Source organism: Benincasa hispida, chromosome 9 (genome assembly GCF_009727055.1).
Source record: "Benincasa hispida cultivar B227 chromosome 9, ASM972705v1, whole genome shotgun sequence".
Lineage (NCBI taxonomy): Eukaryota > Viridiplantae > Streptophyta > Magnoliopsida > Cucurbitales > Cucurbitaceae > Benincasa > Benincasa hispida.
In genome coordinates, this window is record NC_052357.1 from 77,354,723 (window position 1) to 77,456,816 (window position 102,094).

The following is a 102,094-nucleotide window of genomic DNA, read 5'->3' on the forward strand; positions in this document are numbered from 1 at the left end:
TATCACCACGAGCTCTTGTCATTTTTCCCACTAAATGTAGGTCCTAAAGAAACATGGATCATTTACATATGTTGAATGTTTAAAAAATTAACAAAAAATATCTATGTCACAGATAGTGCAACTACACACATAATACTTGCAAATAAAAAATACTTTTCCAAATTAATAATGTTGAAAGCAAAAGTAAATACAATATCGAGTTCTGAAACTCGAAGGTTTTGGAAAAGCAATTATTTTACCAGAGGAACAAAATTTACAATTGAGAATGCAGTATTCTCTAGTCAATCAAAGAGAAATCTTCTAAGTTTTAAAGATATATGTTGCATCGTTTATCATATTGAGAATGATAATAAGAATAATGTTGAATATCTATATATCATATCCACTGTCTCAAATACAAAACATATATTGGAAGAGTTGTCTACTTTATCTTCTAGATTGTATTATACTCATATACGAATAATTGAAACAAATGAAACAATGAACCTGAAGTTCACGAATCCAAACATATTTATAATTTGGTATGACCCATTAGATCATCCAGGATCTATAATGATAGGGAGAATTATTGAGAATTCAAATGGACATCCATTGAAGAACCAGAAAATTCTTCAATCTAATGAATTATCATGTGATGCTTGCTCTCAAGGAAAAATGATAATTAGACTATCACCAACTAACACTACAAAAAATTTCATTTTCAGTGACAATTTTTTAGTGGCGTGAGAAAATTTTATTGCTAAATGGTAATTTCATTTTTAGTGATAAAATTTACATCGGTATCACTGAAACAATATGTGACGCACAAACCAACACCACTAAACATTAAAATTCTTTAACAATATATTACATTGTCTCTAAAGGGTTATTCAAAAAATATAATTAAACAAAAATTCCATTCTTTTCATTTTTCCCTCCATTCTCTCTTTTTTTCCAAACTCTCAGCCCATCATTTTCCCTCCTCATTTCTCTCTTTTTATCTTTGATTTTCCTTAACCTCATTTTTTATTTCTCCAACCTTCTTCCCCTCTTCGTTCCTTCTCCCAAAATCAAACCTCCAGCATCTCTCTCGGCATCACCTCTAAATTAGGTGTTTCTCTTCTCTCTGTATTCCTCCTCACTCCCGTTACCACAATAGGACGAGAGGGAAATGGCCCTTCTTCAAGGTTAATACGCAATCTCGAAGCCCAATTAGCTCACGGACAGCCTCCTCAACCCTGGCGAGTACGAGAGCTTGGTAAGAGAGAATGTAGAATGAGAAATACATTCGATTACGGCAACATTCGCAACTAAGGGGAAGCACCTACTCCTAACAAAAGCGAAGCGAGCCGCGCTACCCCCCCGAACCTCACTCTCCGTCAATCCCCCCGCATTCCCCCTCTTTATTAATTTTATTGTTTAAAATTTTTATTTTTATTTTTGGATTCCCCTCTTTATTCCCCCTATTATTATAATTTTGTTGTTTAAAATTTTAATTTCAGTTTTTGAATTCCTTATAACCCATATAAAAATGTGTAAAAATATTCTAAAAAATGTTCTTCATCATATCTAATTTATGGCTAATTTGATAACACCATCTTTTACTTCTTTTTTTTTTTAAAGAAATATATTTGTTTGATAATTATTTTTGTTTCTTGAATTTATTTTGAAAAATGTAGTCCACTTTGAGAAACTATATTTTTTAAAAAAAAATCTTTCTTCCGAAAAAGTGTAAATTTTTCATTTGGATTCTTCTTCATAAAGGCTCATAATACCATTTATAAATGTCAATCTCGTTACCCTGCTCTTCATCTATCTTCAAACTAGTTTGTTTTGTGCGAGAATCACTCATATTTCACAATCAAGTTATTTTTCTTGTAGTTTGCCTCTCTCAAGAAATCAATCGATGTCGTTGTCATTCAAACGCCTATTTCACTGTTAGGCAGCTAATCTTCAAAAGTATGAATCTTACCCAATCTCTCTATATTTACTTTACCCTTATTACTTCTCAATAGACATTGGTTCGAAGAAGAAGATTATGAGATGATGTTGTTGTTTATTTGTTGGAGTTAAGAACTTTGAGAAGAACTTTACCCTTATTAAAACGTTGGAAGATTAAGGGTTTCAATCATACGTGTTATTTTTCCACTTAATATGACATTGACACTAATAAGATCTACCTAACTTTGATTAGTAATTTGATTGACTATTTACATTTTACCTAAGACTTAGATTCTAAGTTTGATTTCTAATTTAGGTACTTCACTTTTTATCTGTTATGGATCGTAGTTGGATAAATTTAAGAGATCGAAGGTCTAGTCAATATTCTAACGGTGTTGATAATTTTATCGAAGTCGCGAAGAATTATTTAGATGAAGAAGGAAGAACAAGATGTCCTTGTTCAAACTGCCTGAATACAAATTGGAATAACTTAGATGACATAGAACGACATTTATATAAATATGGCATGTCTCCGAATTATAACCGATGGATATCCCATGGAGATACAGTTGATCTTTCTACATTTTTAAGGACTAATTCAAGGTTTATAGGTGCAACGTTTTCAGATTCAGTTGATAGTAGAGAAGACAATGAAAATCTTAGAGCAAACAATAGAGATCATAGAGATAATGTGGAAGATGAAATGCTATAAATGATTCATGATTTGTATGGTCCAAATTTTGAAGAAACTAGAAGACAATCGAATGAAGAAGATGGAACAAGCAGAATTTTTCATGAAGTAGAATAGGAGTTATATCCAGGGTGTCTAAAGTTTACTTCGTTTAATTTCTTAGTGAAACTTGTGCACATTAAGGTGTTTAATCGTTGGAGTGATAAATCATTTAATATGTTACTTGAATTGTTAAATGAAGCCTTTCCGGATGGTGTAAAGCTACCTACCTCATACTATAAGGCTAAGAAAAGACTACGTGACCTAGGGATGGGATACGAATCAATTCACGTGTGCAAGTTTGATTGTGCATTATTTTGGAAAGAGTATGCATCGCTTGATAATTGTCCACATTATGGAGAGTCGGGATGATTAAATGATGGAAAGGGAAAAAAATTCCACATAAAGTGTTAAGATATTCTCCACTAAAGACAAGGTTGCAAAGATTATTTCTTTCAAAACATACGGCTGAGGATATGAGGTGGCATAACGAGAAGAGATGTGAAGTTGAAGGAATACTTCGACATCCTAACGCTGAGGTTGGAAGCATTTTGATAGTCAGTATCCTTGTTTTGCTGCAGACTCTCGTAATATCAGATTAGCTCTTTTTTCTGACGGTTTTAACCCATTTGGAAACATGAGCACATCATATAGCATGTGGCTAGTTATGCTCATTCCATACAACGTGCCCCCTTGGAAGTACCATTTATGTTTCTATCTCTACTCATCTTTGGTCCAAGGTCTCTTGGTAAAGAAATTGATATTTACCTACAACCACTGGTAGATGAGTTAAATGAGTTGTGGGTTAATGGTGTTCGAATATATGATAGCTTCAGTGTTTCTTTCTTCTAACTTCATGTTGCACTATTGTGGACAATTAATGATTTTCAAGCTTATGATGATTTATCTGGTTGGAGGACAAAAGATTATAAAGCATGTCCAGTTTGTAATGTTGATACAAGCTCAATGGGATTAGAGAACAAAATTTGTTATATGGGACATCGTCGGTATCTACCTTTAACACATGCATGGCGCAAAAATAAGCAACATGATGGAAAACAAGAAATGCGAGCAGCTCTGAATATATTATTTGTACAAGTTATTATAAATCAATTGAATTCAATAAGTTTTCATGTGCTCAGTAAGAATCCCGCAAGACGTGATAACAAATGAAAAAGGATAATTAGTCAGCACAATTGGACTAAAAGAAGCATTTGTTTCAATTTTCCATATTGGCGATACCTTAAACTACGTCATAATCTTAATGTGATGCAAATTAAGAAAAACATATGTGATAATTTGGTGGGTACTATATTGAACATCGAAGGGAAGACTAAGGACACCATTAAAGCTCGTGAAGATTTAGAAAACTTGAATATAAGGAAGGAGTTTCACATACAAGAAATCGGTAATAGACGTGTTAAGCCTTATGCATTTTACACATTAACTGCTACTGAAAAAGTGAAATTTTGTACATTGTTTAAATCTATAAAGTTTCCTGATGGTTTTTCTTCCAATATATCCCCGTGTGTAAATGTGAATAAGGAAAAAATCTTTGGTTTAAAAAGCCATGATTGTCGTGTTTTATTACAAAGACTTCTCCACTTGGCATTCGACCATAACTATGCAAGGATATTTATACAACTATATCAGAGTTGTCTAATTTCTTCCATGGTCTATGCAAAAAAAAACTTTGAGCATACCAGAATTAGACAAAATGCAAGCTGATATAGTACTCATCCTATGTAAGTTAGAAAAGATATTTCCACCAGCATTTTTTACGTAATGGTCCATTTAGCTGTCCATCTGCGATGGGAAGCAAAATTGTTGGCCCTGTTGGATATAATTGGAGGTATCCAATTGAAAGGTATGTAAATTCTCTTATATTTTTCAAGTCTCACTTTTATGTTGTAGGCTGATAACACATGTGCTTTTGATATTATGTATTAGGAGCTTGTGATATTTGAAACAATATGTTAGAAACAAAGCTCGGCTAGAAGGTTCAATTGCTGAGGCTTACATCATAAATGAATCTTTAAACTTTTGTTCTATGTATTTACATGGAATTGAAACAAAGTTTAATAAAAGTGATCGGAACAGTGATAACATTGATGATGACAAGAGCAATAGTGGATTATCAGTTTTTTCTGGACATATACGATGGTTAGGTGGTAGCCAATTTCGAAAATAAACTTCTGAAGAGTTAGAGAAATCACATTGGTATACTCTAAACAATTGTGATGAAGTGGAACCTTATCTTCAGTATGTATCACTTATAACACTCATTTTATATTTGAAATATAAATGGAAGATTAAACTAACTTGTAAAGTATAGGGAGCATATGAGAGTACTTGAATCAAATAATGGACATGGTGATTTGCATAAGAGGCAACAACTAGAATTCCATGCATGGTTCAAAACAAGGTACACCCTTGAGTGTGGTCATACCTCTAAGTTAGATAAGTCTATATTACCTAAACATTGTCTTTTATGATTAGGCCCAAAGGTTGCATCGTGATAAAATGATATCTGAACCTCGCCTCGCTCTTGTGACATGCTATGTTTCCCCTATTCATTCCCAAGTAAAGGGTGGCAAGAAAGACAAACTTGCCAAGTTTGATTGATATGGTGCGTCAGTCTGCCGCTTTGACGAACCAACCAGGTCGCTGATGATTTGTATGCTCTTGCTTGTGGTCCAAATGATTGTGCTCGATCTTACAGTGGGTGTATAGCAAATGGAGTTCGATTTCATACAAAAGATCATGATAATCGTCAGACCATGCAAAATAGTGGAGTTACAGTGTTCGGTGATGATGAATCTGGGCAAATCATTTTCTATGGTGAATTACATGAAATAATAAGACTACAATACATTTATATGAAGGTATTTAATCTTCTTAAGTGTGTATGGTATGATACCAGTTCACGAAAAGGTCGAATTAAGATAGTTGATGGTTTTTCATCGATAAATACTCGTTATCGATGGTATAAAGATGAGTCATTCATCCTTGTAAGTTAAGCTGTACAAGTATTCTACTTAGATGATTACAAACTTGGTCAAGACCGGAAAGTTGTCAACAATTTCAATAGAAAAATGTGTAGGATATTTCAAAACTTGAAAGTGATGAAATAGAAATAACGGTAGATGTAACCATACTTACATGTTATCCTCGAGTTGAAGAAAACCTAGATTCACAAACATTTAATAAAGAAGATGTTGAGCCTTTGACTATTGAAGACCAAGTAGATTTACTTGTACAAGGTAATGAAGTAGCATCGACTAATGAAGAAGATTTTGATTTCGATCATTCTAGTGATGAGTTAATGAGCACACATTCAAATGCATCACTATATGATGAAGATTGTGACAGTGACGCATAAAACTATTTGTAAGGCTATACATAACTACTTGAACTTACATATATGTATATGAATCTTAGATTATTTTTTCTTTTATTGTTATGTTACAAGATGTCGTCAAGAAGTCTTGGACCTGGAAATTGTAGTAGGTTCACCTCAAGCGTCTCACAAGTAAACAACAATAATGAAGATTCTATTAGTGAGCAAGAAGTTGGTTCGATAAATTCAAATGTTCAAGGTAATGTGTTAATTTCTATGAATAAATATTCAAATTTCTTATAACCTTAAATGTACTAATATTTGATATTTCTTACAAAGGTTCTGGTACTTAAAGAAAAGGTCGAGGAGCGACTAAAGGGATTGCTCTAGAGAAGTATGTCAAATAAAATGGTCGTATTTCAATTAAAATTGAACTTGAAAATATAAAACCCATTTGTAAGAACTTGTTCAAGTTGAATTCTACCATTGGAAAAGAGGTATATGGAATAGTACCTCTTCAGTGTGAGCAGTGGTTAGATGTCTCTAGAGAGGAAAGAGGGGGATAATAGACTTTCGGTAAGTTAATTAGTTAAGTGATGTTGAATTATTTAAGCACACTCATTCTAATGCAAAGAAGAGAGGGGTGAATGATGAGGCAAAAAAGAAACATATAAGTAAACTTTTGTGTTTATATATTTTCTTTCTTATTTTACATAATAATAACTCTATGGCATATTTATTTTGTAGGATGAGATGCTGACATTAAAAACAACTTTAGAAGAAGCAGGTACACTTATTGAATATAGAGAAATCTGTGAACGAGTGTTGGGTAAATAGTCGGGGCATGTGAAGGGCAAAGGTTGGGGACCAAGACCAAGAAATGCTAGGAATGATGCAAGTTATCAGCATGCTAAAGAAACAAATGCTCAAGTTGCACATTTGCAAAATGTAGTTGAATCACAACAAGCTGTGATTGAAGAAATATTAAGAAGGTTGACAACTCAAGAAGGGACGTCTAACATAGAAAAGAGTTCGGAACAGTCGAATGATAGTTAAAAGGTAATATTTATAAAAAATTCTTCTTACAATTCTAGTTTGTTAAAGTGTTGGATTAGTTAAGTGTTGAAGTGTTGGATTAGACATTCTTCTTACAATTCTAGTTTCTTCATGTTAATGGGCTTTGTTTACTTTTGTTGATATAGTGATCATGACTTCTATGAAAATGAGTTATTTTGTTGATAGAAGGTGATTGTGCTTTGAAGTGTTTGTCCTGAATTTGATATTAGGAATTAGGTTTTTTTTATTTCACTTGATATAAGTATTTGGAAATGTTCTATTATTGTTGATAGAAGATGGTTATGTTTTTCAACTCTCTCCCTCCTCCCTCCCTCATTTAATATAGTTATTTTGATGGCCATGTATGGTTGTTTCTATGTTAGTGGGGTTTGTTTACATTTGTTGATATAGCGATCATGACTTCTATGAAAATGAGCTATTTTGTTGATAGAAGGTGATTGTGCTTTGTATTGTTTGTCCTGAATTTGATATTAAGAATTTGGTTTTCTATTTCACTTGATATAAGAATTTGGAAATGTTCTAATATAGGTTTATAGGTGCGATCGGAAGGAAATCTGAACAGACATCCTGTGAGCGAAAGTGGATCATTCCAAATCTCATTAAGAATGAACACAAACAAATATAGTCTTACACGGAAACGATTATGCATAATCAAAAATTAGATCATGCTACTTAATATGAAGATACAAGGGATAGAGTATGCAAACCTTTGAAGAACTCTTCTTCAAGTATCCCTTGATCGTTCAACAAATCGTTCAATCAGCATGAATTCGAACATAACGATCAAAACATGATCTCAACGAACGTCTGAATGAACCTCGATCCTTGAATAAAATTAGAACACCACCATAATGGTTACCTTGGTATTCTCGGTGTGAGAATCCAAGAGTTGTAGGTTCTGTATGATTTTGGATTGAGGAAAATAGGAGGTAGATGATCGAGTAAATGGGAGATAAAGGTTGTCTATCGTATAGACGAAATACTCGATCGTTTAGTAAATGGAAGCCTATCATATAGACTTTGCTACTTGATCGTGTAGCAACGATTAAGCAAGTAACTATTGTATCGTAAACTCGTAGCTCGATTGTGTATGCTCTTTAAACTATCGTTTAGTAAAACATTTTTACTTCATAGCCTTTTTTTGTGAGATTATTCCGAATGAATCATCAACTTAATTTTGGAAAATCATTTTCCTTTTTATCTCACAGTTACCATAAAAATTCCAATAACCTCCCACTCAATTCAGTTAATAGAAAAAAAAAAGAATAATTAATTATCATATAATTAATATGTTATAAATAAATATAATAACCAACTTATCATATTATATTTATAACATACAGTTTTAAGATTTCATCATATGAAACATATAAACCATAATCCTTTTTCTATTATATGGTATTTAATATAAATCATATTTATATTAAATCCTTCAATTTATGTATCTAATACATCATATCAATTATATCATATATAATTTAATTAATTTAATTATATCACATATAATTAAACTTCCTCTTGTTAATTTGAACACTTCAAACTAACCCAAAATCTGATTCTCAACTTGAACCCATTGAGTTACCAAAGAAACCTCATGGACCTGTAGCTTGAAGCTCTAACAGTACGTGAATAACTGATTAAACTCTTTAATCACGAGATTCACCATCCGTTAATTGTTGATCACTCCACTAAAGATCGACAGTTGCACTCTTCGCACTACAGATATATTTCTATGTCCATATGACCAATCAATAATGTGATGACCCTTCACAAATCGCTCGTAAGTACAACTAGGTCCATTCACCGTTTTGCCCTATGTAGTTACATCTAACATCTTAAGTACCACTTATTCTTCTAATGAACAATAAGTCATAGTTCTACTATGACTAAGTCCTCTCAGGCCAGGAGAGGGTGTGGCTACTATGTTCAAGACTCAGAATCAACCCTTAAGGGAGTAATTTATCTACTTACCCCTACTTCGAGGAAGGAGTGAATTTCGTCTTGTGTAGCTGAGTTCCTAGCTCCCCAATCAGACGAATCCCCAAAATGGTAGGCTTGTTGAGTTGGCAATCTGGCCACCCTTACCCATACAAATCAAAGGACAGCCCTTATAGGCAGGAGTTCCCAACTCACTCAAGATTAAGGTCATGTCATCTATGGTCGTTTTAGTGAAATGTAAGTCTCAATTATCAACAGCGTTATTTAAAGAGACTAATCATCTCATGGTCCGGTCTTATATAAACTCTTTGTATAGATACCCCCGCTCGCATGTGTCCACAAGAATGGTCAGGATCAGACCATTTGTAGCACTTTACAACACTTGTAATATCTACAAAGTGGGTCGTATCCGTAATGTCATCAGGATAAGGTATCTTTTCTTTATCCATCTACTACAAACCATTTAGGTTATTACTTAAGGCATGATCCACTTGTATGACTCCACATACATGCTTAAGTTACATGAAATAACCACGGATCTTAGTTTATTGGATTTGAGTAAATGCTTACAAAATAACATTTATTTTATTAATAACAATATGTATACAAAATGTTTACAAACTACAAGACAACCGGGAGAATGAGGACACCAATCCCAACAATCTCCCATTTTTCCTAATGCTTGGGGAGACTAATGTACAACACAAAAAAAAGTACAATATACAATAAACTAGGGCATACTCTATACCTCAGTATCATCTCCCACTTGTCCTAGATAAAGTGCCTCATGTCTCGTAGACCCAGACTCTCCAGATGACCCTCGAACAATTTAGCCGTGAGAGCCTTTGTAAACATATCAGCAACGTTGTGCTCTAAAGCGATCTTCGTGACTATCATATCACTGTGATGCACAATATCCCTGATCAAATGATACTTTCGTTCAATATACTTGCCTCTTCAGTGACTCTGAGGTTCCTTAGAATTTGCCACAGCTTCCCTGTTATCATAATAGAGTGTGATTGACAAAGACATATTTGGAACAACTTCCAAATCTGTAAGGAACTTCCTAAGCCAAACAGCCTCTTTAGCATCTTCACAACAGCTACGTATTCGGCTTCCATAGTGGAGTCCGTGATGCATTCTTGCTTGATGCTTGGCCAAACTATAGCCCCTCCATTCAAAGTGAACATTGACCCTGATGTCGATTTTCGAGAATCTCTATCAGTCTGAAAGTCAGAGTCTGTGTATCCTATAAGGATCAAATCCTTATCTCTATACACGAGCATATAGTATCTCGTTCTCTGAAGATACTTGAGGATCGTTTTGACCGCCGTCCAGTGATCTAATCCTGGATTGGACTGATATTGATTGACAATCCCTACTGCATAGCAAATGTTAGGTCTAGTACATAACATTGCATACATAAGGCTACCAATAGCAGATGCATAGAGAATCTGTCTCATTTCCTCAACCTCTTGAGGTGTCTTAGGACAATGTTCCTTAAATAAAACAATTTTATGTCTAAAAGGTAATAAACTCATCTTGGAATCGAGTACCTGATCAACATCTTGTCAATGTACGATGCCTGAGACAAGGCCAACTTTTTGTTCTTACGATCCTGAATAATCTAGATCCCTAGAAAAAACTGCACCTCTCCCAAATCTTTTATTTGGAATTGAGCAACTAGCCACTTTTTAATGTCTGTCAAAAAACTTACATCATTCACAATGAGTAGGATATCATCCACATACAGTACAAGGAAAGCTACTGAGCTGTTGATGATTTTCTTGTATACACAAAGCTCATCAACATTCTGATCAAAGCCAAATGATTTGATTGCACTATCAAATCTAATGTTCCAAGATCTAGATGCTTGTTTCAGCCCATAAATGGATCTATTAAGCTGGCAAACCTTTTGCTCTATATTTTGAACAATGCCTCCCTCTAGTTGAGCCATGTAGATGGTCTCCTAAAGATTACCATTCAAAAAGGCAGTCTTGACGTCTATTTGCCATATCTCAGAATCATAAAATGTGGCTATGGACAGGAGAATCCTTTTAGACTTCAACATAATAACATACGAGAAAGTTTCCTCATAGTCCACTCCTTTAACCTGGGCATAACCCTTTTCCACGAGCCTAGCCTTAAAGGTCTGCACCTTTCCATCTACATCTCATTTTCTCTTGTAGATCTAATTATAACATATAGGTTTTACCCTATCAGGCTGATCCACAAGTTCCCAGACGGAATTAAAGTACATAGACTCCATTTTCTAATTCATGGCTTTAATCCACCCATCTTTGTCAACATCCTCCATTGCTTGCTTATAAGACAATGGATCCTCAACTCCATCATCAGACAAGATGTTTTAGGCTTCAATCAAACCCATGTAGCATTTCGGTGGGTTTGCAACCCTCCCACTACGTCGAGGCAGTCTCAACTCTTGAGATGATTGACTAGATGAACTAACATGAACAACTTTTGTTGATCTACCAGTTTGTTCAACAACTCTTGTTGAACTCTCAGTAGTCTCATTAGAAATCTCATTTAAAACAAGCTTACTTCGTGGTGATCCCCGATGTAGTCTTCTTCCAAAAAGATAGCATTTATCGACATCAACGCCTTGTTCTCACTTGGATCATAGAAGTATTAACCCCTCGTTTCTTTGGGGTAGCCTACAAATAGGAAAACTTTCGAACGCGGTTCTAACTTTTTTGGGTTAGCTACAAGCACGTGAGCTGAACATCCCCAAATCCTGAAGTGGTGTAAACTACCTTTACGACCTCTCTATAGTTCAAAATGTGTTTTAGATACACTCTTTGAGGGAATATTGTTCAAAATATAAACTACAGTCTCCACTGCAAATCCCCAAAACGAATCTGGAAGATGAGCATAACTCATCATAGACTGAACCATGTCCAATAACGTTCTATTTCTCCTTTTTGATACACCATTCTGCTGAGGTGTACCTAGGGTCGAGAGTTGGGACGTGATTCCATGTTCTATCATATAGTTCTAGAATTCTAAGTCCATATATTCTCCACCACGATCAGATCGTAGTGTTTTTATCTTCTTACCTAACAAGTTTTCAACTTCAGCCTTATACTCCTTGAACTTTTCAAAAGCATCAGATTTATATTGCATTAGGTATAGATACCCATATCTTGAAATCATCTATGAAAAAGATGAAATATTCATACCTACCTCGAGCTCTAACACTCATCGGACCTATTGCGATTGTTGGCCAACAGAATTAGATTTGCAATGACCTTGTTGTTGTTTGGTGCTTCATTCCTAGGCTGCTCCGCCATCTCTTCTTTATCGGATTGTGGTTGCTATTAGCGGTTCCTTAGTCTTCTCCTAAAAGTCCTCTCAATCTCCAGGTCGTAATTCGCCAGAGATTGAGAGTCCTGCAACGGCGCCAAAAACTTTATGCGTTATTTTCTTGAATGGAAATATGGATGAAATGCGTTGATGGGTTTGCGTTGTGCACTCATGTTTCCCCAGCGGAATTCAAGTGTAAATTCCCCTAAGTTTCCTGGTAAGTCCAGGGTAGATCACAGGGACTTGTGAAAATAGTTTGCGTTGATAATTTTCTTATGAAAACTTTGCGGTAACCGGGTAAATAAATAAGGTGGTTGGTTTGTTGGTGTGTTGATAAAAAGAAATAAAATAAACGCGGTGAATCTAAGAAATAAAGTTGTGTTGATAGATGCAATGAATATGCGATGAATGAGTTGAGAAGATCTTTAGCTAGCGTTACTTGGGAATGCGTCAGACTATGCGACCATGTTACTACCATGCACAACAAGTCATTTTCCAATGTAAATGCGATGCTCCTAAATCTAGGACGCAAGTGTTGCATGCAAAATGTCCATAGTGCCTATTCCTAAGCCCCTACTCTTGTCCTATGCGTTGATGCAAAATGCATGAAATCAAGGTGATCGCATACAATCATATCTTATTGCTAAGATACATGCGATGCATTGATAACAAATAGCGTTCATCCCTAAGCGCCTATCTCTCGTTTATGCGTTCTAATCTGATTCTTCCAAACCACCTGACCTTCTTAAGTCTAGATCCTGTCCTTAGACTACCCTCCTGAGTATCTCTAATAGATGAATGAAGCATACATAAACAAGATAATCACAAAGAATAAAGATTCCCTCGTTGTGCTAGCTAAATGCTTCTCAACCCATTCAACTAATTTAGCTACTCATGCGTGAATCACAGAGAGTGGACAGATATAGAGAAAGAAATTTCATTCTTATATATAAGTTAAGTACAAAATGCTAATGGAAGTTAAGGTAGAGAGCCTGGTAGCAATTCCTTGCTGACCGAGGCTTTTTACACTGGAATCTCTATTCTGCTAAAGATATTCCCGCTTCCGCAGAAGTCGGCCCTCTCTCTGTCTTAGTAGCTTCTGGTGCTCTCCCAAGCTTGCTGGAACGATCTACCGGCACAACTTCTTCCTCGCGTCTACCTTAAAAAGGTGAAAGAAAACTATGAACAGAGGCGTGAACTAAAAATGGTGAACTAATCAACTGTTTAACCCCTTCTCTGAAGAATGCACTTAGTATTTATAGGGCATCAAAAGGTGAAAGGTGGCCTCTTTCAATTCATGATTGATGCGCCGGATAATTGTCACCGATAAAGCTGAATGTACTTTGTGACCGTTATCGGTTGTCAACTTAATTTGGATCCGACTGCTGTCAGTTTTCTGTCCCATTGATCTTAATTGTCCTTTCGTCTGGTTGTATCCACCATGTTGCGGTGATTCTTCTTGGGTGAACATTTGCGGTGCGATTAATGCAAAGTCTTGCGGTGAAGTTGTGCTTGACCGATGAATTCCTATGATCGTAATCTCTGTAATGCATTAATTCATATTCTGCACAAAAAATACAAAAATCAATAGTTCTAATGCGTTAACGCACGCAACCGCAATATTATAGATTTTATGCTTAATGGACGCAATTTATCATTTTTCATCAATGCAATCCAAAATTATTTAATAACTTAGCACTATGATAACGTGCATTTCTGCCCGTTATCATCTAGCAATGCTGTATGAGTATAAACGATCGTTTAGCATGAATTGAATGCCTACGACTATGCGATGAAGCATGAAGGTCATACGATCGTGTAGCACACATAGTGTAATGCATGCCTTAAACGATCAAGTAGACGACAACTATGCGATGAAGCACGATCATCTAAACGATCGCAGAGCAAGTGTCAAGTATCGTATACCGGGTGATTGAGTAGCCAGTGACTATGGGATGAAGCATGCTGGACTACACGTTGTTTAGTGCGTCTGCCTACCATGTGACGAGTATTATAAACTCTATACGATCATTTACCTTAAGCGTCTACTCGGTCGAGCAGCCAATGCAACACGATAGAGTAAACTATTTACTCAATCGTTTAGCATCAGCTACGCGATCGTTTAGTAAATGTTACACGATCGAGCAGAACTTTTCTACACGATCATTTAGCCAAATCTGAATGATCGTTTAGCCTGGGCTACATACTGCGACCAACCTTTGGTCTTCTCCCTCGATGAGAAAATTTCCAAGCTTCGAAAGTTCATCACGAACGACTCAAAACACTCCAAACACTTTGAATACAGACTCGATTGTTTGTTAATTATGCTAAAAAATGCAGGGGACCTTACAAATTAACACATTATAAACTTAAAGAAAGCTTTAAACAGAGGCAATCATCCCGTAAACATCCATCAACACATCCACAAACACATTTAACTCTTAAATGCATTGTAGAAAACTTAAAACCCACCATGACCATAAAAGAAGTTCAATACATCAATGGAATTTGGAATATCAGAACAACCTGGCTCTGATACCAATTGAAGGAAATCTAAACAGACATCCTGTGAGAAGAAGCAGATCATTCCAAATCCCATTGAAAATGAACACAAACAATTATAGTCTTACATGGAAACGATTATGCATAATCAGAAATTACAACATGCTACTTAATATGAAGGTACAAGGGATAGAATATGCAAACCTTTGAAGAACTCTTCTTCAAGTATCCCTTGATCGTTCAGCAAATCGTTCAATCAGCACAAACTCGAACATAACGATCAAAACACGATATCAACGAACGTCTGAATGAACCCCGATCCCAATAGAGTCCAACTCGATCCTTGAAAAGAATTAGAACAACACCACAATGGTTACCTTGGTATTCTCGGTGTGAGAATCCAGGAGTTGTGGGCTCTGTATGATTTTGGATTGAGGAAAATAGAAGACAGACGGTCGAGTAAGTGGGAAATGAAGGTTGTCTATCGTATAGATGATATACTCGATTGTTTAGTAAACGGAAGCCTAGCGTATAGCCATTTCTACTCGATCGTGTAACAACGATTAAGCAAGTAACTATCATATAGTAAACTCATAGCTCGATCGTGTATGCTCTCTAAGCTATCGTTTAGTAAAACATTTTTACTTGACAGTCTTTTTTTGTGAGATTATTCCGAATGAATCATCAACTCAATTTTGGAAAACCATTTTCCTTTTTATCTCACTGTTACCATAAAACTTCCAATAAACTCCCACTTAATTCGGTTATTAGAGAAAAAAATAATTAATTATCATATAATTAATATGTTATAAATAAATATAATAACCAACTTATCATATTATATTTATAACCTATAGTTTTAATATTTTATCATATAAAACATATAAACCATAGTTCTTTTTTCTATTTTATGGTATTTAATATAAATCATATCTATATTAAATCCTCCAATTAATATATCTAATACATCATATCAATTATATCATATATAATTTAATTAATTTAATTATATCACATATAATTAAACCTCCTCTTGTTAATTTGAACACTTCAAACTAACCCAAAATCTGATTCTCAACTTGAATGCATTGATCTACCAAGGGGACCTCATGGACCTGTAGCTTGAAGCTCCAAAAGAACGTGAATAACTGATTAAACTCTTTAATCACGAGATCCACCATCCGTTAATTGTTGATCACTCCACTAAAGACCGACAGTTGCACTCTTCGCACTACAAATATATTTCTATGTCCATATGACCAATCAACAACGCGATGACCCTTCACAAATCGCTTGTAAGTACAACTGGACCAATTCACCGTTTTTCCCTGTGTAGTTACATCTAACTCCTTAAGTACCACTTTTTCTTCTAATGAACAATAAGTTATAGTCATACTATGACTAAGTCCTCTCGGGCTAGGAGAGGGTGTGGCCACTATGTTCAAGACCCGGAATCAGCTCTTAAGGAAGCAATTTTTCTACTTACCCCTGCTTCAGGGAATGAGTGAATTTCGTCTTGTGTAGTTGAGTTCCCAACTCCCCAATCAGACGAATCCCCAAAATGGTAGGCTTATTGAGTTGGTAATCAACCACTCTCACTCATATAAATCAAAGGACCGCCCTCATAGGCAGGAGTTCCCCACTCACTCAGGATTAAAGTCACGTCACTTATGGTCATTTTAGTGAAATGTAAGTCTCAATTATCAATGACATTATATAAAGAGACTAATCATCTTGTGGTCTGGTCTTATACAAACTCTTTGTATAGAATACCTCTGCTCGCATGTCTCCATATGAATGGTCAGGATTAGACCATTTGTAGTACTTTACAACACTTGTAACATCTACAATGCGAGTCGTATCCGTTGTGTCATCAGGATAAGGTATCCTTCTTTATCCATATACTACAGACCGTTTAGGCTATTACTTAAGGCATGATCCACTTGTATGTCTCCACATACATGCTTAAGTTACATGAAATAACCACAAATCTTAATTTATTGGATTTGAGTAAATGCTTATAAAATAACATTTATTTTATTAATAACAATATATGTACAAAATGTTTACAAACTACGAGACCACCGGAAGAATTAGAACACTAATCCCAACAATCTCCCACTTGTCCTAATGCCTGGGAAGACTAATGTACAATACAAAAAAAGTACAATATACAATAAACTAGGGGTTACTCTATACCTCAGTATCATCTCCCACTTGTCCTAGACAAGGTTTTGCATGTCCCATACACTCAAACTCTACAGATGACCCTGGAACACTTTAGTCGTGAGAGCCTTTGTAAACGGATCAACAATGTTGTGCTCCGACGTGATATTCGTGACTATCATCACTGCGATGCACAATCTCCCTGATCAAATGATGCTTTCATCTAATATGCTTGCTTCTTCAGTGACTCCAAGGTTCCTTATAATTTTTCACAGCCCCTTGTTATCACAATAGAGTGTGATCAGAAAAGATATATTTGGAACAACTTCTAAATCTTTAAGGGACTTTCTAAGCCAATCAACCTCTTTAGCAGCTTCACAAGCGGCTACGTATTCGACTTCCATAGTGGAGGTCGCGATGCATCCTTGCTTGATGCTTCGTCAAACTACAACCATTCCATTCAAAGTGAACACTGACTCTGATATCGATTTCCGAGAATCTCTATCAGACTGAAAGTCAGAGTCTGTGTATCCTGTAAGGATCAAATCCTTATCTCCATACACGAGCATGTAATCTCTAGTTTTCTAAAGATACTTGAGGATTTTTTTAATCGCCGTCCAGTGATCTAATCCTGGATTGGAGTGATATCGATTGACAATCCCTAATGCATAGCAAACGTCAGGTCTAGTACATAACATTGCATACATAAGGCTACCAACAGCCGATGCATTGGGAATCCGTCTCATTTCTTCAACCTCTTGAGGTGTCTTAGGACACTATTCTTTAGACAAAAAGATTCCATGCCTGAAAGGTAATAAACCCCTCTTGGAATTCTACATCGAGTACCTGATCAACATCTTGTCAATGTACGATGTCTAAGACAAGGTTAACCTTTTGTTCTTACGATCTCGAATAATCTGGATCCCTAGAGCAAACTGCGCCTCTCCCAAATCTTTCATTTGGAATTGGACGACTAATCACTTTTTAATGTCAATCAGAAAACCTACATCATTCCCACGAAATACGATATCATCCATATACAGCAATAGGAAAGCTACTGAGCTGTTGATGATTTTCTTGTATACACAAGCCTCATCAACATTCTAATCAAATCCAAATGATTTGATCGCACTATCAAAACTAATGTTTCAAGATCTAGATGCTTGTTTCAGCCCATAAATGGATCTATTAAGCTTGTAAACCTTTTGCACTTGATGTGGAACAATGAATCCCTCTGGTTGAGCCATGTAGATGGTCTCCTCAAGATTACCGTTCAAAAAGGCAGTCTTGACGTCCAAACTCATAATCATAGAATGTGGCTATGGACAGGAGAATCTTGATAGACTTCAGCATGACAATAGGTGAGAAAGTTTCTTCATAGTTCACTCCCTCAACCTGGGTATAACCTTTTGCCACGAGTCTAGCCTTAAAGGCCTGCACATTTCCATCTACATCTCATTTTCTCTTATAGATCCACTTACAACCTATAGGTTTTACCCAATCAGGATGATCCCCAAGTTCCCAGATAGAATTGAAGTACATAGACTCTATTTCCTGATTCATGGCTTTAGTCCACTCATCTTTGTCAATATCCTCCATTGCTTTCTTATAAGACAATGGATCCTCAACTCCATCATCAGACATGATGTTTTGGGCTTCGGTCAAACCCATGTAACATTCTAATGGGTTTGCGACCCTCCCATTACGTCGAGGCAGTTTAAACTCTTGAGATGGTTGACTAGATGAACCGACATCAACAACTCTTGTTGATCTATCAGTCTGTTCAACAACTCTTATTGAACTCTCATCAGTCTCATTAGAAATCTCATTTAAAACAAGCTTACTTCGTGGTTTATGATCCCTGATATGGTATTCTTCCAGGAAGATAGCATTTTTCGACACAAACATCTTGTTCTCACTTGGATCATAGAAATATCCACCCCTCGTTTCTTTGGGGTAGCCTACAAATAGGAAAACTTTCGAACACGATTCCAAATTTTTAGGGTTAGCCACAAGCACGTGAGCTGAACATCCCCAAATCCTGAATTGGAGTAAACTATCTTTACGGCCTCTCCATAGCTCAAAAGGTGTTTCAGAAACACTCTTTGAGGGAGCATTATTCAAAATATAAATTGCATTCTCCACTGCAAATCCCCAAAACGAGTCTGGAAGATGAGCATAACTCTTCATAAATCAAATCATGTCCAGCAGGGTTCTGTTTCTCCTTTCTGATACATCATTCTGCTGAGATGTACCTAGGGCCGAGAGTTGGGACGTGATTCCATGTTCTATCATATAGTTCTGGAATTTTAAGTCCATACTGTTGGAAATGATGCCCTAAACCCTCATGTCATGTAGTTTGTAAACACAGTTTTGAACAAACGTTTGTGATGTATAATATAAGATATTTTCTTCACTTATTGTCTTTGAACAATTGATGTTTTATTTGTTTTACTACAAAGCAATAAACTAAAATCCTTGGTTGTCATTATGTAACTTAAGTATGTATGTGGAGACATACAAGTGGATCATGTCTTAAGTGATAACCAAAATGGTCTGTAGTATATGGATATAGGAGGAAAACCTTATCCTGGTAACCCTAAGGATGCGGCCCGCTTTATAGAATAGTTACAAGTGTTGTGACTTGCTACAAATGGTCTGATTCTGATCATTCATGTGAGGACATGCAAGCAGGGGTGTCCTATACAAAGAGCTTGTATAAAACCTGACCACAAAGTGTTAACGTCTCGTTATATAACGTCGTTCATGACAAAGACTTCACTTCACTAGGATGATCATAGGTAACATGACCTCAATCCTGAGTGAGTTGGGAACTCTTGCCTTTGAGGGCAGTCCTTTGTTTTGCATGGGTGCGAGTGGCCAGATCGCCGACTCAAACCTACCACTTTATGGATTCGTCTGATTTGGGAGCTGGGAACTCAGCTACACAAGATGGAATTCACTCCTTTCCCGAAGCAGGGGTAAGTAAATAGATTGCTCCCTTAAGGGCTGATTCTGGGGCTTGAACGATGTGGTGCCACATACCTTCTCATGGCCCGAGACGTGTCCACACATAGTAAAACTATGTTGTATTATTCATTAGAGGGATTAGTGGTATTTAAGGAGTTAGATGTAACTACAGGGGCAAAATGGTAAACTGGCTCAGCTGTACTTACGAGCATCTGTGAAGAGTTATCGTACTTTTGATTGGTTATATTCGATGGATACATAAATATATCTGTGGTAAGAAGAGTTCAACGGTCGATCTTTAGTGGAATGTCTGGCAGTTAACGGATGGTGGATCTCGTGGCTAAAGAGTTTAGTCAGCTATTCACATACCGTTGGAGCTTCAAGCCATAAATCCATAAAGTCCCTTTGGTAGCTCAATGGATTCAAGTTGGGAATCAGTTTTTGGTTCAGTTTGAAATGTTAAAATTGTCAAGAGGGAGTTCAATTATACATGATATGATTGAACTGGTTAATTATATATGATATGTTTGACTCTATGTATGAGATACATTATTTGAAAGAAAATGGGTATAAATATGATTTATATCTAGTGGAGGAGAAAACACTATGGTTTATATGTGATATTAAACTATAGGTTAATGAATATAATATGATTATATTTATTATTTTTAATTGGACAATTATCCGGATAATTGTGCCTGCCGTTTTCTCCGTAACCGTGTGATAGTGGGAAGTTTTATTCAGTGTTTGTAACTGGAGAATAAAATTAAAATCGTTTTCATTTTGCAAAAGATCACATAATTCGCTCACGTAAAGTGTAGCTTATCACATAGCAAATCAAGAGACTACATGATAGCTCATCGTTGCTACACGATTGTATACATGTGCGCCTCTTTCTAAACGATCGCTTAAGTTTTTCTAAACGATCGTCTAGCGCCTGAGCGTTTACTATACGATCGCAACCTATTTACTACACGATCGTGTACATTCTTTTAAACGATAAAGCATTATCTATATGATAGACCTTGCCCTTCTCCCACTTGCTTGGTCGTTGTATATGATCTTCATATCCTCTTTTCCTCTATCAAATTCCAATAGAGCCTACTCTTTGGATTCTCACACCGAGAATACCGAGGGTTCTAAGTGGTGGTGTCATCCCCATTTCTTCTATTCGTGTGTAGGTTGTTCGTGAGTAGACGACCAGAGTTTTGGTGAACGATTGCTTGGACATTCCATGGAGAACGTGAGCAGCAGTTCGTTTGGAGAGAACGAGATTTTGGTGAAGAAAGTTTCTTCAACTGATATGTTTTCTCGTTCTCGTGTTTTTTTAGTTTGAAAGCATACTGGTAATTTGTAGTATATTGCAAATCTATTTTGTTTGAATGTAAATGTGGTAATTTTGTCATAATGTATTTAGAACGATCCGTTTCCGCTCAGAAGTACTTTTGTATAAGAGTTCCTTCACATATACTATCCATCACGATCAGATCGTAGTGTTTTTATCTTCTTACCTGATAAGTTTTCAACTTCAACCTTATACTCCTTGAACTTTTCAAGAGCGTCATACTTATGTTTCATTAGGTATAGATACCCATATCTTGAATAATTATCTATGAAAGAGATGAAATATTCATACCCACCTCGAGCTCTAACATTCATTAGACTACAAAGGTCTGAATATATAAGCTCCAAGGTTTTCTTGGCTCTATAACCTTTTTCAATAAAATTTCGTTTGGTCATTTTGCCTTTGAGGCATGATTCACATACCAGCAAAGAGTTTTCATCTAAACCATTTAGAAGTCCACATTTCACCAACTTCTCAATCCTAATGAGGTTGATGTGACCTAACCTTAGACGCCAAAGATGGGCATTTTTCTTAGGAAAACCTTTGATCTTTTTGCCATTGTTGCTGTTTTGAACATTTCAGTATTAAGCAAAGCTTTTATGACTAACGGCCTTAGTACATACAAGTTATTTTCCATTGAACCTGAGTGGATATTTGTTGAAAGAAGCATATCAAAATAATCCAATATGTCCGTGTGTTTTTATAAAGAAATCACAGTCAAAATGTGCTTTTATAATCGTATATGTTGATGATTTAAATATAATTGGAACTTCTGAAGAGCTTTCAAAGACAATAGAATATCTTAAGAAAGAATATGAGATGAAAGATCTTGGAAAAACAAAATTTTTACCTTGGTTTGTAAATTGAGTATTTAGTTGATATGATATTTGTTCATTAGTCAACCTATACAAGAAATTTTTTTAAAAGATTTTATATGGACAAAACACATTCATTTAACATTACAATGGAAGTTCGTTCACTAGATGTGAAGAAAGATATATTTCGACCTTGATATGATAATGAAAAATTTTTTAGTCCCGGAAAACAATATCTTAGTGAAATTGGCGCACTTATATATCTTGTTAATAATACAAAACCAGATATTACATTTTCAGTTAATTTATTAGCTAAATATTGTTCTTCTCCAATAAAAAAACATTGGAATGGAATTAAGCATATACTCCATTATCTCTGAGGAATGATCGATATGAGTTTATTTAAATCAAATTTTAATCTAGTTAGTTATGCAGATTCTTGATATTTATTTTATCCACACAAAGCTAGATCTTAAACATGTTATCTATTCACATTTGGAGGATCTGTTGTATTGTGGCGGTCGATGAAACAGACTATAACGACCATTTCCTAAAATCATGCTGAAATTCTTGCAATTCACGAGGTTAGTCGAAAATGTGTATGGCTAAGATCAATGATTCAACACATTCGTGAAACATGTGACTTGTCTTCTAATAAAAATCTTTCAACAATATGATACGAAGGCAACACAACATGCATATCCCAAGTCAAAAGATGATAAAGGAGATAGAACAAAATATATTTCACCAAATTTTTTCTACACTCGTGATCTGAAGAAAATGGTGACATCACTGTACAACAAATTTGTTCGAATGATAACCTGGCAGACTTATTTACAAAATCACTACAACCCATAACCTTTGAAACATTGGTGCACAACATTGGAATGCGGCGACTCAGAAATCTTAGGTAATGTTTTTGTAAGGGGGAATAAATATATTGTATTTTTTAGGAGTATATATTATATGAAAAATGTATTATTTTTCCTTCATTAGAGTTTTTTCTCATTGAGTTTTTCCTAATAAGATTTTAATGAGACATATTTCATATATATAATAGGATATATAAGGGGATATTATAAATATTATAATATGTGTTAGATAGATGTCAAAGCTTAGCGTCAAAGCCAAGTGTCCTCCTTTCATTACCCGTGTTGACCATATGTCATACAACAACCTATACTTAGTGTCCAAATGTGTCACATCCTACTTGCCAAAATCCCTACAAATAAGTAACCATTTCTGGATTTTAAAAACACAATACATTGGGTAAAATCCATAAATTTTGGAGAAAATGGAGAATCTTGAGAAATTTTCATATATTATATTTTATATTATATTTGTTTTAATATTATATTTTATTAATATCCGATCGCTCAAGTTCACAATATTTCTTTTTCATTTTTTCCAAAATAAACCATTTGTTTGTAGATTCTTTTCCTTTTCTTTTTTTTTTTTTTAAATTTATTTAAGACGCGGCCTATTCTCCAACTATCCTAAAACGACGTCGTACAGGGGCTACCGAGAGACTGAACCCTCTTCCGTCGCTTCGTTCCAGTGCCGACCGAAACTCAGAAACTGTAAACTTTAACCGCCGGAATCTTTATTCATGTCGGCCGTTTTCCGATCAGCTCACCGGCAGATTCGATCATCTTACGGTAAAATTCTTACACGTCGATTATGGAAACGCCATTGTTCGCCTTCACAAAGCACCATCATCTCAACATCGCTCTTCACCAGGCCATTTGTTTCCGCCGCCAATCCCAAATCTCCCTTCGACGCCATCACTCTCAGAGTAATTCGTAACGAGATCGAGTACCAGTCCGATTACGCTCCTCCTCATCAGGTTCGCCGACTTTTTTTCATTCCTTCTTTCGATTCATTTCCTCGCCCTACATTTTGCAATTTCTTTCCCCTAATTTCCTTTAATTTGCATAATTTTACAGCCTGCAACGATGTTCAATTCGTTTACGGTTGAAGACCAACCGGGAATGCAGTGGATTACACTGAAAGGGAAATTTGGGGACACTGAAGATATTAAAGTTGAAGCAACGATGTTTGATGGCTGTGAATCTGTTCCCAAACTTGGAGACGATAGCGATGGTGAAGAAGACCTCCGTCTTCATATTAGCGTGCTTGTTGATATTTCGAAGGGGGATGGTTCTGAAGATTTGGAGTTCGTTTGCTCGGCATGGCCTGATTCTTTGGAGGTTCAGAAATTATATGTACTTAAACGCGATAGAATGCTTGCAAGACCCTATATGGGTCCTGATTTTAGGTATGGCTTATATCAAATTCTAAGCTTCTCGTTCTTTCTGTGAATTTCTAGCTGCTTTGGCCATTTTCGTTGATTAATTATAGATTACTTGATCATTTTGGTTTGGATTTGGATGCTTAGTGTTGCTGCCATCATATGTTGCAAGTCTAATTTGTGACCGATTCAAGTGCGACGTTCAAAATCTATCTGCTCCTAATAACTATTCGATATTTCGGTATTGAATTTTCAGCCACATTGTCGTAGTCCCTCAAATGATTTCTCCATTATCACTTTGCTATGATGTGATGCACAATTTAGGGCTTGTTTGAAATGAATTTTTAAGTGCTTAGAAACATTTTTTCCATGTATTTAGAAAGTCATTCCAAACCAATGATATTGAGGCGACTTTGGGTTGTCTCGCCTTTGGTGAAGTCTGGGTAAGTGTCATCAAGAAGGCCTTTGCCCTACTGTGCCTTCGTTTTTACTATTTAGTATTAATCTTTAGGATTTTAGCATTTAGATGTATCTTTATTTATTGCGCGCTTTGCCTTTTTGTCCCCTCTCTGACAAAACCCAAAATATTTTGAGATATGAACGGTAATCGAACTATAAGATGAACTAAGTCTTTGAGATACTTGGACTCTCCCAATTTTGAGATCAGTTTCAAGTCCTAATTCACTTACCAAAATATTGTCTATCTTACTCATTCCCCTTCCCCTCTATTTATAACCCACGAGGACAACAAATTCCCTAGTTAATTACTAATACATACTTAATACTCTAATAATGCCCTAATACCATTCCTATCACTCTCTTGCCTTGAGGTTTGAAACACTATCAGGCCCCTTAGTTAAAGGAAGTTGAGGATTAAGCGTCTTTGTTCTCTAGCTCCTGTTGTCTGCTAATGGCCGTATTGGTTTTTGTTTAACTTCAGGAAATTGAGTGGTGAAATGCAGACAAAATTTCGGAAGTTCTTAGCAGAAAGGAGGATAGATAAGGAGCTCGCTGTATTTTTGCATGAATATATGATGAACAAAGATAGATGTGAACTTATTCGATGGTTGGGAACTGTCAAGTCTTTTGTGGAAAGATAAATCATATGCTTCTTTGACACCATCAAACACAGTTGTTACCATTTTTAAGGTATTCAAGATTATGTTTCTCTTCCTTTTTTTATAATCAGATGCTAACCATAGTTCATCAATCATGATTAATTTTAACATATGCCCAGCTGTTTCCGATTTTGAGGTGAATGAGATTGTGTTAATGAAAAGAAGAGATACAAAAAGGTAAAGGAAAATTATTGATTACAAACAGGTAGAACTTAGTGCCTATGCTAATTACAAATGCTCTCTATCAGTTGGTCGAGAACACCCCAAAAAGGGGAAAAACTTAGTTACAACTTACAAAAGAGCCTTGAAAATTGGCCCTAGTAAAATCATTGAAAGAAATGACTGTCACTGTTGTTTCCCCAGATTACTACTGGTTATATGGTGGAAACTATTTGATTGTCTGCATGTGATGTTTGTTATCAATGTTTTCTGACTGCTATTGCTTTATTGCAATTATTATCTTCTGGAAACACAAATCAGTGTTATGGATTTGGGATCATGATTTTTTTTTACCCCGATTGATAATCCCTTGATTTTTTGTTCATGGTTTTTGAAATTTAAACTCCTAAACATAAATGATTTCAAAATTCCCACCATGTTTTGCAAACTAAAAGATAGGAGGTATTTGGTCCATTGATCTCATAAGTCAGCGTTAAAAAACTCAACTCCATCAACTTCAATAATGTTCACTATCGAATGTCATTGTAGTTTGCACATTTCTCGAAGAACTCTATCTTCTCCTTATTCTCTCTTCCTCCCTCTAACTCCAACTAAACAACTTTGCACCCCAAACACAGATTTCCTAATTTCGGCTAAACAATTTTGCACCCCAAACACAAACTTCCTTATTCCAACATATTGTTTCTAGACTTCAGGAATCAACTAGCATCCCAAACACCTCCATAGTTTCTTTTAAAACTAAATGATTATCAAACGGACCTTAAAAGAATGTCTTGTCAGTTTTGTTTGATGTGGGAATGGAAGCTATTCTGTTTTGGCCAAATTTTTCTTGGTAGTGCTACTCATAATAATGTGGGGTTAAAAAGACAGACCTTTTAGAAGAAAAGGTGAAGCACGTAGAAATCAGATCTTAAATCACAATTAGAGACAAAAACTGACCTCCTGTTTTCACTTTGCTTTTGATCCACACGAGCTTCCTCTTCCCATGTCCTTTTACATATGCCAAGGGGTGTTATTTTCTCTGCTTCGGCATGCTTTTCAAAAGGTAAATAAATGTCTATAATTAAGTGAAAACTAAGTTCAATCATGATTTTGATTTTGTTCACATTTCTAGCTTTGGCTTCTGTTGGTTCCTTCCATGTGGCATCATAATTGAGTAACCATGCCAATGTCTCTTTTCTTGCTTTTATGATTTCTCTCTCATGTTTAATCTTACTTCCTCTAACTTGAATGTAAAATACACATTAATGCTGTTTTTGTTTTTTTCCCCTTCCTTTTTTAATTATAAATCCTGAGTTTCTTCCTGCTGTCAAATTGCAGAGATTAGAAAGGAGGCTTTTCTTTTTTAAGATGTGTTGTTTTCACATAGTTGGCTTAATGATTCAGGATTGTCTGGTGTTGACTTTTTTGTTTGGATTAATGTTAATGAGTTTTCAAGTTATAATATGGTCTGGATCTGTGTGCGCTTGTAAAATGTGTTGACTTTTAAAATTTTTATTTATTTAACTATTGATTTATTTTTTATTATTATTTTAGAGTAACTTTGCAGTGTTAACTGTTAATTTATGCAGAGTCATAAAGTAAATAAGCTTAACATTGATATTTTTGAGTGTCCAAGTCAGCTTACGTTCATCTCGACTAATCTCATGAGACATTTCATGACTCCACAACATATATACATACATATAGTTTAAATTAGTAATAAATGGCATAATCAAAACTCATCTTAAGTTCACATATGTTTTAAAATAATTCTAATTTATATGATAGATAAGATGAAAAGTTGTGAAGTTTTTAAAACATAAATTTTGAGATTATGCTCTTCTTTGTTTTTGTTTTTGTTTTGGGTAAATATCAATTTATATTCATAAACTTTGGGGATTGTATCAATTTAAATCCTAAATTAACAATTCTATTAGTGTAAACCTTGAAACTTTAGGATTGTATCAATTTAAACTCTAAACTAATAATTATATCAATTTAAACCTTAAACTATCATAAGTATATCAATTTAAACCTTGAACTTTAATAAATATATCAATTTAAATCTTGAACATTCATAAGTGTATTCAAATAAAATATAATTGAGGGATTAAGTTGATATAATTAAGAAAGTTCATGGTTTAAATTGATGCGCTTATAAAAGTTTAGAGTTTAAAATGATACAATAATGAGTTTGACATTTAAATTTATATAATCTCCGAAGTTTATGATTTAAATTAATATAATTATTAGTTTAAGATTTAAATTGATATAACATCCAAAATTCAGGAGTATAGATTGATAATTGTCCTTTTGTCTTTTTTAAAGGATAAGAGAATGGAATGCATTTTTTTTTTGAGAGCATGTCTTAACTGAATTATTAATCAATAGGTTAGGGGATGTAAGTTTCTACGCGAAGGCAAGCACAATAAGATATTTCACGTCCTCTTTGTACCGTTATAATAAAATTTTAGTGAGTTTTGATATCAACACGGATTATAATTAGCAACTTCATTAACGAACTTTAGAGGTTATAATCATATATTTTAACTTTCAATTTGATTATTCATGAACTTATATTTACGAAATCATTGAAATCAAGCTTTCGGAGAATGCTCAAACTACTCGTGGACTATAAGAATCACTCTAGGAAATTAATCAAGACTATAAGATAGATATTATCAAACTCGATTATCTATATTAAGCTTTTTTTTCTTATATAAATTTATATTATTGAAATTTACCCATTGAATAGATGCACATCCCATTTTGATTCTACCTCTACCTCAAGTTGCAGTGGTGGCTCTTTGTATTTTTAACTGTTATGCAACCATAATAATATTGAAAATGTTACTTTATACAGTCTAATCATATTTATATCCAAAGTTAGTTTCTAAATCTGATTTAATTAAGTTATTTAATAATTCTCAACAAATAATAAATGGGGAAATTGAAAAAGAACTTTCATGTTCAATTTCCTCTGATTCGAATTTAATATCATAAAATAGAACTTGTACTCAAATCGGAATTGAAAATTATTATTACTTTATGAACAACAATAAATATGATCCAATAAAATTCCAAACATATTATATGGTTATTGTTGATACATAAGAGCATAATCCAAAGTGTGAGTTTATTATAAAAAAAGAAAAGCAGATCCTCCTTGGATTTTGTATCTCCACATGAAAGTGACACATTACACGCTATTGCCACTCCAATATGACCATTGTACCCTTTTATTTTCCAATTATTTCCATTATTCCATCCCTTATGCCATTAACCCAAATCTTTTTAAATGGATATTAAGTTAATAACCATGTTAGTTCTATCTGTGTTTAATATCTTTTTAAATTTTATTAATAGACCTTCGAATTTTATTTAAAAGTGTTTAATTGAGTTTTTTTTTTTTTTTTTTCAACTCTCAATTTAGACTATGACATTTTTATATTTTTAAATTTAAATTTTAGAATTTTAACTTTTTAGCTTCGTGTTGACTGGATTACTGAAATTTTAGAAAATTTTAAATAGGTTAAAAAAAATTAAAGTTAGAATTTATTTGATATATAAAATTTAGAGTTATATATTAGAGTTAAAACAGATGGTTTAAGAATTCATGAAATATATTTTAAAGTTGAGGTGTTTTATTAGATGCTTGTCTAGAAGTTAAAAAGGATTAATTTTTCTTTTAGTAGCATTTTCAAAATCAATACTGAAGTTCCATTTGATAATTACTTTTTTTGTTTTCTATGTTTTAAAATCAATCTTTAAACTTTATATTTTTCTTATTTTTTATTATCTACTTTTTAAAATGTTTATAAAAATTTATAAAGACAAATTTTAAAAATAAAGCTTATAAACACTATTGTTTTTTTTTTAAAAAAAAAAAAAAAAAAAAAAAAGGTTACATTTGTGTTTTTTAAAGAAAGTTAGAAACTGGAATAAATTTTTAAAACAAAAAGCCAAAAACAAACTTAGATCTTTTGTTTAATAAAAACAAGAGAATAATATCTTTTTGGTACCTGGGGTTTGTCTCTAGTTTCTATTCGGTCTCTATGTTTTAAAATGTTATATATTTAGTCCCTAAGTTCTGGATTTTGTTTCAATTTAGTCCATAAATTTCAAAATGTTACAATTTTACCCTTAAGTTGAGTTTTATTTCAATTTGATCCTTAAGTTTCAAGATTTTACATTTTTAACCTCGGTTTTTCATTAAATACTCACTTTCAATTATTGATGTTAATTTCTATTAATTAATTAAATTTTAAGTGATTTTAAAAGTGATAAAAATAGTGAAATTTAATTCATTATAATTCATCTAATGATTTTAAATTTATTAACCTAAATTAACTCTAAAAATGAAAAATGAGTATCTAGTAAAAAATCGAGGTTAAAAGTATAAATCGTGAAATATAGATAACAAATTAAAGCAAAACTCAAATGTCAAAGGTAAAATTGTAGTATTTTAAAATTTAGAGACTAAATTGAAATCATATTCAGAACATAATAACTAAATGTATAACATTTTAAAATCTATAGATCAAATAGAAATTAGATATAAAATTTAGGGACAAAAAAATATTTATTTTCTTAAAAATACAAAACCAAAAGTGGCGTGCTAGCCTTCTCATTATCTCGCCAGTCTACAACCTTAATTAAAGTAATTAAATTCTAAACATTTTCATTAGTGTAGGCCATTTCTGTCCTGTCCATGTTGATTAATGATAATCAAATCTATCAATCAATTAATCTAATTGATTAATTGCCGTCCAGTTGACAATATGTAATTAATCCAAAAAAAGAAAAAAGAAATATTTTCATCTCTAATTATATTTATATATCAAATCAAACTAATTTTTTTTCAACTTCTTTTCGGCATATTTAATGATTATAAAAGTAATACCAACTCTCAACATAATTTCAAATTCACGACTTGTAATAATTTATTTACAATATTGGATTTCATACATTTATTCATTATAAATTATTTGACCTAAACGAAGTGATATAAACTAGGACCCTTTAATGCAAAAGGAAACGATGAACTCAAAATGATAATAATAATAAATAAATAAATAAAGTAAATTGGTATATTTTAAAATGAGTTCACTTTTAGTTCTATACTTCCCATTGTTCAATTTGAGTCTCCGCACTTTCAATAAATCATAAATTTAATCCATCTTATTAGTTGATTGTTGATTAAAAAAATATTTTGCTATTTTCCAGCATTTTTACAATAACTTTTGCAAGCATATTCACATAATGTAGTTTCTTACATAAAATTATTCTTTAACCAATTTGGATTAAAAAAAAAAAAAAATAGACGGACTAATTTAAGAATTCATTGAAAGGAAGTAAAATAAAATTAGACAATTAAAAGTATAAAAACTAAAATTGGACGAACTTTGAAATATAGAATGAAAATGATATTACAAACAAAAGTGTGACATTTGTGCAAAATTTAAAATTTGTCCTTTTCCTTTTTACACGAATTTTTACAGCGACATGAAATTTTGAATTTTACTAAGAGGAAAAAAACAACGATAATAAATAAAGCCGTTGCAAATGCTACACATAACATAATAAATGCTCCAAGTAATGCATGGCTTTTCAACGCTGTTTCAAAGATAGATATATCAAATCTAAGAATTTATGAAGAAAAATAAAAAGCAAATAATAATAATTATTATTATTAGGTTCAATTAAATTCTACAATACGCCTTCTTAATTTTCAAAGCTGTGTCTAATTTGTCCTTAAATCCTACAAATTTTCTACTAGATTTTCACATTTTTATGATTGTATTTATCTAATTTCAATTCTTTTGAACATAATTAAATGGTAATTAATATATATTTTTTATTTCAAAGTCGGAGGTTCAAATCTCATACCTCATACATTTATTATACTAAGAAAAGCCCTATGTCAAACACATGTTCGGTAAGTATTTGATTTTTTTAAAATTTTTTGTTTCTTAAAATTAAACTTGTAAATATTCATTTTATCCTTAAATTTCTCAGTTTTGTTAACTACTATTTAACATTGTTTTATAAAACTACGTCAAGTTTTTTTTTTTTTTTTAAAAAAAAAAAAAAAGTAAAAACTTGTAATTGTTTTAAATTTTGGTTAAAAATCCAACTTTCTTAACTGAGGAAAATGTAAACTATTATTAAAAAAAAGAAAAAAGAAAAGAGAGAAAATGTGCTTAATTTCTCCTAAATCCATCCCTGTGAAATTGCAAAATCTATCATTCTAAGTGTTATATAATCTCTCACTAAATAGAGACTAAATAAATTTACATATATGACTAAATAAACACAACTTCATATATGTAGATAAAAAAAAAAAGGAGCGATTTAATTGACCTAATAATTAGGATAAGTGAATAATAATAATAGTAATAATGATAATAATTTGGTTTAATGTTAGAGTTTAAGAGACAAATCAAGAAAATTGGACTGATCCTGATCCTGTTTGGTCTGAGAATGAACAATATTAACATTATTATTACTCTCATTACCGGCGTTTGAGCTTCCAATCGCCGCCCACCCTGCCACCTCATCAAATCTTCCAAAATTCCGGCCACCCACCTCCGCAGTCAACCGCCCCACCGCCGGTTGTTGACCCATAAACAACGGCCTAGGCCACAATTGAGAACTAGCAGGCCCTGCCCCACCAAAAAACAACCCTACAGCTGGCTTCTGAATTTGCTGAGAGTGCGCGTGAATTCCCAACGACGACCTTCGATCAAACGCGCCGCCGTGGAGTGGAATCGACGCCGCTGCCGCCGCCGCCCAGTCGAATTTTTGAACTCGTTTGGCTAAAGTCCTCTCTCTTTTATGGGCATTTTGATGGCCTCCTAAAGCTTGGGAGCTGAAGAATTTTCTTTGGCAATAATTACATGAGAAAATTCTGGGTTTTGTTGTTGAATCTGGAGAATTTGATGAGAGTTGAAGTTCCAAAAGGCTGCTCCGGTCATCGGAAAATTCGCCGGTAATTTCTTTCTCATCGTCTTCCTCGCCGTCGCCGGAAAATGGGTTCCGGTCGGTTTGGGATTCCATTGAGGGAGAGAAATACTTAGAAGAAAAGAGCTGAGATTTTTTTTTTCCTTTTTTTTTTTGGTTGGGAAAATGGAATTTGATTCGTTTTGAATATAAATGGATAATGGTTTGGATCTTGGAAGGACATTGAAAAACTGTACATAAAAAGGCTAAAACTGTACTGTACATACCCAAAAAAAAAAAAAAAAATCATTTGTTGTTTTTCTTCTTAATTTGATATAAAAGCATAATCATCACGTTTTTTCGTTTGTTGGGATTTTATATGACGTAGGTTGTTTTTAAATTTTGATTTTTTAAAAAATACATTTTAAGGTTAGACAAGTTACATAAACTTGGGGGATTAAGAGAAAGGTAATCAAGTTACCTAATAGAGGAAATTTTTAAATTTGTTTTAACTATAACTCTTCAAATTAAGTAGGTAATTAAGTAACTATTACTCAGTTAAAAACTCGTTAACCTAAACAAAGAGCTTCCTTCAAATCAAGAGCTTACCCATGTTTTGTAACCATTTCAGTTTTAGTTTTTTCATTTTTTAAAATTAAGTCTAATTTGTTGTAATTTTTACGTTTTTATTACAATGATTGAATTTTTAATCAAATTTCAAAAGCAAAAAAAATTTTTTAGAAGCTACTTTTTTTAGTTTTCAAAATGGGACAGTTGCAAATATAGATATGAGACCTAAAATATTAGCAGATATAACATAATGTAAAAAACATTGTAAATATGGCCAAATTTAAATAGAGTGATAAACCATGTAATTGGTAAGAGTCTATCAATATCATTGATAGACTTATCTATATTTGAAATTTTTTTAAATGTTGTTATACACTTGGTTATTATTTCTAAAAATGCTACCAATTGTAATTACCTATTCAAAATTTGACTTGGTTTTTTAAACTATTAGTAAAAAATAGATAACAAAATAAGAAAGTGAAGATAAAAGTAGTGCCTATAGACTTAATTAAAAAAAAAATGGTTACCAAACTGAATCTTAGTTATCATTTGTTTTTGTAAAACATACTCATGTTATTTCGAAAGTTACAATAATGACTCTCCATTTTTCATGAATAACGTTTCAAAATTATCTTTAGGACTTGCTTATAAATGATTTTAAAACTGTTAAAATCGCCTTTTGATATTTTTAAAATCACTCCAAATCGTAATTTTAATTGTTCAAAATGTATTTAAAAGAGTAAAATTGAATATTAAATTAAAAATTGAATGATTATGAATATGGTTCAAAGTAATTTCGAACAAGACGAAAACGATTTTAACCATTTCAAAATGGCTTTCAAACATACACTTAAATAGTATTTTCAAAAGAAAAAACCCGAACATGATCAAATGATACGGTGATGACTTATAACGAAAATTTAAACCACCCGTACAATGTTTCAAGACTCAAGTTTAGCGAATTTTATTCTAATAATAGTTTCGAAATATTTAAAAAACGTCAAGAATAGTACTACGACTTTTGAAAGAATAGAGATATTTTATCGAGAGAGCATTGAGTGTAGAGTGTCAGAAACCGACCTAATTCTTCAGGTGGGTTATTGATAATTGATTATGGAGGGGACAATATGGGACGCTAGTCAAACAACTATGCCCAATGGTACTTACAATTCTCTATGGCTTTATATATATATATATATATAAATCATTATTAAGGCCACCCTCTCCTTAACTGTCTCTCTCTCTCTTCTTCTTTGTGGGTACCCCTCAAAGTTTGGACTTTTTTTTTTTTTTTTTTTTTCTTTTTGACATTCTTGTCAATGTCTATTATTTTGTTACATGCCCTAGAAACATCCAACCTTTTTCACTTGTGTATTGTCACCTTCCTACCTTTCCATTCTTTCTCCATTTTTTAAATTTCAAATTTCAAATAAATAAATAAATATAACGAATCCATTTCGATACTGAATTATCGAGTCGATTTAAATATAACTTACGATTGTAGTATTTATTGATTTTTCGACCAAGTATTGTTGGCATGCCATCGACATAGATGAAGAAGGATATTCTCACATGTTAAATATGTTGAGCACTTATCAATATTTGATACTACAATGACATTTTTTTTTTTGTTAAGAAAAGGTTTAAAATTCAAGTTCTTGCCTCTCACATGTGTTGGATTGTTTTTTTAAAAAAAAAAATAATGAATTTGGATTATATTATGAAAAAAAAGTCTTAGTTAGAAGTTTGAATCTTCTCTCATCCATTTTTTTTTAAACTTCTTTCCTCCGTTAATATATATATATTTTTTAGTTTAAATCTTATTTTAGTCTCTGAAATTTGAATCTTGTTCTATTTTGGTTCCTAAATTTTCAATAATGTATATTTTAGTCCATAAACTTTTTAAAAATATTTATTTTGGTCCTACTATTAAGATTATGTTTAAATTTTAAAAAAGAAATATGTTAAAGGATGAAATTACATGGGTTAAGCAAGATGAAGGTGAAGTAAAATATCAACAATCAACGTGCCAAAATTATGGAAGGCCAACAAAATGATTTTTAAGATCACCTATAAAAAATCTCTTTATGACCTAATTTAAAATTGAAACCCTAGATTTTTTAGCATGACTAACTTATTTGATAGGCTAGTCATCTAAAAATATAAGTCATTTCACTATTATGTTTAAGAGCAAACAGAATCTTAATAGTAGAGACATAGGATTTATGAAGCACAGACACTTCTAATTGTGCGGAGAATCGATATCAAATACGTACCAGATACAGATACGTCTAGATACTGGATAGATACGTGTCTGATAAGTGATTTGAAGTATCTGATTTTTGTTTTTTTTTTTTTTGTTTAATTTTCAAATACGTGTATCTACTTCCAAATAAGGGGATATGCTGGATTTTTTGTTTTTTCCTTTTCCAAATTTAAGCCAAACCACTTAAAAAACCCAACGCACAACCCATTTTATTTAAGTGCGTGTTTTTGAATGATTTTAAAACCATCAAAATCACTTTTTTATTTTTAAAATCACTTGAAAACACACCTTTAATTACTCAAAATTAATTTAGTTTTCAAGTTTACACTTTTAAATGCAATTTTCATATCATCAAAACTAGTTTTGAAGGATTAAGCATGTTTCACGATGATTTTGAAAATGATAAAAATGATTTTAGTCATTTTAAAATCACTCCCAAACATAAAGTCTACTTAAATCAAGCAATCAAAAACAAAATAAGTTAAAAATGATAAAAACATAAAATTTTAAAAGAAAAAATCTGAAACGTAATTAAATCTCCATTCTTCTATTCTCTCTCACTATTTAAATCATGATTCACACCTCCCTTCATCCTTAACTTCATTCTTCAATCTTCATCATCTACTTCTTTTCTACTCTAGTCGCTCAACCACCACTCAACATTATTGGATTTTTTTTTCAAGTTTTTACTCTCTTCTTGAATCTATTTTAATCTAACTTAAAATAAATACTATAACAATTAATTGAGCATTGTCATATATATATATATATAATAACATATCTTCAATATATCCATATCATAGTTTTTTTAGAAATTAGTGTATCATTATATTGTATCGTATCCTGTATCCGTATCCGTGCTTCTTAAGTAGAAATCAAAGTAAACACCTTTTTAAAAGTTTAGGGACTAAAATGGACATTTCTTTTAAAGTTTATATACTAAAATAGAACAATATTCAAAATTCATAGACTAAAATAGGATTTAAACCTATTTTTTATAATTTAATCAAGGGTCTATTTGAAACTACCTTTCAAGTGAGTTCTTAAAAAAATTTCATAAGTGCGGAAAAAAAAAAAAAAAAAAAAAAAAAAAAAAAAAAACTAGAAGGTCATTCCAAAACTATCTAAATAATATGAAATGGTGAAAGTATCTTTAATAAGTTATATCAAACCAACATAATATTAAAAATATCTTTAATTAGATATTTCAAACTCACATAAAATTATAAATGAGGGGTTTTCTTTTTATTTTAAAAGTTGAAAGCTTATTGTCAACTTATCGAAAGCAAAAAAAAAAAGTTTATCGACGACTCGAATATAGTTCAAATAAGTAACATGACATATATATTTTTGATAAGTTGAGGTTTGAATTTCTCTAGATTTAAATAATGTGTTGGGTTGATCTAAAATGAAGTTGAAAATAAATAAATCTCAGTACTTTTTATATCAATCTCAAATTCGGAATAAAAATATCATTTTAGTTTGGTCTATCAATAATAATATGAGTATGATTCAACTAACATAAAAATACGTAAGGATTATGAATTAAGTGGTTTGAATTCAAAAGGGAAAAAAAAATTGACCTATGGAATAGTCAATGAGATAATAATTAATAAAGATTAAAAGAAAATGTGGGATATTTCTGTCTATCATTTATGAGGGTATTTAAAATTTTAAAAGTCAGTTTAGTTGATTTTTATGAATTCTATATTGGAGAAAATCTAGATATATAATAATAATAATGATAATGATAATAATAATGATAATAATAATAATAGAAAGAAATAGAGGAGAGGAAAAAGTTGAAACTTTTGAAATTGAACTCTCATGGTGTTATCCAAAGGGACACATCATGTGATTGCATGAATCATTTACTTTATTTATTATATTGAAACTAAATCTCTTTATGAGATTTCTCTGTCTTTCAAACATTTGAGTATCCAAATTCTATAAAAAGAAACTCCATTATTTTTATTTTATCTTATTTTATTTAATATTGGACTTCTTCACTATGAATATTCAAATTTCTTTCATTTTTCTGAACAAGGCTTATAGTTTTAGAATTGATAGACAGATGGGTTACACAAATATTTGTGTCCTTTTTCCAAAAATAAAATAAAATTATGTATTAAAATAATTGAATCTCTTACTTTATTAAAAATATTAATTCATACTATTTTAATCTTTACTTGATCTTATACTAATCTAATCAATGAAGAGTAAACTATCCATTCATGCAAGTTACAAAATCTTATGATTTATCGTTTAAATAATATTTAGGTGCATCTCAGACTGCATCTATCTTTATGTAGTCACTCAGTTATCTGATCAATGTTTGTCACGTGACAAATTTTTTTATCATTATTAAGAAAAATAATATTTTTGAACTATTTTTTATTATGTAATTGATAGGAGTGCACGAAAATGAGTACAATCGGGAATAATATCAAGTAGTAATCTTTTTATTTAAAAATTTTATTAATTAGTAATTTTTATTTATAATGAAATGAAAGGAAATAATTGTGTTAATTTTTTGAAAAAAAAAAGTTGAAAATAGGAAACATGAAGGAGCTTGTGTTCTTAAAATAAAACTTAATTAAAGAAATACAATTGTGTCGTGTAATATTATTTATTTTTAAAAACTTCCTATGCACTAAGATATGAATTTGGTTTCACGACGACCCAGGGGTAGTATTGTCAATTGAGGGCCCATAATCCTTTGGTCGGCCCATCGGCCTACAAGCCGTCACGATCATTTGCCAATAATTAACTTTGGGCTTGGGCTTGGGCTTAACATTGGGCCTATGAAATTCTATTTTTATCTCGCCCCAAAATTACATTTCATTTGAATCCTTCAACTTTCTAGTTTCAAATATATTACTTCATCCCTAACTAAATTGTATATTGTAAAAATATTTGTCTTTTCTACTACTTATTTAACAAGAAATTGATTCCTATAAAAATTCAATGTCTAACCTATTATGTGGCTTTAAATACCTTTGCGACATCAATTTATTATTCCAATAAAAAAACATATGTGCCTTCATTTTTTTTTTCTTTAATATTAATCTAGAAAACACAAATACTTCTAATTGTATAAGGAATCGATATCAAATATGTATCTCATGCAAATACGTCCAGATACATATCTAAAATATATGATATTTTTTTAAAGTATCAGATACGCATATCCCTTTCCAGATATGTGAAGGAGATATGTTGGGGTCTTTTTTTTTTTTTTGTCACCTATTTTATTTAAAAATCTACTTAACTCTAGCCATCCAAAACAAAATAAATTAAAAATAATATAAAAAAAGCAATAGAATAGAAAAAAGTAAATAGATCTTCATTCGTCACTACTTTCTCACTTCCTAAAATTATGATTCACACCTCCTCTCCTTCATCCTCAACTTCATTCTTTAATCTCCATTTTCTACTTCTTTCTCGTTGTCTGCTCTAGCCGTTCAACCACCATTCGACGCTATATTTTTTCTTCTTGTTTAGTTTTCACTATTTTCTTAAATCTACTTTAGTTTAACTTAAAATAAGTATTATAAAAATTAATTGCGCATATATAGAAATTAGCATATTGTCGTATCATATCATATTTGTATCTGTATTTGTGCTTCTTAGATATTAATTTAAAAAACTATTAACATAAAAAGAACAAAAAAAATGTTCATTTATAAAGTTAAAAAATTAAATTAGAACAATGTTACAAAATAATGAATTAAAATGGATAAATATATGAGACAACACATACATAATTTAACTGATTAAAATGCATTGAAACTCAGATCATCACCATACAGGTTGTTACACTCAAAAAAATAACAAACATGAAATTTAAGGAATAAAATAAGATTTAAATCTATAATAATGAGATGAGAGGACATATACATTGATTCTCATCTCAATTATTATTGAACAGAAAATGACTCAATAAAAAATTAAATTCAAACAAACTTTTTTTTTTTTTTTTGGTTGAATTCAATGAATATTGAATTAATCCATGTCAATTTCTTAAACATAACTTCAATGAAACAAATTTGTTAATCATCAATGACAATGATATACATATAATTTAATTAGATCAACTAATTTTAATAATATTATTGGTCAGAGACAGACAACTAGCCTAATTTAACACATGTCTAAGAACTAATTTGTTTATATATTAAAAAATAAACAGAAAAAAAAAAAAAAAACTATTGAGATTCAAAGTGATCTCTACGTGTGTGTCATAGATGCATGTATTTTTAAAAAAGTAGCCCAAATAATGTAAGTGGGAAGGCACCAAATCCGAGTTTTTATTTTATTTTATTTATTTATTTATATATATATATATATATAAATAAATAAATAAAAATTTATATATAAAAAAATTAAAAATCACTTTTAGTTCTTAAACTTTCGTAGAAGTAATAATTTGGTCCTCAAACTTTGTTTTATAATAATTTAGTCATATACTTTAAATATTGTGACAATTTAATCATTGAACTTTATTATGTAACAATTTAGTATCTCTATTTTAAATTTGTAACAATCTAATCCTTGATGTAGAAATTAATGATAAAATTTAATGAAATTTCATGCATAAATAAACTGTTAAATTGATTAGAGACTTAATATTTTTGTAAAATATAAAGTCTACATCAAAAAATTGACATCAAATTTTGATTAAATTTTTTATTTGAGGGATTAAATTGTTATAATTTTAAAAGTACAAAGATTAAATTGTTACACACTGAAGTTCAGGGACCAAATCTTTAAAAAATTAAAAATACGAAGATTAAATCGTTATAAATGAAAGTTAAGGAATTAAATTGTTAAGTGATTTTTAAAAGACAATATGGGTTTGGCTTAGAAGAAAAGAAGATGGGAGGAAAGTACTTACAATTTTTTTTTTTTTTTTTTTTTTAAATTATAGGTTTTAATTAATACTATATCTCCTTATAGGAGACAATATTAGCTAGTCCCACACACCCTTTAATATTCTCTATATTCCCTCTCCCTCTCTCTCTCCATGAAATTAAAATTATTTCAAACTTCATTGTTTCTAAAAATATTACCCCAAATTGCACCATAAATTATCCTTTAATTTTTTTTTAATTTTTAAATTCTCATTCTTAAACATTCTCAATCAGGCCATTTGTTAACATTTTTTTTTTTACAAAAAAAAAGCTATTGCCTAATTATATTAACATTTTATTAGCATCTTTCAATCCATATATTTATCTTTTTTTTTTGTACTGTATTAACTTTTTATTGACATATTGATATTGACATTAATATTTCTATATTTACATGAATTTGATATCGACATGAGGAGTAAAATCAATATTTTTATTATATTATAAAAGAACTCATAAAACTTAAGAAAACAAGTAATTAAAAGTCACTAATGTAAATATAATATAAATAACAAACATGTTATTTATCAATTTAAATATTTTTTTTGAATTTGTTTTGTTTATATAATTCTTTAAAAATATCCACCGACCATATAGATCTTATCAATATTTCCATCGACATTTTTTTTAATTGGTATTTCGACATTTCCGTCTTCTCTCAATTACTATTTACCCCTTGGGATTAGGTTAAAATTGTGATCCACTTATCGAAAAAGCCAAATTTATATATATATATATATATATATATATAACCATTTCTCTTCAAATCCACAAATTATTTTAATTTGCTTCCTTGTAATTGATACTATTGTTTTATATGCATACTTCAGCTGGTCAAAGGAGCTTTTTGGATAATATATACTTTGTATAGAAAATTTGGTATTTTATCATATTCTGATTGTGTTCTAGACCGAGTATAAAATTCTTCACTAAATGCACTCATCATTTTAAAAATATATTTTATTAGGTGTATAACTCATATATTACTTCTTATTTAGTGCTATGCATATGATTTTTTTTTTCTTTTTTTGGAGGTTGGATTTGCATATGGTTGGTTGTTTTTTTTTCTCATTCAAAAATCATTATTAGCTTAAAAATAATAGATAATTATGACATATGACAATCCCAACATGCTGAATCGTCAATTTTTTTATTTTTTATTTTAAGAGAAAGTAATCATTATAAATATTAGAATAAATTACAAAAATTACGAAATATAGTGATAGTTACAATTATACCTTCAAACTTTCAATTGTAAAAATTAAGCCATCAAATTTATACAAATGTTAAAATTGGACCATCGAATTTACATAACTAAAAAAATTGTAAAGCGATTTCATAAGTTTGAAAGTTAAATTTTTATCATTTGGAGTTCAATTTTTACAACTATTGTAAATTCGAGTCTAATTTTAACACTTGTATAAGTTGGCTCAATTTTTACCACTAAAAATTTGAAAGTATAATTACAACTACCACCATAATTCATGATGATTTGTGTAATTTCTCGTATTTTTTCAATTATATATGTTTGTTCATTTCCTCTATACTCCTATTTCAATGCAATAGAAGGGGTCTAAAATTGAATCCAAAGCATAGTTTTTTTTTTGTTTTTTTTTTTTAAACTCTTCTAAAAAAAAAGGGGCAAATTGTATATGGAAAGGATTAGAGATCGAAAATTTAGAATTTTGTACCACCATAAACAATTTTATAATTAACAAGACAAACAAACAAAATTCAAATTATTTATAACTTGTATCTTAACAAAACAAAATTTAAAATATAAATTAGTAAGAAAATACAAAAAAAAAAAAAAAAAGGTGATATGATAAGAATCTATGATATACAATATAAAGATCCTCTTCACACCCACTAGTATATATGAAACACAAAGCACCAAAGAAAAAAAAAAAGCATAGAGTATATATATGTAACATCACCATATCTATGAATATCTAATTAATTTACAAAATCTTTTAGCCACTATCCCCCATTAAACCAAACTCACCCACCTTATAAGCCCATCCTTTTTGTCCTCTTCTTAAATTCCAAAAGCTCTTGAGGGGTAATAAATAATTATCCCAATTTAGAGAGAGAAAGAGAGTAATAAAAAGGCTTTTTTTAGAAAGAGAAAAAAAAAAAGTTTAAAAGGCCTTTTTGATAACCATTTAAGTCCCGTTTGATAACGATTTAATTTTTTTATTTTTGTTTTTTAAAATTAAGTCTATTCCATCTATATTTTTTATAATGATTTGCATAAGTCGAAGTCTAAAAACAAAAACAATTTTTTGAAAGCTGTTTTTTTTAGTTTTCAAAATTTATCCTTTTTTTAAAATAATTGATGAAAATAGATATTAAAAAAAGAAAAATTGAAGATGAAACTAGTATCCATATACTTTATTTTTTAAAATAAAATTATTATCAAAGTATAAATTAAATTAAACAGAGAGATAGTGAGAGGGAAAAAAAGATTCCAATCACATCAAGTAATGATTTTTAGTTTTAGTTTTTCTTCCAAAAAGGGGTATTTAAAATCAGCATGCTTTGGTGTGTTTAGTGTTTAGGTTTTTTTCCACCACAAACAAAAATGCCCATTTTACCCCTTTTTTCATCATTTGTTTTGCCTTTGGATTAGAACCCATTTCTCAATTCCCTTTCTTTATCATTATTTTTTTTTTTGTCACCATGCAAAATGCATATGCATCTTTCCTTTCATCTCAAACTTTTTTTTTTATTTTTTTATTTTTTTTAATTATAGTCTCTTCCAATTATATCTCCTTATGAACTTGGTCTTCTTACACTTTGATTATTGTTTTTTTTTCAACATAAATTATTATACTCATTGTGCTCATTTTTTAAAGTTAAATCACAAAAAGTACTATAAATCTAATCATTATTCTTTTAAAAATTACAATATTATCATTTTTTATAAATATTTTTAATTTATCATCATAATATAAATTTTTTAGAATTTTGGACAAGAAATTAACGTGATAACGATACGAAATGATGTAGCGATGACTAGAACGTTTGTTTGAATCAAGTTTGAAAGTACGACACTAAGATACGTCAACTTTTTGTTCAATATTCTTATGAGTTTCTTACTCTAATAGTAATTTTAAAATGTTTACAAAATGTTAAGGATAAAATTGTAACTTTTGAATAGAAATTGTAAAATTGCAACTTTTGAATAAAAAATATTCTTTTATATATATAGATGACAATATTCATAATTATTTTTATAATTTAGTATTTTTTCTATATATTAAGTGACTTGACAATTAATTGACAAATTAGATATAGATGTATAATTGATGTGCTAATAATAAAATAAAAAATTTATTGAAAACAAAATTGTATCTCGTGTTCTTTTTTTATTTTTATGTTTTTAATTATACTATCAAATTGTTACATCGAATTTCAATTTAGAAAGTTTTTCAAATTTGGGTTGGTAATATGTTTATAAACAATGAAAATAGTGGTAATTACCAACTAAATATTTACCCTTTTATAAACTTGTTTTAATTTCTAATTTTGGTATAATTATTATTTTATCACATTTATAATCTAAACTAAAATGGAAGGACTATATGAATATGAAATAGTATATATTTACAACAGTTTTTATATTTTCTAGTATGGTTCTTTATTTTAAAATTTATTTACATGCCTAAAAATTTCTTCCTTTTTGTTTCTCAAAAGCCCTAATTTTACTATATTGAGGAAATCAACCATATGATTTTTTTTTAAAGGAAACAATGTAATCCTATGTTCTCATATTCAAATATACTAATTTTAAATCACCACAAAATTCAAAACTTTATGTTAAAAGGTTTGTATATATCTAATAATCTTTGTATTATTAACGGGCACTATTATAATTCTTTGGACAAATTACAAAAATCACCCATAAAATATGGTGGTAGTTGCAATTATACCCTCAAAGTTTTGTAGATAAAAATTGAACTCTCAAACTTATATAAATGTTACAATTTATACAATTACGTAATTTCGAAGATCCAATTTGACCAAATTTTAACATTTATATAAGTACGATTTAAGGATAACTACAACTACCACTATACTTTAAAGGTAGTTTTTACAATTGCCCTTATTCTTTTAATAAATTGCATTATAAAGTATACAAACTTTAACATAACATCATTTCCTTTTCACCCGATTCAATTGATGTTCAACTCATCAAAAAGCAACTCAGTGAAACAAACAACCCATCACTTTGTTTCCAAAACTAATAGTAATTAGAAATGCAAAATATCCTAACTTCGTATTTCTTAAAGAATGAATTGGTCAGTTTTTTAGCTTAAAGTAAAAAAAAGGTGAATTTGATTAAAAATCGCAAATTAATCAAATTCGATATGAAATCAAATTTAACACATATTAAATTTAAAAATAGTTAGGGTTTGATTTTTATGTTTTTTTTTTTAAGTTAACAAGGAATGAGACATGATTTCTTGGTCTTAGAGAGTCAAAATGCACACTTAAGTTGGGTTTTCCAATACACATTTACCCCTTGAAAATTACTCAAACTTTGATCTCAAAAGCATCCCTTTCTCACTTTATAAAAGATAAAGCTGCTAAAAGCTTAATTTTTTTTCTTAATTAATTCTGAATTTTGTTTTCTTTTGAACTGCATCAAGATCAATGGCAATGAGGATTGACGCGTGTCTTGCAAAGGCTTTCTGTGCTCCCGACCGCACATGATCCTAGCCTCTAGGAATCTTATTCGTTATTCCTTATTTGGGAATCTGCAAATAAAACGGTTTTTCTTCCCACGGTTTTAAAAGGAATTGAAGTCTGTTCTGTATTTGACGTAGTTTTTAAAATAATTAATTTTTTTATTTTTAAAAATTAAATGGGAAAATAAGTAAAATAGAATTTGATAAATTTTATTTTTAAATTAAAAATTAGCTACAGTATTAGATAAATTAATTATATGAATGACTTATTACTTTAATTATTTTCATATTAATAATAATTTATATTTTTAAAAATTTTATATGATTTGAGTTTCAACCAATTATGTCTCTAAACATTTGATAAAAGTTTTATAAAATAATTATTTTAAAAAATGAATCAATTAAAATTTAAAAATACATAGATACAAAAAAATATTAATATGAAATAATATTATTATAGTATATTTATTTAGATAGTTAAGAAATTAGCAGATATTTAGAAAAGCTAAACCTAAAAACTACTATTATTAACTATCATATGTAAGTTATAATTTTAAAAGTGATTTTTTTAGATTATTTAATAATTTGATTTACCAAACGATAAAGGAAGTTAAATTTTTTTCAAAATTACTTCCTACGACTAGAAACACAATCCAAAAGGAAGCATTTGAGAAAAAAAAATATTTTTCATTTATTTAAATATTTATAACATTTCAATTTCTTTCAAAACTTAAAATTAAACATTTGAAAATATATATCAAACACACTTAGTGTGATGTCTATTTGTAGCCTCATTGTTTGGCTTATGTTTTTATTGTTCTTATTTTTATACAATTAAAAGAAAACTTTTTAATTCAAAGTTTATTTTGGTCTTAAAGTTGGAAGCTGATTCTATTTTTGCTTAAATATTTTGTTTTAATATCTAATAAATTTTGAATAAATAACTAATTTAATTCTTACTATTAATTTTAATTTTAATTTATTTGTTTGACAAATACTTTGACATAGATGATAGACACCGTTTATTTTTATTTTTATTTTTCTTTCGAGTTCAAATAAGATTAGGGAAGGTGGAGTTTTACTTTTAAAAAAAGAATGGAGATTCAAATTTCAGACCATTAGAAAAAGTTTACAATGCATGATTATTTAACGTGTAGATTCACAACAAAATATTAGCTTGACTCATTATTTTCAAGATAAAAAACACTATAACTTTGCAAGTAAAGTTTTAACTTTCGACCTTTTAGACCATGCTTCAATCTTAATCTTTTTGGTTCAAGTTATTTAGATTTTGAAATTAGGTTAAAAAATAGTACTTTTAGTCCATGAGCATTAATGTGTCAATTTTATTATTTATAGTTAATAAAAAAATCGATCTCAAATCAACTTATCGATCTACATGTATATATATATTTTAAATTCATAAAAGTTTTCACGATAGAAACTAAATCATCACAAATTATAAAATACAAGAATTAAATCATCACTAACTAAAGTTTATAAACTAAATTGTTATAAATCTAAAACTATAAGAGAACCAAGTCATTATCAATTAAAGTGAAATTAGACTAAAATATATTACTATTTATATTATAGTAATATTAATTATATATGAGTACTAAATGGAACCTAATGATATTATATGGAATAAAATTGGGAATATTTAATTCATAAAAATATTAATTAGACAAATAATTAATTATTAACTTTTATAATATATATATATATATATAAAGTTAAAATATTATTTTGGTCTATATATTTTGAAATTTATTCAATTTAATCATTAGTTTTCAATTGTTCATTTTAGTTATACTTTCAATAAATCTTAAATTTAGGCTCTAACACAAGTTTGTAGTTAATTTTTTTTTTAAAAGATTGGTTATCTATAGCATTTTTACTATAGATTTTAAAAACATATTCATATATTGAATTTTTAGTATGAAAATTATTATTATTATTGAATCAATTTCAATAAAAATTAACTTTGAGAGATTAAATTTAAGATTTATTTTATTGGATTAAAATTGGACAATTAAAGACATGGTGACTAAAAATAGTATAAAATTTAAAATATGAATACAAAAATGGTATATACGTATAATTCCCTCAATCTTGTAAGATAAAAGAATGTTAAAAAAGAAAAAAAAAGGAATAATTTTAATGGAACAAAAAAAAAAAAAGAAATAAAAAAAGACACCAATGTTTAGCTGGGTCAACCCCTAGTCGGCGTATAAGACACGCGCCGGAATTCCAAATCGCAGAAACGAAATTCCATTTCTTTTCGCATCCGCTTTGAAAGCAGAGTGAAAGCGAGAGGTTCCATTTTCAGCAAACTCTCTCTACATACACTCCCCCTCTCCTCTGCCTCTGCTCCCTCTTCCCTGTCCGTCGATAATAATAATTTCAGATTCCAATTTCCATTGAGATTTCTCTCCCTCGCTCTCTTTTCCCTTCACAGAACTTCCTTAATTACTCTATTTCAATCCCATCTCTTAATCTCACTCAAATCCCCCTTTCTCCTCTTTTTTTTCATCTGGGTCTCCCCAATCTCATCCAAATCCTTCCCCCAATCCAACTTCTTGCCTCTTTGAACTTTAAACCATGACGGTTGAGCCTAGACTCGATGACCCAATTGACCAATTTCCCACTGGAATGCGTGTTCTCGCTGTTGACGACGATCCCACTTGTCTTTTGATCTTGGAGACTTTGCTTCGTCGATGCCAGTATCATGGTATGCCCTCCTCCTCTGTTTTCGCCCTTCTTTTCCTCCTTGTTCTGTTCTACTTCCCTGTTTAATGTCTCTGTTTGTGAAGATTGTGCCTCTCCATTTTGATTTTTACTGTTCATTCTGGTGAGATCTTTACTCTGCTACTTTTTGGGTTGTCAAATTTAACTAGTTATTCGATCCGTTGACTTGATTGAAGGCAACGGAATAAGGTTGATTTTGAACTTTAATTTGAAGTTTTGGATTCCCTTCTTATTCCAACACACTTTTATAATATTATCCTATAGTTTGATCTTCCTTTAATGTGTTCCATGAGGTTGGTTCTTAAATTCTCTACATTCAGTCTAATAATTGAGAATCATCACATACTCGAATACTCTTTTAGGTTCTGGGATGTTTATGTCTTGGTTGCATTTATACATGCTGCATATTTTTTTGGAAACTTTTCTCAAAGAAATCTGACTGGTATATACCATTTCTTTAGATGGGATTGTCTAGTTTCTGAATCTTAGTGTTGTAGATTCAATGCTCATCAAAATCTCATTTCTTCTGACCTACCAAGTCTGGAATATTTCTGGGTTTTTTCCTTTCTTGGTCTATAGGTTGAATGATGTATTTATGTTTGTAAGACTTGATCAAATGCAAGTTAATTGTTTTCGTTGGATGTTGCAGTCACTACAACTAATCAGGCTGTTATGGCACTCAAGTTGCTGAGAGAAAACAAGAACAAGTTTGATGTGGTTATCAGTGATGTCCACATGCCTGACATGGATGGATTTAAGCTGCTGGAGCTTGTTGGGCTGGAGATGGACCTGCCTGTTATTAGTAAGTCTTGAACTCCCCTACTAAACTTCATCTTGACGCCTTTCCCCTATTTCCATACCTGGAAGCTTTTCAATCGAAATGTTGAAGGTCTATTTTGGATACACATTAATAATGAAATTTAAAAATTTCCAAGTTGATCAGAGTTAGATTTTGAAGTTCGGCTACTTTAGAGAAATGTGTGAAGTTCTCTTGCTATTTTTTGTACTTTTATTCTTTAGTTCTATTTTCGAATTTAAGGTAAAACTGCAGGATATTGATCTGTTGTTTTGTTTCAATTTGATCTGTCAATGTATTCTTAGTGCTTTCTGCAAATGGAGATCCCAAACTTGTGATGAAAGGAATTACTCATGGAGCATGTGATTACTTGTTGAAACCTGTTCGCATTGAGGAGCTAAAGAACATTTGGCAGCATGTAATAAGGAGAAAGAAATTTGATCCAAAGGACAGAATGAATTCTGGCAATCAGGACAGGCCTGATTCTGAGAATGGCGAAGAAGCTGCAGATCCAAATGGGAAATTTAATAAGAAAAGGAAGGACCAGAACTATAATGAAGATGATGACCAAGACTATAATGGACAAGATAATGATGACTCATCAACCCAGAAGAAGCCTCGTGTTGTTTGGTCTGTGGAGCTGCATAGGAAGTTTGTAAATGCGGTTAACCAGTTGGGCATAGACAGTGAGTTCTCATCTTCTCTCTCTCTCTTTTGGGGTAAAGGGGGTTCTTCGTTCATAACAAAATGTTAATAGCTAAAAAAATTTCTTGAATCAATACTCCCAACTGTTCTACGAGAGAATGAGAATGGGATTACTGAATTGGCCCCTTCCTCAATCATTATCTGATATTTTTAGCTTCAGGATATTGTATTGACAAGACACAACCGATGCATCTTGATAACCATTAGTTAACTTCAGCATGTGATTTTTATTAAATTGTACATCGGTTTATAGTTATGTTGATTTCTTTCCCTAATAGTTCTTTCTCTGTCTGTCTCTTTTTGGGATACAGAGGCAGTGCCTAAAAAGATTTTGGACTTGATGAATGTCGAAAAGCTCACAAGAGAAAATGTAGCTAGCCATCTCCAGGTAAATTGTCCGATGATTTAATTATCGATGTCAGGATTACTTTTAGAAGCCTAAATTTAGTTCTATGGGTCACAGAAATACAGGCTTTATCTAAAGAGGATCAGCTGTGTGGCAAACCAGCAAGCTAACATGGTGACTGCATTGAGCAGCGCGGATCCTTCTTATTTGAGAATTGGTTCCCTTAGCGGAATTGGGAATTTCCATTCTTTGACTGGACCTCCACAGTTTCCGAACACTGCTTATCGATCTATCCCAACCACCGGGATGCTCGGTCGATTGAATACTCCTGCTTGTATGGGTATGCATGGCCTTTCTTCCCCTGGAACAGTCCAACTGGGTAATTTGAACAATTCAAGCAATGATCAGTCTACATTTCAGCCAATCATGCTTTCTGGAAACCGCAGTGGGAATATCTTCCGGGGAATGCCTGAGCAATCAGAACTTGATCAACTACAACATGTTAAGCATGGGACCCATATGGACAATCTCTCTTCCGCTTTTGATGAGAGAACAGTATTTCCTGCTTCCATTGGCCTCCCAAATGCAAATATATCTGCCGGTACTTTGAGTAATCCACTTTTGGGATTAACTAACGATCCCTTGATTTCAGAAGTCCAGCATCATGAAGTGAATGGTGGTAGAAAATTTGGAACTCAATCTTCCATTTCGGTAGTATCTTCAAATTCAGATAGCTCACGTCCTTCACTAGATAATGTTAGATGCACCGGCGACAATTGGTCTACTGCTGTTCATTCATCTAGGGTGCACTTGAATACAATTCCATCTAGCAACCTTTCTAATGTTGCTACTTCCTTCCATAGTCAGTTGAGAGACAATACTACCAGTGCATTGCATGTAGGAAATTGTCTTTCTGACATTTCTTCTATTACTTCAATATCTACGCAGACCCATCATTCAAGAATGGATTCTCAACGTCAAGTAGCCACAACTAGCAACAGATATGATCAAATGATCTCAAAGGTTCCTGTTCAGGATTGGAATGATCATAAAGAGGATGCCTATTACCACACAACTGTGGCCTGTAGCTCATCAAATTCTTTGATACCAGTGAATGGTGCTGCAGAGACGTTGCCCAACCATTTGGAAAATCAGAACACAATCTTCTCTGGTGGCAAGGATTTTAACGTGAATGGTCAGGCAAATGTTCTTGATCATGCAATGGTGGAACATGATCAATTCAAAAAATCAACCATGGAGACATCACTCATGTTGAAACAAGGTTACCTGTATGATCATCAGCAAAAGATGCAATCCAGATTTTCATCAAGTAACTGCGGCTCCTTGGAAGACATAGCATGTGCCATGATGAAACAGGTAACATCTTTTCTTTTTGTCTTGTTAGTGTTTTACGGAGTGTTTTTAGGCTTCAGTCACTAAACTTTTGTCTTCAAGGCTTAGTTGTGCTGGTGCTGAAAGGGAGAAAGAGTGATAACTCTTTTCCCGCGTATCCAGCAATTTCTTTCCCCTTTTGCGAGTTGCGATTGTGTCTAGTGAACTTGGTATTCCTTCCGATTGGATATGAAACCTCAATATCCAATTTCTCAGATTTTACTGTCTTTAATGTTTCTATGAGAAAATTATACGTAAGTGCTAGGAAAAAGATTGTTGTTTTTATGCAATAATAGTCTAATATAAGGAAAACAGTCGTTCGTTCCCTTAATCATAGAAATCTTACAAATTATGCAATTTAGAGCAACCGACTTCTGCAAATAATCCAGTCTCTTATAGTTCAAGTACAAAGGAAAGAAGAAAAAATCAAAAGAGGAAAAAATTAAATTAGAGATGAGCAGTTGTTTCCATACTTTTGGCTATTGTTTTAACCTCTCACTTGAGGCTTTTCCCTATTTTCTCTTCTTTAGACACAAATCGCTTACCAGATATATACAACACTTCGACTAATTACTCAAACTCCAGAAGTGGGAAGAAGATAAAACCAAAAATTTCTCACAAAACCAGCAACCCTTTGTTCAATGGCACATGCTTAAGGAGAGATAGTAACAAAATTGTGAGTAGGGTGAGTTAGAAACTGAGAGAAAGTTCTGTTAAATGGGAATCTTGGCCTCTCATATGGGGTGAAAATTGCATGGAAGGGTACATTTCCATATTAATAGTAAGAGATTCGTTTTTCTTTTCCATTTCCCGTGTTGATTGAAACGTATACTGTCAATATTATTTTCATGTACCATTGCTTCTCTGTAACAATACAGTGGGCACTTACAAACAAATTTTGATGCTATGCAGGAACAAGATGATGGAAAATTATTGGAAGGAGACTTTGGATGTGATAATTATCCCATTGGAACTTGCATGTGAACCAGTCTACGCAAAGAAAGAATCCTCGAAACGGACAGCCAGCGTTATCTAGTTTTGCCTCAAGCAGATTTTAATGTATTTAGTGCCTGCAGGTTTAGCTCTCTGACCATGTTCTTATTTAGCTTCCTACATAGTCTGTTTTTCTGTTTGAAAGAGCAGAAATACACAAGGAAGCCTCCGTTTCATTTTGATTCCATGAACTGTTTAATTCTATTGATGTTGGCCAACAATTGTACATTGTAATTCATATGGGTAATGATTTTGCTTCACTACACTATGTCTGATTGGTTGCGTTTTTGTTGACTTTCAGAATGATATCTATTTTAGATTAGATGGAAATTATTACAACACCTCTCTGAATGTTAGACACTGATTAGACCAGAAAAGCTTGCCCTCACTCTTATTCTATGCAGAAATGACATTTTTCTTAGAACTTTTTGACCATTGGTTCAGTAATGAACAAAACCCTTATGCTATTCAAACTTTGAAGCTTGCTAGAGGGATAAGAAGAGTAACTTTGAAGCTTACTGCATCCTAGTCAAGAAGTAGGAAGAGAAAGCATCAAAAGTATGCTCGAGCAAAGGGACATGAACATCGATCGCCTGGCTATCTGCGGGGTTCTGCAGAAAGTAAGCGACCTCGAGGATCGGTGGCTTCAATGGAGATGCATAGGTAGCTTGTCCATGTAAGAACTCAATTTTGTGGAATGGCATTCTGGTCCAATCTGATACGACAGTGAGTTCCTTGAGAGGAGGAAGTGAAGCCTGAGGGCCTTCAAGGCCGTGTTGGTATGCATTGATGTAATCGTTGTCGACTTGGGACTTGGCGTTTCGAATCATTTCGATTATTGTTTTGTAGCTTTCTTCCTCTAATTGTTTTGCAGTTAAGGCAACTGAGGCAAGCACAAAGGCGTTGCCACTGAAGCCTTTAGGCAGAGGAGGCATCAGTTTGTTCCTGGCGTCCACTGCAAATTGTAAGCATACCATCTTTTCTTTGCTCACAGACAAAGCCTTGGTCCTTGCCTATACACACAACAATGTCTTTCAAACTAATGCTTAAAAATCTCCAATCAATTTGCCTGAAGCATTTCTAGTCATAAAATAACTTTTTTTTTTTTTTTTTTTTTATCATTATTATTTTTATAGAATTTTAGAATTAAAACAACATATTAGATGAAAATAGCTGGAGCTTCGATTCTTCTACTCCACATGTGAAAAAAAACTTTTTTTATTTATTTTTTATTTTTTATTTTTATTGAATCTTTAACCTAATTAATACCCTCTATAATTATTCGAAAATTAGTAATAAATCATTCAATCAACAAAATAATTGAAACCCAATCATAATTCCCAAATTCAAATGTAGAAAAACACCCTCGTATTTTCAATCAACAAAATACTAACAATAAAGAAAAAAAAAATAGCAGGTAATAATAATATCATAATGCTTTCATTTTTTTGCATGGAGTTGGAATTAAAGTTTAATTTGTTAGATTGTAAAAAAATAATTTTAACTCGCTCTAAGAAATGTTTCTTAATATATCACTTAATAGATTTTTTTTTCTAAAAAAAAAAAATAATAGTATTTTGAAAAGTATGTTACTTTTCATTATGTTTTTTAAAAATATCTTAGAAATTTACAGAATTAATAAAATTTCATCCCAAACTTTCAATGTCATAAAAAAAGGGACCAAATTAATCTACATTCAATTGAACTCCATTACATTTGCACACTAATTCTAACCAAAAAAACAAAAAAACAAAAAAAACAAAAAAACAAAAAAACAGAAAAAAAAAACAGAAAAAACAAAAAAAACAAAAACGAAAAACAAAAAACAAAAACAAAAAACAAAACAAAAAAGTAATGAAAAGCTCCCAAACCCACTAATCTTAACAAAAATTAAGTCTTGTTCAAAGCTAATCTTAACTAATGCACATGATTTGACCACTAATTTTGCGACAAAGCTAAACTGATATTCACATATTTGCAACAAAAATCTAGCTTTACTATCAATTTTTGAACATCTTTTTACTAGGCTTATATTTCATAATTCATTGAATGTAAATATTTGCAAGCAATCTTTTCTCAACAATTTTTCAAATGAATTGTGAAGTTTAAACTAAATACTGCAAAAATGATTCCAAATCTAAGGTTTAATTGAATGAAGTCGAAAATTAATGCATCTTGCCAAATATTCTAGGAATAAAAATGGCAACTTTCCATAAAAAGAATCTGAGTAATTATTATTATTTTCCTTTTTAGTTAAAAAGAGTCTAAAATTGTCAGGATTTTAGTTAAAATCCATAAATTCATAAGTATTCAACTAATATATAGACAAAACTACTCCTTAGGAAAATATTATCCCTATCTTTCTTCAATTTTCTTCCAAAAAGTCTAATGCAAACACCCATCAATTCACTTCAAATATGCTAAAGAAATGTGTTTCTAAAGTTTTATTTTATTTTATTTTTTTAAAATAAAAAATGTGATTTGTATTAAATTTACCTGGCAAGGAAAGAAAATAAAACCATTTTGGGAAAATATTAGATTTGTTAAAAATCATTTCTAAATAATTCCTTCAAAGTTAATTCTCCATGTCATAAAGTAATTATGACATTTTAAGATAATGTAACAAAAAATACTCGAATATTTTCATTAAAACAATTGTTTGTTAAAAAATCATTTTGGTCCATAAATTTTAGGTTTCATTCCATTTTAATCTTTGTATTTCACACGTATATAAATTTAACGGTTATATTTTTAATAAATCTTAAATTAGTCATGAAAAGATACAATAATGTGAATATTTTTTTCAAATGTTAAATAGAGGAGAGGCTAAATGGAGATTAAATGTGTCTGAAAATTAAAGTTAACAATAACAAATTAACAATAAAAACTATTTTAAGAGGGTAATATTGTAAATTTGATTCCTATAATTTGAAGAAAGTTAAAATTTAGTTCTTATAATTTATAATTAGAATTTAGTATCTATTGTTTGATATGACTCTCATAAATAGTCCTTACCTATCACATACTATTTATAGATTTTTTATCAAATCATACACAAGGATTAAATTCTAAACTTCTTCGAACTATAAAGATTAAATTTGTAATGTAACTTTTTAAGATTTATTGAAAAGCACTGAGATTAAATTTGAACATTTTAAAATATATTTTCTAAAGTAGAAGTCATGAAGTTTATATAGTAACCAAAATGACGATGTTAATAAAAAATAAAGTTAAAATATCATTTTGGTTCTTATGTCCAATTTCAGTCTATATACTTTTAATAAATCTTAGAACTTAATCCCAAATGCTAGTTTGTTGTTATTTATTTTTTTTTTTTTTAAAAAAGTTATATTTAGAGATGTTTAATTTCCCACGGGGACGGAGATTCCCCGGCAGGAAATGGGCGGAGGGAGTGGGAAATTTTTTTTCCATGAGCTAAATGGGGACGGGGACAGGGAATGCATTTTTCCGCCCCGCCCGTTTCCCCTCCCCGCCCGATTAACTTTTACATATTTATTTAGTATAGTTATCTAATGTTATGTTTTTTATTATATAATATTATCTTTAAATTTCTAAAATTGATTATTTATCGGGAAAGATAATGAATATGTTTAAATTTAGATTATATATATGAATAATTTGATTTATATTTAATTCTTTCTATTAAAAAATTAATTAGCTTTTTTAGGCCAAAATTTGAGTAATTTAACTTTAAATTTAAATTGTCATATAAAACTAACCATAATAAACAAATTTAGTGATAAAGTTAATTATTTAATTAAAATTTGCTTACATAAAGGTAACGGGGAAAAATTTCCGGCGGGGAACCGATCCTCGCAAATTCCCTATGGGAATCCCCGCCCTGATCCCGTGGGAAATAAAATGGGGAGCGGGAACGGGATGAAGAATGGCATCCCCAGCCCCACCCCGCTCCGTGGATATCTCTAATAGTATTTACTATAAAATTGAAAACATATTCACATATTTTATTTTATTGCATGATTATTATTATCTAATCATTTTTTTAAAAAATAAAGATTTATTTAAATTACGAGGACTTAAATTAAACAAACTTCAAAATATGAGGATCAAAAATGGTATTTTGAATGTAAAAGTAAAAAGGGTTGGTGTTAAAGGAGTATACCTTCCATAGATGAGCAGCAATAACATCAAATGAAGAACAAGCAAAGGCAGCAGCAACACCATTTTCCCCCAAAGCATTCTTCTTCAACCTCTCAATCATCCCTCTATTCACTCTAAATGTTTTACAAACATATTCCTTCTTCCCCACTTCCTCCTCATTCCCCATTGCACTTTGCATTATCAACTTATACAAATGATCGATCGCCACCGCCACCGTTCCCGTCCCCGACCTCGAACATCGATTTGCAACGCTACCCGTCAAAAGCCTCCCTCTCTCATGCATTGGGCTGATGATCCTATGCAATAACTCACCTCCATATTGATGGTCCTTGAAAATGGCTGAGTTTGCTGCCCATGCACTTAGAAAGTCGTATGCAGCTGGTCCATCAAATAATGAATGGCTTATTCCTGTTCCTATGGCATATCCTCCACACCCAAATCTTGTCACCTACTTGATTTTAACAAACAAAAATAGCATCATTTCATTTCCGTTATAAATTTGGACCCCGTACTTTTTAAAAATCGTGTTTATTTAGTTTCTCTATACTTTAAAATTTTATTTTGTAAAGACCCCTTTTAGTCACTAACTATTTAGTATTTGAAAATTAAGTTTGCAACACTAATTCAATCTAAGTTTTTATGTTTTATTGTCAATCTATTTTCTATTCATGTTTTTAATAATCCAACCCAAGTTTTTAAAATTAAAAAAAAAGTTTTCAAAAACTTATTTTTATTTTTAAATGGGTAAGAAAGAAACAAACATACATTTCAAAAACAAAAAATAAAAAACGGCATGCTATCAACACAAAAAGCCTTAATATTTAAAATTATTCTAAATATATAAGAAGTTTTCAATTATGTCTAATAAATCTAAATTCGATTCTTGTGACTTTAAACTTAAGTGCATAAAATTTGTTTGTAATTGGGCAAGAGATTTATTAAAAACTTTATGAAAAATATTTTAGTGTATCTCAAATTTACAATTGTCCAATTATAGTTTATAGTTTGTGATTGATAAACTTTTCTTTCTTATTTATTTAAAATATATAGGTAGTACATCTAAGAATTGTTTAAAATTTATAAATTATACAAATTGACAAATTTAATCCTTCAAAGATTAATTATATAGATAGGATTGAAGCAAAATTACCCATCTAATTAAGTTAATTACTCCTATATTAAAAAAAAAAAAAAATCCTTTAAAGGTTTTCACTTCTCTAATTCTAAATTTTAAGAATGGAAATATTTATATATGCAAATACATACACACAAGGATTAGAAGGTTTATATATAAAATTTTAATTTTTATCTAGAGATTAAATAAATGCAATATTCAAAGAACCAAAAGTGAAATTAAATTAACCTTGTAACAACAATAAAGATTTATTCGAAATTAAAAAAAAAAAATCTAAACACTTGAAAAATCAATTCAAATAAATTTTTAAGTGTGAGTATTGTTTCGTAGAAGAATGGCCAAGATTTGAATTATGATATGAAAGTGTTGAAGAAGCTAAGGAACAAAATTAATTGGACTTTACAGACTGTGAGAGAATGTATTGATTGTCTAATCAAAAGCTAATTGTCTCTTTGCCCTACAAAGCCTTGACATAAGCACTGTCTTAAACCAAACAGCTTTTCTATGATCTTTTGTTTCTTTGTCCCATGCAATAAAATCCCCATAAATAAATTAATTAATAAAAATCCTTTCTTTATCTCTTTTTCATGAAACTAAGCAAATTCTCTCAATAACCCATGTTTCAAATCTAGAAAAAAAAAACATTTATTTCTTCTCTTTTTCAGGAAAACCTAAGCACATTGTTTAACAATAATAATCATACTTTGATGGAATGCTATCATTTTTAGAATCAAGACGTGATGAGGGTACTACGGATGTGTCAATATAGTTGAGATATTTCGGTGATCCCACGTCTTGTTAAAAAAAAAAAAAAAACCATGATTTTAAGGTAAAATTGACAATAACAAGAATCAAACACACATATGGTTGATTAATTCACTTTTCCCAAAAAAGGGAAAAAAGAAAACCCTTTTGTGGTTCTTCAATGATTTTTCAGTGTATATAAAAAGAAAGCCTCTCACCTGAGCCACAACCAAAGGGAATTCAGAAAAATTGCCATTCAAAACAGGTTTATGAACCAAGTTCTCAAAGAACTCATTGTAATTTGAGAGATCTCCAAGTTCTGAAAGCTTGACATTTGTGATTGCTTGAACTAGAATTGCACCGCGGTTATCGCACCGGAGATTCAGCTTGCCATCGGTAGAGTTTCGGTCCAACCGACCGGCTGCTGGAAACCAAATCGACAAGGTCTGTTCTAGACCTATCTTCAATTTGGTGAACACTAAATCAAGTGATGAGTTTGAGTAAACAGAAGAAGGGTTATAGAAGAAAATAAGGTACATATGTAATGGACACTGCCTATCTAAATTTGAAAGCTCCAAAAGTTTTGGAGGGTTTAAGGTTTTGGGAAAGACAGTGAGAAATTTTGTAAGAGAAACTTGGGAATGGGATTCATGGGGAGTGGCCATTATGTTGTTTTTTTCTTTTCTTTTTTCTTTTTTGTGATGGTTTATTTGAAGGGATTTTTGTATGTGGAGAAGAGAAGAGGAGTTTGTAGGGTAAATATAAGGACTTTGGGGTTGGAGATTATAATTAATTCTTAGCTAGCTAGGGTTCATCTCTAACTTGTAATTAAATTAAATTTTGTGAATTCTTTTCATTAATTTAGGTCCTACATTATGGTTGGTTATTAACAATTATAAATTCTTTTTCTTTTTCTTTTTTTCCTTAATGCTATCTACACATCTATTTCAATTTTGTAAGAATAAATGTTTATATAGTATTGTAAAAGTAGGTTTGCATATGTCAATGACTATGAATTCTAGGGTCTGTGTATAGCTTGTAAGTTTAGCAAATTTGTAGCATGGAAATAAGCAAATTTATATACCAATTATATGGTAGCTTATAATAAACTCTTAATCATACTTAAATTATATTATTATTATTATTATTATGAGAATTGAGATATTTGAATCTTTAATCTATAAAAAACTAGGTTAATAACGTATTTTAACAATATATTGATTACTCTCAAATTGTATATTTATATCGTATAAATGAGATCTCATGCATCAAATTTATTGATCATTTGAGTTTTTTGTTGTACAATTGAGGTATGAAGATTTGAATCATAGATCTTGTGGTTTCTAACATACTAGTATGTCAATTGAACTATGCTTAGTTTGACATTGATCAATTTGAGTTAATTATTTTGATGAAATATATATGTAAGGGTATTCTCTCATTTTTTTAACATATATTTATCCCGTAGGAATAATTGAAGTACAATAAGTTTAAATTATCTATTTGAAGTACGAAATTCTCCAAATTCCCTTCTCCTATATATAAAATAATGTTTAATTTATTAGTTTTGGTGACAAATTAATAACAATTATTTAAACACATATTTGCATTTATAATAATACAAACCCCATATTTCAACTGTATTCTTTGAATTAACCTTGAACATACTAAATGTAACATCTTGAATAGCAATTTCTTTAAGAATAAGCATCCTTGTTGATCAGATGATTAACATAAACTAATTTAGAGAAATTAAAACTATAAAAGTTACCTAAAACTTTGGACATTATGCACTATCAATTAATTTTTAGATACCAAAATTACTATTCAAAAGATCGATATGGTTCGATTATCCCACTTCGTAATTAGGCTGACTAAGCCAAAAGAAAAAAAAAACCCTAAAACAACCCTTATTCCACATACTCATCTACTAATTTATCAACTAGATGTATGTAACTAATGTTAATAATAGATGTTAAATAGAAATATTATTCTAACTCAAATTTATGAACTGTACTGAAATATAGAGATGAAAGAATAGTCACAACTACTAAAAAGACTATAATTTAATTTATCCTACCATATATATGAAGGGAATGATATAATGAGCTACTCGAGTTAACTAAACATAGCTCGATTGGTTAAAGTATATTATACTGTGATCTCGACTAAAAAATTAGATGATAAGAAAATGACCTTTCATCTGATTTTGCCCTAAATCATGATTATGGTTACGACTATTAATATTTAGTAATGGGTCAACATTATATTGGAGGGAATTCTTCAACTTGTTCATAATACCTATAAATTTTTCCTTTCTGTTCAGCAAAACCCTAATTTTATCATTTTATTTTGCTTTGTTTTCAGAGGTAAAAAAAGTCAATTTGTTGCTATAAACAAGAAAAAATAACCATCCTTTTGCACATGTATGACAAGTTTTTTTTTTTTTTTTTTTTTTTTTTTTTTTTTAAATTTTTTTTTGATAGATAGAATTTTCAAACTTTTGACCTTAACACGATCAAAATCGGAGATAGAATTTTTGAATTTTTGTACTTATTCGCTCAATGTGAATAAATTAAAACTGAGATATATGATGAGGGTGCTACGAGAATATCAATCTAGTTGGGATTCTCTAATGTACCTTCTGACCAACATTTCGTATCTTTCTTTGAAAAGAAAAACGTTGATGTTATGGTGCATGTGACTGAAAGTTAAAACCAGGTAAATGGTCTTAAAGCCATATACAAATTTGCTATTGTTGTTGAAGAGAATTGAAAAGGCAGAGAATAAACTAAGACATAAAGCAAATGGCCAAAGAAACCATCTAGGGTTGATGTTTTTAGGTTAGCTTTTTGAATAATTATGTCACAAATTTGTAACAATTTATTCTACCACAACTTTAGTGTTAATATTGTAGAATAAAATTTAAATTATTTAGGTCGATTTTATTTTTGGTTTTTTTTTCTTTTAATTAAGCCTATAGACATTATTTTCACCTCCAAATTTTTTCTTTATCTACTTTTTACAATAATTTAAAAAACCAAGCTAAAATTTGAAAACTAAAAAAAAAAGGAACTTTTAAAAAATTTGGCTAAAAATTCAATTATTATACTTGAAATGATTATCAAATGGGGTCTTAGTGAATCAAAACGAGAATTATTTTTTTCAAATGAATTGTACGTGCAATTAATGTCTAAATGTTTACATACTATTTCATATAGTTATTTCAATCTGATGAGATTTTCACAAAATAAATTAAATAGAATCATCATTATATCTCTAGTTTCAATTTTGTAACGATATTATCAATCTATTTCAAAATTTATAATGATTTAATTCTTAATATCGTAGTAAATATTATTAAGAGAGTGAATGAAATTTCTAAACTATATAGATAGATAACTAAATTAAGGACCAAAAATGTGTTTTCAACTAAATTGCCGTATATATACCATACAAAGTTAAGGGACAAATTAAATTATAGGAAACTTTTAAGTACAATAACAAAATTATCACATAACCAACACAAACATAATTCAAATAACATAAAGTTTGTACTATGGATTTAAAGATAAGAGATTTGAATCTTCTATCTCACATATTGTAATAAAAAAGAATGATCGTTATAAATTAAAGTTCGGAGACATAAATCGTGACGTTGATGAAAGTTTAAAAACCGAAAGTATTATTATATCTATTTATTAATTAAATTTGTAACGTAAAAGGTTGGTTTTATAAGTGTGGGGTTGAAGATGTTGGAAAAACAGGTTGGCTTGGCATATAGTTATGTATAAATTATGAAATGTGTTTAAATGGAAGCGTGGATTTGAAGCACAGTGATTTTTGTCTCTTTAATGTCTTCAACTTTCCCAACACTTAGCCTTATATTCTGCTCTCTACTTTTATTATTTATTTATTTATTTATTTTTCTCCTCTCCATTCTTTTCCTTTCTAATTCCTCTCCACCTAATTTTGTTTGTTTATATTCTACAAAATTAAAAGAAGAATCCCCCTTTTCCCACACCATACACTTTCAAATTCTTCTTCCCTTTCATATATATTTTTTTTTCATCCCAAATAATTTATTTTTTTCTTTCTTCTTTGCCTAAAAGATTCCACCACCTTCCACTTGCTATATTCTATTTGTAATAGCTAGCATACATTCATAGATCATACATATACACATATGTTAGATAATAAAGAATATTTGCTGCCATGCATGCAAATGAATGGATTTACACATACCTATATTGATAGAATTAATGATGATTAATTTGTTTTATGTTGGTTTAAAAGACAAGAACTTGATGGTTTATTCAGTCGAATTATACATAAATAATCTCATTTTCACGTACTTACTCATTCCAAAATGAAGAAAATATAATTTGTTGCTGTTTAAAAAGGCTAATTTAAGGTTTATCAGTTGAATTACACATAGAAATCTCATTTTTACAAACACCCACATTCCAAAATGAAGATAATTCGTTGGTGTTGTTTAAAAAGTAAGGAACTTTGAGGTTTATCAGTTGAATTATACATAAAAATCTCATTTTTACATACACCCACATGACAGAATGAAGATAATTCATTAGTTTTCTCTAAAAAGACAGGAAATTGATGGTTTATTAGATGAATTATACACAAAAATCTCATTTTTACATACACCCACATGACAGAATGAAGATAATTCATTGATATCTCTGAAAAGACAGGAAATTTGTCATGGTATTATCAATTGAATCCCTGTCTAGTCTGTCAGCTAAGGTAATAAGCCAGAAGGGGCTCTCTTTTTCAGGCTGCTCAAATAATAAACCAATATGTGTATGTTCATGGAGAAATGGTAGAAAACAGGCTTTTGTTTTGTCTTTCACATAATTATTTGTTGACAAATTAATAATAAGACAAACCCACCAGCCAAGTCTTTTTTTCCTCCTTTTCTTTTTTTTTTTTTTTTTGTCAAATTTGAGTGGTGGGAAGAGCTTTAGAAAAGATAATATACACTTTTTTTTTTTGGGGGGGGGGGGGGGGTGTGTTGTTTGGCAGAGGAGTAAGTGGAAGAGAAAGGGAGTTGGCTCCATTATTATTATTATAGTCTAATTGTTAAAGCCTTAAAACATTAAAAAATGAATGGCTACCTCTAGACAGTGTCTTTTAATGAAGAATATGTTGAAATAACTTTGCTGGTGACTTAAGTAATCTTATCTTTTAATTAAAAATCAGTGTAATTGTGACAATGAGGATGGGATGAGGGTAGTAGTGGTCAATAATTGAAACCCACACAAATTTAAATGTATAGATTTACAAGACTAAGATATATTATGATGCATTAATAATTTACATTTTCTGTCACTTTATGATTTTGTTTTAAGTAGTTGCATGCGCACCTTATTTTATTTAGATTGAATACTTCTCAAAAGTAATATCTTAGGTCCTTAGAATTTCAAATCATTAGTTTTTAAGTTTTGACAATAAAAAATATCGATGAAAATGTTAAATATTTAGACCTTTGTTGGGTAACTATTTGGTCTTTTACTTTTTGTTTTTAAAAATTAAGCCTATAGACATTATTCTCACCTCCAAATTTCTTCATTTGTTATCTACTTTTACTTATGGTTTAAAAAACAAGCCAAATTTTAAAACTTAAAAAAAAGTTTTTGAAAACTTGTTTTTGTATTTAGAATTTGACTAAGAATTCAACATTGTACTTAAGATGCAAATTATTGTAAAAAATAAGAAGAAATAGACTTAATTTTTAAAAATAAAAAATAAAAAACAAAATGATTACCAAACGAAACCTTAAAATTTCATATTAACAAAAGCTAGGAGCAAGGGAGATGAGAGAGTAAAACTTTTGTTTTATTTTATTATTTTATGCATCAGCATTAAAATAATAAAAAGATTACTATATAGTAAAGAAAAAATGTTATTAGATACCTTTTATACCTATTTCTCAAAATTGATGTACTAAAAGTGCACATGTTAGAAATTTTGAATTTTGATCAAACAAAGAGACTAGACCAAAGAAAGAAAGAAAAAAACTATAATTTTCAAGCTATCAAAATTTCGAGAGAATGGTTATAATCGCTTGGAGCCTTGAAATCTTACTCTTTTATATATAAATTAATTATAAGATAATTAATTAAATGATAAAACTATCAAAAATATTTTTAAATATAACAAAATGTCACAATATATAATAGCAATTTTACTATATTTGTAAATAAGTTGTTTGATTGTCCTTTTATCATAAATTTTGGTTTTGCAATGCAAGTGTCCAATGACAAATGTCATTTGTTGTAGTCCTGTAATGACTATGGTTAGTTTTTCTTTTAAAAAATAATTAATTAAAAAAAAAACAAAAAAGTGTGTATCATACACACATATACATATGCATATACACACACATATATATATATATATTTGTGTATATATATATTATTTATTAGGAGGAGAACAAACAAAAAACAAAGAATCCTCTTGTAGTTAACCTTCCTGTGGCCATAAGTTGAATATGAAGAGGAAACCTCTATTCATTTCAACCCCAGAAGTTGAAGAGTGCATAAAAATTACCGACACGGTAAAAATGGCTTCAAACACAACTCTAAAAAGGACACAAATGGGAGTCCGTATTATTAATTATAATCAACACTTTCCTTTTCCTTTCCTTTCATATTGTTACAATTCTTACATTAGGTGAAAAATCAGAAGAGAAACTAATGGTGAACTGCTTGTATTTCTCTAATCATCTAACACAATCACCCCCGACTTACGTTCGATGCTATGTTCTTCTGCTGCATAAGTGTCCTCGCTCCATTCAACGTCCATTTCATCAACACTACTTCTCTCCGGTAGAGTTGCAGATTTTGGCTGATCGGGGTTTGGATCTTCAGAGGCTGGAACGTGAGCAGCAGATGGTTCGGGCTTGTTGCTTTCTTTTTGAGGTTTGGATTCTGTCAAGGGATCTACCTCCATGTTTGTGGCAATACGAGTCTTTTCACCGTCTGTGAGTGATGATTTAAGGCCAACATCGGTGCTTGGTGATTCAACGACTGCAGGTCGTGGAGCAGAATCTGACGACCATTGTTCTTTAGTGGGTTTTGGCTGTGGAGAAAGAATTCGGTCCACATCTTCCATTATCTTCTCCAGAGGGAGAAGGTTATTTTTCAAGCCTGAAGCTGCATGGTGGCTCCCAGTAGGCGCATGCACCAGCTCTCTACAATTTTCATTCACAACCTTGCACATCTGCCAAGGAAATGGATGCCAAATGAAAAACTCGAAACTGGTATTCATGAAGAAACGCTCATCGAGCAACACCATTAATCATTTAACGAGCAAAAGAGGTTACCTCATTGTAAAGCCGGCTTAATTCCAATCTATCAGGATTGTCATCACAAGCAGTAGAAGTTTCCCCTGAAGCTGCACAGGCAAAATACAGTTCACCATCTGTCTGTTGCCAAAGAATCTTGGAATTTTTTTTTACCAAGTGAGTTAAAAAGATGATCTGTGTACAAACGTCTAATTCACTAAGACCCAGTAACCATTTTGTTTTTAGTTTTTGAAAATTAAGACTATAAACATAAACTTTACCTCTAAATTTCTTGCTTTGTTATCTACTTTCTACCTAAATCAAACCAAGTTTTGAAAACTAAAAAAATAGTTTTTAACAACTTGTTTTTGGAATTTGAAATTTGGCTTAGAATTCAAATATTTTACTTAAGATAGATGAAACTCATCATAGGAAATTGAGATGATATAGGTTTAATCTTAAAAAAAGGGGAAACAAAAACAAAATAATCACCAAATAGGACCTAATTAATCATTAACAAATGATTCTGTCAACCATTGTCATTTCCACTCTAAAGTTTCCATAAATATACAGATAGGTCGGTCTTGAGCAAGCACTGAACCACAACGAAGTTTATGAATGCTATTGTTTTTTTTCATAAGAAAATGATATGAAATTTTTCATAAAGAGACTAATGGTTTGAGATAGAATGCTATTATTAATTAAGCAATGAATTACTTGAGAAAAGAGGCTTACAAATTGGATCTACTTGAGGCAACTGATCCACCTTTTGAGTATCAGTCTCCACAGCGTTAGCACCTGGCGAATTTGAAACCTTGGATTCATTCTCAATATCTTCACTTGTAATATCATTTGCTTTCGTGTCACCCTGGGAGTAGGAAGGGAAAAGAAAAGAAATGAGTCCACAGGGAACTGAAGCTTGCTTCACTAGATAGCAACGCAAAAGTACCAAATTTTGTAGAATGTATATACTATATTAACCGCTTTGATTTATATCTGCATATGTAATGCTCATAACAATATAAATAAAACATGACAAAATCAAAGACATAAAGAAGAAGAAGCTAGTAATCTTGTTATGCAATGAAAAAATTAATTTGATATAACGATGTTCAAAACCCAACAATAAAATTTTTTAAAAAAAAAAAAATCAAATCGAGAGTGACAATCTAGCATGTCGCAAACCAAGCTACAAAAACTCAATAAGAACCCCTTCTGTTTGAAATTTCTGAGTAAGACCATGACTAGTATCTTTGTCATTTTAATGACTCAATTTAGCAACCTGGGTCCACGACTAAAACTAGAATCTTCTCGTCCCCTTCCTAGTTCCTTTAATAATATGTTGAAGTAAAGCAAAATATGGAAGCAGGCATAGGATTATGGCGGCATTCATTTGTGTTCTTGTTTTCTAACGTTAACATTGAGACATAATCTTAATAAGCCACAGCAACTACACTACCTTGAAGTTCAGAACTTACAAAGTATTCTTTCTGGTACTCTGCATTCAGCCCTTTTTCCAAGAGAAGCACCCTTTTCTTGACGAACTCAACCTGTCGTCGCTGCATATCTCTAAAATGATAATAAATAGATGAATCTTGATACAACTGGGATTGGTTAGCAGTATCAGTTCCTCCTCCCTGCACATCAGATGAAGCATCGTTTCCACCACCATTTTCCTTTTCCCTAGACTCGATTCCAGCTGCTTCAGTGTTTGGTATGTTTCCACCATTCTGAACTAGAGAACCAGTTTGTCCAGGAACAGGTAAGTTTATGACAGGCAGATTCAATTCCAGACAAATCACCTCTTGAATCTTGAGGTCCTTGTCATCAATAATCGCTTGCCATCTACCGTAGCCATGCCTTAAGATTTGAAAATTTGAAGATTAGTGTTGGAAGATCAAAGCTTTAAAAAGAAAAAAGAATCTGCAACCAAGTCTCATGAATAGATATCTGCCCATCAAATAGATCACCTAATAATATTAGTCACTACTTGATATGCAAGAGAGCAAGAGGACCTATCAACATCTTCATCTATGACTAACATGCTCGGATGTCAAACTTATATTATCCCTATGCTAGACGAGGATTTAGCATTTCTAGAATTGAATCTATCAGACATTCGTGAAAATCCGTGTATGCATGCATAGATAACCCTCATTCACAGCAATATCAAGTCACCAATGAAAAGGAGAAAAACCATAATACAGTGAGAAGCAAGCTTGGGAAAAACCATACTTCAGAACAGCAAGCAGCAACAATCTATCGTGTTCTTCCTTCCAATGTTTTCCACCTTTTAGTCCTGGGTAACGGGATAAAATGTCATCTGTGAAAAGTGGAGCACTCGGATTTTCTGGGACAAATTTCGCCTATAATTCCACCAAAAAAACAAGAAATGATCTCATAAGTAACGTGCATTTGGGAAAAAAAAAATGAAATGTGAAAAGATTAATACAAAATCAAAATAAAGGAGCACTTAGTGTAACAAAAATAATCATCTAACATGAGGCCCTCCTTTAGTTGAGCTGTGGGAAGGGGTTATCTCTACACCTAGCCCCTAGCCTTTAGGTTGTTCTTTAGTCTTCAAATGAATATATTTCCTCATTTCTTACCTTTCTCTAAATAATAATAATAATAATATAAAATTAAAAAAAAAAAAAATACTAACACATGTCTCGAGTTCTGAAATAAAAACTTCAACAAAATTGAAACCCCAAGTAATCATACGAGAACCTTCCCCAATTTGTGTTGACTGCAGAGTCCCCCTAGCAAAACCATGGAACTTAGCTGATTTTTCCATTTCCCACCAATTTTTTCCATTTCAAATTAAAACTATATTAATCTTTTCCAGCCAAATAATCATCCAGAGTGTTGATTTTATAAGTTTAATCTATCGTAATTTGCTTTTCTCATGAAAGGATGACTGCATAGCACTTACGCCACAGATCCCTCCACAGAAAAATGAAAGCCCCAAAATAGTCCATAAGTTGTAAACTAGAATTCCAAATCTTCAAGCTAAAAGGCAAGGAATTACAACAATATCACAGGAAAATAAACATAATTACAGCTTACTTTATCCCTTATCAAGAGTAAAACTGCAATTCTGATTAGCACATCTTGTATTCTGAGTCCTTCTTTGGGAACGCCATCTAAACGGAACATCAAGAATATTAAGATATTAGTATCTCACAAAGAGGGAGAAACAGCAGTATGCTTGTTAAAGCTTCATTTTCAGTCAGCATTACTGTTGAGAGTCCACATATCACTCCTCTTTTTTTCTTTTGACTAATAACTGGGATGTTTTCATATTAAAACTACCGTATATCTCGAGCACTATTCAAGTTCTGATTACCCCTCTTTTTTGTGCAAAGCTTCTCAGGTAGGTGTCTTGATGGAGGGGGTGGTTTTCTGCTGAATTCATTGTTTAACCTTTCTGTAAATTTTCTACTATCTTGATGAAAGTTTTGTTTTCTTACACACAACATAGACACGACATTAAGGATATAATACCTGAAAAGTTGGGGGAATCGGTGATATCTTCAGCAATGTGAGATAAGAAAAGAGTCCCATATCTGAACAAAAAGCAGTGATTGTAAATCAACACATCATACATCCAGAAAAAGGATACTTTTTCATGAAGTAAAGACGAAAATGATCTAAAAGAAATTTCAGCACCCCTGAAAAAGATAACAAAGGTCCAACTTAAGTTTGGTAACTTCAATTTTTGCTCCCAATATGAACGATCAGTAGATATTAATAAAATTAATGCAGGGAACACCCAAAAAATCATACATATATATTATTCGTTTCATATTGAAAAAAATAAAATAAAGAAAAAGATACTTGCACAACCTCTTATTCCATTGTTTTTCTTTTCCATTGGTTCTCTCATATAGTAAAACCCTAAGTCTCATGCATAAGGACAACCTATTCTTTTAATAGCATTTGTGCTATTTTAGCAATTTGAACTTAATACTACCCAATGATAGGTAAAAGTTAGGCCTACACCAGAGAGAGAGAGAGAGAGAGAGTATTGTGGTGTAAGTCCTATTTATCCACATTTCAACCTTTTTTAAGGAAAGAGTAAAAGATAAAAACAAAAACCTCGACATGATAATAACTCAATACCTACAGTTCCTTTCATAAAGTAGAATTCACATCACTTACTCCTTTATTTCTTCATAAGTCTTCTGCTTCATCCGAGATGTAAACTCCTTCCAGTCAAAATCCCCAACCCCAAACCTGTATCAAGTAAATCAACTGTTAACAGCATAGAAAAGGAAAACACGGAAAAAGTGAACATTGGTACAGCCTCTCTTACAGACGTGAGAATGTAGGCAAGGACAGAAGCACTCACAGGTTAAAGATAAAAAAGCGAAGCAGAGACAGCAAAAATAAAAATAAAACACAAATGTTAGCAAGAACCTCATTAAATTTTGCACAAATGCAGCCCTTTGATTTTGGTTGAAACCAAGAACTCTAAATGATCTTCCTTCCCCTTCCATTAAGGGAAGTGGCTCGGTGCTATCCACTGGAAATCAAACCATGATGAGTCAAAAACAATAAGAAAAGAGATTATTACGCAATCAGAGTAAAAGGGTGCATATAGAAAAATATACCACGGGATTTCTTCCGATGTGGCTTTCTCGCAGAAGGAACATCAGGAGAATTTGCTTCACCTTCAGTCAAATCAGCTTCATAGTTATCATCCTCCTCACCCTCGGAGCTTACATCTTCAAGTCCAGCTAGGTCATCTTCTTCAACAGATACCATCTGCTTTCAAAGTTTACATCGCCCAAACTTCAATCAGTAATGACTCAAAACACTATTTGAAAGAAACTGGTCAGCATTTTTATTTCAATGAAGCTCTTTTTTTCTTTTTAGTAATATTAACATTTCATGATAAATGTGGAAAGTGAGCGCGAATTACTAACTAAAAAGATAAACTATAATGATTAAAAGGGTGCTTTATTTTGTGGGACAACCAACTCCATAAAACTACTAAATGAGGAAAAAAAAAGTCACAGAAAAGCTCTCTATTTCTTTCACCCATAAGCCTTCTATAATTCTTTTGATTACTTTTATAACCCTGTACAGTTCCTCGCCTCCAATTGGAGCAGCCAACACAAACTCTTTTGTAATTACACCACTTTATAAACCGAACTAGATTGAAAGTTTTCCTATGAAAACAACCACTTTCATTGAGAAAGAATGAAAGAATACACGGGCAAATAAAAAAAAACAAACCCCCAGCCAAAAAGAAGAAAGCACCCTATAAAGAAAGGGACTCCAACTATGCACCATAGTGTACCTAAGAGTAGAGGAGGGGAAACCTAAAGCGATCGAAAGGTTTTCTTGTAATCCCTTTTGGTTAGGGAAGGGAAAACTTCGTCCCTTTGCCCGTTAGGTTGTCATGGTTAGTTTTCTTGGAATGAAGTGGTAGTAACCAAGCAAAAAAGAGAAAGTCAAACATCTTTCAACTGACAGATAACCACAAGGAAACTTGAGAAAAAATAGTTGTTTTACAACTTTAATAACGTGGCACTATTTGAAGGAATTGCATCAATTATGACTGCATGTACAACAATGATGCCATACAATCACTATTGCAACTGACCTGCTTACGGCTCCTCTTTCCTTTACCCAACGTATTAAACTCTTCTATCTTATGCACTTCATATTTATCCTTCAACAACTCTTCCCAATAGCTAGCTCTTTCCACGTTGCTTGCAACAGGCTTACTTTCCACGGGTGCCCTTTTCACTGCCTCTTCTGCTGCAGCCTCCACCTCATCAATATATTCAAAATTTGCCACCTGCAGCACATAGATTATGTCTGCATCACTCACAAAATGATAACGAACATATGTTGCCCAAGAAAACACAAAAGTGAAGCAGATTTTGTAAGCATTTGGTATGTGAAAGAAAATCGCATGGAAATTTCAAGTTTGTCCTCAGATTGTTGCAATTGTTTTGGCAAGCTAAAACAAGTGTTTTAGTGAAGCACGCAGTATATAACCACTTGCGCAAGATAATTAGTTAAATACTTCCTCGAAAAGCACTTCAACTGTTCTTTTATCTACTTTTAGAATTTTCCGAAAGTTTTTTTTTATTCTAAAAAAATTTTAAAGACGCGCACACTTTTTACTGCTCTTTAAAATTTTAACCAAATATTGCCAATTTAAAGAGGGCACTTTTAATCCTCATTAAGCATGCCAAACAAACATTAAATAAGAAATCCAAAAGGAAGAGAAAGGGGAACATAAATTCAATGCTAAGTTATGGCATGCTTGCTCCATAAATTGCAAATAAATACTGTAATCTGAGGGGCAGTATAACACAATGACAATAAATCAGTCTGACAACAATACAGCATGATAACACCCAAAAAAAGGATCAAAAAAATAATTTAAACTCTGGTAAAATGGCATGTCCAGTAGAGGTATAGACCAGAAAATACCAAGCAACAATAAAGGATAAACAAATAAACTAACACTTCATAAATTCAGAAAATTAATCCTCCCAAGCCTCTTTTCATCTTATAATAGAGAACATTGTTTACTTCTTTTTTCAGTAATTGCCAACCCCCATCCAATATTCCAAGAGAGTGTAAATTGAACACCAGTGGCTAGGAAGAAAACCATAAGGAGGGAAGAGAAGAGAGAAAGGGAAGAGTAATTAAGTAATTGATATACCATTGATGATTGGATAGGGTAAAAACCATAGGGAGAGCTTGATATAGAATTAAAAATAACGGAGAATAAACATGCAGCTCAACTGCCAAATATATATGACTGCACAAGAAAATAATTAGTGTAAATAAAACCTTAAAGGCCTTCAAAAATTCATCGTCCTCTTCCTCATCAACAGTTGCATCATCATCTCTAACTTGATCACGGTCCAGCAATCTGTGTGAAATGGTAAGTATAAGATCTAATGTCATTTATATAAATAGCTGTTCAAATTAGAGAAGTTAAAAGTTACCTGTCTATTGCAGCATCATCATAATGAATTTGACGAGATTTTCCTGCCTCGTCATTCTCGTCGGCAAATAATTCCTTCGAGCCATACCTTATAATATCATCTAGTTCTTCCTGAATTAAGAAGACATAGGCAAAATGTTCAGTCAAATGGAGATCGCATAGAACTTCAAAATTCCCTATGCAACTTTCTTAACATCTTGAGCTTTGGTCACAACAAAAACAGAAAAATGCTTTCCAAACGAGCTGTAAACCTAGTAACAAAACTGAATAATGTATTCATGTACGTACAACCAGTCAATGGAAGATCAATGTCATATTTTCTTTTGGTATTCTTTTTCTTCAAGTGTTGGATCAAGCTTCTTGGGTGCTCTGGTGTGAACTGAAGTTTCCCAAAATGACAGAAAATAAGTTTTCTCACAGCTTCTTTGTGGCCAAAGTTAAAGAGATGGGCCCTTTAGGGAATACCTCCTATGTTAGGAGTAGAGAATCTTAGATTAAAGTGAGGGTTACATTTTGAGAATGTTGAGAAGTTAGAGCCAAAATTTAGCTTCTATATGGCATATACTATCAAAAGAATTTTTGTAGCTACAGCAAATTGTTAAATCTTTTGACCTAGAACCCTTTTCTGTAATCTCCTATTCTTGTGAATATTTTCTCCTACAATTGCAATGGAAATCCTTTTTTACCTACTGTACATTCATCTTTGATATCGGTAATGAAGATGCAAGTTCACCTTTTAATAGCAAAGCACCAAGTATCAATTCAACATGGGTTGTAATGACTTAAAAATATAACTACACATATTAGATCATTTCTATACCTGATTAATGTTTTGAGCCTTCAGCCTTCCGACAACCAAATGCTCTAAGACCATCTTCTTCTTTGTCATTTGCATCATCCTTTCTTCAATGGTCCCTCGTGTTACTAGCCTATAAATCATTACCTGCAACATCCAACGAAGCACCCAAGTAAAAACAGAAAGCAGCTGCTGTAATTTACAACATTCCAAAAGAGAATATTCAAGACCTTGTTAGTTTGCCCAAGTCGATGAGCCCTAGCCATAGCCTGTAGATCAGCATGGGGATTCCAATCACTACACATGGACATTAGTAGAATGATATCGATTAATAAAATTGAAGGAATGGAAGATTCTAAGCTGGCTGAATGACAACTAATTAAAAACCTAGAAAAAGTCTTTCACCATTCAGTAATAATCATACGCATTCTCATATGTAAATCATCCATATAATTAGCAGAGTCATCATCTATCAAGAATCACCAGTCTAGAAATATTGGAACAGAGACATTTTTCACTAATGTTCGAAGCTACTGATACCACAATACTGATTGGTGTTTTGGGGTGCAGCCAAGTGACTTCGTAAGCATTCAAGTCTGGTGAGTGGTGAAGACAACAATTATTCTATTAAAATGCTACAGTAATATCATAGCAAGCACATTTGCCAGAGAAAATAAAAATGAACTGCAAAATATAAAATGAGAATATTATCACACCTGTCATATATGATAACTGTGTCAGCAGTTGCAAGATTTATTCCCAGACCCCCAGCTCTAGTAGAAAGCAGAAAACAAAATCTGGAGGAATTCTTGGCATTGAACCGATCTATTCGAATTTGTCTTTCGGCTCCACCAACCTTGCCATCGATCCTTTCGTACTGCCATTTCTGACTCGGAAAATAATCATAAGAATCAGACTTCAACTCAAAAGTGTAGCAGTTTCTGCCTTTTTCTTCAATAAGATCAGCTACTGCTTGTTTATAAGACAGCTTTTATGGTCTTGAATAAAGATGTACCGTACCTTGTAACTGCAATAATCTTCCAGCAAGTCCAACATGTGTTGAAACTGTGTATATATGAGAACTCTATGACCTTGTTCTTTGAGTCTCACCATCATCTTATCCAACAAATGCAGCTTCCCGGAAGTTTCCAAAAGCTGTCTGTCAAGTTACATATAACCAATAGGAATAAAAATTTGATACATAACTAGCACTTGCTCTAACTCTCAGCTTGTTGATTGTTAGCATACCACAATGTTCTGTATATAGTATATATAACTCAGCCATATAAAATTCTTCTGGAAACAAAATATGAAGCATTAAGATAGAGACAACCATAGCGAAACTATAACTTTCTATTTCCCAATCTGACTATTTAACATGGAAGGCTGAAGATCAAGGTAGAAAAATACTTATACGCTTCTTCAGCATCTTCTATATCTGGCTCAACTCCTTCTAACATGTAAGCATGACAACAGAGCTTCCGCAATTCCATAACAACGTTGATAAGAGAAATCTGATAGAAAGTTCTAAACTTCAACAACCTTATAAGTTTCAAACAGGAAAGGAAAGAATAGTAGAGACAGCGAACTTGTAATGTTACCTGTGCACCACCACGGCGAGTTAATAATTGATAGTTACGAGTTAAAATGGCTTTGTAATATTCTTTCTGCTTACTACTTAGTTCGACACGCAAAATAAGTTCTTTTTTAGGGGGCAGGTCCTTCATGACGTCTTTCTTGACCCCTGCAAGAAATTAAAGATTGGCAAAAACACTTCTAACTCAAAATGATTTTTTTCTTTTATGAGTCAAGTGCTTTCATTGAGAAAAAATAAAGAATACAAGAGCATATAAAAAAACCAAGCCCACAAAATCCCTTAGAGAAGGGATTCCAACTAAGTAAAATGTTTCTAAGGGATTCTAACTCAAAATGATTTAAAACTAAAGGAGACAAAAATATTCTCTTTGTACTGTGAAACTAATAACGCAAAAAAACTAAACTGCAATAAAAATTGTCAACTTGGACGCTCCTCAACTATTCTTCCAAGACAAACAGTCTCACCCTATTACATTTTAATGCCAATATGAACATTTTCATTGAATTACGCCAATTAATTGTCTTTTACAATTACCGTCCTCGAATATTTCAAAATTAAAACCTCAAGTGAAGGAGGGCTATATTTCAAAACGAAACCTATAGTAAAGAAGGACATAAACTAAAGCAAATGAAGAATTACTTGTAAGTATTTAGAAACGACTACAAGAGAGCAATAAACTAAAGCAACTATATAGAATCGCTGATAATAATGTGATTACAGTATAGCTGTAAATAGAGTTCCCTGGATTAAAGGAAAGAAACAGAGTATAAAAACAACAGGAGTATAAAACGAATATTGGCACTCCAAACAATCAAGTCAATCTGTCACTAGACAAACTTTAAGAGCCTTACTTCTCAGGAGATGAGGAGCTAACATTCTGTGAAGCCTCAAGATTTGCTCCTCTTGATTGATATCTCTGAACTCCTCTTGGAACTCTTCTAGACTTCCAAACTGAAATAATATACACATCCAAAGTGATCAAATCCTAATAAATTCATTGATCATGTTTGAATGATTTATAACCAACACATGCATTATATCTGATTTGATTGGAGTGTCCTACTAACCTTCCCCGCGTCAAGGAAGTGCATGAGCATGAAAAGTTCATCAAGATTATTCTGAAATAAAACAAGTAACGGTGAGAAAAATGCAGGCATACCCTCTTTATAAATTTGGCTATATGCATTTACATATGCAAACACTTTGAGAGATGTGACATTTAAAAGAGAAATCACACCATTTAAAAGATATTTTTAAAAAATAAATGTTTACAAAATAGTAGGAAACGTAACAAGCAAACTAAACCAAAATACTTCAAATTAGACCACAACAATAAAAGGACCCTCTTTTCAACATGTTGAAAGGCAAGAGGTTCTCTATGAAGAAGTCAAAGCTTCCACGTTTGAAGTAATTCATTCAACATGTTGAAATGCTCCAAATACCAATGACACCATCATATTTGGATACGTACATAAGTGCATACATACATATATATGTATACACACACACACATGTATACACATACACACAAGCGTGCGCGCACACATATATAATAAAATAAAAATATAAGTATCAATAGAATAGTTAACTACATCTTCCATTTTCTTTTCAAGCGGCAAACTAAGAACAGAACTTAAACCTATACAAAATTAAAAAGGAAAAAATTTGTTATCCACAACACTGAAAAGCCCTGATATTCAATAGCAATGAGAAGTCCAAACCAAATAAATTACATAACTTAAAGCCAAAACCATAGTTGACCTGTGATCTTAATGTATTAATATAACCTAGAACAAACCTGAAGAGGAGTTCCAGTCAGGAGTACACGAAGGTTACTTGAAAACTGTTTCAATGAAGAAAATAATTTTGAATCCTTATTCTTAAGCCGGTGGCCTTCATCAACAATCTATAGAGAAGTCAGCAATAAGAAAAAAAATCCTAGGTCAATTATGATACCTCAAACTTTAACATAGTTTGCAACAAACAAACATCATAGATCAAGAATTAATTATAAAGATAAACTAATGGCAGAGTCTCACCAAGGATTCCCATTTTATAGGCTTCAGTACTCCCACATCAAAGTTAATCATCTCATATGATGTTAGCAGAACATCAAACTTGATTCTATCTTGCTTACTTTCAGTAACAATTTGGCCAGATTTCTTTTTCTTCACCTTCTTATGATTCCTTGGAAAGTAAAATTCATATTCCCTTATAACCGCACGAGCTTGGGCAGTGCCCACATACATAACCTGCAGCAAACATATTAACATAATGCAGCCCAACAAACATTATGATGAATTAATAACCAACAGATACGTACAACATTCATATGAGGAGCCCATGTAGCAAATTCACGTTCCCAATTTCGAAGCGTTGAAAGTGGAGCAACCACCAAGTGGGGAGATAGATTCTCTTCATAAAGGGATGCTAAAAAGGCAATACTCTGTATGGTTTTTCCTGTAGCCAATTAGAAAAAGGTTTTCTCAAGTTAAAGGTCAAATGGAACCTCTTTCTACACTCCTTTATACTGAGAGGACCAATAACTCACCAAGCCCCATCTCATCAGCAAGTATAACATGAGTTTGCTTGGACCAAGAAAAACGTAAGAAATTCAATCCTTCAAGCTGATATGGATGCAATGTTCCTTCATTTGGACCAAAAAGTCAGCTTATCACGTCTGAGGAAAATATAGTATACAACACTAAAGTATAGAAAAAAATTTATACCTCCAGAAAGAAACTGAGGACTACAATCATATTGTTGGAATTCTTTTTGTTTTTTCTTTACCTCACCAATATCACCATGGCTGCTTTTGTTCTTATTAGAAGACTGTTTACGAGATCTAGACTGAATTTTATGGAACTTATCAATTTCAGGCTGAAAGGCAGAGATGTCTGATTCAAATTCCCAATAACATTCATCATAAGAAAGTTCTTTATATTTCACAAAATATTCTTTTTCTTCATCATTTCCCCTACATTCAAAAGAAGCATTCACATCAATCAGTTTCCGCTCCATCATTCTAATTCAAATTGATTGTAATATTAAACAGGAATGCAATGCGTCACGTCAAAAAGATCTACAGCCATATAAGAGAAATACTGGTTTAACCTATTGTGTATATTCAAACTTTTTACGGCATGAAGAATTGTATCAAAGCAGTCACAACAACAACCAAGAAGAAGAATCCTTCTGCGTTGAAACAAATGGACATAAAAATTGAAAAGTAGTGGTATATCAAATTTTGTCATCCCACAGCGCCTGGGCATTAGAAAATATTGCAAAAAAATTATTTAACCTATGCAAAAAAACTCCAAGAAAAGAACAAACCTGCAAGCAAGAATCCGGTCCACTGTTGTCCATTCAGGTCGAATAGCAACGTAATCTTCCTCGGCATTGTTGTTCGAAGACATTTGCTTATGAAAATTGTTTACTTTAGTCCTCAAGCGAGGATGCGTTTTAAAAGCTTTTATAAATTCTTTCTCAGGCACCCTGACAATTAAAAATAAAAGGAACAGAATAAAAGATATGACACAAATTAGGGAAGCTGTAAGTAATACTACTACGTAGATGAATACATATACAAACACACACACACAAACACAAAGGGGAAAAAAGGGTAAACAACTCCAGAAGTAAGAAAATATCAAAATAAATTACCATGTGCAATGTAGATAAGATAACCCCTTCCACTTTACAAGATATTGTTTCACAAAAATTTGCTTTGAACCAAGCTTTGATGCATCGCTGTCCCCGGCAAGAGTAGGCCGCATTTCGCAATCCAATATTTTATCAATATCACTTAGAGGGCTAACCTGTGAGATGAAATAGATGGGGAAAAAATTGGCTAACAAAAGAAGATACAAAGTCTACACAAAAAAAAAAATCAGGTTCCAAGAAAGGAATCGTACACATTCAGGGCACCTCCAATTGTTAGGGAGAGGAGCTTTCAAGGGTGGAAATAGACATTTAGGATGGTAATCATATGTACAGGTTTCACAGGAGAGAAGATTCTCACTTTCTCCACAAGCTTGACATGCATCTTCTTTCTGCCAGAGGATGTGAAAGGACAGCAAAAATTAAATACACTTACAAAAAGTAGACTAGGAAGTCCTATTAGGAAATATGTACATGATAATAACAGAATAACACCAACACGTACACTTACAAGAGCTGTAAATATTACACGAAAGCATGAGAACCGATCCAAAACAGAATTCTATTAAATTATGATTCCACTTGATACTGCCAATTGATGATCGAAACTTTCCAGAATAACCCTAAGATAAAATTTTAAATATACATACATCCTTCTCATTCAAACAAAAACCATTTTTCTAATTACGCAGGTATTCTGATAAAGTCCTTGGTAATTAGGGATAGCTTGAGAGATTATAAGAATGGGCTTTAACATATTTGATTTTTTTTTTCTTTTGTAAAGTTATTGAAAGGTCTGCATCCCTTCAATGTAAATTTGTACCACCTACACAGAGAATGTAACTTGGTACTGCCTAAGCATACTAGTGAACAAAAAAGAATAAGTGTGTCCCATTTACCACCAACAAATGTTTTCTAAGAAGTCACATTTTCATTGGGCTCATATGTACATGAAATGAAAATAAGAGGAGCCTTTAAAATTTAGTTCGACAACATATATATATATATAGCAAGTAAAACTATTTATTTAACCATCAAATTGAAATATGACAGAAAAAGACCACTGAGCCTTGAATTGAAACATAAGAAAAGTAAACAAACCTTGTCATCCCTCTCCAATCTTTCAAATATCTCTTGCGCTGAGCCAGGTTTTTTATGCTTATAATCAAACTCTTCGTCTGACTCATCGAGATTATACACTGGCCTTCGTTCTGATCTAACACGAAGCCTCTCAACCAGGCTACTCATTTTCTGCACCAAATCATAATGTCAGTAAACACAACAACACTTTGTGGAAATTAAAAAAAATAATGGAACAAATTCCTCTGGATGGGTATTAACAACTGCAATAACAAGATAACTACATGAACAGTATGCATAGTTGAAAATGGTAAAAAGGTTCTCAATTCTAGGGTTTGCTTGGTACGAACCAAACGTATGAATCATGTGAAACGCCTAACAAAGAAGGAACTATAGAATAAAATCCTACGTCAGAGTTGCACAGATGCAAATACATTACCATAAAAAGATCCAAACAGACATGAATGCATGGAAGAACTCTACAGAACACACGATGACAGTATTAGATTTCCAACACGCAACACGATGAACAATTTCTCAAACATATATATGTATACATACGTACCGTTCAACAATAAAACCCATAAATGAAAACAAAATTATAACAAAACAAAGATTTCAGCATGAGCTGAAAAGGAATGCAGCCGAGCATGTTCAATCTCAAAAAAAAAGGAAGAGAACGAACGCATGACCACCAAATGCCATTGCCATAACGACGATGAATTCGCATTTCTCAACAAAAGAAAATCAAGCATTTCATCACCACCAATAAAACCTAACACACGTTTCTCAAAACAATAACACAACCCAGAAGCAAATTCATCAATTTTACACAACCCCATCAACAACATTTACAAAAGAGATACAAAAAATCCATCCCCAGTTCATAAAACCAACTACAGAGAACTAGACAGACTTAACTTGAGGTATTAATGTAGCGGGAGAGAAAAAACAGAGAAATTACCGAAGACCACCGGATCTTGGAGAAGATATATTATCGGAAATCTGCCGGAACCCACAACTGAAGTCTGGAGAGAAAGTAAAACCAAAAGAGTAAAACACGGTGTGAAGAGAGAGAAAGAAGAGGGCCCTTAATCTCCCAAAGAGACAGTGGAGTCTCCTGTAGGAAGATTAACAGAAAAAAGCGGTAAATAGGAAGTGAAGAAGGAGAATTTTACTCAGATCATCGTCTCGCCTTGATTTTCAACAGAGAAGACGATCTTTAATTCTTACATTACTCATCTGTAGACAGTAATGGTTGCTTTTTGATACAGAGAATTTTGAGGAAGGGGCCAAAAGCGAAGCCCTTACCAAAGCAAGTGCTACTATTGACCTTCTCAAATGGGCTTTTAACTATTTTGGGCTTTTTTTCTTTAAAATAAATAATTCTTGGAGTCTAATATGTTCTTGTTCTTGGAGGGTTGAAATTGATAAAATTTTGGCTGTTTTGGATAATCTTCCTGATTTTCTAGTATAGATATATGGAAGTAATCTATATATAGTAGTTAATGATAAATGATTGATCATGTTAGATCTGTTCGTTCTTGGATTAAGAGATATTTTGGATTGACTTAATTATTTGACTTGTAGATCTGTCCAAATTCCTTGTTTTATTTCAGTTTAGTGCATTAATAGTTAGCATTAAATAAACGGTTTGGTTCGTTATTGAGTTGAGAGATGTTTTTTGTTGATTTAATTATTTGTGTTGTAAATTTATTGGATTTGAGCGTTACTTACGATTTAGTGAATTAGTAGCCAACTCTTACTTTATTATTTAATACTCTTAATTGGAATAGTTCGAATGGTTAATATTATTAATCATAATTGAATTACAGTAATTTGCCCACGTGGTTCTAATATGTTTTAATTAGAATAGTTAGGTCTATTTTTTTTACCAACTCATGTTTCAATGACCTTTGTGTGTGTGTGTTTTCCTATTTAATGTATACATCATTGAATTGTTTTTTTTCATAACTGATTGACCGCACCAAATAAAGAATTGGAAAATGTTAAAATTGTCATTCTAAACATAGTTTAGTAGATAATGCATCAATTATTCCAAGCGTTGATGGTCCAATCCCCACACCCTACAATTGTTGGGGGAAATCTAGTCATATATAAAACTCAAATGAATTTCATAAATGCACCATCCCATTAAATATATATGGATGCGTTCGTTTGCAAGACGTGAGTGTACCATTATTTAGAAGTATGACAAGTTATACAAATATTCCATAGTTATATGACCCATGTGGTGATTATGATGGTAGTTAGTCAAATACAATATCTCATGCCATGGGGATCAAGTAGATCTCGAGTCATTGGCTCAAATAAGATTTTAAAATGTCAAAACAAGTATTATTTAGTAGTAACTGGTACGCACTTGCTACTTTAAGATGGAAAGTTTAAATCTCGATACTCTCACTAAGACAATATTGAGATTTTAAAAATCACAAACTCGCATAAAGAAATTACATGTTTGGTTGTTTGTTAACACATGAAATAAAACCATTTGGATGTGAAAAAGAGAGTCGAAACCTTTAATATGCTAATAATGTTAATGAATTATCACTGGGGTGTTATCTTCATCCGTAAGGAGACACCCTAAGTGGAAATGGAACCTCCATTGGCCAAACGGTGGAGGAAGTGCCAGAACAAACTTTTGTCGTTAGCTAAATGGAAACATATACAAAATATACGTTCTCCACATCTGATTTCACTTTGACGTGTGTGTGTTAATACATGTACTTGTATATATGTAGGGGTAGAGGAATCGAACTTCCGATTCTAAAGTTGATTATACAAACACTATGCCATACAAGCTAGGTACATTTTGGTAATATTTGAGTTAAATGACAATTTGGTTCCTCCATCTAATTAATATATTTTTATCATTTAAAGAAAAATAAAAAAGGATATTTTTCAAATAAAGGAAAATGAACAATTTATTTACAAATATAACAAAATGTCACTATCTATCAATGATAACCGATAGATGTCTATCGCGGTTTGTCACTGATAGACAGTAACATTTTGTTATACTTAAAAATATTTTCAACAATTTTATCACTTATATAATTTATAACAATTACCAAAAAATAATAATAATTAAAAAAAAATCTTAATTTTTTTAAAAAATAAAAATGTTTTTTTACTTTTTTTTCCCTTCATTTTTCTTAATTATATCTTTTCCACTCTTCCTTCCCAGTGGTCAGTGACTGCCAGATGCCACTGTCATATTTAAGGGTATAATACACTTATGTTTAAAAATGAAAAACATGATGAGATGTGACGTGAAAATTCTTCCTCGTAGCATGTTATGTTATATTAATTCGATATTACACGTGTTGCACGTGTAAAGTTTGAACAAATGACTTACAAAAAAGTTTATTAATATTAATTTATTCATAGAAAAGAAATATCACTATGATCTCTATATTATCGGTCTAGTTTTCATTTGGTTATAGATTTCAAGATGTTACACTTACACTTTTTTCTCTTTAAGCTTTGAGTTTGACTTCAATTCAATCATCAAATTCTGTAATGTTACAATTTTATCATTGATATCTGAGTTTTGTTTCAATTCAATTCCTAAGGGCTCATTTGATAATATTTATGTTTCTCGTTTATTGTTTCATATTCCTTATTTTTCAAAAATTAGAAACAGAAATATGTTTGAATTATTTCTTTTTCTTGTTTCCTAAAAAAAAAAAATTGAAACAATATCGTGTTTGATAACTATTTATTATTTATCTTTCTTTTTCTTTTTTTTTTTTTTTGCCACCGGTCACCACCTCTAATCATCGTTGATGGTTCCTGTAGCTGCCCAACTTTGGCCACCACCTCTGACTATCATCGTCAACCAACTCTAACCACTACCATCGATGGCCACTTTTGCCACTACTGCTAGTCAACTCTGATGACCACTACCACTTTCGACTACTACCACCAACGGCCGACTCCAGTCACCACCGTAAACTCCGGTAGCGATCACTCAGACGACCAACTTTGACGGCAATTATTTTAAATTATTAGTTCATAGTATTTATAAGTCGTCTTTCACAATAACTTGACATTAGTAATATCACGTTTAATACGTAACAAATCAAACAAACGTGTATTTAAAAATACTTTTAACAAAAAGTTGTCAAATAATACATGAATGTTTATATTTTAAATTTTTTTTACTAAAAGTGTTTGAATGAAAATGATTTTTTGAAAATATTTTTTTATAAGTCCATTAAAACATGCTCTAAATGTCATGGTTGTAAAATATTTAAGAGTTATTATAGATTTAATCCCTTTTGAAAACTTATTGTCATAAATGTCTAAATATTTGGATATTTTTATATAAGGGATTTAATGCTATTTTCAGACAAAAATACCATGTGGTGGGAGGCTGAGAAAATCGAAGAGAGAGAGTGCATTTATTATATACTTTTTCATATTTACGAAACATCTTAAATGTTGGAGAGATAAAATGTATTTATTATATTCTATTAATTAATTTGAGATTTATTCTCATTTTCAAGTTGAGAGAGAAAATGCATTTAATATGATTTTATTTTCTATTTAACGCATTTGACATATCAAGCAACTGATTTTTCTGACATATTCAACGTTATTTTAAACATATCTTAGAACACTGTTTTAGATGTTTCCAAATGTTTAACCAATATATAAAATATATCATAGTGTACAAGTTAGAAACTGAATCAATTTTCAACATAAATTACAGTATATATCATAAATTTCTTATATATCACGGTATATACAATCTCAATAAAACAAAATTTAACAACAGTTCCTAATATACGTATATTTCAAAACTAATTTAACAACTTCAATATACCACACTATATCACAATATATCATAAATTTTATTTATATCACATTATATACCATGCATTTCATATTTTCAAATAAACAAATGTAAATATGAATACATATATCAAATTATATATATATATATATATATATTTATGTTTTGAAGTCAAACTTGGGAATAGAAAATCACTTTAATTTCAAATGGGCAAAAATCTCAACTAATTAATAAATATAATAAATACATGTAAAGCTTAAATGAAATTTATTGGGAATTCAGACGAATTAAATGGAATTTATGATATATACTTTGATACAAATGAAATTTATGATATATACTATGATTTACATTGAACGTTGATGATTTATATATCGTGGTATGTCAACATTTGGTAAATTAATTTTGAATGGAGTTGTTGCTAAATTTTGATTTGCTGCGATTATATATATTATGATATAAAAAAAATTATGATATATACTGGGATTTATGTTGATCATTAAGTCAATTTCCGACTGATATAATGTGGTATATTTCATATATTGGTTAGAATATTTGCAAAAATCTAAAACAATATTCGAAGGTATATTTAAAATAGCTACAAATAAGTCAGAAAAACCAATTGCTTGATATGCCTAAATGTGTTAAATGAAAAAAATATAAATCTCAAATAATTAATATAATATAATAAATACATTTTTTTCTTTCCAACATTAAAGATGCTTCATAAATATGGAAAAGTATATCATAAATGTATTTTCTCTCCCCAACTTTCTCTCTCTAGCTACTCACCACAAGGAGTAGGTTGGGACTAAAAGGTAATTGGATCATATTTTTTGTGTAATTAATCAACTCACCTAAATATTTATGAAAATAATAGAAAAGATTGATATAATTAAAATATAGGGTTTTTATTAAAGTGTTATGTGTTGTTATCTGAATATTTAAGTGAACCTAAATAAATATTATATAATGTAAAATTCTAATAAGTTTCAAATGCACTAAAAATTATAATAATATATAAATATTACAAATTAATAATAAAAGAAATATTGTAAAAAATAAATAATAATAACTATGAAAAAATAAGAGAAAAAAAGTTATCTAAAAAAAAACAAAAAGAAAAATAAAAGAAGAAAATAACTATTAAAAAAAATAAAACGGAACATACGCCTAATATTTGAACCCATAATCTGCAACAAGGATGTGCACGCCAATACCGATGCAACTAACAGTTCTTTAAAATCCATTGCCAAAATCTTAAATGAAAGGAGAAATGAAATAGGTTACAGTTTCTCAAATTTAACCCAATTTTAAGAAACGTTTTTTAAAATTTAGAAACATGAAACAAGAATAGTTATCAAACAAGTTTGTTTCTTGAAAGATTAGAAACAAAAATGTTAAAAATAGAATTGATTATATTTAGTTTCTTATTGCTAGTCTTAAGGGTTACTATTCTTTATGCTAGTCTTGTGCTATTTGTTTTGGGTGGTTAGTTTGTTATTTAGGGTGTACTTTGAGCCTATATAAGGCCTAATTGGAATGAAATTCACGTACTGGAGTTTTATATCACTTCCTCTCTTTTACTAGTTCTCTCCATTTTTTTCTATCAGTGGTATCAGAGCTTGGTTGTGGCAACTTTTTTCTTAGCCATTAAACTAACTCTCATTCCTTTATCTTTTGCAATAGCTAGCAAGCATAGACAATGGCCTCAGACAACTATGTGCAACCAACAATTCCTTGCTTTGATGGTCATTATGATCATCGGAGCATGTTGACGGAGAATTTCTTACGATCCAAAGAGTACTGGACCATTGTTGAAGCAGGAGTGAATGAACTAGCAACTGGAGTTGTCTTGTCAGAAGCTGACCAAAAGAAGTTAGAGGAACGAAAAATTGAAGGATCTCAAGGCAAAGAATTATTTATTCCAAGTCATTGATCATGCCGTCTTGGAGACCACTTTGCAAAAGGATACATGCAAGCAAATTTGGAACTCCATGAAGAAAAAGTATCAAGGCACAACGAAGGTGAAAAAACAGCAGCTCCAAGCTCTTCGCAAAGAGTTCGATATTTTTAAAATGAAGCAAGGTGAGTCCGTGGATGGGTATTTCTCACGAACCTTGGCTATAGCAAACAAGATGCGTATCCATGGAGAGAAGATTGAAGATGTAGCTGTGGTTGAGAAGATTCTTCGGTTGATGGATTTTAAATTTTCATATGTGATTTCTTCAATTGAGGAATCAAAAGATATTGATACATTATCAATTGATGAATTACAAAGTTCTTTACTTGTGCATGAGTAAAGAATGACGTCAACCCACCTGAAGAACAAGCTCTGAAAACTTCAACTCGTGGTGAAAACTCTGCAGGGAGAGGATCAAATAAAGGACATGGTTGATGTCGTGGAAGGTGGCAATGAAGAGGACGAGGTGGTGGACATGATCCACACAAGCAAACATCCAACAACAACTCGAGACTTGAAAAATCCAACATTCAATGTTATTATTGCCATAAGTTTGGTCATTACAAGTCTGAATGCACAACCAACTTCAACCATGAAAAAGGAGAGCAATCCAATTTTATAGAGGAAAATGAGCAAGAAACTCTATTCATGACGTGCCACCACAACGAGGAACTTGGAACTAACATATGGTATGTAGACACTGGTTGTAGTAATCATATGTGTAGTAACAAGTCTCTCTTTTCTCATTTGGATGAAAGTTATCATTTTACTGTGACATTTGGTGATAATTCTAAAGTAAATATTGTGGGTAAAGGAAATATTCAAATTAAAACCAAAAAAGGCAATGTTGAAACCATATCAAATGTGTTTTATATTCCTGATTTGAGAAGCAATTTGCTGAGTGTTGGACAACTACAAGAGAAGGGTTATGTCACAACTATCAAAGAAGGCGCCTGTGAGATATGTGATCCAAGAAAAGGATTGATAGCTCGTGTTGAAATGGCTTCGAACAGGTTGTTCCCACTCAAACTAGAAGGTTTTGAGTTATGTTTCAAGACTAATGTAGATCAAGTCCCAACATGGCTTTGGCATTTGCGATATGCCCACTTGAATTTTAAAGGTTTGCAAGTCCTTTCTCATAAGCAGATGGTGGTTGGCCTTCCCTAAATTTTTCCTCCCACAAAAGTATGTGAAGATTGTGTTGTTGGCAAACAACATCGTGAGAGCTTTCCAAAAGGCAAAGCATGGAGAGCACGTAAATCCCTGAAGTTGATTCATTCTGACATATGTGGTCCATTAAACCCAATATCAAATGGGAAGAAAAAATATTTTATTTCTTTCATTGACAATTTTTCCATAAAAACTTGGGTTTATTTCTTGCAGGAAAAGTTTGAAACATTCTCAATTTTCAAGAGCTTTAAATTGGTAATTGAAAATGAAATTGGGAGAAAAATCAAAACCCTTCGAACGGATCGTGGAGGAGAATACATGTCACAAGAATTTATAAATTTTTGTGCTCAGCATGGAATTCGGCACCAGTTGACAGCAGCCTACACACCTCAATAAAATGGTGTTGCAGAAAGAAAAAACCATACTATCCTCAACATGGTTCGAAGTATGATTGCAAATGGGAGAGTTCCAAAGAAATTCTGGCCAGAAGCAGTAAATTGGGGTGTTCATGTTTTGAATTGAAGTCCGACTTTTTCAGTGAAAAACATGACTCCTTAAGAAGCTTGGGATGGGCTTAAACCATCGGTTGATCACTTTAAAGTGTTCGGGTGCATTGCATATGCACACATTTCTGATGAGAAGAGAAGGAAGCTAGATGACAAAGGTAAAAAATGTGTCTTTCTTGGCATTAGTGAGCAATCAAAGGCTTACAAACTGTTCAATCCAATCACAGGTAAAATTGTAATTAGTTGATATGTTATATTTGATGAACTAAACACTTGGAATTGGACAAATGATACTCTAGAGCAACAAACAGTACCTGTGAATTTTGAAGACAGTAATAAATCTTTGACACCTCAACTTGAAAATCCAGTACAACAATCAGTTGAGCTTGAGGCTACTGAGTCTCAAACAGGATGTGCAAGTTCTTCAAGATCACAACGAGTTAGAATAAGACCAACCTTGATGGAAGATTATGAGGTTAGTGACGATCTTTCTGATGAGGCATTTGTCCATTATGCTTTATTATCAGAATGTGATCCATTAATTTTTTAAGAAGTTGTCAAAGATATAAAATGGAAGCAGGCCATGGATGAAGAGATTAAGTCGTTTAAGAAAAACAACAGCTGGGTGCTATCAGAACTTCGTAGAGGGTAAAAATCCATTGGTGTTAAATGGGTTTATAAGACGAAGCTGAATAAAGATGGTCGAGTAGACAAATACAAGGCTCGTCTTATTGCAAAGGGGTACAAGTAACAAATTGGCATTGACTACAATGAAGTTTTCGCTCCGGTTGCAAGATTCGATACGATTTGAATGGTGTTAGCATTTGCAGCATAAAACAATTGAAAATTCTTCAAATGGACGTGAAATCAGCCTTTCTACTTGGCAACTTGAATGAAGAAGTTTCCATAGATCAACCCCCTGGATATGTTCAATAGAGTAATGCAAGAAAGGTATATCGCTTGAAGAAGGCTTTGTATGGATTGAAGCAAGCTCCTAGGGCTTGGTACAGTCGAATTGAGGCCTACTTTATTAAAGTTGGATTTGAAAAATGTCCATATGAACATACTCTCTTTATTAAATTCCAACATCCAAACAAGATTTTGATAGTATGTTTGTATGTAGATGATTTGATTTACATAGGAAATGACTCGATTATGTTTGAAGAATTCAAGCAGTCCATGATGGCAGAGTTTGAAATGACAAATCTAGATATGATGCATTATTTTCTCGGCATTGAGATAATACAATCAGTAGCGGGAATTTTCATCAATCAGAAAAAAATATGCACTGGAGATCTTGGACAGGTTCAAATGGAGAATTGCAACTCAGCCACAACTCCAGTTGAACCCAATTTGAAGCTCACAAAGGACCATAAAGGAAAGAAGGTCAACAATACTCCCTATAAGCAAATGGTTAGAAGCTTGATGTACTTAACAGCTAGGGTTGGCAATGGAGCCGGGGCGGGGTGGGGCGGCGTCCCCCGTCCCCGGCCCTGTAGGGGAAATTGTCCCCCATCCCCATCCCCGTTGGGGAAACGGGGTCCCCGCAGGGCCCCATTCTTGGCAATCTTCAACGGAGGGGAGGGATGAGCGAGAGGGGAGGATGAGCGAGAGCGATGCAGAGAGCGAGAGGATGTTTTGTTGCAGATTACAGAGAGCGGGAGGGAGACTCGGGAGAGGATAAAAAAAAAAATATAAATTTGGGGTTGAGGATTAATCGGGTCGGGGCGGGGCGGGGATACTGTCCCCATCCTGATGGGGCCCGAATAAATTCCCCAGTTTGACCCCATCCTCGGTCAAATTGGGGAATCCCCGCTCGAACGGGGCGGGTCTCGCGGGGACCCGCCTCGTCGGGTTTTTTGCCAACCTATTAACAGCTACAATGCCTTATTATTTGGCTATGTTGTAAGTTTAATTAGCGGGTTTATGGAATCTCCAACTGAGCTTCATCTCCTTGCTGCCAAAAGAATCTTATGTTACTTAAAAGGGACTCTTGGTCTTGGCATACTTTATCAAAAAGGAGAAAAACTAAACCTTATTGGTTTTAGCGATAGTGATTATGCAGGAGATTTAAATGATAGAAGAGTACTTTAGGGTATATTTTCATGCTTGGTTCAGGAGCTATCTCATGATCTTTCAAGAAACAGCCAATTGTCACATTATCTGCCACTGAAGCTAAACTTGTAGCAGTAACATCATGTGCATGTCAAGCCATTTGGTTGAGGAACATTCTTGCGAATTTGCATTATAAGCAAGAAGAAACATCTATCATTCATTGTGATAACACATCAACAATCAAGCTCTCAAGGAATCCTGTCTTGCATGGATGAAACAAACACATTGATGTAAGATACCATTACTTGAGGGATCTTACAAATGATGGAATTATCAATCTAAGCTACTGTAAAAGTGAAGATCAAGTGGCAGATATTTTAACCAATCCTCTCAAATTAGCAATATTTGTGAAGCTTCGAAGCTTACTTGGGGTGGTTTCCTCTACTACTTTAAACTAAATACTAAATTGCATAGTTTTAGTTTAAGGGAGGGTGTTAAAAATAGAATTGATTATATTTAGTTTCTTGTTGCTAGTCTTTAGGGTTGCTATTCTTTGTGCTAGTCTTGTGCTATTTGTTTTGGGTGGTTAGTTTGTTATTATGGTGTACTTTGAGCCTATATAAGGCCTAATTGGAATGAAATTCACGTACTAGAGTTTTATATCACTTCCTCTCTTACTAGTTCTCTCCATTTTTTTCTACCAAAAAATAGGAACATCAACAAAAGGGCCCTAAGTTTCTAGCTTTACACTTTAATATCGTTATTTTATTAGATACTCATTTTAGTCTTTGATATTAATGTCTATGAACTAATTGAAAATAATCATGACGTCAACTTGAATATTCGATTTTAGTAGTGATAAACAAATCAAGAAAATTAACTAATTGTAATTCTATCATGACATCAATACCAAATATGGAAAAATGAGTATTTGGTGAAAAATCTAGGTAAAAAGTATAAACTTTGAGGACTGCAAACCAATTTGAAACTAAACTTAAATCTCAAACGTAAAATTATAACCTTTTGAAACTTATGGACCAAATAGAAACTAAACTCAAAACTCAATGACCAAGGTCCCATTTAGTAACCATTTTATTTTTTAAAATTAAGTTTATGGATACTACTTCCACCTCAAAAAAAATTTTAATTTGTCATCTATTTTTCACCAATTGTTTAAAAAACCAAGCCAAATTTTGAGAAGTAAATAAAGTAGCTTTCAAAAAGTTATTTTTGTTTTTTAAATCTAATTAAGAATTCGACTATTGTACTTAAGAAAAATGCAAATCCTTGTAAGAAATGTGGATGAAATAAGCTTAAGTCTAAAAAAAAAACAAAACAAAAACAGAACAAAACAAAACAAAGTGGTTACCAAATGAGACCTAGGATTGTAATATTTTGAAACCTATGATCAAAAGAAAACTAAACCAAAATCCTACGACCAAAAATGTATATTTTTTTTATAAATATTTCAATTAGGTATAAATGTCCATAGATTATATATCTCCATCTATTATTTTTAAATATCTTTCCCATTATCTTCTCCATATATTTACGTTGTCCATATCTTGTAAACTTTATAAATAGTTTCACTCTCTACTTTCTTTTCTCTCTACGTTGTTCTTTATTATATTGTTTTATAACACATTATCATGCACGAGTCTCTACAACTTTGGAGATTTTATTGATTCATTAAAACACCAAGAATGTAAAACTTTCGACATATTTTTTAAGTATTTTAGAATTTAAAGTTAAATATGGTAGGTATTTTAATTTAGCCATATATGCTATTCATGCGCTTGCAATTTGATTTTTAAGGTATATTTAATATTAGTTTATTTTTAAATGCTTAATTAGATCGATGGTAAAAAAAAAAAAAAAAAATCCTATCATGAGATTTTCTTTAAAAGGAATACCTAAGCAATAGGTTGCATGGTAACTTTGGTTGCCTAAACTTTGTTTATACTTAGATTTGACTGGAGCTATTCTACAGTGACGAGAGTCTTCAACCATTTGAACTAAAGTTTAGTCTCCGGTTTTTTAGCATTTGTGTTAAGCCTCCCATTGCGTACATGGACCATTGAGTTCAACTTGGTGTATATAGAGTAATTAAGCATTATTATATTGGGTTGTATCTCTTAAAACTCGTGATTCATAAACATTACACCTATTTTATTGTTTTTCAATAAAATTGTTATTGGAGTTTATTTAGTAAAATTGTTATTGAATATGTGAACTACACCGTTTTAAACTTTAAACCCAATAAACTAAGAACCTTTGCCTATAACATGAATACTTGAACTTTATGTGGAGACATAAAAGTAGATCAAGTTCAAGTAATAGCCAAAACGGTTTATAAATATAAGGATAAGGTTGAACACCTTATCCTAGGAATAGTATGGATGCGACCCAGTTTGTAATTATTACAATAGTTGTAAAGTGTCACAAACGATGTGATCCTTAATCATCCATGTGGAGACATGCGAGTGGAGGCATCCTATACAATGAGTTTGCATAAGACCGGACCATGAAATAGTCACTTTTACTTTATAACGTCGTTTATTGATAAGACTGACTAGTCAACTCAATCTTAATTTTGAGCTAACTATGAACTCCTATTTATTCGGGATTATCCTTTAATTTGCATGGGTGTGAGTGGTTCAATATCGCCAATTCAATAAACCTCCAATTTTGTGGGTAAGACTGGGTAGATAGCTGGAGATATAGTCATGCAAGACGAAATTTAGTCCTAACCGCTTCTAGGGTTAGTAGATAGGTTGTTCTCTTCAGTGCTAAACCCAAGTCTTGAACAAGGGATCCCGCCTTCTCTAAGGTTGGAAAGAGACTCGGTTTGATGGTTGGACCACATACCAATTGTTCATTAGAGAATCGGTGAGACTTAAGGAACCATATGTAATTATAGGGATAAAATGGTAATTTTGGCCTAACTATAATTACGAACAACCTGTGATGATCAACTTACTAATCATGATTAAATCAAGTGGACAAAAATATATCTACAACGAGGAGAGTGCAACTACTAGGTTTTAGTGAATTGTCTCGGTAGTTAGTGAATGTTGATTAATTGGGTTAATGAGTTAACCGATTAATCTTGGATTGTTGGAACTCATGATCTATAGTTTTTTTAGGTCCCCTTACTAGCTCATATCAGACTAAACCTTAGAACAGTATGTTGAGAGAATTTGAAATGTTCAAAACCGATTTAGGGAAGTATTAATTATATACAATATAACTATACATTTAATTATGGAATTAAACAAATTGAAGAATTACGAATATTTAAATATTATTTAAATATTGAACATGAATATGGATTCATGTTCGAAATTGGTGTTTTATTAGTTTAATATTTGATATTAAATTAACTAGATTAATTAAATTATTTAATTAATTATTTAAAGTTAATTTCATACAAAATTAACTATTAATATTCATTCTATCAAAAATTAACTTTATTTAAAATAGTTAGTTGAATTATTTAATAAATTTTCCTTTTAAATTGAAATTGAAATTTTCAATTTTTATTTGAAAACTGAGCTAATTCTTACAACTAATCAAAGTTTGATAGTGAATTTGCATGGAATTGAAGTATAGTTACAAGTTTTGTTTGCTTAAATAAAGTTCATGCAATTTTTCAAATTGAATGAAAATTGCTTTCTTAATTTCTCCTCCAAAATTACTCTCCAATCTTAAATTCTCTTTTAAAAAAAATTTGGGTCCCACAATCTGTTTTAATACTAAAGAATAACGGAGAAGACTCTAGTGTTGGTTCACAAATGGTTCGTGTTCTGAATACAAAAAGAATTTGCTTCAATTTGGAGTTCTACAAAGGTTGTGCTCCAAAACCCTAAATTTTTCCTTATGAACATGTTTGTTTGATCTCTAAAATTAATGTAATTAGAGTGCCTAAGATTCTAATTTTTCTCGCATGTTAATCGTTAACACTGGCGATTGATAACATAGCCAGGTTTATGTTGGATTTAGTAAGCATTTAGCGAAAGCAAACATAATCATTAAACACCCTAATTCATCAATTATAACTTTTATGAAAACATGTTCTTAAGGGAAAAAAGGATTTATGAAAAACTCACTTTTGAAGATTTCAATTCTTCAAGTTCTAGTTTGAATTTCTTCTTCAGCAAGATGTAGACCACCACTTGATCTTCCCTACTATTCTCTAGGACCTTAGATTGGTGGTGGAATCCAAAATGAGCAAGAATTTGTGGAAAATTGATCTGAAGTTTTCTAGTTTTTCTTTTGAGTGTAAAGAACTTCTTCTTTAGCCACAACACCAGAAAATTCCCTTACATGCATCTATCTCAGCTCCAATTTGCTGAGTTTTATTCATATCTTTCATGCAATCCCAAATAACAAAAAAATGACAACACCAACTTAGACAAATTGGGTGGAATTTAAATGAAAATTGTGGTATTGAAAGTGGGAAAAACTCACTTAGGGTATTTTTCCCATTTTCAAATTTAAAAAAAACAATATTATTTAAATCAAATTTGAGTTTAAATTTCCAGAGTTTAAATTAAATCAAAATTTGATTTTATTATTTTGATTTTTCATAAATTTCAAATTTCCAAATCAATTCAAATAAGTAAATTTAAATAAAATTTAATTAATTAATTAAACAATTTAATTAAGTAATATAATTTAATACCTAATATTAAATTATTTACACTACCAATTCCACAAACATGAATCCTAGTTCATGTAATTAATATTTAAATCATATTAAAATATTATCTAATTATTCAATTTCGTTTAATTCGTCAATTAAACGTATAATTGTATCATATATAATTATTGATTCCCTCAATTTGAATTTGAACGTTTCGAATTCTCTCATCACGCTATTCTAAGGCTTAATCTCTTTGTGAGCTAGTAGGGAGACCTAATAGACCTACAGATCATGGACTCCAACGATATGAGATTAACTAGCTAAACTCTTTAACCCGAATTAACCAACATTCGTTAAATACTGAGTCACTCCATTAAAGTCCAGTAGTTGCACTCCTCTCATTGTAAATATATTTCTCTCCGCTCGATATAACCATAATTAGTAAGTCAATCTTTCACAAGTTGTTCATAATAACGGTTGGGTCAAAAGTTGTTTTATCCCCAAAATTACATCTTGTTCCTTAAGTCTCACTGATTCTCTAATGAAAAATTGGTGTGTGAACAAATCACTAAATCGAGTCCCTCTCGGACCAATGAGAGGGTGGGGCCCTTGTTCAAGACTCAAAGTAAGCATTTAAGGGAACAACCTCTTTACTATCCCTAAAAGCGGGTAGGAGTGAATACTATCTTACACCCTATGTCCCCAACTATCTACCCGATCTTACCCCTGAAATAGAAGGCTTAGTGAGCCGACGCTGTTGAGCCAACCCTCATTCATGCAAATCTAAGGTAATGCTGAATAAACATGAGTTCGTAGTTTAGGATTAAAGTCAAGTTACCTAGGTCATCGCTTTGAAATAGTCAGTCTTAAACAATAAACAACATTACAAAGTTTTATTTCTTGTTCCGGTCTTACATAAACTCATTGCATATGATGCCCTCACTTGCATGTTTCCACATGAACAATTTAAAATCACATCATTTGTATTAAATACAAAGTGGGCCGTATCCAATAGTGTTACTATAATAAGGTACCAAACTTTATTCGTATACTATAGACCGTTCTGGTTATTTACTCGAACTTGATCTATTCTTATATCTCCTCATAAAGTCCAAGACGCATGTAATAGCCATGAATATTTAGTTTATTGGATTTAGGCTTTTATAAGTGCAATTTTGATATTCAATAACATATTTATTGAATAAACCTCAATAACATCTTTATTTCAAAATAATAGAATATGTTTAAATTTACAAACTGTGAGTTTTAGGACATACAATCCAACAAACTCCCACTTGGACTAAAACTCCAATGGATATATACAAATATACAATGTAAATATACAATGCTGAATATGAGAGAATAAATACAATAAACTAGGGCATCAAATACCCAATAATTCTCCCACTTGCCCTAGATTTATCTATCTTGTAGTCCTAGTCCCACTAGGTGACTCTTGAACACTTTAGTAGGGAGGGCCTTTGTAAACGGATCAACTAAGTTGTCTTCTGAGGCGATCTGTGTGATGATCACTTCTCCTTGGTGTACTATTTCCCTAATGAGATGGTATTTGTGCTCGATGTATTTTTCATGCTTATGGCTTATAAGTTCTTTGGAATTTACAACTGTTCCACAGTTATCACAATATAGGATGATAGGTAGGTGCATATTTGGAACCATTTCCAAATCGATCAAGAACTTTCTATAGTATGGAGGAGTATAAAGCAAAGTTATATTACTGACTCCACCATGGAAGCAGAGTACGTAGGTGCATGTGATGCAGCCAAATAAGCAATATGTAAATAGATGTTTGGCTCATAAAATTCTTGACTAATCTGGAAGTCGTTTCAGACATGTCAAAGCTCATCACACTTTATTGTGATAATAGTGGTGTTGTAGCTAATTCCCGAGATCCTAGGAGTCACAAGCGCGACAAACATATCGAGCCAATGTATCATCTCATTCGAGAGATTGTGCATCGAGGGGACGTGATCATCAGGCAGATAGCTTCAAAGCACAATGTTGCAGGTCCATTTACAAAGACCCTCACGGCTAAGGTGTTTGAGGGTCACCTGCAAAATATGGGTCTATAGGACATGCCACGTTTAGACTAGGGCAATTGAGAGATTTCTACTGGGCGGTTTGTGTCCTAGTTTATTGTTTTGTGTACTTTGTATTTTAGTATGACTTTTACATTGTACATTTTACTAGCTTTAGGTCAAGTGGGAGATTATTGGGGTTGATACTTTAAATCTCGTAGGGTCCTACAGTTTGTAATTGTAATGTCAAACATTTTATTTATGTAATAAAATATGTGATGTTTTATTTCAAAATTAGTTGCATTAACCACAAACCAATAAACTAACATCTCATATTATCTTGTAGCTTAAACAGTATGTAGAGACATACGGGCAGATCATGTTTAAGTAATAACCTAAATGGTCAATAGTAAATGGATAAGGCTGGATACCTTATCCTGGTGATACACGAGTATGACCCGCTTTGTAAGTGTTATAATTGTTGAAGTGCTACAAATGATCTGATATAATATTAAACTATATGTTATATGTTGTATATGATATAACATATGATTAAATGAATATATAATAAATTGGTTATTACATATTTATAATTTTACTTATGAATTAAAATTATTTATTATTTATTAATTATTTTATTATTAAATAATTTTATTATTTAATTTTCAAATTAATTAAGAGGAGGGAGTTACAACTCCTTCCCCCTTTTATTTCTTTATACCACATACGTGGTTTAGTGGCAGAAGGGTCTTCATCTTCTTCCTGCAAAAACAGAGAAGGTAGTGTGTGAAAGACAGAATAATAGAACTCAACAGAGATCCTTTTTCTCGCTAAAAAAAAATTCTTTCTTCTTTTTTCCTCTTCCTAAAATCAATCAGAGCCCACCACTCTCAGGTCCATCATCTAGAGGATACCGAGGTTTCCAAGTAGTAATGTCGTTTGAGATTCCAAGGGATTCACCAGTGAAGAAAAGTCTTCAAAGGTAGGTTTTCTAAAAATCCTAACTATTTTCTTTTAATTTAAGCATGTTGTATATTTTTAATGCATGATCTCTTCTATCTTCTCTGTAAAATTGTTTTCCAAAAGAATTGGGATTTAGGACGATCCCACTTCCGCTCAAGGTCCCCTCACAGGGGTTCCTTCACGGTCTTATACAAACTTCTTTGTATAGAATATCCCCACTCACATGTCTCCACATGAATGACTAGAATTAGATCATTTATAGCACTTTACGACAATTGTAACATCTACAAAGTGAACCATACTTATAGTGCCACCAGGATAAGGTATCTGGCCTTATCCATCCATGGCAGACCATTTAGGTTATCACTTAAAACATGATCCACATGTATGTCTCTACATACATGTTTAAGCCACAAGATAACCCTGGATGTTAGTTTATTGGTTTGTGGTTAATGCAACAAAAAATGAAATAAAACATCATATATTTTATTAAATACATAATAGTTTGTACGGTGCAATTACAAACTATAGGACTCTACGAGATTTAGGGCATCAACCCTAACATATATATCATAGAGATTCTTATGAAACATTGCCGACGATTGTGATATAATCATTTTATTAAACATTTGTTGATACGAGGGTATAAAAATAACCCTTATTTGTCCATATACTTTTATAAAGAAATGACAACATGAGATTACTATATACTATTTATATATTTGTTGATAATTTGAGTATACACTCCTGAAGAGATTTCAAAAGCAAATAGAGTTTCTTAAAAAATAAATTGAGATGATAAGTTTTGCCTTAGCTTGCAAATAAAGTATAAAGCAGATGGAATATCATCCATTTATGCATATAAGATATTATATGGATTAGTTCCACTGTTGAACATTCCTATGATGGTTCATTCACTTGGTGTGAAAAATTATATCATATGACATCTTAAAGATAATAAATAACTTTAGGTCCCGAAGAACCATAATTTTTGGGGAATAAGTTCACTTATATCTTTATTAGTTTATATGCTACTTGTCGTAGCATAAATATAATATTCCTAAAAAAACAAAGATTTCGAAGTAGAGTTAAACATATGCTATGTTTTTATTTGAGAATCAGTTTACATGGATTTATTTTATTCTCATAAATCTAAATGTGATATAGTTGATTGTGAAGATGTAAGTTACTTATCTAACCTATAAGAACTAGATATTAAACATGTTACTTAGTACATATCAAATAAATTTTATATCATGGCAGTTTTTAAAGCATATCATAATAACTATATTAAATCATGTTAAAATCTTGATGACGTATGAGGCTAACTAATAGTGTTCTTATATGAAGATGATAAAGCATTAAGTGCCGACATCACTCTTCAACGAATTTCTTCAAAAGATGACTTGGGAGACTTTACTTGCAACAACATGTGAGAAGTTAACATACAACATTTTTATGTGACAACCAATAGCATCAAGTGATGTTTTCACGAGAGGAGTAAATGTGTTGCACTCTTTTTACCTTGACTATAGTTTTGTCCCACTAGGTTTTCCTATCTAGATTTTTAATGAGGCCATTATTAAAGTATATGAATGATGTACTTTTTTTCCTTTACTAGACTTTTATCCCATTAGGTTTTTCCTAATAAGATTTTAACGAGACATATTCTATACATTATGGACATCTAAGGGGGTGTGTTACAAATATTTCAATTATATGTAGATATCCATAGATTATATATCTCCATATAATTATATATCACCATATATTATTTCATATATTTACCTTTTCTATATCTTGTAAACTCTATAAATAATAATCATTAGGACCTTCGAGATATATAACTGAATAGAGAATACATTCACTATCTACTTTCTCTTCTCCCTAGTTTGTTCTTTATTATATTGTTTTATAACATTTTTCCTTTATTTATTATAGGGTATATTTCCAAATAAGTATTTTACAATAGCTACTATTAATTAAGTTAAACTTTATTATACATAGAATATATAAATTAAATATGTATGATAGATTAGATTTTTGTTTTTAAACAAATATTCTATTATTAAATTCATTTAAACAAATTTTGGCAAAACGAACAAACCTAATTATTAAAATTGCAATGACTAGTAAAATATTTCACTCAATATACATCGATAACCATGTTTGTAACCATTTAGGGGCGTTTGGTGCGCAAGTTTGAAATCTTAAGCCTAAAAATATTTAGTTTGAGGGTTAGGTTGGGAGGTAGCCTAGATTTAAGAAAACTGTATTCGGAATGCAGGCTTTGGAATTCTGGGTTTAAGAAGCTGTATTTGGAGTGCATGCTTAGGAAACTTGAGGATGAAATGCAGATTCATAAATCTTTAGTTTGTGAAATATTTTCTTGTATTTAACCAGTGGTTAGATTTTAGATTAGTCAAACTTATCATCTTATTTTAATATAATTAAGTTTAAAATAAACTAAAAAATTTATAAGAATATTTGTTTCTTTTAATTAAAATAGAGATGTGATTAAATTTATAATTTTATTTAATTCATTGTTTTAATAATTTGGTATCTTGATTTTACCAGGTTTTGAGACAAAACTTCATAAACTTTTGTTACTTTAACTAATTTTAAAATGATCAATTTTTTAGTGTGACATGCTAATTTCAAATTAAAATAAACTAGGATTTTAGTCTTAAATCCAATTATTGAAAAATTATTATTTTTAATCAAATTAGATTTGAGGAATAAAAAAAATCATAAAGTTTGAGTTTTGATTTTTATTTGGCGTTATTAAAGTATATGAATAATATACTTTTTTTCCTTCACTAGACTTTTATCCCATTATGTTTTTCCAAATAAGGTTTTAACGAGACATATTCTATACATTATGGACACCTAAGGGGGTGTGTTATAAATATTTCAATTATATGTAGATGTTTATAGATTATATTGAAGGAACTCTTATACAATTCATTGTGACAACCTATGAGCGGAAGAGGATCTTTTCAATTCATTGTGACAAAATTTCCACATATACATTCAAACATACAGATATGCATTGTAAAGCTAAATAACTGGTATTCTTAAAGGATTAATAAATAAGAGACCGAGAGATCATACCAGTTGAAGACTTTTCTTCACAGTAAACCTTGCTTTCGCTGGAACGGTAAGCAATCGTTCAACAACACCTAATTGTCTACCACGGGCAGTCTCCACACGAACAGAAGAAACGGGACGACACCACCACTCGGAGTCCTTAATATTCTCGAAGTGAGAATCTAAAGGGTAGGCTTTGTTCGGATTTGGTAGAGGGGAGGAGGTAAATAGATCGTACAAGGCGCGCGCGAGTGTAAGTGTTAAGCGATCGTTTAGCACTATCGTATAGGCTTTGATTTTACTAAGCGATGATACATATAAACGCTATCTCTTCCAATGCTTAACTCACCATGAGCTATTTAAGTGTCTCAAAGCAATTCTTCATCTTACTCATCCGTTACAAAAACAGAAGAGGTGTCGACCAATTATCCCATAACTGTCCAATTAATAAATAATAAATATAATCACATTATATTTATAACCTATGGTTTAATATCATATATTAACCATAACATTTTTCCTCCAATAGATATAAATCATATTTATATCCAATTTCCTCCAAATTAATGTATCTCATACATAAAGTCAATTATATCATATATAATTAATTAGTTCAATTACATCATATATAATCAAACTTCCTCTTATCAATTTGAACATTTCAAACTGACCCAAAATTGATTCTCAACTTGTATCCAAGCTACCAAGGGGACCTTATGGACCTATGGCTCGAAGCTCCAACGGTACATGAATAACTGACTAAACACTTTAGCCACGATATCCACTTCTGTTAACTGTTAGGCATTCCACTAAAGACTGACAACTAAACTCTTCTTACCATAGATATATTTTTATGTCTATTGGATATAACCAATTATCAGTACGATGACCCTTCACAAATACTCGTAAGTACAGTTGAGCCAATTTACTGTTTTACCCCTGTAGTTACATCTTACTCCTTAAGTACCACTGATCCCTCTAATGAACAATACAACATAGTCCTACTATGTGTGAGCACCTCTCGGGCCATGAGAAAGTGTGTGGCGCCATATCGTTCAAGTTCTGGGATCAACTCTTAAGAAAGCAATCTATCTACTTATCCCTGCTTCGAGGAAGGAGTGAACTCCATCTTGTAAAGTTGAGTTCCCAGCTCCCAAATTAGACAAATCCCCAAAGTGGTAAGTTTGAGTCGACGCTCTGACCACTCGCACCCATGCAAATCAAATGACCGCTAGATTGCTTTCTTAAGAGTTGATCCCAGAACTTGAACGATATGGCGCCACACACTTTCTCATGGCCCGAGAGTGCTCACACATAGTAGGACTATGTTGTATTGTTCATTAGAGGGATCAGTGGTACTTAAGGAGTAAGATGT

General features: G+C 31.7%; 5 protein-coding genes across 8 annotated transcripts; 2 read left to right on the forward strand and 3 right to left on the reverse strand.

Moving 5' to 3' along the window:
* Positions 1 to 23,595: 23,595 nt before the first annotated feature.
* Positions 23,596 to 27,135, forward strand: LOC120085179 (uncharacterized protein At2g39795, mitochondrial). 2 transcript variants are annotated; one of them, XM_039041068.1, is made up of 4 exons: positions 23,596 to 23,973; positions 24,074 to 24,405; positions 25,319 to 25,527; positions 26,997 to 27,135. In XM_039041068.1, the coding sequence occupies exons 1-3, from the start codon at positions 23,737 to 23,739 to the stop codon at positions 25,476 to 25,478; spliced, it is 729 nt and encodes a 242-aa protein (XP_038896996.1). In that variant the 5' UTR covers positions 23,596 to 23,736; the 3' UTR covers positions 25,479 to 25,527; positions 26,997 to 27,135. The 2 variants fall into 2 exon arrangements, with proteins under 2 accessions (XP_038896996.1, XP_038896995.1); XM_039041067.1 differs by lacking the exon at positions 26,997 to 27,135 and having other exon boundaries at positions 25,319 to 25,563.
* Positions 27,136 to 31,989: 4,854 nt separating this feature from the next.
* LOC120086743 (zinc finger protein 1-like) lies at positions 31,990 to 32,835 on the reverse strand. The gene has a single exon (XM_039043530.1). The coding sequence runs from the start codon at positions 32,715 to 32,717 to the stop codon at positions 32,082 to 32,084; it is 636 nt and encodes a 211-aa protein (XP_038899458.1). The 5' UTR covers positions 32,718 to 32,835; the 3' UTR covers positions 31,990 to 32,081.
* A 14,484-nt stretch (positions 32,836 to 47,319) lies between these two features.
* On the forward strand, positions 47,320 to 52,637 carry LOC120086109 (two-component response regulator ARR12-like). 2 transcript variants are annotated; one of them, XR_005484155.1, is made up of 7 exons: positions 47,320 to 47,777; positions 48,444 to 48,596; positions 48,896 to 49,276; positions 49,607 to 49,683; positions 49,759 to 51,018; positions 51,946 to 52,109; positions 52,508 to 52,637. XR_005484155.1 is itself a non-coding variant. In XM_039042555.1 (6 exons), exons 1-6 carry the CDS (start codon positions 47,648 to 47,650, stop codon positions 52,015 to 52,017), a joined length of 2,073 nt encoding a protein of 690 aa, XP_038898483.1. In that variant the 5' UTR covers positions 47,320 to 47,647; the 3' UTR covers positions 52,018 to 52,326. The 2 variants fall into 2 exon arrangements, 1 of the variants encoding a protein (XP_038898483.1); XM_039042555.1 differs by lacking the exon at positions 52,508 to 52,637 and having other exon boundaries at positions 51,946 to 52,326.
* On the reverse strand, positions 52,517 to 58,828 carry LOC120086110 (brassinosteroid-related acyltransferase 1). The gene is made up of 3 exons (XM_039042556.1): positions 58,267 to 58,828; positions 56,171 to 56,617; positions 52,517 to 53,039 (listed from the first exon to the last, which is right to left on the reverse strand). The coding sequence occupies exons 1-3, from the start codon at positions 58,711 to 58,713 to the stop codon at positions 52,542 to 52,544; spliced, it is 1,392 nt and encodes a 463-aa protein (XP_038898484.1). The 5' UTR covers positions 58,714 to 58,828; the 3' UTR covers positions 52,517 to 52,541.
* Positions 58,829 to 64,786: 5,958 nt separating this feature from the next.
* On the reverse strand, positions 64,787 to 80,787 carry LOC120085687 (CHD3-type chromatin-remodeling factor PICKLE). 2 transcript variants are annotated; one of them, XM_039041826.1, is made up of 32 exons: positions 80,645 to 80,786; positions 80,431 to 80,494; positions 79,488 to 79,637; positions 78,641 to 78,778; positions 78,390 to 78,544; positions 78,060 to 78,221; positions 77,456 to 77,703; positions 77,278 to 77,373; positions 77,050 to 77,186; positions 76,766 to 76,978; positions 76,525 to 76,632; positions 75,794 to 75,844; positions 75,578 to 75,677; positions 74,731 to 74,873; positions 74,540 to 74,643; positions 74,150 to 74,288; positions 73,846 to 74,015; positions 73,360 to 73,426; positions 73,154 to 73,276; positions 72,335 to 72,444; positions 72,177 to 72,258; positions 70,969 to 71,166; positions 69,971 to 70,124; positions 69,777 to 69,882; positions 69,519 to 69,593; positions 68,862 to 68,923; positions 68,424 to 68,500; positions 67,590 to 67,720; positions 66,833 to 67,214; positions 66,090 to 66,222; positions 65,394 to 65,464; positions 64,787 to 65,290 (listed from the first exon to the last, which is right to left on the reverse strand). In XM_039041826.1, exons 3-32 carry the CDS (start codon positions 79,632 to 79,634, stop codon positions 64,787 to 64,789), a joined length of 4,386 nt encoding a protein of 1,461 aa, XP_038897754.1. In that variant the 5' UTR covers positions 79,635 to 79,637; positions 80,431 to 80,494; positions 80,645 to 80,786. The 2 variants fall into 2 exon arrangements, with proteins under 2 accessions (XP_038897754.1, XP_038897755.1); XM_039041827.1 differs by lacking the exons at positions 64,787 to 65,290; positions 65,394 to 65,464 and having other exon boundaries at positions 66,814 to 67,214; positions 80,645 to 80,787.
* Between the last annotated feature and the right edge of the window lie 21,307 nt (positions 80,788 to 102,094).

What these genes read in the sequence shown, in the direction of transcription:
- LOC120085179 (XM_039041068.1), top strand. Translation starts at nt 23,737, where the DNA reads ATGTCGGCCGTTTTCCGATCAGCTCACCGGCAGATTCGATCATCTTAC. An exon ending in ATTACGCTCCTCCTCATCAG is followed by an intron (nt 23,974 to 24,073) that starts GTTCGCCGACTT and finishes ATAATTTTACAG; the next exon opens with CCTGCAACGATGTTCAATTC. An exon ending in TATATGGGTCCTGATTTTAG is followed by an intron (nt 24,406 to 25,318) that starts GTATGGCTTATA and finishes GTTTAACTTCAG; the next exon opens with GAAATTGAGTGGTGAAATGC.
- LOC120086743 (XM_039043530.1), bottom strand. Translation starts at nt 32,717, where the DNA reads ATGGAATCCCAAACCGACCGGAACCCATTTTCCGGCGACGGCGAGGAA.
- LOC120086109 (XM_039042555.1), top strand. Translation starts at nt 47,648, where the DNA reads ATGACGGTTGAGCCTAGACTCGATGACCCAATTGACCAATTTCCCACT. An exon ending in TCGTCGATGCCAGTATCATG is followed by an intron (nt 47,778 to 48,443) that starts GTATGCCCTCCT and finishes TGGATGTTGCAG; the next exon opens with TCACTACAACTAATCAGGCT. An exon ending in ATGTAGCTAGCCATCTCCAG is followed by an intron (nt 49,684 to 49,758) that starts GTAAATTGTCCG and finishes TATGGGTCACAG; the next exon opens with AAATACAGGCTTTATCTAAA.
- LOC120086110 (XM_039042556.1), bottom strand. Translation starts at nt 58,713, where the DNA reads ATGGCCACTCCCCATGAATCCCATTCCCAAGTTTCTCTTACAAAATTT. An exon ending in TCCCTTTGGTTGTGGCTCAG is followed by an intron (nt 56,618 to 58,266) that starts GTGAGAGGCTTT and finishes AAAATCAAGTAG; the next exon opens with GTGACAAGATTTGGGTGTGG. An exon ending in TTGCTGCTCATCTATGGAAG is followed by an intron (nt 53,040 to 56,170) that starts GTATACTCCTTT and finishes TTGTGTGTATAG; the next exon opens with GCAAGGACCAAGGCTTTGTC.
- LOC120085687 (XM_039041826.1), bottom strand. Translation starts at nt 79,634, where the DNA reads ATGAGTAGCCTGGTTGAGAGGCTTCGTGTTAGATCAGAACGAAGGCCA. An exon ending in GATGCTGAAGAAGCGTATAA is followed by an intron (nt 74,289 to 74,539) that starts GTATTTTTCTAC and finishes GTAACTTGACAG; the next exon opens with ACAGCTTTTGGAAACTTCCG. An exon ending in TTGCTGCTTGCTGTTCTGAA is followed by an intron (nt 67,215 to 67,589) that starts GTATGGTTTTTC and finishes TCAAATCTTAAG; the next exon opens with GCATGGCTACGGTAGATGGC.